Genomic DNA, 140,965 nt, shown 5'->3' on the forward strand with positions numbered 1-140,965 from the left:
CCCTCTTCGTTGAGTCATACCACACAGAAATGGGCCCTTGGGCCCACCAAGTCCGTGCCAATATTTTTGCCCAGCTACACCGTTGCCATTTGTCTATGTAAGGTTTATATCCTTGTATGCCTTGCCTGTCTGAATATCTCTTAAACCCAGTAATTGTCTGTGAATCCACCAACTCCTCTGACAGCACATTCCAGACATCGACCAGCCTCTCTGTAAAAAGCATTTTTCCTCAAATTCCCTTCAAAACTGCTTCCTCTCACCTTAAGCCTCTGCCCTCTTGTATCTGATACCCTCTGACTGTGGGAAGCTCACCATCCCAGGAATCAAACCAGTGAACCTTCAGTGCACACCCTTGATCCTTCGTTCTGTAAGGGGACCAGAGCTGAGCATAATATTCCAGATGTAGGGATCTCATGAGGGTTGTATATAATTGGAGCAAGATGTCTCCACTGGAACAATTCCCATTAAAACAATTTTATGACAATTGACATAAAGAGAGTGCTTTCAGTCGTTGTGAGACCTAACCTTGTGGTCACATGCGGTCGCTACTAAGTTGGGTGTGTTTCTGGGATGACATTCCCAGAGTGGGCTGATGTGGAACGTGGGGGGGGTGGGGGGGGGTATGTGGGGAAGATACAGAAGGAGTGGAGGAGAGGGATGAAGAAAAAGCAGAGAATGGGGGAGGGTTAAAGATGGAGAAGAGGTGAAAGAGATGAAGAAAGGAATTTCAGATGGAGAAATGAAAGAGAAGGGGAAGAGGAAAATGAGAAATGGAAAAGGGGAGATGGAGAGGGGAGGAGAGAGAGGTGGAGAGAGATGGAGAGGGAGGAGAGAGAGGTGGAGGAGAGAGAGGTGGAGAAAGGTAGAGATGGAGAGGGGGAGAGATGGAGGAGAGGGAAGTGGAGAAAGGGAGAGATGGAGAGGGGGAGGGAGGTGGCAGAAGGGAGAGATTAAGGGGGAGAGATGGAGAGGGTGAGACGGAGACTGAGAGGGGGAGAGAGATGGAGGGGGGGGAAGAGAGATGGAGGGGGAAAGAGATGGCAGAGGAGAGAGATGAAGATGGGGAGAGATGGAGAGGGGGAGAGAGATGGGAGGGGGTGTGAAGAGGGGGAGAGATGGAGAAGGGGAGAGAGTCAGAGGATTGTAGGAGATTGAGGAACAGGAGATTGAAGGAAGAAGCGTGTAGAAGGCGGATGGGGAGGGGGAAGGGGCAGCAGAAGTCTCATGGCCTGTTGTTGAGACTGAGCTGGAGGTTGTTGGTGATCCTCTGCAAAGAGCACAGATGTTTTTGAGAGGCTGTTTACGCCCCAGGGGCTGGGCGTGAGGCTCTGCTCGGGACCACTGCCAACTGAATCTGAGGCTGAATCAACCTCCCCTTTAATTTCACTGACACGGTTTCTGACATCTGGAAATGTTTTCACATCAGAGGAGCTCTCCTGGCCGACCAATCAGCAGCGTCTCCCACGAGCGTGGGGGGAGGGGGCTGGATCCGAGCGTTCCCAGCGGGAATGGTGTAGTGGATGCACTCCCCAGATCCACATTCCCACTCACTGTTTCTCATGCCAGTCACACCATGATGACTGTTAACCAGTCCTGGGAACCCCTGTCCTGGGCCCACCCTCCGTGAATTGTCTCCCTCCCCCCCTCCCAGTCCCCACGCCAAGACCCCACTCACAGCCCTTGTCTCTTTCCTTCCCCAAAGCCACTCCAAATACACCCCTCACTCCCGCATTCTCCACCTACCCTAAGCCTTGCCCTCCTGAACACAACAGCCACAACACCAACGTCAATGATGAACCTCTATGGTGCACAAAAAAGCTGGAGAAACTCAGCGGGTGCAGCAGCATCTATGGAGCGAAGGAAATAGGCAACGTTTCGGGCGGCCCGAAACGTTGCCTATTTCCTTCGCTCCATAGATGCTGCTGCACCCGCTGAGTTTCTCCAGCTTTTTTGTGTACCTTCGGTTTTCCAGCATCTGCAGTTCCTTCTTAAACATAATGAACCTCTATGGACAGTTTTTGGTCGCGCAAAGGAGCACGGGTCATTGCACCAGTGTTGTGGCTATTAATGTTTGAATTTTCTTTTGTCTTTTCTATATTATGCGTACGTATTACATTTACAGGCCTGTTAAGCTGCTGTAAGTAAGAATGTAATTGAACTGCTGATGGTACATATGATGATTAAACACTCTTAATTTTCTTTCCCCAACCCCCCCCCCCCCCCTTCACTACCTTTTCCTCTCCAGTCGTTTTCCTCCTCCCTCTATCCACTTCCCTCCTTTCAATGCCCCACCTCAGCCTCTTCCAAACTCCCTCCACCTCTCCAAGTCCCTCACCACTGCCTTTGCTTGTGTCCCCATCTCTCCATCAGGTCATTTGCGCAGTGGTCTGACTGATTGAGTCTAACTTCAGGCCTTAGAGTCCACTCCTCAGCCTGAATCGACAGGGTGGATGGGGAGGGGGGGGGGGGGGGTGAGTGGGTATGGTTTGGTCTCCCCTTGCCCCAGCACCCCTCTCCCTACCACCACTCACGTTGAATCAGCCTGTGTGATTTAAAAGCTGAAGCACTGAGGAACCATACCATACCTCAATGAAAAGTCTAAAGAAGGGTCCTGAACCAAATTGTCGTTTATCTGCTTTGTCCCCATATGCTGCCTGACCCGCTGAGTTCCTCCAGCACCTTGCCATGGGTGGTGGTGAAGGCAGAAATGATAGTGCCATTTAAGAGGCTTTTATATAGGCATATGGATATGCAAGGAATTGAGGGATATGTATCACGCGTGGGCAGAGATTAGTGGCATCACGTTCAGAGTGGGCTGAAGGGCCTGTTCCTGTGCTGTACTGATCCATGGTCCTCCAAGACCCCACCTTAAGACCCACCTGTCAGACTGAGCTGCTGCTCCTTTGCCCAGAAGCGCCTCGTGTGCTGACAGCCCCAGAGGTGGAGAGGTGCCACCCTCTGTCATGGCTCCCTGATCTATGGTGACTGATCCCCACTGGTAGTGAACCACTGCCGAGTGCTGATACTCTGTGCTGAAAACTCACTACTCACCAATCTCCAGATCGACCTCACTAGACACTACTCCTCCTGAACAGACCCTGTTCTTTGCCAAGTGTGGGTTGCAAGTCTAACCAGACATTGGGGGAGAAAAGTGGCCATTCCCATTTGAGATTTACATATCATGGTATGTTTCCTTATGACATAAACGAAGGCCATTCAGCCCATTGACTCAATGCCGGCTCCTGAACCGAACCCAATCCCTCACTTATTTCCGTGTAAGCTATTTTTTCACAAGAGACTGGGCGGTGAGGAAGCAGCACACTGTAAGATGGGCAGTGAGGGAGTTCCACACCATTGGGGGGGGGGTGAGGGAGAACGCCGCACTGTGGGAGGGGCACCTCAACCCAATAGGTCGTCCTTCCCTTTGTCTCCACAGACGCTGAGTTCCTCCAACAGTTTGTTTCTTTTTTCAGAATCCTGCAGTCTCTTGTGACCCATTTAACAAAAAAATAGTTTCCTGGCTGTTGTTGGAAGCAACACAAACCTTAAAATCCATTTCCTTAATTATCAAGTAAGAATTTGTCAAATTCCATTGAAAAAACATTAAGAAACACTTATATTCCCTCAGCACTGTTCCCAGCCTGCAGACCTTTCCAATGCTTGGACGTCGATGGGGAATTTCTTTGGGGGGTAACAAATTCCTTGTGTTAACATTGGAGTCCTCGCTGATATATCTGACCACATGGAACGTGCGCTGTGGGAGGGGCGGTGAGGGAGCGCCCGGCTGTGGGAGGGGCGGTGAGGGAGCACCCGGCTGTGGGAGGGGCGGTGAGGGAGCGCCCGGCTGTGGGAGGGGCGGTGAGGGAGCGCCCGGCTGTGGGAGGGGCGGGGAGGGAGCGCCCGGCTGTGGGAGGGGCGGTGAGGGAACGCCCGGCTGTGGGAGGGGCAGTCGTCTGAAATGAAATGTAAAACAGGAACTTTGTCTGTTACCCAAGATTCATTGGGTCGTGACTTCAGTGAAGGGTTTAGGGAATTTTCAACGTTCATCCCAAGCAACCAACCAACAAACACATGAAACTGCAGATGCTGGAATCAGAAAGCCTCTTACTGAGGTGTCTTGCCCAACATAGAGTACAGTTCGACAGATCCTTTGTTGGGTGCCAGGAGTTTGAGTAGGGAGAGATGGAGGGGGTAGGAGGGGAGGATGAAATGGCAGTAGGAGGCCAGGAGGGTGAGGAAGAAGTGGGAAGGGGTAAAGGGAGGGGGCAGAGGGAGGGAGGAGAGGAGAAAGGGAGGAAGATGGGAGAAGTAAAGAGAAAGGAAGGAGGGGTGTAGGGGAGGGAAAGAGGATGTGGGAGAGGAAGGGAGGGAGGGAGCGAGAAATAGGGAGGGACAGGCAGAGGGAGGGAGAGGGGAGAGAGAGGGGAAGGGAGGAGGTGGAAGGGGAAAGGAGGATTTGAGTAAGGCATTTGATAATGTCCGTGGTAGGCTGATCCAGAAGATTGATATGCATGGGATTAATGGTGACTTGCTCGTATGGATTCGGAACTGGCTTATTGATAGAAGGCAGAGGCTTGTGTGGAAGGACAATATTCAAGCTGGAGGCCAAAGGCCAGTGTGATCCGCAGGGATTTGTGATATATATAAATGACTTGGACATAAACCTAGTTGGTTAGTAAGTTTGCAGATGACACCAAGATTGCTGGAGTTGCGGACTGTGAGGAAGGCTGTCAAAGTATACAGCAGGGTATAGATCAACTACACAAATAGATGAAGAAATGTCAGATGGATATAATCCAAGCAAATGTCACGTGTTGCACTTTGGGAGATTGAATGAAAGAGGAAAATATAAAAACAATCTTTAACAGCATTGATACACTGGAATCTTGGGATCCAAGTCCATAAATCCCTAATACAAGACAAGTAGAAGGAGTGGTATGTGACATGCTTGTCTTTGTTGGTCGGGACATTGAGTTTGAGCAAAGGAAGCTTCCCAGAACGATGCCTGGATTAGGGGGTATTAGTTACAGGGAGACGTTGGACAAACTTGAATTGTTTTCTCTGGAGACTTGATAGAAGTACATAAAATTATGAGAGGCATAGATACGAAATGACAGAACTGTATTTATCCCTGGAGCGAAATTGGTTTGATAACAGCCAAAAAACAAGATACATGAAATTAAAGTGAAGAGTTGAAGGTCCAGGATTTGGGATGTGCAAAAAATGAGGGTGAGGGTGTGGGGGAGTCAGCCTACCCTACAACAGAAGGGGGAGGAGTTGTACAACTTGATAGCCACAGGGGAAAAGGATCTCCTGTGGCTTTCTGTGCTGCATCTTAGTGGAACCAGTCTGTTGCTGAAGGTGCTCCTCAGGTTGGCCAGTGTGTCATGTGGGTGAGCTGTATTGTCCAAGATGCTCCGTAGTTTGAGGAGCATCCTCCCCTCCAAGCCAGCCAAGATAGGGTAGACAGAACCTTTTTTTCCCCCAAGATGGAAAAGTCAAATGCCCTAAAAGGGGGGATTGTTTTAAGGTGAGGGAGGTAAAGCTGAAGGGATTGTTTTACACAGAGGATGGTGGGTGGACAGAAGGCTCTGCCAGGCGTGGTGGTTGTGGTAGATACGACAGTGGCATTTAAGAGACTTTTGAATGGGGACATGAATATGCAGGGCATGTGCAGTCAGTTTACATTTAGTCATAGTCATACAGCGTGAAAACAGGCCATTCGGCCCAACTTGCCCACACCAACCTACATTAGTCCCACCTCCCTGCGTTTGGCCCATATCCCTCTAAATCTGCCCTCGCCAATCACCTGTGTAAATGTTTGATAAACGGGATAGACGTTGTGGGCCGAAGGGCCTGTTCTTCTGCTGTGCTGTTCTGTGAGGAGAGGGTTAGGAAGGGTGGAGAGAAGGGTTGGAGAGGAGTGTGTAGGAAGGAACAGATTTTCTGAAGAAAGGTCTCGATCCGAAACGTCTCCCATTCCTTCTCTGCAGAGATGCTGCCTGTCCCGCCGAGTTACTCCAGCATGTTGTGTGTCTGTCTAGCGGGTAGGAGAGAGGAGGTTGGAGAGGAGCCCGGCCCGCCAAGGGTTAACGGAGTCAAACCCCGCCCCGGCTCAAGGGTACGGGCTGATGCTTCTTGTGGCCGAATTTAAATCGCTGCAGACGACGGCGGCGGCTGCTCGCTTCTAGGGAGCGGGGAGAGAGGGAGAGGGAGAGCGGGCCGGGGAAGCGGCGCTGGGATTTGTGCAGGGACCGAGCGGAGGGAAGCCCGGGCCCGGGCCCCTCTCACCTCCATGCACCAGACCCCAGCGGCGGCTGCAGCAGCGGGTTCTTCCCGGGGGCGCTCCGGCCTCCATGCCCACCACCGGGCTGAGGGTGCGGGTCCCGGGCGGCTGACTGAGCGCCCCCGGGCCGCCAGCGGAGCCGCCGGGCCGATGTGAAGTTTCCGCGGAACTTTTGCGCGGAACTTTGCGCCGCCCCCGTGGGCTGGGGGCCATGGGAGGCAAGCAGGCGAAGGGGCGGCCCCGGGCGGGGGCAGCCCAGGCCCCGAACCGCGACCACCTCCACCCGCCCAGCGGGCAGCGGGCTGAGGGCAGGGGCAGCGCCCCAGCTCCATACCAGCGGCGGATCGGCCTCATCCACGACATGGCGATGCTGGCCAAGCAAGGGCGGCAGCAAGAGGCGGCTCAGCTGCTCCGGAGCCTCCGACAGGTGAGGGACCCCGCACCGCCTCTTTCCCCACGCCCCCCCCCCCCCAACTCCCCCTCGCCCCCCCAGCTCCCTCTCGCCCCCCCAACTCCCCCTCGCCCCCCCAACTCCCCCTCGCCCCCCCCCCCAGCTCCCCCTCGCCCCCCCCCAGCTCCCCCTCGCCCCCCCCCAGCTCCCCCTCGCCCCCCCCAACTCCCCCTCGCCCCCCTCGCCCCCCCCCCAGCTCCCCCTCCCGCCCCCAGCTCCCCCTCGCCCCCCCCCCCAGCTCCCCCTCGCCCCCCCCAGCTCCCCCTCGCCCCCCCCAACTCCCCCTCGCCCTCTAAATCCCCCTCGCCCCCTAAATCCCCTCTCCTCTCCCCCCCCCCCAAACCACCTCTCCTCTCCCCCCCAAACCACCTCTCCTCTCCATCCCCCCCTCCCCCTCCCCTCTTCCTTCCCACCCCTAGCTCTCCTCCCACCCCAGTTGTTCAGACAGTAGTAGTGAGATTGTGTGAAAGGCCCTTGCAACTTTTGATCTTACTTGCAGGCAGCACAATTATGTGAAACATCTCACCCCCCCTTCGAACAGCCAGAGTGAAAGCACTTGCAATGTTCCTTCACGTTCCTGTGTTAAAAGCTGTGAGGGAAGGGTAGCTCATGTTACCAAACCCAGTGTGGGGATGGGGGCTGCTCACCTGATCTCTGCAACAATGACTCATTTGGCTACTCTGGGCTAATTGACCGGATGTGGAGGGAGACACAAAATGCACCCGTGTCTAATAATGCCTGTTGTGTTAAACCTTCACCACTGAGACATCTCAGCCTCGATGTCGTCGATTTGCTCAACTCTGCTCTGAATTCCTTGGCCCACTCTAAAGCCCGATTAATGGAACAGATCCTTGCACACTCCCTCCTAGTTTGTCGCCTCCTCTGTTCTCTGACCTCTTGTCCTTGGTTGAGTCTGGGGACTTCCTGCTGTGCGTCATATTTTCCATGGGAGGAGTGGGTTGTCAGTGGCATTGGATCTGCAGGGACCTGAAGATGGCCTGGTACAGGAGGCAGAAATCAGGTCTGTAACACTCCACATTGGAGTGGACTCTGGTCGCCCTACAGAATGTCTCTGTCCAGCAGGGACATACAGCAGAAACAGGCCCTTCAGCCCAACCTTTCCTTACTGACCAAAGTGCCCCATCTAAACTGGTCTAATTTGCTCATAGGTAAACAAAAATGCTGGAGAAACTCAGCGGGTGCAGCAGCATCTATGGAGCGAAGGAAATATTTCCTTCGCTCCATCGATGCTGCTGCGCCCACTGAGTTTCTCCAGCATTTTTGTGTACCTTCGATTTTCCAGCATCTGCAGTTCCTTCTTAAACTCATTTGTTCATGTTTGGCCCAGATCCCCTTAAACCTCTTATCCATATACTTGTCCTAAAGCCCTTAAATGTTGTTATTGTACCTGCCTCAACCCCTTCCCCTGACAGCACCTTCCATGTGCCCAATGTACAGCACATTCCATTGCACCTCTTGTACTTATTAATCCACCCGCTTTCACTTTAAACCTATGCCCTTTTGTTCTTGATTCCCTTACCCTGGGAATGAGACTGTGCATTCACCCTATCTATCCCCCCCCCTTGCACACCTTCTGATGAAGAGGCATTGCTCTCTCAACGTGCAAAGCTGGTGCATGTGGTTTGACCACTGATTCCACTGTGGAGGTCATTGAGGACAAACACAATCCAAGCCTTCCACACCACTTGCGATTGCTGCATCAGTCGGTTCAAATCATGGTCTAATCGCAAGACCTAACCCTGGAGCTACCTGATGCTTTGAGGTCAGAGTCATACAGCATCAAAAACGGCACTTCGACTCACCTCGCCTTGCCGACCTTAATCCCATCTGTACTAGTCCCATTTTCCTGTGTATGGCCCATATCCCTCTAAAGCTTCCCAATCCATGTAATTGTGCAAGCGTCTTTTAAATGCTGTTATCGTACCTGCTTCAACTACCTCCCCAGGCAGCTCATATACCCACCGCCCTCGGGTGGAAAGAGTTGCCGTTCGGGTTCCAATTAAATCATCCCTCTCACTTTGAACCGTATGCCCTCTATCGTTCTCGATTCCACTTCTCTGGGGAAATAATAGACCCTGCATTCACCTTGGCTATACCCCTCGCGATTTCATACACCTCTCTAAAATAACCCCTTGGTCTCCCAATTTCCAAGGAACAAAGTCTTGTTGGCCTGCCCAACCTCTCCCTGTGGCTCAGGCCCTCGAGCCCTGGTAACGTCATTGTAAATCTTCTCCACGCTCTTTCAAGCTTAATGACATCTTTGCAAGGACTCCAGTCTTCAAATTTGAAAGAAAGGGGTATAGTATCAAATTTTCTTTTAAATAGCAAAAAAAAATTAACAAAAGAGAATCGAGTGCCCAGCACAGGCCTTGATTGAATGACTGCTAGAGAGTTATAGTCCATGCTGAGTACCAATCATTTAGTGGTGTAGACCCAACCACCCCTGCAGTAACTTGGCTTCACTTACTGTGGCTCGGTGGGAAGCACTCACACTTTAGGCAGATGGTCATGGATTTAAATCAAACTTCAACCACATTGAATTGTTTACTCTGGAACGTGGAGGTTGAGGGGAGAGACCTGATAGAAGGTGTAAATGTCAAAGACTGGAGGACATGGCGTGGTGAAAGGGGCAAATTTTGATGGATCTGTGCAGGGCAAGCTTTTTTAAGAGTGGTGGGATGTGGAATGTGCTGCCAGGTGTGGTGGGAGCAGATACGATGGTGCTGTTTGAAAGGCTTTTAGATAGACACATGGACATGTAGGGAATGGAGGAATATGGATCGCACGTAGGCTGATTAGGTTAGTTTAACTTGGCGTCCTGTTCGTCATGGATTTTTGTGAGCTGGTGGGCCTGTTTTGGTGTTGTGCTGTTCCATATTCTAAGTCCTGCTCCATATATTCAAGCTACCAGATTAGCTCAATAAGTCAGCAAGGAATTGCTAGAGTGATTCTTCCTTCTACGGTGAGGTGCTTTGAAAAGGGAGCTCTTCCCGTGGTCTGAGGGTCAATAATTACGCTACAACCAAGTTGCTCCTGGAGCAGCTAATGGTGGGAGCTTGCTGGTATTTCCTACATTGCCACAGTCAGTGACTGCACTTCAAAAGAGTTCTGGGGCACATATCCAAATGTTTTACTACTTTGGTCGTGGGGAATGTTTCCTCCCATGCAGGAGAACATTGCAGGAGCCATCAGTGTAAAGGCAGTCAGCACTCCAGTAGGGGATTCATTAGATCAATCAATGCCAGAGCTGCTGAAACCGCAGTGAGTGATGTGTTGGCGAGGCTTGGAGTGGAGCTGCCAAAGCAGCTTTGAGGCGCGTGCTTGGGCCACCGATGCTATCACAAGAGTTGGCGTCTCGCACAGAGGCAGAGCACCCATGTAGATCCCCGTATTTGTGACGTGGATGGTACTCTGTGGCTGCAGCAACCTCTGTTCCAATACGAGTCACGACCATGGCTAGTTGGCAATGTGTTTAATATTTTTGAATGGCGGCACAGCTGGTAGAACCCGTTACCTCAGCGCCAGAGACCCAGGTTGGATACTGATCTCAGATGCTGTCAGTGTGGGTTTTGCATGTTCTACCTGTGATAGGGCAGCACAGTGGTGCAGCGGTATAGCTGCTGCCTTACAGAGCAAGAGACCCTGGTTTGATCCTGACGACGGGCGCTGTCTGTACAGAATTTGTACATTCGCCCTGTGACCATGTGTGTTTTCTCCGGGTACTCCGGTTTCCTCCAACACTCCAAAGGCATACAGGTTTGTAGGGTAATTGGCTTTGGTAAAATTTGTAAATTGTCCCTAGTGTGTAGTACACTGCTAGTGTACGGGATGATGGCTGTTCAGTGCGGATGGGGTGGGCCAAAGGGCCTGTTCCTGCACTGTATCTCAAAACTAAACTAAACCTTGTGGGTTTCCTCTGGGTGCTCTGGTTTCCTCCCACATCCCAGACATGCGGGTTTGTAGGTTAATTGGCGTCTGTAAATTGCCCCTGCTGTGTGGATGGGCAATTGGAATAACATAGACCTAGTGTGAACGGGAGATTGATGGTAGGCATGGACTCGGGCCCAAGGCCTGTTTCCTTGCTGTGTCTTTCAATTAAATCTGCCATTCCAGTGCTTCAGTTACCTCTGAGGACACAGCCTGGGACTCTAGCTTTATAGATGTGCTTGTTGTTTAAAGAGAAAATCGCAAAGATTCCAGCTTTGAAACCATCTGGTTATGTTTATGGTGAGTGTGCCCCAGGGCTCTAGGTAGAGCAGCAGATGGGAAGTTCTTAACTCTTTTCCCACTGTGAGCGCTTCCAGTAACTGGCCAAGTCTGGAAAAATATCAACTTTTCCCAACAGTCCTGTCTGCATCTAGTATCTGACAGCACAATAACCCGGCACCATTGGCCCTTTAGTGAAACAGCCCAGACCAGCAGGGTTTCCAGACGGTTGGATGGTATTTCTGTTCATACCAGGACATACTTTTAATTAAAAAGCAAAACACAAAGTGCTGGAAGAACTTGTTTAGCTAGGCAGCGTTTGTGGAGGTAGATGGGCAGACGATGTTTAAGGTCAGGACCCTTCTTCAGACAGATTGGAGTAGTGAGGAGGAAGCTGGAAAAGAGGTGGGGCAGAACAAGTAACTGGTGGAGGAAGGAAGTGCAGATGCTGGTTTATACCAAAGAAAGACACAAAGCTGGAGTAACTCAATGGGTCAGGCAGCGTCTCTGGAGAAAAGGAATAGGCGGTGTTTCGGGTCAAGACCCTTCTTCAGACAGAGTTGGGGGAGAGGGAACCAAGTGATATGAAAAGGTACATTGAACAAATGAATGAAAGGTATGCACAGAAGACCAAGAGGTGGACACAGGTGAGGGTGGTTTGATTGGCAGATGGGTGGAGTAGGTGACAAGGGCTAGAGGTGAAAAGGAGACAAAAGGGTGTCAGATAAGGAAAGAAGAGGAGTGAAATGTTTAGCCGGAAGGTAGGATATGGGTGGAAAGGGACAGACAAAGGAGAAACGGGATGGGGAATATAAAGGAGATGGGAGATGAGTGCATGAAGGAGGAGAATGGGGCAGGGTGGGGAGAAATGGGAGCGAACTGTGGTGTTTTATTTTTTAATTTGCTTTTTTGTTTATTTTACTGGTCAGTTTTAAAGGGGCCATTGTAAATGGGATCCCATCAAATTAATGTGCGGCTAGGAAATGAGGCCCTGGTAAGGCAGATCCTGAACCACGCGTTGTGCCTCTGAACAGGAGGCGCAAGAACGGCAGATGCTGATGTCTGAGCAAAACAGTCACATTGCTGGAGGAACCCAGTGGGTCAGGCAGCGTCTGCGGAGGGAATGGACAGGTGATGTTTTGGGTCAGGGCCCTTCTTCAGATTGACAGGCTGAAGAATGGTCCTGACTTTAAACATCGCCCGTCCCCTTCCCAGATGTTGTCTGACCCACTGAGTTCACCCAGCACCTTGTGATCGTTGAACAGATGGAGGGCAGATCATTGGAGTTCTATTGTAGTGGGATCGGTGGATATTGGTAGCAGTTTATGGATGTGCAAGGGATGAACAGGGGTGCTGAGGTATCCTGTAATCTTGTGTTATGATATTACCAATGAGTCAGGTTGCAACCTATTAAACGTCAAGCTCCTATGTGCCTGCATTAAACAGGAAGCAGTCTGGGGAAGATGCCAAGCGTCGACACTGGGCTCGACCCGGTCACGGATAATTACTGGGAAGGGAGGCCGTGGATTGTGGGTGTGGAGAGAGCCTGGGGACTCTTGGTTAAGTGCCCCCCAGGCAAAGCTCTGCAGCCTAGGTACACAAAATTGCTGGGGAAACTCAGCGGGTGCAGCTCTGCAGCCTGTTGAGTTGTTGGCTGGTGCTCCGTATCTCCTGCCTCTGGAACCACCTGGAGCAGGAATGCTGCTGTCTGTACTCAACACCCCCACACTCGCCCCACACAGATTCAACAACGTGCTTCCGTGTAGAAAGGAGGGAACTGCATATGCAGGTTTACACAAAGGCGCTGGAGTAACTCAGCAGTTCAGGCAGCATCTCTAGCGACATGGATAGGTGACGTTTCAGGTCAAGGCCCTTCTTCACTGTTTCAGGTTAACAGAAGGCGGCGGCCCAAGGTGTATTCGGGAGTTACCTGTCCCGAATGCAGAGTCTGTTCCCCCTCCCCTCCTGGTGGAGTGTGCAGGACCCTGGGATGTAACGAGGGTGCGGACTGATTGACAGCGGGGTGCGGGTGCTGACCGTCACAACCTTGGGGCTGGCCAACTTCCAACATTCTGCACAGAAATGAACCAGTTGTTGCCACTGCCCCACGCCAGCCTACTGCCACCCTCACCATCTCCACACCGTCCTGTCCCTCTCCGACACTCTCCCGTGAGAGTTTGCCCTGCCCGCCCACAATTTCTTGTACAGGGTCACGGGATGAGGATGTCACTGGCAATTGGCAACATTTAATTATTCCTGGATTTATAGTCCCCAGTTCCCTTCGTGGAGCACAAGGAACTGCAGATGCTGGAATTTTGAGCAAAGTGCTGGAGGAACTTAGCAGGTGAGGCAGCATCTGTGGATAAGTCCTGACCCAAAACATTGTCTGTCCATTCCCACCACAGATGCTGCCTGACCTGCTGAGTTTCTCCAGCACTTTCTTTTGCCAAATTGGATGCGTCCGTCCCTAAATCAATAGTCTTGGACTTTGGATGCCAGCTCAGTGCTACGGATACTGGCCAGGTGACGTCACCATTACACTGCTGCATGTCTTGTCATGAAAGGGAAGGTAGTTTGGTGGGGTGGGGAGGGAGGGGGAATTTAACATTAAGCTGTTGAGCCTGAGTTATGGAAGAGTGTGGTGCAACCCAAGAGCTGGTGGGTTCTGGGTTGGAGTGAATGCAAAGAGACCCAGTGTTGGCCTCGATGTAGAAACAAGGAACTGCAGATGCTGGTTGACACTAAAAGACACAAAGTGCTGGAGTAACTCTGTGGGTCGGGCAGCGTCTCTGGGGAACATGGGTAGATGATATTTTGGTTCAGACTGAAGAAGGGTCCAGACCTGAAACGTCACCTATCCATGTTCTCCAAGGATGCTGTCTGTCCCATTGAGTTATTGCAGCACTTTCTATATTTTTTTACTGGTTGAGAGAGCAGTCTGAAAGCCGTTTGTGAAGTGCAAAAGCAGAAGTCACATTCGCTCATGTGAGGTGTGTATGGCCATAGCCAGAGAACTGTGGCGCCCTCTGTGCAGGGCAGAAGCCCGGACAAGGGGCAGACCCATCGGTGGCAGAGTTGTTTACAGCACATGGCATCAGATGGGCGAGAGCACCTTCAACATGTATGTGGACGGTAAAAGTCAATAAAAGTGGCCAAAGCTGGAAATACTCGAGTATGGTTGTGTTTGTGGGGAGAGAGAGAGAGAGAGGGAGAGTGTGTTTTCATCACCAGTGTGGAAAGTTGGTAATCAAGCACGTTTCAAATTCTCCAGGTAGGAAGTTGCGGAGGAGGGGTGAGAGATGAAAGGGAATGTCTACAATGGGTGGAGGTGGTTATATGAATGGTGGTGACGCTGGCTGAGGGGTGGCAAGGATTATCCGTCACAGCTGTCTGCAGGAGTTATAAACAGGAGGAGGAAGGAGACAGGAGAGGGAGAGTAAACTGGCTGGAACGGGGATACAGATCACTGATACAAATGTTATTCCCTTATCACATATCTATACACGAAATGACTTGATTGTAATCGCGTATTGTCTTTCTGCTGACTGGATAGCAGCATGCAGCAAAAGCTTTTCACTGTACCTCGGTACATGTGACAATAATAACCTAAACTAAGTCTTGAGTTTAAACTGTCTGGGAGGGGGTGGGGAAGGGGAATGCTGGAAATATTCAGCAGGTTGGGCAGCATCTTCAGTGAGAGAAGAACCATTCTAATGCCAGCAGGAAAGGCTGGTTGAGTTACCTGAAATAGTTAGTGACATTGCTGTCGTCTGAGGATTGAAAGGTGACCAGTCGGAAGAGGAGATGAGGGTTGTCAAGCTTGCATTGGTCTTTGTTGGAACAGGGCAAAAGGGCACAGAAAATCGAAGTGGCAGGTGCCGGAAGCTCAAGGTCACCTTTGGACTGAGTGGTGGTGTTCTGCAAATCTGTCATATAATCACCTGTCTCTGGTGTCTGGGATATGGAGAAGGTCACATTGCGAGCGGGTAACGCAGTTGCACTGGGTCGCGAGGAGTGCAAGTGAATCATTGCTTCAGTTGGGAGGAGTGTTGGTGGGTCCCTGCATGGTGGGAAAGAGGAAAAGGTCCGGCATTGACAGCCTCCACTCGTCCTTTCATAGTCAAGAGTGTTTTATTGTCATAGGTCCCAGAACAGAGCAATTCTTACTTGCAGCAGCACAACAGGTGTGTTAACATAGTAAACATCTGTAAAACCCATAGTAAGCAACCAAATAAATTCAGGATATATAAAAAAAACTGACAATAATAGTGCAAAGTCAAAGAAAATAATGTCCCCAAGTCTTTTTTCAGAGCCTATTTAGAGGTTGTAGTGATGAATAGCCCGCTGGTTGCAGGGTGGAAGCTGCTCCTGAACCTGGACGTTACAGTTTTCAGGCTCCTATACCACCTTCTCATTGGCAGCAGTGAAATGAGTGTGTGGCCTGGGTTGTGTGACTCTGACGCTGGCTGCCTTTTTGAGGCAGCGACTCCTGTAGCTTCCTTCATTGGTGGGGAAGTCAGTATCCACGAGGGATTAGGCAGTGTTCACCGCATTTTGCAACCTTCTTCGTTCCTGGGTGTTCGAGTTGCCGAACCAGGCCGTGATGCCACCAGTCAATATGCTCTCTCCTGTACATCTGTAGAAGTTCAAGAGAGTATTCGATGACAGACTGAATCTCCTCAGCCTTCCAAGGAAGTAGGAGGCGTTGATGGGCTTTCTTTAGGATTGCATCATTGTGCTGGGTCCAGGACAGATCTTCAGAGGTATGCATGCCCCAGGCCAGACGGTGAAGGTGAGGATGGAAGTGTGAACCTAATTTACAGCACCTGCAGTATTTCTGTTCAGCAGAATGAGGTGCTAATGGGGACCGCATACACTTGGAGGCAGGCAAAATATCACAGAATGAACAAATGCAAAATGCAGGGCAATTAAGTATATTGGTGATAGACACAAAAAGCTGGAGTAACTTAGTGGGACAGGCATCATCTCTTGAGAGAAAGAATGGCTGACGCTTCAGGTCAAGACGGAAGAAGGGTCTCGACCCGAAACGTCACCCATTCCCAGAGATGCTGCCTGTCCCGCTGAGTTACTCCAGCTTTTTCTGTCTATCGTCTGTTTAAACCAGCACCTGCAGTTCTTTCCTACACATTAAGTATATTGCCATTGGTTTATTATTCTTACCCATACCAAGATACAGTGGAACAACGCAACATGCTGTACAGTCCAACCACTATACATTAATACAACACAGCCATACACAAGTTCAAATGTTACTGTAGAGAGAAACATATTAGTGTAGTATTATATTGTGTTACAGCACTACAGTTACAGAGGAAGTGCAAGGTCCACAATAAGGTAGGTTGGAAGATCAGGTCTACACCCTAGCTTATGGGAGAACTGTTCAGTGCTCTGAGAACAGACTGTTCCAGAATTGGGTGCGACTTGCTTTGAAGTTTTTGTATCTTTTGCCTGACAGCAGAGATGAGAATAGGGATTGGCCACGGTCCTTTATTATGTTGGCTGCTTTAGTGAGGCAGTGTGACATTCAGATGGAGTTGATTTGGGGTGGTGGGGGAGGGAGGGAGGGAGGGTCAGGTTGAGAACGTTTGGTCTGTACTATAGATAGGGCTACTTCCACAACTCTCCAAACAGATCAGTTGCCAAGCCAAGCTGTAATGCTTTCTGCTGTGCAACTATTGAAGGCTGAGTCTGGTTTAACCCATAGTCCCCGAGTGCTTGGTCTGAAGTAGACCTCTGTGCCAGGCCACTGGGACAATGCTCCACGTGTGCCCTCCGACCAACCCTGAGCATCTCGGGCAGATGGTCAACACTGTTTCCCCAGGTGGAGATCTCAAAAGACATCCAAGGAGTTCAAGATGAGGTGGATCAGATTCCATGTCTTTATCGAGAGCCCTGCACCCCCAGTGGGGCTGGCTGGTTAAGCTGTACCCACTGAATTAGTTAGTGAGTTAGTTGTGTGGGAAGGAACTGCAGGTGCTGGTTTAAACCGAAGATAGACACAAAAAACCCGGAGTAACTCCGCAGGAGTTACTCCGGGTTTTTATGTGTCTATCTTCGAGGCATCATCTCTGGGGAGACGGAATGGGTCGAGACTCTTCTTCAGACGCGAGTTGGTCCAGCTGCCCTCCTGAGCCTGGTGGTATTGGGGGGGGGGGGGGGGTGACCAGCATCTGCCAGTGCTGGGTCTGGCCGTGCCTGAACTCCGACAACAGCCCAGCCTCTGGCCTGCTGCTCCTGGACTTGAGGGAAAGCTGCATTTTTCCTTTGTTTCATCTACAGCCAGGGTTGAGGTCACTGTCTCCCGGCGCACAGCAAACTCCCACTAAATGAAAGGCAGCATCTCCTGCAGTCTGGTGCAATCCCACTCACTCCCTCCCTCCCTTCCCGCTGCACGTACATCAGGCTGCATCGCATGCCTGGATTCTTGCGCTCAATTCCCTGCATGTGGACTGCGGGTGTCACCGTGGGAAAATGCTCCTGGTCACCTCAACCCTGCGCTGCGACTGTTGCAATGCTGCAGGCGAGCGCTGCCTGCAAGTGTTGCAATGCTGTAGGCGACCGCTGACTTGACTGCACGGGTGAACTCTCCAGCCCTGGGGCCCCTCAGCGGCGGAGGAGCATGCAGGAACATGGGTGCATTTCTGAGCTCCGGGGAAAGGGGAAGTGCTTCAGCACGGATTTCAAACGTGTGCTGGGTCGGCCCTCACTAAGCACCCAGTGTCACATCCTGACACTAATAATTCACACCCGCTCATGTCCCCCACCGATCTCGGCTTCTGTGCTTTACGACGCGCCTTTATTCTGAATACCACAACACGCTGTAGGTTCCAGAATGTGCTTCGGGATGTTTCTGGTTAATCCACGGGGTTCCAAGAGCTGAGGGAATGAAACAGCCTTGAGTTGCACACTGGCTTTGTCGACCCCCCCCCCCACCCCCCCCCCGTCGGCCCAGGCAGTCATGAGGATAAGACCCCCAGCTCCCTCCCTTGATCGTGAAGGGCATTCAGCTGCAGGGGCCCCGGGCGGGCTCTCTGCATTTACCCTGCGTGTTTCTCAGCGGCCTCCCAGGCTTGAGCTGTGCACAGTTTCCGCACCATTGCCCATGTGCCCTCTGGGCACCTCCTGCGGCGCCGTGGGCCGCGGTCCTTGTGTGACTGCCAGTCCTCGGCTCACCTTGGCCAAGGGGAATTGGCAGAGGGAGCCGGCGATGCAGACCGACGCGTTAGCGCAGCGCTGTGATCCACAGGGAGCGAGGACACGCTGCTCTTCAACATCTTCTTATAAACCTGGGATCCTGCAGATCCCAGTATGTCTCATCGGTTTGATAATGTCTGTGTAACGAAGGTGTCGGCTGTAGTGCAGGGGGCTTGTGCAAGGTCAGTGGAGGCCTTTCACTGCCCCGGGTGCTTCCTGCAAAAAAAAACATTGTTTGTTTTCTCAGGAGCATCGGACGTTGATAGAAGTATATAATAAACATGATGACAGGCATAGATACCGTGGAGAGTTAGAATCTTTGTCCCCGGGTAGAAATGTCAAAGATTTGAGGCTTAGCTTTAAGGTGAGCAAGACAAGTTTGTTTTTTTAACACGGTGGGTGCTGGAATACACTGCCAGGAATGGTGGTGGAGACAAACACGATAGTGGTTCAATTATTTATTTATTATCATGTGTTATTGTCATTGTCGTATGTATCAGATACAGTGAAATACGTTGTTTGCATACAGCTATCCCTGTATTTTTTTTTTGCATGAGGCTATCCCAGCACATAAGCATAATCAACCTGGTGTGTACAGTATGCACAGAACAGCCCATATGCAGGAGGTGCCATTGTACAGTCCCAGCTGCAGCCGTAGCCTCCATCCATTCCAGTTGTTCCTTCCAGTAGGGTGTTGAAGAGAGCGTTCAGATAGGCAGGCAATGGAGAGATAAGGGCCAAATGCAGATAGCGGGGTTTAGTTCAATTGGGCATCATGTTCGGCACAGACATTATGGGCCGAAGGGCCTGTTGTTGTGCTGTACTGTTCTATATTGGTGCACAGTAAAGCGTCAACTATCCCTCTGCCTCCACAGATGCTGCCTGGCCCTCTGAGTTCCTCCAGCACTTTTTTGGATATGTCACACTTGTTCTTTCCCAGCGCTTTGCACGATGAGATTGTAAACACTGGGGCACCAGAGCTGATGTCTGCAGCACCTTGTCACCATAGCCTCCCAAATAATGTGCTCGTTCTATCTCCTGGCCAATAACCAATCCTCAACCCACCTCACTTCTCTATGTTCTCCAGAGTTTCCGCCTGACCTGCCGAGTTACGCCAGCACTTTCTCTTTTTTTTTGGTACTTAATTTGTTCCCTAATCCACGGTGGTATTTAATGCCCCAAAACCAGGTGCTCTAATCTTGTTTAGTCTATTGTGCAGTATCTTCGGGATTTCTGAAAGCTTGAGTGAACAAAAGCCCTATTGCTGGTAATAATAATAATGGATGGGATTTATATAGCGCCTTTCTAATACTCAAGGTGCTTTACATCGCATTATTCATTCATTCCTCAGTCACACTCGGTGGTGGTAAGCTACTTCTGTAGCCACAGCTGCCCTGGGGCACACTGACGGAAGCGTGGCTGCCATTCTGCGCCTACGGCCCCTCCGACCATCACCAATCACTCACACACATTCACACACAGGCAAAGGTGGGTGAAGTGTCTTGCCCAAGGACACAACGACAGTATGCACTCCAAGCGGGATTCGAACCGGCTACCTTCCTGTTGCCAGCCGAACACTTAGCCCATTGTGCCATCTGTCGTCCCAAGGGTAAGGGTGTAGAGAACCTTTAGGACGATGTTGCCAGGAATCAAAGGCTTTAGCTGTCGGGAGAGGTTAGGCAGGCTGGGACTTTACTCATTCGAGCACAGGTGGCTGAGGGGAGATGATACATAGGTGAACAAAACCATAAGGGGAATAGATAAGGTGAATATGCCTTTTATCCAGGGAAATCAAGAACCAGACGACAGGTTTAAGATGAGAGGGGGGGAAAGATTTAATGGGAACCTGAGGTGGAATTTTTTTGCTCAGTGTGGCGTGTGTATGGCCGAACTGCCAGAGGAAGTGGTTGAGGCAGGTACGACAATAACATTTAAAAGACACTTGAATGGGTACATAGATAGGAAAGGTTTGGAGTGATATGGACCAAAAATGGGCAAATTAGCTTAGATGGGGCATCTTCGCTGCTCTGGCAAGTTGAGCTGAGGGGCCTGTTTCCGCGCTGTATGACTCGATGACTTTGACATCCACTGGCTTTCCCCTTGCCTGTCTATTGCCCACAACCATAATCTTGTCAGACCTGGTTTTTGCTTGCATAAAACATGTTGACTTTTTGCCACTTCTTTGTGGAAAAGCTCCCAGTATTTTGCAACAACAACCTCAGGCTGACAGATCAATAGTTTTCCTTCTTTCTCTCTGCCTTCTTTCTGGAGTAGTTTTTGGGTTGAGAAATGCAAGTCCCTGGTCTTTCCCGGCACCTCGTTCCTTTCACCTGCACTGTCATTATGGTGGGATGGTCGTGTTCACCCACCGTATGCGACTGATGGGATGGTCACTGTAAACGGGTTCGTTAGCAGGAGAAAGATTGCAGCAGCTCTGTGTGTCTGTCTGAATTGCTCTGAATCATCTCAACTGGCAGCTTCTCCGACTGCAAAGCCTTTCCAAAGGCTTTGGATTGGAAGCTAGACATTTTGGAGCCTGCATTTTTTTAAATTGTTTCATAAATTTAATAGTCTCGCGGAGAAACAAAGCAGAGAGAGGTCAGAGCAGTAGTGGTTCATTCTGGCAACACATTCCTCCCACTTCTCTCTCTATCTCCTCTCTCTTTCGTTTCTCAGCTGTGCTATCTGTTTGCATTTAAGCAAAGATGGCTCTGCTTGGCTGTAAGGTGAGTGCTTCCCTGCTCAACGGAGGGGAGATTTATTCCCCTGTGAAGTTATTCTCTCAAGAGCTGATGAACAAACTAATCAATCAGTCTGAAGAAGGGTTTCGGCCCGAAACGTTGCCTATTTCCATCGCTCCAAAGATGCTGCTGCACCCGCTGAGTTTCTCCAGCATTTTTGTGTACCTTCGATTTTCCAGCATCTGCAGTTCCTTCTTAAACAAATAATCAATTCGACACATTCTTTTCTCTTCCCCTCCCTCTCTCTCTCTCTCTCTCTCTACCCCTCTCCGCTCACCCACTGCCCCATCGCTCACAGCTGCCCTGCTGTTGCTGCTCAGTGTTTCAGGAGTGAGCAAGGCCATTCAGCCCTCGTGCCTGTGCATCATTCCATCCGATCCTATGCACTGCACTTACATTGAACAGTATGGCACATGAACAGGCCCTTCGGCCCACTATTGCCGTGTCGATCATGATGCCAATTTAAACTAATCTCTCCTTGCATGTGATCCACATACCTCCATTTGCTGCATATCCGTGTGCTTATTGAAGCCTCTTAAATGCCACTAATGCATCTGCCTCCATATCCACCCCCTGCAGCTTGTTCCAGGCACCCACACCCATTGTTTAAAAATAAACTTGCCCTGCACCTCTCTAATAAACTTTGCCCCTTACACCTTAAAGCTATGCCCTCTAGTCTTTGAAATGTCCATCCTGGGAAACAGATTCTGACTGTCTACCCTACCTTTGCCCCTCATAATTCTGTATACTCTGATCAGGCCTCCCCTCAACTGCCCAACGCTCCAGGAATCCACCATCTCCCTGTGGCTAATACCCTGTAATCCAGGCAACATTCTGGGAAACCTCTCCAAAGCCTCCACATCCTTCCTGCAATGCGGTTACAGGACTGCACACACAATACTCCAAATGCAACCAAAAGCTGCAACATGAATTGCTAACACTTGCGCTCAATGCCGTACATTACCTCCATATCTACTTGTATTGCTACTTTTAGGGAGCTGTAAACTTGCACCCCAGTGCCTTGACCATTGAGGACAAGTGCACCATCTGCCTGCATAACCACCCTGTCTACCACCCTGTGTTGCAGCTGGGATGTCTGTGGATCTTCCACTGGTTCCTGAATGGGGGAAAAGGAGGTGCCGACTGGCTGCTGCCCCACGTGCTTGCGCTGTGTGGGGGAACTGGCATGAGGAGCTGAGGTCAGGGGCACATACTGTAACTTCATAAGTAATAGGAGCAGAATTAGGCCATTTGACTCTGCCATTCAATCATGGCTGATCTATCTTTCATATTCTTCTGCCTTTGCCCCATAACCCCTGACGCCCTTACTGATCAAGAATCTATCAATCCCTGCCTTAAAAATATCTATTGACACAGCCGTCTGTGGCAATGAATTCCACACATTCACCACCCTCTGACTAAAGAAGTTCCTCCTCGTCTCTTATCTAAATGTATGTACTTTTATTCTGAGGCTGCGCCCTCTAGTCCTAGACTCTCCCACGAGTGGAAACATCCTCTCCACGTTCACTCTATCCAGGCATTTCGCTATTCGTTCACTCAATGCTAGCCTTTCACTATCAGCTCCTGCACCAGTTAACCTGCGGACGTCCGTTGTCCAGGAGTTGCTGCTGATTCTCCTGTGGTTGCAGGATCTCGGGATGGAGTCGACCTCGCTGGACGACGTCCTGTGTCGCTACGCCAGCTTCCGCAACCTGGTGGATCCCATCACCCACGAGCTCATCGTCAGCCTGGCCCGCTACATCCACTGCCCCAAACCGGTAAGGAGCCCGCCCCCACCCTGGGGTCATTCTGTGTCGGCTCTGGGCCCTGGTGAGCTGCCTGCCTGCCTGCCTGCCTGCGTGGCCTCCGTTGATGGGACCTTTACCCAACGGTTCTCTTGTTACTATGAGTTTACAGTTCGGTCTGTGCAGATTGGCCAGCGTTCTTCAACTCATTCAAAATTATACCCTTCGCCCATTCTAGGGGTAATTTACAGAGGCTGATTAACCTACAAACTGGCACGTCATTCAACTGTGGGAGGAAACTGGTGCACCTGGAAGAAACCCACATGGTCACAGGGAGAATGTACAACTCCATACAGAGATCACCTGAGGCCAGAATCGTACCCAGGTGTCTGGTGCCGTGAGCCAATGGCGATACCAGCTGTGCCTCAGACAGTATAAAGTATTTTTGTTGTTTTTGCTGTTATGATTTGTTTAGTTGGGTGGAGTCCCCCTGGGTGGTGCTGGGGCCTGGGATCCAGAGCTGGCTGCTGCCTGGAGTGGTGGGACAGCGCTTCTGGACCAGCTCCAGGGCCAGCGGTGGGTCGGAGGTTCCAGCCTTGCTCAGGCCCTGGTTGGGTGGCTGGAGTTGGCTTTCCTCAGGGTGCTCTTGTTTAGTCCTGTATCTGAAAGACGTGTAGGTTTGTACATTAATTGACCTCTGTAATTTGCCCCTAGTTTGTAGGTGAGCAATAAAAGTTCCATGGATTGATAGTTAGAGCATGGAAACAAACCCTTAAGCTCACCAAAGATAGACACAAAAGACAGATGGTCTGAAGAAGGGTCTCGACCTGAAACGTCACCCATTCCTGCCTTCAGCCCACCAAGTCTATGCCGACCATCGACCGCCTGTTCACACCAGTTCTACGTTATTCCACTTGCGCATCCACTCTGTTCACACTTGGGGCAATTTACAGAGGATCAATATAAACCTGCATGCCTTTGGGATGTGGGAGGAAACCAGATTGCTCGGAGGAAACCAACACGGTTACAGAGAGAACGTGCAAACACCACACGGACAGCAGTCTTGTCCCTGGAGCTGTCCGTGTGGAGCTCCAGGTTAGCGCTCCTCGGGCTGGGGTCCGGGCTCCCAGCGCTCTCTCTGGTCCCGCCGTGTCTATGCAGCCGCTGACTGCTCCCACCGTGTGCTTGTTTGCAGGAAGGAGATGCGGCCGGAGGCCTGGAGAAGATCTGCCGGCAGCTGACCCACCACCTGAGCCCGCACTCCAGGTGCAAACGGCAGGGACTCCTCAAACGCAAGCCCCAAGCCTGGTAATCCCTCCACCACCCCCAAACCCCCCCCCCTCCAAGGCCCGTATACACCCTTCCCGACGCCCGCTCTGCCACTTGTCCCCCACCCCCAGGGGAGGGGTTTGCAGCTGCTTCCTGTGTTGCTGGAGAGAGGGGACAGGCTGGCGATGCCCAGAGTGGGGTTTGTATTGCAGGGGTCCAGTGGCCATGATGAAACCGCCGGCTGGGAGCTGGTGTGTGTGGGTGAATAGGTGACACTTGGGAGGTCCATTCTGTGCAGGGGTCCTAAACACACTCTCCTCTGGCTCCCCTTAATAGACCCTCTTTTTGGCTACACCTTTCTCGTGGCTGCAGGTGACCCTTGGGACGGGGCAGGGAGGGTATTTACGACTGTGTCATCGTTCCCTCTCCAATATACTCACTACCCATTGCCTTCCTGCTGTTTCCCCCTCTCCTACCCCAGCTGCCTGTTGCCTCCCCTCTGACCGTGCCACCCTTGCCCCTCTCCTATCCCTGCTGAATGCCACTGTTCCCCTCTGACTGTCACCGTCCTGTCCTCAGCCTGAAGGCGGTGCTGTCGGCGAGTGGGCCGAGCGAGAGCCTGGACCTGTCGGGGATTGCGCTGAGCGGCCGGGACCTGCAGCGGGTGGCCCTGTACCTGCGGGAGAGCTGGGAGACATTGTGCAGCGTGGAGCTGGGCTTCGTTGAGCTGACGGACGAGGGCTTCCTGCAGCTGCTGCCCACCCTGGCCTCGCTGCCCAGCCTCTGCACCCTGTCGCTGAACGGCAACAAGCTGACCCGGGCCGTCCTGCGGGAGCTGACCGACACGCTGAAGGATCTGGACAAGTTCCCCAGCATCAGCTGGATCGACCTGGGCAACAACGTGGACATCTACTCCCTGCCCCAGCCCTTCCTGGTCAGCCTCCGCCGTCGCTGCCCCAAGCACAGCAACCTGCCCACGATCCAGGAGTTTGCCGAGAGCCAGAGCAGTGACCCTGAGGACTCCGAGACTGAGCGGTGCGGCCGGCTGGAGCAGGGGGTTGTGCCGGCACTGGAGCCAGGGACAGTCCCAGAGCTGGAGTCAGGGACAGTACCAGGCCTGGAGTCAGGGACAGTACCAGGCCTGGAGTCGGGGACAGTACTAGTGCTGGAGCAGGGGACTGTGTCGGCACTGGAGCCAGGGACAGTCCCAGAGCTGGAGTCGGGGACAGTACCAGGCCTGGAGTCGGGGACAGTACCAGGCCTGGAGTCGGGGACAGTACCAGGCCTGGAGTCGGGGACAGTACAAGTGCTGGAGCAGGAGGTGGTGCCAGACGTGGAGCCCTTGCTGGATGCAGCGGATGAAGGGGCTGTGGGCGCGGCTGGTGTGATGCCTGGTCTCACCTGACGTACAGTCCATGCACAGCCTGCCGTTAGATCAGGGAGGGGACTGGGGGCAGACGCTTTGGTCCAGAGACCTCTGTGGGTGAGCTCTCTCCAACTAGGGGCCTGCATCTCCAGTGCCTGTTGTACCCACTCTTCCACCTTCATCCTGTGCGCGCACAGACACACACACATACAGCCGGGCGACATTCCCTGTCTGGATGCCCTCCTGGTTGACCTTTCCATTACGGAGTGAGCTGCCCTCTCGACCAGCCTTTCCAGCCATGGGATTGTTGTGTGGGAAAACTATTGGAATCCCATTATTCCCAGGTCTGGTCATCTTCAAATCCCAAATTATTCCTGATGTGTGAGAATGAGACGCCACCAGGTTCTGGTGCAACTAATGGAATCCTGTTATTCCCAGGTCTGGTTCAACACTAGAATCCCAAATGATTCCCGTTCTGTGGCTAAACCAGCTCCACCGGGGTCTGGTGCAGTGAATGGAATCTCATTATTCCAAGGTCTGGGTCAGCCATTAGAATCCCGAATCATTCCTGTTGTGAGGGAATCCGGCTCCACTGGGCTCTGGTTGAACCACTGGAGTTGGCAGTGCTGCTGCTTCAGCTGTTGCCCCCCGGTGGGATGGCCATTTCCCCGGCTAGGTCACTCTGCTGCCCATGTGGGAGGCCCAGCCTGCTGAGCTGTTGGCTGAGTGGGTCCCTCCCTCCTGGTCACCACCTCTCATAGTCACTCACCTCGGTGTAGGGTCCTGGGGAGATCATAAGAGATAGGAGCTGAATTAGGCCACTCGGCCCATCAAGTCTACTCTGCCATACAATCATGGCTGATCTATCTCCCTCCTAACCCCATTCTCCTGCCTTCTCCCCCATCCCCTCTAACACCCGAACTAATCAAGAATGAAAGGAGGTACGGACGCTGCTGCCTTGGGTCGAGGCATCAGATACCTGCTGCCCTTGGCTTGGTTCCTGCTGCACACAGCTGGGCTTCCACTGTCCGTCGGAGCAGGCTGCGCTGGGGTTCCATGGTCTCTCTGCCTCGGTCACTGTTGGATCAGCGGCCTGGCTCCCTGCCCCTCTCCCCGTGCCACCCCTCTCCCCGCCCTCCCACAGCCCACTGTTGAGTGAAGCCGTCGGGCAGTGATCACTCCCCACCATCGGCTCCTGTGCAGATTCTGCAGTCTGTGGTCCCTGCTGGGAATGGCCTGAGTTTGCAGTGTCGCAGCCTTGCCCATCCTCCACTTCAACTTGGACATGAATCTCCCGTGATTTCTCCCCCCTCCGTGTCTCCTGCGTATCCCACATGGATTCTTCCCCCCCCCCCCCCCACCCCCGTCAGTGGCTGTGCCTGATCTCGGCTCCCTCCACCTCTGATCTATCAGCTCCTGTACTGTGGCCTGTAGTCCCCTGTACAAGACCGGCTGCCTGTTCCTGCTGGTGGAATGTTGTGACTGGTTCAGGGTGACGACCTGTCTGCTCTTGTGGCTGTAGTAACGCTGTGACCCCTCCCTCCCCCCCCCCACCCCCCCCCCCCCCCCCCCCCCACCTCCCCAACCCCACCGCCTCCCAATGCAGCCAAATCCCCTCTGGTGGGTCCCCTAGACTTCAGGACCATCCCCCACCTTAGAGGACATGTACTACCTCCTCGTTATCCCGGAGTTTGCAGAGGCTCAGAGACCTCCATTACAGAGGAAGTCTCCAATCCCATTACTCTGCCACCCTCTAGCTGAGAGTTTGTCATATGTACCAGCAATGGAATAATGAAATTCTTATTTGCTTTCCAGACCTGTAAACACAATGACGCACATAAATATATAATAATTAGTAGTGTAATAGTGTAATGCCAGGTAACCAGACTATACTAGTGCAAAACCAATGTCTGTGCTGCAATCAAAACAAAGTCCATGGTAGTTTAGTGCTGAGGTGGGGTTGCGGTTAGAGGGTTACATAGAGTAGTACAGGAGCAGGCCCTTCTGGCCACAGTGTCTGTGCTAAACATGATGCCAAGTTAAACTAACCTCCTCTGCCTGCACGTGATCAAGGTGGTTCAGGAACATGATGGTCACTAGAAGCGGGCGTACACCCTAGCTTATGGAAGGACTGTTCAGTGGTCTAATAACAGCAGGGAAGAACCTCTTCTTGAATCTGGTAGTATGTGATTCCAAGCTTTTGTATCTCCTGCTAACGGCAGAGAGGAGAAGGAATGAATGACCAGGGTGGAAAATGTCCTCAATTATGTTGACTGCTTTTTTGAGGCAGCGTGAAGCATAGATGGAGTTGATGGTGGTGTCTAACATGATGGCTGCTCCTTAATCTCAGCAGCTCTTTCCCTGCACTAATCCTTCCATTTCCCTAAAATTCCAGAATCCAATCCATCCAGCAACTGAGGCTCTGCAGGTGTCCAAGAAGTAACTGCAGATACACAAAATTGCTGGGGAAACTCAGCGGGTGCAACAGCATCTATGGAGCGAAGGAAATAGGCGACGTTTCGGGCCGAAACCCTTCTTCAGACTTCTTCAGACATAGATGCTGCTGCACCCGCTGAGTTTCCCCAGCAATTTTGTGTACCTTCGATATTCCAGCATCTGCAGTCCCCTTTTGAACAAGTAACTGCAGATGCTGGTTTAAACTGAAGATAGACACACAAAAAAGCTGGAGTAACTCAGTGGGACGGACAGCACCTCTGGAGAGAAGGAATGGGTGATGTTTCGGGTCGAGACCCTTCTTCAGACCCGTCTCCACCCGAAACGTCACCCATTCCTTCTCCCCAGAGATGCTGCCTGTCCCGCTGAGTTACTCCAGCTTTTTGTGTCTACCTCTGCAGGTGTCTCTCGGGGAAAGAGTCCTAAAGGTCCCCCACCCTCAGGGTGACATTTCTCCCTGCCTGTCCTGAACAGCTGAACCCTTATTGCACGCTCAAACCCTGGTTAAAGACACTATCGTCAGGGAATATCACTGCTGCAGCAACCCTGTGTGGATTTTACACACTCCAGTCACATCGTATTTCCACTAAGCTTTAGGGAGTACTGCCCAGTCTGCCTAACCTCTCCTCACAAACGTTGCCGGTATGATGAGCATTAGTGCACTCCCTATACCAAGTAAACACTTCCTTAGGTACGAAGTCATGAGTGTTTAATTGTTAAATGTACGCACCACAAAGCAATGACATTCTTTCTTGCGGCAGCATAACAGGTCTGTAAACACAATACATGTGGACAATATGTAATACATAAAAAATCAATAAATTAATAACCTCAATACTAGTGGGGGAGAAAAATCCCAAAAGAGTGTCCGTAGTTGAGTCTGGTGTTGTGCAAGTGCCTAATGGTTGCTGGGAAGAAGCTGCCCTTGAACCTGGCGGTCACGGTTCTCCGGCTTCTGCACTTTCTTCTCGGTGGTGGTAGCAGTGAGAAGAGTGTGTGGACAGGGTAATGGGGGTCTTTCATATTGGCCGGCTGCCTTCTTGAGATCCCTTCAATGGTGGAGAGGTCAGATCCGGCTGCCTCCCTCGATGGGGGAGTGGGGGGGGGGGGGGGGGGGGGGTTGTTGGGCTCCCCAGTGTCAGGACAGGGATTCCTGTTTGGGTTTGCCTATTGAGGGAATCCTCCTTGGAGTGTTAGGTGATGCCACTTTTCCTGTAAGGCAACCTCCCCCGTGATGCTTGTGATCAGCTCCTCCTTGGGGTGGAGACGGCGGGGTGGCGACATTGTACTGGGCCTCAGCCGTATCTGTTTAAAACAAAGCAACAATGGGGGGATGGGGGGGGGGCAGATCCTGGATACAATGGACCACCACTGTTTGTGAACATGGAACTACTTGTGTGCGTGCCTCTCACAGCGCTGTGCTGAAGAAACGAGGCACAAGCGAGGGAGGAACGGCTCAGGAATGCAAGGAATGCGGCTGCCTTCATGACTTACTCACGCAGTTCAGCGCAGAAACTGGGCAAAACGCCAAGATGCTGAGAAACCTCTTCATCCAAGTGGCCACAGCCGATCTGCGCTAAGTAATTGGAGTGGGGAGAGGGCTCACCGAATGTCGATGATCAAATCAATCACAATCTAAGCTCCCTTTAGTCTCACTCATACAATCTTCCAACTGCTGCCACCTCCTACACTATAAATCTCAGTCACAAACCTCAGAAATACCAACATGTCCCCATCTATTCTAGTCCCACCTGCCAGCGTTTGGTCCATATCGCTCCAAACTTGTCCTATCCATGCACCTGTCCAAATGTTTCTGAAACGTTGCCATAGTGCAGTTACGTTTTAATTTATTGTCACGTGTACCGAGGTACAGTGAAAAGCGTTTGTTGTGTGTGCCTGTCCCAACTACCTCCTCCGGCAGCTAGTTCCACATACCCACCACCTCTGGTGTGAAAAAGTCACCGCTAAAATGTCTATTAAATCTTTTCTCCTTCACTTTAAACCTACGTCCTCTGGTTCACGATTTCCCCTATTTTTCCCACACCAAAAAAATGTTGCAAGTGGCCTATCATCAGGCTTCTCCGAGCACAGCCAGAGAGCGCCGATCTCCATCAAACTGAGGGCTTGTGTGATGGAAGCTTCAATCTGTGCTTCATCTGCAAGTGTATGATGTCGGTGTTGCTGTGTATAACCCGCACCATAATATTTGCCTCTGCTCGTGTGAAGAGAATATCGCTGCGTAACGTTTGATATAAAACCTCGATGCCACTGTGGTCACGGTGAGTTTGACCTTGTGGGTCTCCAGTGAAGGGGACTCGCATTTCCTCTGCGTTGTTCCCAGCTTGGGGACGTCTGATGTCCTACAAGATGAAAGTGTTGCTTTTGCAATGAACCTTTCACCGCGGCCAGTTTACAATGGGTACAATCCCAGGATAGCAAGTGAGCTGGGGCTTGGTGGTGGTGGAAGAGTAGATGTGCTGATAGCCTCACTGAGCTCACTGGCTGATCTTATCCACCCGGGAGAGAATGCTTTCCATGAAGATGTCCCCCTAAGGATGCAAGGGCAGAGATAAACACGAGCAGCACAATAGTTTATTTATTCATTCTTTTTCTAATCTGGCCGTCGCTGCCAAGGCCAGTATTTATGGCCCATCCCTGATTGTCCTTGGCAAGATCATAAATGATAAGATTAGAATTAGGCCATTCAGCCCATCAAGTCTACTCTGACATTCAATCATAGCTGGTCTATCTCTCCTAATCCCATTCTACTGCCTTCTCCCTATAACCTCTGACACCCGTACTAATCAATTATCTATCTATCTCTGCCTTAAATATATGTCCACTGACTTTGCCCCCCCCCCCCCACAGCCTTCTGTGGCAAAGAATTCCACAGATTCACCATCCTCTGACTAAAGAAATTCACCTTCCAATAAGGTCTCCTTCCAAAAAGAACATCCTTTAATTCTGAGGCTATGACCTCTAGTTCGAAGTTCTCCCACTAGTGGAAACATCCTCTCCACGTCCACTTTATCCAAGCCTTCCGAAGGCAAGGTTTCTGAACACATCGCCCGAGGCCCTGTGTTACCCTGCTGACCCGAGGACTGCAGTGTTGAACGATTTGCCTACTCAGCTGATGTGTCAAGCAGCATATTTTTATCCCGAACGGTGTCACTGGAGCTGAAATAAAGCGGCTAAACTGACAGTGTCAAGTGTTCCCTGAAATATAATCAGAGCGTTTCAGATGCACTACAGTCTTAGCATTGATTTTTGTTTTATTGGACTTTAAAGGCACTTCCATCTCGGGGTCGATACCTGCTAAGAGAACTGTCTCTCCGAGTTATCTGTTGGAGCTGTTGAGCTTGTGTTTTAAGGACAGGCCAATCAGGGAAACATTTTTCCTCAGGCTTGTCATCTTTGCTGTGACTTTTTTTAAATGTCAAAATCCATAAATTTGAGTGCTTTAGAAACTTCCTATGTCACGCTCCGTAACCCACCAAACGGCGGAAGTGTTGCGGTGCCTCGGCTCGGGGGGTGCCTGCCCTGTGCAGAGAAAATCCAGCTACCACCATTCCACTTCCAAAATCACCAGGATGGTTTAACAACAGAAAATGTAATTAATGACCATATGTAAATCTGTCTAGTGTTGAATGTTAGTATATCGGCTACATACATACACTCGCCGTCAAACTGTCTTCGAAGCACATAGGCAATAAACGCTGGACTTTGGAAAGGTGGTGTGATGGAGTCCAATGTCTCAGGGTTGGGGAGGTTAGGGAGGTCGGTGGTTGTTGGGAGTGGCTGGTTGTGGGTGGGGGGAGGGGGGGGGGGTATGGGAGGTTGGGGGCGGGTGAAAGTGTGGGAGGGATTAGGGAGTTGGACAGGTTTTGCTCTCATGGACTCAAGTGAACCTCCCAGTGTCCAACACCAGGGCTGGCCGTCTATTCGATGAGTCGGCGCTTGAGTGCGCTGATGTCTAGTCATGGGTTGCTCTGGATGTGTGGGCACTGGGAGAGGAGCTGACACAGGGAACCGTCAGTCATGGGAGGGTGGCATCGGGAGAGTGAGATCGGGAGAGTGGGATCGGGCTGTGTTTGGGCCGACTGCCTCTGGCCCCCAAACTGCTGGTGGACACGACACCTCATGCCCGCCCCTAGCCCTCCTCGCACCCCCCCCCCCCCCCCCCCCCCCCCACCCTCTCCTCACAACCCCTCACCCTCGGCCGGGTGACTGTGTGTGGTGACGGCACGTGTGGGTGGGGTGACCGTATGTGCAAACATGAATCAGCATTGAACACCACAACTGTTTCATATCGTACCATAGCCTATGGTACTGTTCCATAGCCTATCCCTTTCTAAGGGCTGTGAAGAGTGGCGTATGGACACGTGGGATTGTTATGTTGGGGGCCAGCATGGACTCAGTGGGCTGAATGGCTACCTTCAGCACCGCACCACACTAACTCTCTGACCCGGCATTGCTGGTCGTACCCGAGGCCTGCATTTAACCCTTTCATTGAAGGGGGTATTCAGATCGGGAACGCCCCTGGTGTATTAGAGATTTGCAGTGTAAGTGGACATCCCCAGCAATGGGTCATCGGTGAACGTCACTGTGTGACTGCCGCGATGTGCCCAGGGGAGGAGCTCGCTCGCCGCTGGGTAAGTAAAGTGCTTGGAAATGCAAGCGCTGATCTGGAGCCAAGCCGGGTGCTCGTCCTTGCGTTTGCTGGTTAATTGCATGAATTAGCAGAGTCAGCCCTGCCTCATTCATCATCACTGATGTTTCTGGCAGTGTCTCGGTGGTGATTAAGCCTTTTGTTCCACGCAAGCAGCTCGTCTGCTGTCAGGTTGAGGGGCAGGAGGGAGCTGGCCAGGTGCAGAGGCGCAGCAAGATGCCAGGGTGCTCAGTCACTGGCACTGGCACTCAACAAACTGAGCACAAACCAGCCCTGACGGAAAGTCAGACAGGGAGGTTGAACCAGGACAAACACTGTCAAACACTGACTCTGAATGCGTTCAAGAAGGAACTGCAGATGCTGGAAAATCGAAGGTACACAAAAATGCTGGAGAAACTCAGCGGGTGCAGCAGCATCTATGGAGCGAAGGAAATAGGCGACGTTTCGGGCCGAAACCCTTCTTCAGTGATTACTGGGGTACGGGTCCCACACCCACACACTGAACATCACCGGGAACATATGAAATAGGTGCAAGAATTCACTGTCTGCCACTTTGCGCTTGCTCAACCACATCGACCTCAGGGCCATTATCACCCCCCCCCCTTTCCCCATCCTGGTTCCCGTAAGAAATCTGTTGATCCCCACTTTGAACCAACTCAATGGCTGAGCCTCCATAGTCCTCAGAGTCAGAGGGCTCTACAGTGTCGCCAACTACAATTGTTATTATCTAATCGCTTAAAATGAATCGCAATGGAACATTGAGGGGATCACATGTTTTTCGCCATGGTAGAGGATTCTAAAACTAGAGGGCATAGGCTTAAGGTGAGGGGGGAGGGGGGAGGGGTATTTAAGCGGGACCCGTTGTGGGGTATTGGGTATTGTGGGCAGTTCTGGTTGCCCCGTTGTAGGAAAGATGTGGAGGTTTTAAGAGGGTCCCCAGAAGAGGTTTTCCAGAATGCTGCCTGGATTACAGGCTATTAGCTATTAGGAGAGTGTTTAAGAAGGAACTGCAGATGCTGGAAAATCGAAGGTACACAAAAATGCTGGAGAAACTCAGCGGGTGCAGCAGCATCTATGGAGCGAAGGAAATAGGCAACGTTTCGTGCACGAAACGTTGCCTATTTCCTTCGCTCCATAGATGCTGCTGCACCCGCTGAGTTTCTCCAGCATTTTTGTGTACCAGCTATTAGGAGAGGTTGGACAAAACTTGGATTGTTTTCTCTGGAAGGTCGGAGGCTGAGGGGAGGAGACACGATAGAAGTATATAAAACCACGAGGGGCATAGATAGGGTAGACAGTCAGAACCCTTTTCCCAGGATGGAAATGTCAATGAGCAGAGGGCACAGTTTTAAGGTGAGAATTGCAAACATTAATGGAGAAACATAGAAAATAGGTGCAGGAGTAGGCCATTCGGCCCTTCGAGCCTGCACCGCCATTCAATATGATCATGGCTGATCATCCAACTCAGTATCCCATCCCTGCCTTCTCTCCATACCCCCTGATCCATTTAGCCACAAGGGCCACATCTAACCCTCTTAAATATAGCCAATGAACTGGCCTCAACTACCTTCTGTGGCAGAGAATTCCAGAGAAGTGTGGGGCAAGTTTTTTTACACAGAGAGTTATAGGTGAGTGGGTGCAGTTAAGATAGTGATGTTTAAGAGCCTTTTGGGATAGACGCCTGGATATGCAGGGAGTGGAGGGAAATTGATCTCGTGCAAGCAGAAGGGATTTGTTAACGGCACAATGTTCGGCATGGATATTGTGGGCCGAATGGCCTGCTCCCGCGCTATGTAATCACAGCCAGTGCCCAGCTTTTAGCTCGCTTTCTTGGCGACATGGGCGAGGGTTTGCTCAGTGGAGTCGGTCACTGTGAGGTTTGAGGCGAGGATTCAACAGCTGCATGCAGTGCTCAGTGTCGGGAACTGCAGCGTGATCTGTCTCCATCTGCAGGCTGCACCGCAAACTCCCACATGCGCTCAATCAGGTTTCATCAGCAGACGGCCAGTGTCACAGCACACGATGAATGCGTCACTGCTCGTCCCCTCGTCCCCCCACCCCCCTTGTTGGTATCTCACCTCCTCTGATGGCAGTAACCCCAGAACCCCTGAACGGGCACATGCCCTCGCGTCGGTTCCAAAACACCTGCCCCCGATACCCTTTGCTTCCTGCCCCCAGCCCGTTTTAAATCCATTTCACCCCTTGCCACCTGGAATCCTGCAGCGGGAAATTGTGTGCGGGGAGGGGAAGGATTGTCGGGGAGGGATGAGTAAAGCAGGGTATCACGTCGACGTGGCCCTGCGGCGAGGGATGGGGATGGGAGGATGAGACTTGTGGTGCGACCATGTTGAAGCTGGGGAAAATGCTGAAGAATGATGTGTTGGGATGTGGAAGCTGGTGGGGTGAAAGGCAAGGAGCAAGGGGCATTCTACAGCTGCTCTATCTGGGGGTCCATGGGGTGTGGGGATGCAGAGTACAGGATATAGAGGAGGTACCGGGTGTGAGTTTGGTCAAGGGTAGTGGTTGGAAGACTGTGTGTGACTCCTCAGATGAATTCTCAGATGCTCTGGAGTGGAAAGCCTTGTCTCGAGACCAGATGTGACGGCGGGAGACGGAGAAACTATGAGAGAGGGACGGTGTCCTGACATGAGCAAGGGTAGTCAAGTCAGGGTTGTTGTCATAAGCACAAGTACGGTGATGTACAGGCGCAATGAAAATCTTGCAGCAGCATCACAGGCACGGAGATGCAGACAGTGCACAAAATCTAAACTACACATCAATTATTCATCAAATCTGCAGGACAATAAAAAGAAGATGATGCAAGAAGCAAGACATCAGTGCAGCACACAATAAAAAAAACATCAAGAGATGGTCCATGGTGTTCCATTGCCAAGACAGGATTAGGATTATGCCGTTCCCAGACAAGGTTTTTGGGAACTGAAGGCCATCATGCAGTTGATTCAATAACCTGATGGTAGCTGTTGCTGAACCTGCTGGTGTGGGACTTCAGGCGTATGTGTCTCCTGCTCAATGGGAGTAGTGAGAAGAGGGCCTTACCTTGATCGTGGGTACCTTGATGATGCATGTCATGCAGCGGCATAGTGGTGCAGCGGTGGGGATTATCAATTAGTCAATGTTTCCGCGCTGTATCTCCAATAAATAAAAAAAGATTGAGTGGAGACCAGGGTTCGATCCTGACTATGGGTGCTGTCCACTCCTACACTCCAAAAACCTACAGGTGTTTAGGCTAAATGGCTTGGTATAATTGGAAATTGTCCCTAGTGTGTGTAGGATAGTGTTATCATGCAGGGATCGCTGGTCGGCAAGGACTCGGTGGGCTGAAGGGCCTGTTTCCGTACTGTATCTCTAAACTAATCTAAACTAAACTAAGCCATCTTCTTGAGGCATCCGTGTTATGCAGATACTAGATGGTGGGGATTATCAATTAAACAACAACAAAAAACCTGAAAACCTACAAACCTGCACATCTTTGGAATATGGGAAGAAACCGGAGCACCCAGAGAAAACCCACAAGGTCTCAGGGCGAACGTACAAACTCCTTACAGACAGCACTCATGGTGGTCAGGATTGAACACGGTTCTCTGCCGCTGTAAGGCAGCAACTCTACCGCTGTGCCACTGTGCCGCCTTCTTTCCTTATCTGATACCCTTTTGTCTCATTTTTCTTGTGTTTCAGTAGATAGTCTGTCAGATGGAAGAAGAGAGATCAAGAAAGTGGAGAGACTTAGAAACATAGAAATTAGGTGCAGGAGTAGGCCATTCGGCCCTTCGAGCCTGCACCGCCATTCAATATGATCATGGCTGATCATCCAACTCAGTATCCCGTACCTGCCTTCTCTCCATACCCTCTGATCCCTTTAGCCACAAGGGCCACATCTAACTCCCTCTTAAATATAGCCAATGAACTGGCCTCAACTACCCTCTGTGGCAGAGAGTTCCAGAGATTCACCACTCTCTGTGTGAAAAAAGTTTTTCTCATCTCGGTTTTAAAGGATTTCCCACTTATCCTTAAGCTGTGACCCCTTGTCCTGGACTTCCCCAACATCGGGAACAATCTTCCTGCATTTGGCCTGTCCAACCCCTTAAGAATTTTGTAAGTTTCTATAAGATCCCCTCTCAATCTCCTAAATTCTAGAGAGTATAAACCAAGTCTATCCAGTCTTTCTTCATAAGACAGTCCTGATATCCCAGGAATCAGTCTGGTGAACCTTCTCTGCACTCTCTCTATGGCAATAATGTCCTTCCTCAGATTTGGAGACCAAAACTGTACGCAATACTCCAGGCGTGGTCTCACCAAGACCCTGTACAACTGCAGTAGAACCTCCCTGCTCCTATACTCAAATCCTTTTGCTATGAAAGCTAACATACCATTCGCTTTCTTCACTGCCTGCTGCACCTGCATGCCTACTTTCAATGACTGGTGTACCATGACACCCAGGTCTCGCTGCATCTCCCCTTTTCCTAATCGGCCACCATTTAGATAATAGTCTGCTTTCCTGTTTTTGCCACCAAAATGGATAACCTCACATTTATCCACATTATACTGCACCTGCCAAACATTTGCCCACTCACCCAGCCTATCCAAGTCACCTTGCAGACTCCTAGCATCCTCCTCACAGCTAACACTGCCCCCCAGCTTAGTGTCATCCGCAAACTTGGAGATATTGCCTTCAATTCCCTCATCCAGATCATTAATATATATTGTAAATAGCTGGGGTCCCAGCACTGAGCCTTGCGGTACCCCACTAGTCACTGCCCGCCATTGTGAAAAGGACCCGTTTACTCCTACTCTTTGCCAGAAATGGTCCAAGTGTATTTGAGGGCAGGGTGGAAGTTAGCGGCGAAGTTGAGGACATTGTGAAGGAATGTGATGGAGGTAGTTCAAACTATGAAGGGACAGGCAGGGAGAAGTCGTCTTCTTTGGTGGAAGGATCAAGACTGGGACCCAGAATGAATGTGACTGGCAAAAGATTCAGCAACCCTCTGAGGAGCAACATGTGGTTGGGGATGTGGAGTGGGGCAGGTCCATTGGCAGTGCCAGCTGGGTGAGGGTCAGGGACAGTTAGCAGGGTGTGAGAGGCTGCTCCATCATAGCCCAGCACCTCTGCCTGTCCGCCTGCCTGCTTATGGAGTGCCCTCCATAATGTTTGGGACAAAGACCCATCATTTATTTATTTGCCTCTGTACTCAACAATCTGAGATTTGTAATAGAAAAAAAATCACATGTGGTTGAAGTGCACAGTCAGATTTTAATAAAGGTCATTTTTATACATTTGGTTTCACCATGTAGAAATTACAGCTGTGTTTATACATAGTCCCCCCATTTCAGGGCACCATAATGTTTGGGACACAACAGTGTCACGTAAATGAAAGTAGTCATGCTTAGTATTTTGTTGCATATCCTTTGCATGCAATGACTGCTTGAAGTCTGCGATTTATGGACATCACCAGTTGTTGGGTGTCTTCTCTGATGATGCTCTGCCAGGCCTGTATTGCAGCCATCTTTAGCTTATACTTCTTTTCGGGGCTAGTCCCCTTCAGTTTTCTCTTCAGCTTATAAAAGGCATGCTCAATTGGGTTCAGATCGGGTGGTTGACTTGGTCACTCAGGAATTTACCATTTTTTATTTTTGAAAAACTCCTTTGTTGCTTTAGCAGTAAGTCTTGAATGCTGTAGAATGAACTGCCGGTCAATGAGTTTTGAGGCATTTGTTTGAACTTGAGAAGATATAAAGCTCTTTGAAGCACTTCCCTCTGGAAGGCAAATCTGGACTGTCAAAGCCGCCACAGCCAGACGTAAAGAGAGTTTTTTTTCCACGAGCTCGACTCAATAATCAAAAGTCTGTAGTCCCCTTTTGCTCTGGTATTATATTTCATTCACATGTTTATGTCTGAAGAAGGGTCTTGACCCAAAATGTCGCACATTCCTTCTCTCCATAGATGCTGCATCACCCGCTGAGTTACTCCAACATTTTGTGTCTACCTTTAAACTATGTTTTATTACAAGATACAAGATACATTTATTTGTCAGATGTACCAATTGGTACAGTGAAATGTGTGGTCGCCATACAGCCATACGAAAAGTAAAGAGCACAGGACACGAGTCTTTAACACAGACATCCCCACACAGTGGGATCAAAGTTTCCCACTGTGAGGGAAGGTTCCAAAATTCAGTCTTCCTCCTCTGTTGTCCTCTAGTGGTCGGGGGGGCTCCCGAACCCCCCTCTGTCACCGCTATGGGCGGCCCGATGTTCAGGCCTGCTCGCCGGGGTGATGGAAGTCCGACATCGGGACTGGAGGACGTCCTCAGCAGCTTGGACATCCGAATTGGCCACCTCCTACCTTACCCTACTTCAGCGGCTCCCGAAGTCCACAGGCTGCGCTGGGCGGAGATTCAACGCTGGCGGCCCTCAGCAAAGGGCTCCAGGACTCTGCGATGTTGAAGTCAGCGCCTACCGCGCTGGATGCTCTACGAACCACAGCTCCCATGTTGAAGCAGCAGGCCCAGCGCTGCGCCGCCGCTGCTGAAGCTCTGGTCCGGGTCCCCGGCAGGAAAAGCCACTCCAATCCAGTTGGTAGGCCGCGAAGATGGGGGCGAGGACGCGACTCGGAGAATAGTCGCGCCCTCGCCAATAAGTGACTGGAAAACGGTTCTTAAAAGTTTTCATGTTTTATGTTTTATTCTTAATTGTTTACTGTATGTCGTGTTGTTAATTGAGAGCGGAGCACCAAGGCAAATTCCTTGTATGTGTACATACTTGGCCAATAAAAGTTATTAATTCATTCATACCTTGCTACCTACTCCGCCCACCGTGGCGCTGTGGGCCTCCGACCAGGGGGCGGCGCTGTGACCTCCGACCAGGGGCGCCGCTGTGGGCCTCCGACCGGGGGCGGCGCTGTTGCGGGCGGACGCGTCTCGAGCGCGTTAAACTGCGTCATCAGGCCGTGGCTCCGCAGAGGCCAATGAGCGAGGGAGCGGGTAAGTTTGAAATCAGGAGAGCGGCGGACGGAGAGTGAAGGTGGGGGTGAGGGGAGAGGGAGAGGGAGAGGGAGAGGGAGAGGGGAGAGGGGAGAGGGGAGAGGGGAGAGGGAGAGGGAGAGAGGGGGGTGAGGGTTGAGGGTTGAGGGGACGGTGGGTGAGATTAGTACAAACAGAGAGAGGTGTGAGGGACGGGGAGGGTGAGGGACGGTGGTCAGGGTTTGAGTGGGTGAGGGACTGAGTGCGAGGGATGGGTCGACGAAGGATGAGGGATTGAGAGTGACGGAGGGACGGGGCTCGGGTGACCGGGGGGGGGGGGGGGGGGGGCCATGTGACCAGGAGGTGGGGGAGAAGCTGGGTATGGGCAGCATAATGAATGTGGGCAGTGAAGAGGTGTGAGGGGGGGCTTTGTTTCACCGCCTCCCCAACTGTCTCCTTCACCCTTCCTGCCACTCCACCTCCTCTTGTTCCCTTTGCCTCCTCCACCTCTTCCTTGTCCACTCCTGCTCACAGTGTTCCTCTCCGTTCAGGTGAGGGGAAAATGCTCAACAGACGACGATCGGCGAAGTCCTCTTCCTCGGAGAATGAAGACCAGCTTGCGAGTACTGTAAGTGACGGGTGGGGGAGAGAGAGGGATAAAGGAGGTGGGAAGTGTGTGTCAGGGGCAGAGAGCGAGGAGGATTGCCTACAGGAGGTGGGGTTGTGAGTGGTAGCCACAGCTTTGCTAGTGGTAGCCACATCTGGTCATGATATTCTTAAAAACACCAGTTTATAAATGGGCAAAGAAGCTGATAATGCGAGGCTTAGATTTGTGGTCCATGTGTGGAGCTTGGAGCATGGTGTAACCACCATCCAGTCAACCACTCAACACTCTCTTCAAAGTAGGCATACCTTGAGGAGATGCGACCACTCAACACTCAACTGGTTACATCGGTTACTGTGGGAAAATACTGGGATATTCAGCAGGTCAGGCAGCGTTGGTGGAGAGAGGAGCAGTTTGTGTCCCTTGTTGGTTTTGTTTCTGTCCCAATGTTTTACTGAACCCAATGCTTGTGTTTCCCTTGGTGTTGACTCTTCTCTTTGCTCCCCGTGCAGCCGGGCAGGAAGTTTGGCCGGGTCCCGTTGCAGGACGTGCTGCTGCAGTGCAGCGCTCAGCGGGACATGCAGAGATCCAACAGCAAGGCCCAGTGCATGGGGGTGCCGTCGAGCAACCTGACTCCGCTGCTGTGCAAGCTGGAACTGGAGGTGAGTGCATGGGAGCGGTGCCGGCTTCACATGGGTGTGCATGTTTGACATGGACATTGTGGGCCAAAGGGCCTGTTCCTCTGCTGTTCTGTTCTGCGGTTGACCGTGAAGGTGCTTTGTGAAGTACAGAGGGTGTTGTGGAAATGGATCCTGTGTTGCTGACTGTGCTGTTAATAGATCTGTTGCCATTAGGAGATGGGAGTTGCCATTAGAAGATGTAAATGTGATGCGAAAGTTGCAGACTGATCACCAGTGGTCTTATTAAATGGCAGAGCACCCTGTTTTGATCGAGTGATGAGTTGGTCCATGTGTGGTTTGTGGTCCATGTGTGGAGCTAGGAGCATGGTGTAACCACCATTCAGACTGCAAGAACCAGGTTCAGCCTGAAGACTGCAACAACCAGGTTCAGGAATAGCTACTTCCCCACAGCCATCAGGCTATTAAACCTGGCTCGGACAAAACTGATTATTAATAGCCCGTTATCTGTTATTTGCACTTTATCAGTTTATTTATTCATGTGTGTATATATTTATATTATGGTATGTGGACACACTTATCTGTTTTGTAGTAAATGCCTACTTCATATTGTGTTTTTGATCTTTGTCTTTGGATTGAATTCTGTCTTTAATTTGTGTACTGGTGATGTCTTTACTATTTATCTCATTCCGCTTACATGTTTTTACTCTATTTTGTAAGGTGTCCTTGAGATTCTTGAAAGGCGCCCATAAATAACATTTATTATTATTATTATTACTATGTTCTGTGTGCTGAAGCAAAGCAAGAATTTCATTGTCCTATACAGGGACACATGACAATAAACTCACTTGAACTTCACACCGTGGATGGTGGTCGCGGCATTGGTGACCATAATCCCTTGGTTGTTGGAGAGGCCAATACCCATGATGGACTGGGCAGTGTCTGCCACTCTCTGTAATGTCCTTCATTCCTGGACCTTTGTGTTCCCAAACCAGGCCATGATGCAACCATTCATTGTGCTCTCTACATCTGTTGACGTTCAAGAGATTATTCATTGACATACCAAATCTTCCAAGTCGAGGCATTGATGGGCTTTCTTTGTGATTGCATCAATGTGCTGGGCCCAGGACAGACCTTCAGAGATATGCCTGCCCCGGAACTTGAAGCTGTCGCCTCTCTCCACACGACACCCCGTCAATGATGGGACGGGATGGCGGTGGAGAGAGTCAACAGCTCTCAACAATTTCCAAGGGCGATCAATTTCTTGATTAGTAACAGGCGTCAGAAGTTATGGGGGTTAGGAGGGAAAGAAAGATCAGCCATGATTGAATGGCGGGGTAGACTTGATGGGCTGAATGGACTAATTCTACTCCTATTCCTTATGACCTTATAACAGCGTGGAAGAAATTAATTTAGAGGGAAATTAAAGGAAAATTAAAATTGGAGACTTGCCTCGAGATTTTGTTGCATGATATCATGGAGAGATGGCTGCAGGAAACTACCCACCAGTTCTCTGACTTCACAGCAGAATTAGCCGACAGTTATACTGTGCTGTAAACAACTTTTGTTTTTTGTTCAATAGAGCTAGAAGAAAATATACTATCTACTACATGGGTACCAATTATTTAATTAGTCATAACACACTTTGTTTATGTCAATCTTATTCAACAACAGATAGTTAATACAAGTCAAATACAATACAAGGGCATCTTGACATTATTCTATCTCACCTTTTAGGCGGCCCGCGCCACCATCCCCTCTTCGAGCCCCCCCCCCCCCCCCCTCCATTTACAGTAACATTTCTATGTCACTAGCGGTAGGGGGTGTGGGTGGTCGACTAACAAAGGAAAATAAGCTTCATTATCTCCTGTACTATTTCATGTTTACATTTACCATCCCAGACAAGAGGTAATGCGTCTAATCTGTCTGTCTGCTGTGTGTTTGCAGGATGCCTACCGGCCCGCCCCGCCACTAGTTTTTGACAATCTCTGCAAGCACATCTTTGTGGATGGTGTGTCTTCACCGGCGATGCAGGCATCCTCCAGACCAGGGGTCCGCGGGAAGAGGAGCCTGCCGGTCACTGGAACAGCTGAGCCTGCAGGCGGTGGGGTGGTGAGAGAAGATGGCGAACGGATCCGTGGAGCAGACACCCCTCCTGTGAATGCGAGGGAGTTGGTCATTGCCGAGGCACAGGAGGATCCCGAGCTGTCGGTCAGCGGGGCTGCCAATGCAAGGGCGTCCGCGCCCGCCGAAGCTGCAGCTGGACAGTCCGCAGGGTCTCCCCAGGCCTCGCTGGTTGGTGTGAGCTCGCCAGAGTCCACACCTTCTGGCCCCGGGTCCATGGCTGAGAGGCAGGGTGGCAGCAGCCCCGGTGTGCGGGCAGGTCAGGGCACCCAGGTGGAGTGTCAGAATCCCCTTGCTGGGGATCCGGGGACATCTGAACCGGCAAGAGAGGAAGGGGAGGCCGGGGAGAGAGAGCACGCGCCCACGGGGGCAGAAGTAGTGAAGGTGGGGAAGAGGAAGAGACTTTCCATGGCTGAGGAAGTGGAGGAGTGGGCACATCTCTCGGCCATTGTAGAGGGGGAGTCCGTGGCTGGAGACGTAGTGGAGGGGCCAGAGGCTGAAGAGGGGGTGAAGGCTGGTGAGGGGCAAGTTCGGGTACAGTTGCCATTGCAGGGAGAACGGCTGTCAATAGAAAGCACGTGGGAGCAATCAGATTCCAGAGACTGTGGGAAGGGGGTCCCAGATGGGGACAGTGGGGAGGGGGTCCCAGATGGGGACAGTGGGGAGGGGGTCCCAGATGGGGACAGTGAGGTGTGGGTCCTAGCTAAGGACATTGTGGAGGGGGTCCTCGATTGGGGCGGGGAGCAGGAGGCCCTGGCTGGGGACAGTGGGGCGGAGGTTCCTTCTGATGAGAGGGGGCAGGGGGTCCCAGCTGAAGGGCAACCTGTCCAGGCTGTGGATGATGGGGCAGGGGTCCCAGCTGGGGTTGTGACAGATCGGGTCCTGACTGGGGCGTGGGTCCTAGCTGGGGACAGAGATGAGGGGGTCCCGACTGGGAAGAAAATCCTAGCTGGGGACGGAGATGAGGGGGTAACGACTGGGGAGAGGGTCCCAGCTGGGGATGGAAATGAGGTAATCCTGACCAGGGAGAGGGTCCTTGCTGAGGATGGAGATGAGGTAGCCCTGGCTGGAGAGGGACACCGAGCTGGAGATGGGGAGGAGCAGTCCTGGGGGGAGGGTTTGTCAGGGGGTCTGGGAGATCCAGTGGAAATCCCTGCACTGGCCGCAGGAGGAGATGCCACCCCTCTTTGTGCCGTGGGTTGTGACCTGCGGCAGACCCGGATCATCAGCGGAGGGCAGCGGGCATTGCTCCCTGAGCCGGCAGTGCAGGTCGACATGGGCACCAGCCCGCTGGAAGCGGTGCAGTCATGCGCCCTGGCCTGCCTCGTCCACCCGGGGAGCAGTCAAACCCCCGCGGACACCTGGCGGCTGCTGGCGGCAGAAATTGGTGTGAGGCGCGTCATTTGCCGTGAGGTCAGCACGGCGGTCACTCCCGTGGGATCGCACTGTGCCATGACCTGCATGACCCCCGTCTGCTTTGCCGACAAGGACGTCAACACCTCGGTGATGGAGGATGTACGATGCGCAGTGACCGACAGCGCCGTGGTCACGGACCCGCTGCTCTGGAAGTAAGTTGTGAGCCCCGGGTGAGCAGCTCAATACAGGGCAGCTTAGCCAGAGTGGGGCCACACGGTCTGTGCGTTTCCATTTGCTGGGTCCAGAAATCAGATGGTTTCTCCAAAGGTTGAAACCCGGTAGAGGTACCTTGGGTTCTGTCTTCGTGGAGTTTGCATGTTCGCCCTGTGACCGCATAGGTTTCCTCCGGATGCTCCTGTTTCTTCCCACATCCCAAAGAAATGTGGTTTGGTAGCTCCCGACCAGAAATGTCACCTATCCAGGTTCTCCTGAGATGCTGCCTGACCTGCTGAGTTACTCCAGTACTCTGTGTGTTCAGTTGGTAGGGTTAATTGAGCCCTTTAAATTGTCCTTCGTATGTGGGGAATGGATGAGAAAGTGGTATAACGTAGAACTAGTATGATCGATGATCAGCGTGGACTCCATGGGCTGAAGGGCCTGTTTCCATGCTATATCTCTAAACAAAACTAAAGATGCTGCTTAGGAAAGATCGCAGATGCTGGTTTAAATCAAAGATACACACAAAAAACTGGAGTAACTCAGCGGGACAGGCAGCATCTCTAGAGAGAAGCAATGGCTGACTTTTCGGGTCAAGACCTTTCTTGATGCTGCCTGACTTGCTGAGTTTGGCAAGTTCCTCTAGCACTTTGCAAATGCTGGAATCTCTAGCATTAAACAGTCTCATGAGTCCATTTCCGTGTTTCACTCTTGTTCCTTTTGACGTTGCAAATTCTTTGGCCTCTGTGCTATTCCTGCCCCACAAGGATGCTAACTTGGAAGTCACTCGGTCATACCGAGCCAGCCGCTGGCTGTTCAGGACTGCATGCACCACCGCTGGGCAGCTTCCACAGGAGTGTAGGCAGTTACATTGTTGTAGGCAGGGAGACAAGTCCCGAGTTTAATACAATACAATACAATACAATTATTTATTGTCATTTGAACCTCAAATGAAATTCAAACGAAATTTGGTTTCTGCAGTCATACAACAAGAAAAGAACCAAGACCCACAACCAACACAATTTACACAAACATCCATCACAGTGAATCTCCTTCTCACTGTGATGGAAGGCAAAGTCTTGTTTCAGGCCCTTGGTGCAGTTAAGGTGGGATAGGAATCGTTGTAGGTAGGGAGATATCGGCTGGAGTGTTGTGGGGTGAATTCCTTCATTTCAAATGCCAGAACTGCTGAGGATATGTGTGCCCCCCCCCCCCCCCCAAACTGAATTTAGTTGTTTCCACTGTCCACTACACCCCAGCTGTCTCTTCCCACCTCCTGGCGTCTCCCAGAGAACAAAGGCCCTTAGCCCGTGATTAGACAAGTGGTGCTCACCACCACAATAATCTGGCCAGTGACCACGTACCAAGTGATGGTTTCAACCCCACCCTCCCTGTACGGTGTCAGCTTCTGATAGCTGTGTGGACAGGTGTTTTGTTAGGGTCAAACAGATTGATACCAGGGAAGGAAAGAAATATATGGGATTTGCAATCCAGGGATGGTTTGAAGGTGGGAGTTGTGTCGGTGTTTGTCTGGGGTTGTCTCGCTCTGAGCACCCAAGTTATGCGGATAACTAATAAGGTTCCCCCTCCTTCCCGATGATCTGTCCGACATGCAGACTGCTACACTGTGTTTACATGACATGAGATGGACATAACGCAAATTATGAATTGGGGAACACTATTTGTAATACAATTTGACACAAATCTGGAGTAACTCAGCGGGACAGGCAGCATCTCTGGAGAAAAGGAATAGGTGACGTTTCGGGTCGAGGAAAGGTCTCGATCCGAAATGTCACCTATTCCTTTTCTCCGGAGATGCCGCCTGACCCGCTGAGTTTCTCCAATGTTTTGTCCGTCTTTGATGTAAACCAGTATCTCAGCTCCTTCCTACATTATTTGTACTACATGGGCCAAAATGAAGAACCACTTAAGTTATTTTTGAAATTGGCAGGCAGAAGAAAAGCTGTCTTGCAAAACCAAGTCAAGGTTTCCATGTAACCTTCTGCAGTAATCACACCATTGCCACTTAAGAACACAGTCAGTTTCTCTGTGGGAGGTCATTAAAATTGACAAGCACTCACTTCTATTGACCACTTGTGCAATGATTATTAAACTGGTAGACGTTTTAGTATTTTTAGCTTGCAGCAGCAAAAATAATTACAGCTATTGAAATTTCCAAAATTTTATTTCCAAAATCCTGGCACGAAACTAACTTTGTCATTGCAGGTCTGAAACTCTGCCACCACCACTCCCTTACCCCACTCTTACCCCATTGATGCAATTGTTTTTCTAAAGTGGTTTTCAATAAAGGACAGCGCAGCAGTAGAGTTGCTGCATTGCAGCACCAGAAACCTGGGTTTGATCCTGACTACGGGTGCTGTCTGTACAGAGGTTGTGTTCTCTGGGTGGGTTTTTTCTGAGAGCTCCGGTTTCCTCCCACACTCCCAAGGTTTGTAGGTTAATTGGCGTGGTAAAATTGTAAATATTGTCCCTAGTGTGTCGGAAAGTGTTGGTGTACGGGGATTGCTGGTCAGCCTGGACTCGGTGGGCAGAAGGGCCTGTTTCCTCTCTATCTCTAAACTAAAGTAAACTAAACACCAGGTTTCTTATGAATGCAAGTGTTATGTGACAGCAGAGCTACCAGTGTGCGGGTAGAGGGGTTTTGAATGGCATTGCTGCTGCCTCTCCCCTGAGCTGTGCGTGTGACTGACCCGTCGATTTGCCACCCGCAGCTTTTCCCGCAAGGATTTGGAGTCTGTTCCCCGGGACCAGTTGGAACGCCGTCTGGAGACGGCCCTGATGGTGAACGAGGTTCTGTCCAGCCAGTTGAGCGAGCTGTGGAAGAGCAAGGGGCTGCACCTTGGTGTGGGGCCAGCTGATCAGAGGGAGGCCTTCACCCAGACCAGCAGTACCCAGGCACTTGAGGTAAGCAGGGGCAATGGGTCCATGCCCAGAGATGTCCATCGGACCCCGCGTTCAACAGCTGGGGTCACCTTCCATTGACTTGGGCACCAAGTAATTACGCAGGAACCCGCCACTCTCTGCCAGTGTTTCTACGTAAGCTATTTCACAGCCCGCATCTCTCCTCTCCTCCCCCCATATGTTCCTCCAACAATCAGCTTGTCTCACCCCTGCTCTTCCTACTCCCTGGGCGAGGCAAGCCTCCCGACATGAAGGCCGTGCATACCACTCTAGTTCCTGTCATGCCTGCAAGATCACTCGAGCCCTTCCTTCAGTCTCCCCCTTTCTGGAAGGAAGAGTCTACCCCATCCAATCTTTCCTGATGCTCCTTGAATTCCAGTACCAGCAGGGTAAATCCTTTCTCCAGTGGCTGTATCAGTATTTAATTGTCATATGTACCGACAACAGAATAATGACATTCTTTCTGACTGCAGCATAACAGCCCTGTATGCAATACACTCTGATAATATATAATAAACACAAAGTCAAATTAATAATCACAATACTAGTGCCAAAAAAAACACATAGTTCATAGTTGAGGTTAGTGTTTCCAGTGTTCAAGAGCCTGATGGTTACTGGGAAGAAGCTGTTCTTAAATCTGGTGGTCATAGTTTTCAGGCTCCTGTGTTGCCTTCCTGGTGGTCGTAGTGAGATGAGAGCATGGCTGGGCTGGTGTGGGTCTTTGATATTAGCTGCATTTTTAAGGTGCTGCCTCCTGTTGATGTATTTGATGATGGTAAGGTCAGTGCCCATGATGGACCGGACAGTGTCTGGAACTCTAATCTCCTTCTCCGTACTTCCTTCGGAACAAGCTGGAAAGGGTACAGGGAGGATGTTGCAAGGATGTTGCTAGCGGGCCTGAGCTATAGGGAGAGGTTGAGTAGGCTGGGACTCTATTCCTTGGCGTGCAGGAGGATGAGGGTGATCTTATTGAGGCACAGTATATAAAATCATGAGAGGGATAGAGTGGGTAGATGCACCGAGTCTCTTGCCCGGAATCGAGGACCAGAGGACATAGGCCTACGGTGAAGAGGAAAAGATTTAATAGGAATTTGAGGGGTAACTTTTTCACATAAAGGGTGGGGGGTGTATGGAACAAGCTGCAAGAGAAAGTAGTTGAGACGGTGACTATCCCCAACATTTAAGAAACAATTTAAGACGGGTACATGGATAGGACACATTTGGAGGGATATGGACCAAACGCGTGCAGTGGGACTAGTGTAGCTGGGACATGTTGGCCGGTGTGGTCAAGTTGGGCCGAAGGGTCTGTTTCCACACTGCATCACTCTGTGACTATATAATGGGGACCAGAACAAGTCAGAGTACTCCCTCGGTGGTCTAACCACAGGAGGGGGATGCTCCCTAGTTCAGTCCAACTGTTTATTGAATCAGAAGACTAGAAACTTTAACTGGAGCTCCTCCAAGTGGTTGCTGTTTCTCTGCATCTTGGTTCTGAAATTGAGGAGAGTTGTGGACGTATCCCAGTCCAGCACACAGACCACACTCCCCACCATTGATTCCATCTACACTTTACAATGCCGCAGGGAAGCAGCCAAAAATACAGTAATTAAGGACATTTCTTTCTCTCCGCGGCCATTGGGCAGAAGCTACAGAAGCTTTAAAGCACATACCACCAGACGCAGGAACAGTTCTATTCCAGCTGTTGTCAGTCTTCAGAACAGTCCTTCCATAAGCAAGGAGACAGCCCGATTCCCCTCCCTATCTCATTGTGGACTTTTTCTCTGGAACTGTCACGCTACAGTGCTGAGAAACTATATTCCGCACTCTCTATCTTTCTTTTGCTCGACCTGTGGTACTTGTGTCTGGCTTGTTTGTGTTCATGTCTAGTATCTGATTTGATTAATAGCATGCAAACAAAAGCTTTTCTCTGGACCTTGGTACCCATGGCAATAATAAACTGAAACTAAGGTGCTGCCTCTCACTGCTGCTCTCTTACCTGAGAGGGCTGTTTGCCTGTTTCTGTTTGATCCACCCCTCCACACTTCCCTGCTGAAAGCTCTCCCCAGTGCCAGTGGGGCTCCAGCACCCTGCATGTGGTCACGGGGATCTGAATAACTCTTCACTGCCGTATCCCCCCCCCCCCACACGGTTCACCCGGCAGACGGACTGCCCCGGCCTTCACCGTGGGGGTTGTAAGGTGTTGACCTGGTTGTGGTTCTGCTTGCCAGGTGGAGCAGCACTACCGGGAGCGGGAGCAGGAGCTCAGCGTGGAGCTGTACCAGCAGCTGCAGGCAGCCCTCGCTGACACTGGGGGGCAGCAGGTGAGCACCAGGGAGGGAGAGGGGCAGGTCTCATCTGGTGTGGTGTGGACTGCATGGTGTGGGTGTGCGGGCCTGTGTCCGAACAATAACCCCCTCCACCCTGACAGTGGCCGTCTGGATCCAGCCTACACCACTTGGGGTGGGGGTTTAGGTCTTGGCTATGCCTCCCTGGGGGTGGGATTCTGGGTTAGGGCAGTTCCCCCACACAAAGGGGTAGGAGTCTGAGGTGGGGGTGGGGGGGGGGTCTGGATCCAGCCAGACCTCCCTCCCCCCAGGGTGTGTGAGCCACTTGTGCTGGAGTGGGGATCGGAGTACAGGGTGTGGGGGCCAGGGTCCAGCTGCTGGTCCCCCAGGGTATAGGGATCTGTGTGTTGTCAGTGTCCGCCAGGGGTTGGTTGAGGGCAGTGGGAGTCTGTGGCTGGGCCAGTCCCCTGCAGGGATGAGGATCTAAGGTGGGGACGTGGGTGTGGGTGGTAGTGGCTGGGGTCTGGGTGGTGCCTTCCCCTTGTCCTTGGGGTGCAGGTGTATCTGGGCAAAGCTCCCCACTGGGTGGGAGTCCGGGTCTGGGGGTGGGGGTCTGGGCTGGCATTGCCTGCATCTCTGTTTGCCGTCTCTGAGCATTTCCCCCTGGTTTCCCCGCAGAGCTTGCTGCTCAGGGAGGTGGAGGATGGGCTGCGTGCTGCTGATGGAACCTGTGAGCAGATGCAGAGGGAGCGGGCCAGGATGTCGCAGCAGGTGAGTGTGTGAGGCTCAGAGCAACCCCCGACCCCACCCCATTCACCGGGGACTCGCCATGCTGCAGGGAGGGGCAGCTGCCGTCCCCCTCCTCCGTCTCCTGCGGGGTGTCTACTAGAGGAGGAGGTGTCAGCACTGCCCAGTGACTCAACCTCGGCCCCTTCACCAAGGCATTGCTCTGGGGGTGGGTGGGTGTGGGGGTGGGGCTGCCCCTCCCACTGCAGCTGTTCCAGTGGTTCTGCCTCGTGCCAGCTGTGTTGCGGGAGGAGACTGTACATGGGGGGGGGGGGGCGGTGTCACTGGCTGGAACAGTTTTGCACAGCTGTTCCTTGCCAGTGTGAGCCTGTGTCCAGTTGTTACTGTGGTCCTGCTGCTTGCAGGGGTGGGCCGATTCACTATCTGAGGTGTGAATGCTGTGCGATGGCCCCCACTTCCACCTTGTGACGTGAGGATGTCTGTTGAACCATCTCTACCCCCATGTATGTGCTGAAGTGGCAGTGCAGAGGCAGCGACTGGCTCCCTGTCCCTCTCCCTGATGGCAGGGCAGTGTCCAGGAGCCAGTGGACCGGCTGGGGACGCGTCACTCCGTCCCCGCGGGTACTCGCTGCCGCCCAGGTTGATTTTAAGGCTGGTGTTTTGGTGTTGTCGGCACAGCTGGAGGACGCCAGGCAGCTGGCCCGGCAGAGCACCAGAACACTCCAGGCCACGGGCCGGGCAACGTCAAAAGCCCTGGAGGAGGCGGCAGCACTGAAGGAGCAAGTGGCCGAGGCTGAGTGGAAGCAGGCAAACGTGAGTGGTTCACCTCGCCGGTCCGTCACGGCTTCCTGATACCCCACTCCCCCCCCATGACTCTAACCTCCCTCCCTCCGATGGGTGCCGAGTGAGGGCTCGCGGTTCTGTCTGGGTGGGGCGGGGGGGCGGCTAATGGAGATGGAAACTGGTGCACTCTGGATCCATTCATAGTCATCGCCATAGACACAGTGGGAAGATAATGTTCAATAAACATTCCCACTTGCATGCTCTACAACCCGTGCACAAATACATGGTCCTGCAAGCACTGAGCATGGAGGTGGTGATTAGCTGCATCAGGATTCCTGGTCGGGTGCTCGGCCACGGTAACAGGCATTGCTGGGTTAACACCAGACCTATGGTGCTCCAATAGGCACCCCAGTCACTTCTGCTGATCTTGGCTTTGGCAGTGGGCTGCCAGCCTACAGCCCAGAGTTGTGTGAGTTGCAGAACAGCAGCATGTCCAGCTGCAACGGAGCTTGGTATTGGTTTATCATTGTGACATGTCTCGACACATAGCGTATAACGTTAGTTTGTGTGCTGTGCTGGCAATTCCTACTGTACACGAGTGCAATCAAGCTGTGCACATGTACAATCGGTAACGCAAAGAGCAAAGCACAAGAGTTGCAGCATGGTAGCATTACAGTTTCAGTTAAATCATTTAATATCGGCAATGAAGTAGGTTGGAAGATCAGGACTACACCCCAGCTTATGGGATGGTCACTCAATAGTCTGATAACAGAGGGAACAAGTTGTTCCTGACTCTGGTGGTGCGTGCATCGTGTAAACCTGTATCCGACTGAGAAAGGTCCCTGGTTTTGTTGGCTGTTTTCCGGAGGAGGCAATGATGCCCAGTGATCCTTGTTAATTTAGAATGGGTCCTTGAAATGCAGCCTTGCCGCTGCAAGCAGGGCCCGTGCTGCCGCATGCATTCTCGGTTGCTGTGCTGGGCTTGCCTCAGACTAAACAAGTGTTCTTTGGCCCAGATGCAGCAGGAGTTGGAGCATTGTACTGACGGACTGCGCGAAGCGTTGGCCATGGGGAAACAGCTGAGCAGCGAGAAGCTGCAGCTCAAATCTGGTAGGTGGCGAGGTGCAGGTAATGTGCGGGCACCTGCCTCCCCGTCCCCTCCCCCGAGGCACTGGTAACGTGCCGTGGTGACTGGGTTTGGGTGACCTCTGAGGTTCAATAGGAATCTGCGCTTGGCCTGAGGCAAATGGCCATGGGTTCAAGCAAAGCACTGGTGCTGGAGGAACGCAGCGGGTCAGGCAGCGTCTGTGGGGGGAATGGAGCAGGCGACGTTTTGGGTTGGGACTCTTCTTCAGATTCTCGTGTCTGGTTATGAGTTCAAAATTCACAATGGAGACTGAATCCTGTGACCAAAGTTGATTCTCCTGTACTGCGTGCGCTGTGCTGAGGGAGAGCTACAGCAGTGGTGAGGGGGCACTGGGGTGAGGCGGGGGAGAGGTGGTGACCACTGCACCAGGGTGGATGTAGTGAGGGTGCACGGCGGTGGGGGTGGGAGCACCGAGGCGAGAGAGCGCTGGGCTGTGGGAGGGGCCACGAGGGAGTGGAGAGGGAGCGCTGCGCCAGGGGAGGGGGGCAGTGGGAGCGTCGCTCTGGGGCAGCCCCCCCCGCCCTTTCCTCCTTTCTAATGGGTACTGATTTATTATTACCGCCTATACTGAGACAGTGTGGAAAAACGTTGTCTGCGTGATGTCCAGTCAAATCATGCAATACCATCATGCCACACACAATCACCACAGGTAGTTCAAAGAGAAAAAAGAGTGGAGAATAAAGTGTTAGTTAGTGAGAGAATCATTCTGCTCATGACTAAGTCTCTGCTTATTGACGTTTGACCACTCTATGAAGCGAAGCAAGTCATTCCTATGTAGGTCCCTCGTTTTTATTGACCTCTGATAAATCTCCCCTCAGCCGCCTGGTCCAATGAAACATCCAATCGGTCTTTGTAGCAGCAACTTTTCATCCTCGGTAACGGCTTTGCACAAAGTGCTGGAGTAGCTCTAATGGTCAGGCAGCATCTGGAAGGAATGGACATTTTGGGTCAGGACTTTGGCAGACAGATTGTAGCGGAAGGGGGAAAACTGGATAAGAGAGTGGGGGCTGGACAAAGCCCGGCAAGTGGTTGGCGGAGAGCAGCAGGAGAGGGGAAGCAGTGACAGAGGGTCTCCCAGATGTAGGCGTACTTTAGGAAGATCTCACAGTGGAGCTGTAAAACGAAGACACGAGGAACTTGCATCCTCTGTGACGTGATCAGATCTGCGCACGCTGTGGTCTCGGTCCTCTGGTGGTGTGTCGTACGCACTGTCGGCCGTGACAGTGACCCTGGTCAACCCTGTCATACCTTCCCCAGACCTGGAAACCACGAGCCAGCAGCTGGCTGGAGCAGAGGCCGAGCGGGAGAAGACGATGAAGGACAACGGCCGATACTTTGTGGAGCTGGCGACAGCGGAGGCCTCGCGGAAACTCTCGGAGGCGGCTCTGGCCGAGAGCACGGAGCGGTGAGTGTGTGACGCCGCGGTCGTGGGCGAGGCAGGGGGTGATTGTCTGGCTAATGGCAGCGCTGTAACGGTGTGTGTGTGTGTGTGCTTCTCTTCCCGGGCCCCACCCTAGGTTGCAGGCCTGCGAGGTGCAGAACAAGGAGATGGTGGACTCGCTGCTGGAGAACGTGCAGAGGTATGGCCAACCCAAGCTTGCGCTGGTCGCTCAGGGGCAGCTTCTCGTGGTGCCGCACTGGTGGGACCCTTCTCTTGTGCTGGAGGGCAGGGCCGAGGAAGGGGGGGTAATTCTGGGGCTCTACACAATGGGTTATGGAAAGGGGAAGCCAGTTGGTGCTGCTAGGTTCTAGCTTGCTCGTGCAAATTGGCGAAGGATTCGACTGAGAGGTAGATACACGTGCGTTACCCCCTTCACGTGACATTAGCACCAGGACTCGGCAAACGGAGACTGGTTCTGTTGGGATGGGCTCCATCTGAACTGTGTTGGGTCTCCCAGTGAATCATGTAACCACGGTTGTAGACAGGGTTAGAAATGAGACCGGGGAGGAGTTCCAAGAAGAGGAGGCAATGCGAGAGTCCTGGCGCAGAACATTCACCACGTGTGACTGCATGGCAGTTAAATGGAAGCAAAATGATGCAGCACGCAGCAAAACGGAAATCAAAGCTGAACCATCTTTATTTCAAAGGTAGACAAAAATGCTGGAGAAACTCAGCGGGTGAGGCAACATCTATGGAGCGAAGGAAATAGGCGACGTTTCGGGACGAAACGTCGCCTATTTCCTTCGCTCCATAGATGCTGCCTCACCCGCTGAGTCTCTCCAGCATTTTTGTCTACCTACGATTTTCCAGCATCTGCAGTTCCTTCTTTAAACAATCTTTATTTCAATGCACGTTATATGCAGCAGGACGGACGAGCTAACAACACAGACTGCGAGGTCCGAGATTGATCCATAGAGACATAGAAAATAGGTGCAGGAGTAGGCCATTTGGCCCTTCGAGCCTGCACCGCCCTTCAATATGATCATGGCTGATCATCCAACTCAGTATCCTGTACCTGCCTTCTCTCCATACCCCCTGATCCCTTTAGCCACAAGGGCCACATCTAACTCCCTCTTAAATATAGCCAATGAACTGGCCTCAACTACCTTCTGTGGCAGAGAATTCCACAGATTCACCACTCTCTGTGTGAAAAATGTTTAGCTCATCTCGGTCCTAAAAGATTTCCCCCTTATCCTTAAACTGTGACACCCCCTTGTTCTGGACATCCCCAACATCGGGAACAATCTTCCTGCATCAACCCCTTAAGAATTTTGTAAGTTTCTATAAGACCCCCCCCCTCAATCTTCTAAATGCTGATCCAGTGACTGTTATGGAGACGTGGTTGCTGGGCAACTGGGCCTGAGTGCTCAAAACTCCAGCTTGTACAATGTTCTGAGTGTACGGGCCAAAATGGGCGAGAATGTGGGGGAGGGATGTCGTGAGAGAATTTCATCCACATATTATTTGGACAAATCAAACTGCAAGGGCATCATTTTGAAGAATTTGCATCAGGTACTGCTTCTGACTACGGTGAATTTTGGTGCCTCCCTAGGAACAGGCTATTTTAGACATGTCGTGGGTAATAAAGAAGGATTAATTAGCGACCTTGTCGTTAAAGATCCTCCAAGGAGGTAGTAACCAGAATGTGATAGAAGTTGCCATGCTGTTACTACAGAACCCAAACCACCATCTTGTACTTAAATAAGGGCAGGTATAATGACACAGAGGTGGAGGTGTGTACTGGGAACATAAGCTAAGAAACACATCAGTAAATGAACAGTTGATCCAGAGCAATCATTATGTAGTGGTTGGAGTTTAAGATAGGGAAGGATTTGTCCCAATTGTACAGAGTTTTGGCGAGGTATCACAGCAACATCACACACAGTTTTGATCCTCTTGCCTACAAAAAGCATATAGTAGGCAGTGCAAAGCCATCCTAGGACTAATTCCTGAGAGCTGGATGATCAGCCATGATCATATTGAATGGCGTGCAGGCTCGAAAGGCCGAATGGCCTACTCCTGCACCTATTTTCTATGTTTCTAGTTGTCAAATCAAGAGAGGTCGGACAGTTTGAGTCCATATTCCTTGGAGATTATAAGAATGAGGCATGATCCTGTTGAAACATGCAAGATCCAGTGGGGGGGGGGGGGGGGGGGGCTTGACAGGGTGGACATTGAGATGTTTTCATTGGTGCGAGGGTCATGAACGAGGGGACATACAGGTAGATATGATTATTATAAAATAAAGGGCCGGTCATTTAAAACTCGGGTGCGTAGAAATTCCATCTCCCGGAGAGTGCAACAAATTCCTGAACTACCCCTGAGTTTGGAAATGGAGCAGAAAAAACACAGTGCTGGAGTAACTCAGCAGGTGAGGCAGTGTCTCTGAAGAATAAGGATGGGGATGGGGATGTGTTTAAGAAGGAACTGCAGATGCTGGGAAAATCGAAGGTACACAAAAATACTGGAGAAACTCAGCGGGTGCAGCAGCATCTATGGAGCGAAGGAAAGAAGGTCTGACGAAGGGTTTCGGCCCGAAACGTTGCCTATTTCCTTCGCTCCATAGATGCTGCTGCACCCGCTGAGTTTCTCCAGCATTTTTGTGTACCTAAGGATGGGGATGTTTTGGCTCGGCCCCTTCTTCAAACTCAGTTCCTATCTTTAGATATGTAGGCAGATGACTATGTGAATGATGGGGGAATTGGCTATAGGGAACTGTCCCAGAGGAGTGGATGAACACCAAGAGGTGAGGGGCAGCCTGGAGGCCAACAACTTCTCCTGTTTTCTTGTGGTTTTGGCCATGCTGGTCTAATTTCTCCTTTTTTTTTTTTTTTTGTGTGCGTTGCATTATCGCCTGCGTTCAGTCTGAAGGAGGATGTGAACAAGATGCTGAAGGAGAAGGGAGGGTTAGAGAGGGCCGCTTCCGAAGCCCAGGGCCGAGTCCTCAGCCTGACGCGAGCTCTGCAGGCGAAGGATGCGGAGTTGCAGGAGCTCTCCGACATCCGGGCCCAGGCTGCCCTCATCTCCGACAACTTCGAGGTAACTGGGGTGTGCACCAGGGTTGGGACGTGTGTGAGGCTGGGCACCGCCTGGGGGGTCAGGACATGTTGGAGGACGGGGGGGGGGGGAGGGTGTTTGGGGATTGGGATGTGCAGGAGGAAGAGCAGGCGGTTGGTGTCTGCTCGATTGGAGGCCCCTGGGTGGAGCTCTTCCTGAGGGAAGGAGAGAGACGTTTCACTAGTGCAACTTTTAAGCATGGAAGGGAGCCGCTGGCCCTTTGAGCCCATGCCAGCTTCTTGTGGTGCTAGTTCAAGTGTTGCCAGAGCCCGCCATTCCTTCCCTTCACCCACTGTCCTTTCAGACAGTGGACAGCAACTGACTGAACTCTGTTTCTTTGACTCTTGAGTGAACATGGAGCAGTACAGCGCAGGAGCAGGCCCTTTGGCACACATAAACTGTGCTAAACATGAAGCCAAGTTAAACTAATCTCAGCCTGCATATGATCCATATCCCTGCATACGCTGCATAGCCATGTCCCTATCTGGAAGCTTTTATGCTACTATTGTATCTGCATCTGCCACCATTCCCGACATACGGTGTGTTGCAGGCACCCAGCACTCCGTATTAAATAAATACAAGCAAATCCTATCCTGAAGAATCCTATCCAGAAGAATCCTATCCAATAGTTTCCCTATCGTTGATGTGAGACTCACTGTCTTATTTTCTATATTATCTCCAGTTCCCTTCTTAAACAAAGGAGCAGCACTACTTTCCAGTTCTAGACCACATAGAAACATAGAAATTAAGTGCAGGAGTAGGCCATTCGGCCCTTCGAGCCTGCACCGCCATTCAATATGATCATGGCTGATCATCCAACTCAGTATCCCGCACCTGCCTTCTCTCCATACCCTCTGATCTCCTTAGCCACAAGGGCCACATCTAACTCCCTCTTAAATATAGCCAATGAACTGGCCTCGACTACCCTCTGTGGCAGAGAGTTCCAGAGATTCACCACTCTCTGTGTGAAAAAAGTTCTTCTCATCACGTTTTAAAGGATTTCCCCCTTATCCTTAAGCTGTGACCCCTTGTCCTGAACTTCCCCAACATCGGGAGCAATCTTCCTGCATCTAGCCTGTCCAACCCCTTAAGAATTTTATAAGTTTCTATAAGATCCCCTCTCAATCTCCTAAATTCTAGAGAGTATAAACCAAGTCTATCCAGTCTTTCTTCATAAGACAGTCCTGACATCCCAGGAATCAGTCTGGTGAACCTTCTCTGCACTCCCTCTAGGGCAATAATGTCCTTCCTCAGATTTGGAGACCAAAACTGTACGCAATACTCCAGGTGTGGTCTCACCAAGACCCTGTACAACTGCAGTAGAACCTCCCTGCTCCTATACTCAAATCCTTTTGCTATGAAAGCTAACATACCATTCGCTTTCTTCACTGCCTGCTGCACCTGCATGCCTACTTTCAATGACTGGTGTACCATGACACCCAGGTCTCGCTGCATCTCCCCTTTTCCTAGTCGGCCACCATTTAGATAATAGTCTGCTTTCCTGTTTTTGCCACCAAAATGGATAACCTCACATTTATCCACATTATACTGCATCTGCCAAACATTTGCCCACTCACCCAGCCTATCCAAGTCACCTTGCAGTCTCCTAGCATCCTCCTCACAGCTAACACTGCCCCCCAGCTTAGTGTCATCCGCAAACTTGGAGTTGGGGAAGAACTTTGGTCGGGCAAGTGTCCAGCCTGAGTGTTTGACTGAAGCTCTGCTTGAACAGCAGAGAGAGGCTTCCCACACCACCCACACCTTCCATCAATCTCCTGACCATCTCTCAGTCTCTGCTTTGCGTATCAGGCCCTGCCCTCCTTCCCCTGAGGTTTTGTTCTGAAATTACATCTTTCATTTGATTAAAATCTCAATGATTGCGAATCCCCGACAGCAGCTGCTGGAACATTGAATCGGCGGTAACTGGTTCTGCGGCGCCCACCCCTCCCATCCCCACGGGTGTGACTCCTGCCGTTTTTAGCCTACCCTATTTACGGATTGCACTCCTGAGCCCTGTCCTGGATTCCAGTCTTTCTCCGGAAACTGGGTTGTGCTCCAGTTACGAGCTTTCAGAAGGTTGCGGTCTCTGGCACGGTGCCGGGAGTGGGGAACTCTCCCTCGAAGCTGCTGATGGTGAGCAGCTCCCAGCTCCATCTCCTGCCCGCTGCTCGCCACGGCCTGCTTTGTCCGTGCTTGGAGTTGCCCCTTGGCATCCACAGCTGGCACCTGCGGGCACTCGTTTACCCTGGCCCTGATATTAGTAATCAGCCCTTCCAGCCTTGAACTCTCGAGTGCTTGGCAGCCAGTAAGTGGGCGAGTAGGTTGAAGGGGACACCAGACCTCTCAGCGTATCAGGCAGTGTGGCCACTGCCCCCATGTTGGAGCTGCTTGCTCAGCAAGACCCCCCCCCCTAGCAGAACAATGACTGGAGAACGGGATCCAGAGACATTGATGGTGGGATGAGCATCAGCCTCGGGCAAGATTCTCCTCCTCGTGAGAACCTTCACCTCCAAGGACTGTGTGGGTTTCTCAGTCGAGTGGCCTCCCTGTCTCAATCACTGCACTGGGCAGTTTAGAGCATGGAACAGGCCGTGCAGCCCACAATGTCCGTGCCAAACATGGTGCCCATTTTAAGTCATTTCACCTATGTACATGTGCTCTATATTCCTCTATTTCCTGCATATCCATATGCCTATTCAAAAGCCTCATAAACACCAAAAGGTCCTGACTGTCTATCATCTATGCCTCTTATAATTTTGTATGCTCCTATCAAGTCTCCCTACTACCTGCGATGCAGGAGAATAAGCAGTCCAATCTCTCTTTACAGTTAATGCCCTCTATTCAGCCAGCATCCTGGCATATCTGTTGCCGCCACTTCCTGTAATGGGGTGACAGGAAGAGCACACAATACTCCAGATGGGGCCCAACTAAAGTCCTGTGAAGCTGCAGCATGTCTTCCTGACTTTGTACTCAGTGCCCCAACCGATGAATGCAGGAATACCAAATGTCTTCTTTCTCACTTCTTTCTACATGTGTTGCCACTTTCGGGGAGCAATGGAGTCGGAGCCCCAAAAATCCCTCTGTACATCAATTGCTATATTTCCCCCCTTGTGCTCTTGGCTCTGGCACTGAACGTGAGGGGAAATCTTTTGCCTCAGCAGGTTGTTGTCCACTGAGCTGACGGGATCTGTATCGTCACCTCCCACTGGGTGGGTTGAGTGGATGTGGGCTGCGGAAGCTACCCGAGTCCCCTTGGCTCCTGGTACTGCTGAGCCCTGACCCTATGCTGATGGGGTCCCTGGTCCATGACAGCACAGGATGAGGAGGGGGCAGGGAGCTGTTGGCGGATGAATAGTGAACGTCTGTGCTTGTTATCCTCTGTCAGTTCATGGAGCAGGAGGTGAAGATGTCCCGGGAGCAGCTGTCGGAGACGGAGGGGCAGCTCAGCGAGCAGATCCGCTGCCTACACCATCGTAACCTGCAGTGTGAGGAGCTGCGGTGAGTGGGGGGTGGGCCGGGTGGGACAGGGTGCCTGGGTGCAGGGCCGATGCCGATGGCTCAACACTGGGATGAACCCTTGCCCCAACAGCGTATTCCAGTGTCTTTCAGATTGGAGGACTTGTTGAGCAGACCCAATCCCCCCAGGGTTGAAGATACTGCCGGGGTGGGGGTCTTGGCTTGTGCAAGGCGGGTTTATAATGGGGTGCAAGGCAGTGGGGTGGAGGTGGAGCTGGAGCTGGAACACTGTTGGTGTTTTCAATGCATGGGTCATTGGGAATGGAAGCTGGCAGCAGAAGTCTTGCTGTGCAGGTTACAGGCTGCAGCAGGGCTGAGGTTGACGGGTGGAGGGGCAGCACAGTGGAGCAACCGGCAGAGCTGCTGCTTCAGCGCCAGAGACCCTGGTTCCATCCTGACCTCTGGCGCTGCCTGTGTGAAATTTGTTCCTTCTCCCTGTGACCGCATGTGTGTCCTCCGGGTGCACTCATTTCTGCCACATCCCAAAAGACGTGCAGGTTTGTAGGTTAATCGATCTCTGTAAATTGCCTTTTCGTGTTCAGGGTGTGGGTGAGAAAGTGGGGTAACATAACACTGCTGTGAACTTGCGATTGATGTTTGGGCTGAAGGGTCTGTTTCCGTCGTGTATCTTTCAGTCAATCGTCAAGGAGGTGGGGAGCTTGGTGGGCGGAGGGGCTAATGTGGTGGGCGAGGTTTCTGCGTCCCCATCCCCAACTTCCTTGGAAGCGTGCCATCCTTGGAGTGGTGCCAGTGAAGATGTTTCTCCCAACCAGGACTCGGTGTGACCGCCTGCGGTCGGAGCTGGACGTGGTTAAGAAGGATGCACGAGAGATGCTGATGGAGATGGGGGAGCAGATGAACCAGGCCATCGTCGAGATCATGGAAATGGATGGTCAAATGCAGAACGCCACCAGGTCGGCTGAGACCGCCCTGAAGATTTGGCATCAGGTGGGTATCGATCTCTGCCCCTGGGCTCCCGCCCGCTCCGCTACAACTTGGCACTCGGGGCCCCTTCAGCCCACAATGTCGATGCCAAACATGGCACCAACATAAACTAATCACATTTACCTACTACCCTCACGGAGCTGGGAATTGTGGTAAATCCCATCGATTCATTCATTTCCTTTGGAAGAGAAAATGTGCCTGTCTGGTCTCTTTATGAGTCGAGTGTGGTCGATACTGAACTGGTCCAGCAAGACACTTTTAAGGACCGTTGAGGCTGGGCAGTAAATGCTGGCCTTGCCAGTAATGTCCCGATCCTGCAAAATGTGGGATTGGAGACATGTCCTGCTCCCTGCCTAGTGGCCTGAGACTGAACAGCGAGTTTAGCTTTTTCTGACTCCAATTGCCAATCGGACCCCCTCCTTTGTATCAACCTAACACTCGCCAGGCTTTGTCTTACCTCAACCTCTCTCTTCTAGTTCTCCCCCCTCCCCCCCCACCACCAACCTTCACCCCATTTGTATCGGCCTGAAGAAAGGTCTCAACCTAAAACATTCCCTCCGGAGTTGCTGCCTGACACGCTGAGTTCCAGCACTTGGTGTTTTTGCTCAAGATTTCAGCATCTTCAAACTCTTGTGTCTGCATTTCACCAGGATGTGGCCTGGGATTGACCCAGTTCTCTCCACCTGGACTGTCTGCACGGCTTCCTCCAGCTACCGGGGGGTCCCGTAGCTTCGGTTTACAATCCGAGCTCTGGACAGGCAGCCCCCGGTCTGGAAGTGAAGAACAACTTGTCAAGGGGACCTGCCATGTGAAGTCTGCAGCCAATTAATTTGGGGATCCGATATCTTTATCTGAAATTTGACCAACAGCTATGCTTTTTTCCCCTCCAGGATCTTCCCAAGACCGTTGCTGAAGTCAAGGCAGAACCACAGGTCGCAGCTCAGCAGACAAGCGACCAGGCTGCTGAGACAGGGGAGATGACTCAGGCTGGCAATGGTAAACCCAGTGGGGGGGAGAGAGAGCGAGCGAGGGGGGCGGGGTGTGGAATAGTGACGGTGGAGGGAGGGCAGTGGGAGAGGATGGTCATACCATCATTGCAACTTCTTTCAGATCCTGAAGCCATTGTCACTGTGGTGTCCATGATGGGGCAGGAGAACGGGATGGGTTGTCTGGTTGGGCAATGGCTGGGAAGATGATGTTCGAGGTTGGGCGCTGTCTAGGGTGATGGGGTCGGGCATAGGGTGGGGCGATGGGGTCAGGGGTGACTTGAGATTGGGCACTGGCTGGGGACATGGTGCCAGGGGACCCACACTGGATGGGAATGGGCTCTGGCAACGCCCACTGCAATAATGGTACTGGGTTTCAAGAGAGAGATGGGGGCTTTGCCTCCAGATATCCATGCCCTGCCAGCCGGTCTGTTGGGTTGTGATTCTGGCCAGGCTGAGACATCTCCTATACTCCAGCCAGCGGCATTAGGCACAGTCGTGCTGCTGGTCCACTGCAAGCCAGTGGAGAGGGAGCAGTAGCGGAGTGTACGAGGGTCACTTCAGAGCAGAGACTCGCTCTTAACTTAACCTGTCGTCTGGTTTAGAACGTAAGGAAGCGGCCACGAGTGACATCAGGAGTGAGCAGAGTGCCTTTGCTCCAATTAAACCAACGGGCACAGACATAGCAGGTAAGGTCACCGTTCACTTTACTGAGCCTGTACCCAGCAGAGTATAGAGGGAGCTTCACTCTGTGCCTGACCCTGGGGAGTGTGTGATGGGACGGTGCAGTGGGAGATTTAAAGGAAAACTGCAGACGCTGCAAATCTGAAATAAAAACAAAGAAATGTGTAGGAAGGAATTGCAGATGCTGGTTTAAACCGAAGATAGACACAAAATGCTGGAGTAACTCAGCGGGTCAGGCAGCATCTCTGGAGAAAAGGAATAGGTGATGTTTTGGGTCGGAACCCTTCAGACTGAAAGATACAAGTGGGAGGAGAGGAAGGGTTTAGAGGTGACAAATCGGGGCTGGCAAGGGAATGGTGGAGTCAGTAATCGGCCATTGTTGGCTGGCGCAGATGTGCTTTTTTCATTTAGTTTAAAGGTACAGCGCGGAAACATATCCTTCGGCCCACCGTGTCCGCGCTGGCCCGCGATCCACGCACTCTTGCAACTGTCCTTCAGGCACGAGGGACAGTTTATAATTTGAACAAGCCAATTAACCTGCAAACCTGTTCGTCTTTGGAGTGTGGCAGGAAATCGGGGAGAACATACAAACTCCGTACAGACAGCACCCGTGGTCAAGAGACAGGAGACAAGACGAGACCTTTATTGTCACATGTACCAATTGGTACAGTGATATTTGTGGTCACCATACAGCCATACGAATAAAAAAGAGCACAGAACACGATAGTCAGGACCTAACCCAAGGTCTCTGGCGCTGTAAGGCAGCAACTCTACCGCTGCGCCACTGTGCTAATGAGAGGGATTGAAAGATGCGCAGAGTGGAACTATTAGAATCACTATGGGAGCGGGGGGGGGGGGAACCAGTGTATTGCAAGCTGCCTGGAGGGGATAGTCGACGCTGCAGTCCTCAGTCTCCTGGCACATGACACTGGAAGTTGTTCCTTATCCCAGCTTTCCTCCCGGAGCAACTATGATGGGTCTGTTCTCCTCCCGCCCCCACCCAACAGGGCAAAGGTGGGCTCGGGGATGTATGGGGATGGAGTGGGACGGGACCGCCACGGCTGTCACTGCTGGGTGCTGCTGTGATTCGGGCTGTGCTTTTTTTTTTCCTGCAGCAGACATGGAGGACACCCTGCAGCAGCGGGTGTGCAGGCTGCACCGGGCGCTGGGGAAGCTGCTGGCCGTCCGCGCGCAGGCCGAGAGCGCAATGAAGCTGCAGGTGCAGGAGCTGCAGCGGGAGATGTAAGTGTGGTGTGTTTTAGGGTTGCCTGTGGGGGTGGGCAGGTCTAGGTCTGTCACTGGGCAGCCCCCCCCCCCCCCCCCCCCCCACCCAGCTTCACTCCATGGCTCCGGGGAATTCCAGTCCGAGGTGGCGTGGGGAACTATGGGGGGGGGGGTTGGTTCCTGGCTGAGGGGGGATAGTACGGAGACACCTTGCATGCCCCGACTGTTCCATTGGGCAGACACTGATGGTGAATTCTCCAACATGCTGGCCAGTGTCCATCTCCTGGGCTGGACACTACCTGCTGTGCCAGGATTACCGGTGACCTTGGTGTTCCAATGTCCACTGTGGGGGCAGCCCTGGAGTGATGGGACTTGCTGCTGGGGAACCAGGAACTCTGGCGCTCGGCTCACTGCTGCATGTACAGTTAGGTTGGGGGGGGGGGGGGGGATGTATCGCACTGGTTGAGACCACGTCGGATCCTTTACAACTCCTTGTCAGTTAGTGTACATGAATGCAGAGCCCACCACCTGATCTCCTGCAGCAGTTCAGTGCAGGATCCTTGGCTATAACCGGCCCCAGTCTTTGCTCAGTCTGGCCAGTTTGGCACAGGCATGGGTCAGGGAATCTCCGCTCCCCACCCTCCATTGCACATTCCAACAGTCCGCGTCTCCCAAGGATTCGTGCCTTCTCTCCCTCCCCAACTTTCTTCATTTGGGGCAGGTTGACCACACCAGCGCAGCCTCCAACGTGTGCAGCTGACTGCCTCCTGTCACAATCGCGGTCCGTGCCGCGAGGAGAGCGCACACCCCTGGGCTGGTCGGCCGTGTGTGGGGATCTAACAGCCCTCTCCTTGGACTTTTTCCACAGCTCGGTGGGGCGAGAGCAGCAGGAGGCCAAGAGCAACAAGAAGCAGCTGGAGCTGCACAGCCTGCAGAGGAGGGTTGGCGAGCTGGAGGCGGAGAACCGGCAGCTGGCACGGGAGCTGCAGGCACACGCCAAGGTGGGAGACGCTGGTGTCCGCGTGCTGCAGCCGTGCACAGGCACCCGGGCACGTACCGTTCTGCACGGGATTGGGATGGGTACAGATGTGGCTGTGTGGAGAGTGAAGCCTTGTGTTGAGGCTGGCCCTGTAACGTTCAGCACTTGACCATGGCTGTAAAGCCTCCATGTAAACTGCAAACTCACCCCCAGCTCTACCTCTCCTTCAGGCCTGTCCCCTTAACTCCCCTCTGCCTTTCGCAGCCCCTGTGTCTGTGCTTTCTCTCCCCCCACCACCCCAACCCCAAGGTTAAATGTTGACCTCAGTAGCTGCATAGTTGTAGAGTCATACAGCATGGAAACAGGCCCTTCAGCCCAACGTGTCCATGGCGACCAAGATGCTCCATCTAAGCCAGTCCCATTTGACCACGTTTGTCCCATATCCCTCTAAACTTGTCCTATCCATGTATCTGTCCACATGTCCATTAAATGCTGTTATAGTGCCTGCCTCAACTATCTCTGACAGCTTGTAACGTACACCCCACCACCCTCGAGTCGGCTGTGTCTTTGTTTTCGCTGTCACATTCACTCTGCCCCGTCCTGCCATTTCCAGTCCAATACCGCTGTGTCTTGAGCCAAACACACAGCTGGAGGAACTCGGCGGGTCAGGCAGCATCTGTGGCGGGAATGGACGGGTGGCGTTTCAGATCGGGGTCCTTCTTCAGACTCGAGTCGCACTCAATCTGTGGAATTGGTCCCAGCCTGAAACATCGCCTGCCCCTTCCCTCCACAGATGCTGCCTGACCTGCTGAGTTCCTCCAGCATCTGCAGTTTCTTGTGTCACTGTGTCTACGTGCCATGTCCTGCATCCTCCAATGTAACATGTCCATTTTATGCTCCGACCCATTGAATGCTTCAATCGGCTCCTCCCCTGGGGCAGAATCGACCACATTCCTCACGTCTTTGCTGTGTATTTTCTTTCCTAGTTCTGTTCATGCTTCATTTGCAGTTCTGCACACAAAGCACCAATGTTGTTCCTGTAACTGGACATTTCATGCTTCTGTTGATGGGTGTTAGTGCTGATACTGCAGCAGTCGAACATCTTTCTGACACCGTGCAGTGTCGGGCTGGCCTTGCTGCAGTTCCCAGCAGATGAGATCTGCTCGATCAATTCTATTCGAATCATTCAGCATGGTAACAGGCCCTTCGGCCCAATCTGTCCATACTGCCCCATCTTAGCTGGTCCTATTTGTCCACATTTGGCCTAAATCCCTCTAAACCTTTCCTCCAAATGTTTTTAACGGTTGAAGAAATGCTTCTTCAACCACCTCCACTGGCAACTCCTTGCATATACCCACAAACCTGTGTCTTCTGGTTCATGACTAGGAGTGTCCTGCACCTCTCTACCTCCTCCCTTTAACCGGTGGTCACCCATCCACTTCTGCCTGTGCCCGAGGCACGTTATCACCTATCTATGACTACCACAGTCTCCTCGATGGCCCCAGGCCCATCCAACTTCAGCTCCCGACCCCTAATGCTGTTTAACGTCTGGAAACCACTCTCTGGCAACTCCCGGTCATATTTACAGGCACGTGGTACGGTTGCAGTGCTGAAATGACAGGTTTTAAATCCTTTGCAGACTAAATGTGAACTGGAGCAAGCCTTGGATTGTCAGAATGAGACCATCCTCGAATTTAACAAGCTGTTGGATTCCAATCTCGAGGAACACTCGCAATTTCTGGTAAGGCTTTATCCCCCCCCCCCCACACATGGGAACGTATATTCACCTCGGTCCAATAAGTGAAGGGCGGCCACGATGGCGCAGTGGTAGAGTCTGCCCCACAGCACTTGCAGCGCCGGAGACCTGGGTTTGACCCTGACTACGGGTGCCCTCTGTACGGGGTTTGCACGTTCTCCCCGTGACTGCGTGGGTTTTCTCCAAGATCTTCGGTTTCCTCCAAAGACGAACAGGTATGTAGGTAAATTGGCTTGGTGTATGTGTACATTGTCCCCAGTGTGCGCAGGATAGTGTTCATGTGCGGGGATGGCTGGTCAGTGCGGACTCAGTGGGCCGAAGGGCCTGTTTCTGCGCTGCATCTCTGAACTAAACTAAAAGACTAGACCTCTCCTCTCCTCAGTCGCTCCCCAGCCCATTGCCCTCCCACTGAGGCTGCAGGCCATTTACCAGTGGAGCCACTGTTACGATCAAACTGTCATGATGCTGTCGACTGGATAATAGAAGCCCATACCTACTGTCTCTGAGGAAGGCTCATTAGCACAACAGGGAGCTTCGCTCTGCTTGACCCTGGGATTGTATGATGTGACAGTACAGAGTGAGTTTCTGGCGCCCAGGTGCGTGTGGTCGGACAATGTAGAGGGAGCTTCACTCCGTGTCTGTCCCTGGAGTGTGTGTGTGATGGGATGGTGTGGGGGGGGAGCTTCATTCCGTCCTATCGCACAATCCAGGATCAGACACTGTAAATGTTTAAGAAGGAACTGCAGATGCTGGAAAATCGAAGGTAGACAAAAATGCTGGAGAAACTCAGCGGGTGAGGCAGCATCTATGGAGCGAAGGAAATAGGCAATGTTTCGGGTCGTTCCGACCCGAAACGTTGCCTATTTCCTTCGCTCCATAGATGCTGCCTCAACCGTTGAGTTTCTCCAGCATTTTTGTCTACCTCAGACAGTGTACAGCTCTCTTCGCACCATTCTATCACACACTCAATTCAATTCAACTTTAATGTCATTGCACAAATACTGAGTATGGGTACAACGAAATGCAGTTTTGCGTCAGTCCGTAGTAGTAGTGCACATAGAAATTTAAAAAAAAGAAGATACAGAATAATCAAAAATACAGAATAATTAAACAATGGGGACGGAGGGACCGGAGAAATCTATCGGCGGGACTCCGAGTTCAGCAATGTGATGGTATAATTGTAGAAGCTGTTCCTCATCCTACTGGTACGAGACCTGAGGCTCCTGTACCGTCTCCCTGATGGGAGGAGGGCAAACGGTCCATGGTTGGGGTGGGAGGGGTCTTTAATGATCTTCCCAGCCCGTCTCAGACACCGTTTTCGGTGGAGGGCATCCATGGCAGGGAGCGGGGCACCGATGATGTGCTGCGCGGTTTTCACCACCCGTTGTAGTGCCTTCCTGTCCGCAACAGTGTAGCTGCTGTACCATACCGTGAAGCAGGTGGTCAGGATGCTCTCGATGGTACAGCGGTAGAAGTTAAGGGTCCAGGGTCAGACACAGTGCAAAGGGAGCTACGCTCTGTCTGACTTTGTCAGTGTTGGAAGGGATGGTGCCGAGAAGGAGCATCACTCTCTCTACCACTGGGTGCGTGTGACTGGATGGTGTATCTCGGGGGCTTTTGACCCCGACCAAGGTTGATGAAACAATTGCTACTTGTGGCTGCCAGACGGTGAGAGATTGGGGAATGTTTGGTGTGGGTGAGGGGGGAGGGGGAGGGGTCTGATCAGATTGCCGGGAGTGACGTGTGTGACCCTGGTTTCAGGCGATGAAGCAGCAGGTGACTGATATGAGGCGGCAGCTGCAGCAGGTGGAGACGGAGGCCAGCACCTACCGCGAGGAGTTTGCCAAACTCCAGGGCCCCGGGGACGCGCTGGGCAAGGACTGGCTTCAGGAGAAGGTGGATCTCCAGCAGCAGGTAAGGACGTGACTGGGGCGTGTGTGGTGGCGCAGCGGGTAGAGCTGATGACTCACAGCGCCAGATTCAATCCTGACCTCGGGTGCTGTCTGTGTAGAGTTTGCACGTTCTCCCTGTAACTTCTGCGTGCTCTTGTTTCCTCACACATCCAAACACGGGCGGGTTTGCAGGTTAATTACCATTTGTAAATTGGCCCTAGTGTGTAGGGAGTGGGTGCAAAAGTGGAGTAGACCGTGTGTGATAGTCTGGAATGCTGCATCATTGAATCAATTCACTCTTGCTACACTCTGGTCCACGGGGTACAGGCTGATGTTGGCAGACGTGAATCCTTCCTGGGGCTAGGTGGGGTTGTGGGCATTGACTTCCAGTCCCAGCATGGCAGAGCTGGATAATTCATGGAGCCTCTCCAGTGGTCAGTGATGCCCAGTGACGACCATTTGGCCCATTTAGCCTGTGCTGGCTGGCGATGCTGCCCATCGTGGCTCGCATCCTCGCCCAAGCAGAGTCTATTGATCACAGGCTATGATGCCTCCTCACTGTAAGTCTCCGTGCCCACTGCCCCAGGCAGCGTCTCCCCGACAGACACCGCCTGCTGCTCTGGGCCACGGCTGGCAGGGAGGGGGTGTGGACGGAGCAGGCCGATTGAAGGTGTGTGGCCCTGGGGCGTTGGAGACCCATTGCCGACCCTTCATCAGTGTGGGGAACAGCACTGGAAACCGCCTCACAGGCTTCTCATCTGCTGACCTCTTCAACCCAAGGTGAGGAAGTTGCGAGGGGCTTACTTGCAGAAGGACAGCGAGATCCAGCAGCTGAAGGAGAAGATGTTCAGACATGTGAGTGGCTTCTTGTGGACTTGGTGCAGCTTGTGGGTGGGTCCCTGTCCCTCCCACCCTCTACACATCAGCCCACCCCTCTAGAAATATACCCCCACCCTTTCCACAAATCAGCACCCCTCCTTCAATCAGGGGCTGCTTCAGGGCAGGAGGTCATTGGGCCCCTTCTCCCCATGTCTGGGAGAGTTGCCCTCCTCCTCCCCCACTTTACCCGTCTGCACTGAGCAGCATTTCAATCCCTGGCCCTGGGTGAAGCTTGCACACCCCCTGGGCTTCCTCACATTGCCCACACAAGCACCTGGTCACTGCCAGGGCCAGGACTGGTCTGACGTACTGCAGAAGGTGCCTCCAGCATCCCTGAGGCTATTAACCCCACCAGTGGTGTCTCTCTCTCTCTCTCTCTCTCTCCAGCGGTCAGGACTACAAGCTCTGCCAGTCCCCTCCTGTCATCTTCCCCTGTCCCACTCTCCTCTCGGACTCTTTGAGTCAATCCCGGCTGCACAACCCCAGGCCGGGAGCTGGGGGAGCGAGGGGCTGCTCACCGATCCATCACCAAGGCTGCTGTTGTGAGAGGCGGTCGGTCTGCGAGGAGGTTGTTCAGTGGTTGTGTTGCGTGGATCAGTGACGCCTCCTGTTCCCCCCCCCTCTGTCTAGAGAGCCATCCTGGAGGAGAACAATCAGAAAGCAGAGACCGAGGTGCGCAAGCTGGACAACCTGATAGAGCACATCAGACAAGTAAGTGGCTGGGGAACAGGGGGTGGACAGGATGGGGTGCAGCTCTCTTTTCCACCCCCCCCCCCTTCCCCTTTCCTGTAACATCTGGAGGTAGGAAGAATGGCTCCCATCCGGACTCGGAACCTCACTACTCATAAGGTCATAAGTGATAGAAGAATTAGGTCATTTGGCCCATCAAGTCTACTCTGCCATTCAATCATGGCTGATCTATCTCTCCCTCTCTACCCCATTCTCCGGCCTTCGCCCCATAACTCCTAACACTCGTAGTAATCAAGAATCGACAAATCTCTGCCTTAACAATACTCTGTCCCAGGGGAGACTGCATCCCCTCCTCCCCAATGCATCCCTGCACGTGCCCTCCACTGATGGTCTTCACCAAAAGTGTTCCTGTAAATGAGTATCGCCATAAATGAATAAAGGGATATACCTTGAGAATGGAGATGTGGAGGAATTTCTTTAGCCAGAGGGTGGTGAATCTGTGGAATTCATTGCCACGGAAGGCTGTGGAGGCCGAGTCATGGGGTATTTTTAAAGCAGAGCTTGATAGGCTCTTGATCAGTAAGAGCTCCGAAGGTTACGGGGAGAAGGCAGGAGAATGGGATTGAGAGGGAAAGATAGATCGGCCATGATAGAATGGTGGAGTAGACTCGATGGGCCGAATGGCCTAATTCTGCTCATGATCTTCTCCCCAGCATTCAGACTCCTTGGTCCAAACCCTGCTTTCCCCTTTAGCCTTGTCCTTCACTTGCAAGGGCGTGCATCCCCGCCACCTGTTTTTTTAACTCATCCCCTCTGCTGATCTGTGGCACACACGACCCCTTCTCGAGCCTCCACTATTTTTAGTCCTTCATCACCTAAATGATTTTTATACATATTATCATGTCCTGTGATGGGAGTTGGGGAGCTCCCAGGATAATGATCTGATTACCTACTTCATAAAGGAAATCCTAAATTAGAATTCAATTAAAATGGTAGGACTGCAGGCTGATTCTGCAGTAGGGCTGCTGCCTGCTGTACACCCCTCCCCCCACCCCCCAGCATCAGTCAATAAGTGCCACATGAAGCCCAGATTCCTGGCTTTACTCAGGGCCGCCCATCCCTACATGTCGCATTCCAGCTAATGCTTATCTTATCTTGGTGTGGTGTCGATGGGGGGGGGGAGGGAGGTTGGTTTGTGTGATGGGTCATCTATATCTGGAACGAGCTACCAGAGGAAGCTATAGGAGTATATATAATTACTGCTTTCAAGGCATTTGGACAGATGTATTGATAGGAAAGGTTTAGGGGGATATGGGCCAAATGCAGGCAAAGGGGACTAGCCCAGTGTGCAAACTTGGTCCGCATGGGCGAGATGGGCCAACAGGCCTGTTTCTATCTGTGCAGCTGAGTCTACAACTCCATCTGCACTTCATGCATTGGAAAAAGTGGACAACATAATGGAAAATCTTCACTCCAGTCATTTCTCCCCTCCCCTGTCATGCAGTAGGTACAAAAGCCTGAAGCACATAGCACCAGATTCAGGAACAGCCTCTTCCCTGTTATCAGACCACTGAATGGTCTTTCCATAAATTGGGTGTAGTCCTGATTATCCAGCCTGTCTCATTGTGGCCTTAGCACTTTTTATTTTTTCATCTGCACTTTCTAACTGTAATGCACACATTATATTCTGCACTCTGGTTATTTTTCCCTTTGCGCTACCTGTTGTGCTTGGCATGGCTTGTTTGTACTCGTGTATGGTATGATGGACCTAGAGAGAGTGTCTAACAAAGTTTTTCGCTGCATCTTGGTACACATGACAATAATAAACCAATGCCAACACCAGTCTTATCTGTCTGTCTTTCAGACTCTCCATTCGATACCTGAAGTGGTGGGCAGCTCAGCGGAGTTGAAGTGTCTCCTGCAGTGCCTTGGAGATGATCTGGCAACATAGTGTGTCACGGGGCAAATGTGCCCCCTTCTCTCTCTCGCTGGAGGAGGAAACGGCTGTTGTGAGGTGTGGGCTTCTGGTTGATTCACTGTAGGATTTGTGTCTCCAACAGTTTAAAAGCCCAGCGTTTCTTATTTGTACAGAAGACCAGAGAGTGCAGCCACTTGATGTTTATTCTAGCTCTGCCTGACAAGTCAAATAGTTCCAGCAATTTGTTTGCATTAAAGATCTTGGGGTTGACTTTTCTCTCATTGTTGGAGTCCACTGCCAACCCCCCACCCACTGAGGCCTCTACACACAGTGCAAAGTATTTATTTATCAGTTGTATATAACTACCAATGTTGTAATCCTGCTCTGTGTTTCACTGCCGCTCTTCCTGATTGTTGCCTGTCTGTAGAGATCTGCCCCTCTGAATATTTCCCCTCTGTACCATAAAGTTGCATCTGTTGACATCGTGTGTTCTTCTCTTTATTGCGGTCACATTGAACCTCTGGTTGAGTGACCTGCTCTTATTTCTTGTGCGATTTCAGGAATGAACAATTAACAATCTCTCTGCATCATTTCCTCTGCTGAGAGTGGATGATGAGAGATTGAGCAATGTTACCTCTTTGCAAGGCTTGAAGGTCACGGGAGAATCCACTTACACACTCACTCGCGTTACAAAGACTTTTGACCCATTTGCCCAGACAGTTGGAACTGCTGCCCAATCATCTGTCTAACTGTGTGTCATTACAGATCGCAGCAGTAGTCAGTGAACGTGACCGATCTCCTCGCCCATCAGTGTTCTCACCAGTATCTGTCGCCCACCCGAACTGCCCCTGAGAAGGTGGGCGTAAGCTGCCTTCTCGACCCACTGTGTCAGAGTGAGGAAGGGGCTCCTCCCACAGTGCTGCTGAGGAGGGAGACCCTGGATTTGGCCCCAGCGCTGATGGAGTGGTGATTATGGTGTGGGAGGGTAGAGGCTGGTGAATGGAGTCGGGTGCTTAGTCCTGGATGGTGAGGAGCTTCTCAGGGTTGTCGAAGCTGCTCATTCAGGCCAGTAGAGCATGTTCCATCACACCTGACGTCCCCTGTAGATGGGGGGCAGGTGTTGGGTGGTCAGTCGCTCATTGTGGGATCTCAGCCCTGACCTGCTCATGTCCACGGTGTTTGTGGCTGGTTCTATTAAATTTTGCATCAATGGTGAGCCCAGGATGTAGATGCTGAGGCAGTTGGTGCTGGTAAATGCACTCCATGCGTCTGCCTTGTTGGACATGGTTGTCTTCTGGTTGTTTTGTCATGATTATACCATAACTAATCCATGCAACAGCACCACATGTTTCTATGTTAACCTATCCACTGTGCTGTCACCTGTGTGTCTACCTTTGATTCTTATCCAGCATGGATACCTACTCCCAGGTCCCACTGTTCTTCCATTCTCCCTCTGGCCTCCCATTCATTGTGTCAGGAGTCCCCTTCTTAGACCACCTAAAATGTATCACTTCATAGTTATCAGGATTACATTCCATGCCAATGCACCGCACAATAACATTCTATAATCTAAGACTATCCTCACCATCAAAATCACCACCAGTGAATGTTGACAAAGTCAAACCCTTAATAAGACTCAAGGACGTATAATTGACCATCAGCAGTGGGTTTATTTTACTTGCACAAGTGGAGAAGTCTCGGTCAAAGGCTGTGATCACAACTCCAAAGTTAGTCGGTACAACAGGATATTTATACACCAAAAACCTGACAACTGAGGAAGTAGAAAGGCGAGGCAGATTGATGTGTTAATTAAAGGATCTATACTTACATTATACAAAGGTCGTGACTTTTTGCTTCCGGACACACGGTAAGGATGCTTAATATGTTAATGCTTGACACTAGATTGTGACTAGACACAAAGTGGAGTAACTCAGCGGGTGAGGCAGCATATAAGGAGAGAAGGAATGGGTGACGTTTCCGGTCGAGACCCTTCGTCAGACTGAAGATTCCACAACACTGGGGAAAAGAATATTCCTCTCATGATTTTAATTACCTTTATAATATGATGCCTCAGCTTCCTGAACTTCATGGAATATAGCCCTAGACTGCCCAACCTCTCTCTCTAACTCAGGCCCTCAAATCCTGGCAACACCCTCATAAATCCTCTCTGCACTCTTTCCACCTTCATGCCATCTTTAAATGCCACATTTAGGGTGATTAAAACTGAATGCAATATTCCATATGCGGTTTTAATAATGTCTTACAGAACTGTAACATAACTTCTATACTTAATTCCCAGACCGAAGGCCACCATGTCAAAACCACCTTCATCGTCCTTTATCTACCTATGACACCACTTTTCCAAATGTAGATTAAACAAACCCTTCATTCTTTCATTTCTAATAACTTCCCTGCCACTGATGTCGGGTTCCTCACAATGTCCATTCTGAACATCATGCCAATTAATCTCTGTCTGCATGCCCAAGGGTTTCGGCCCGAAACTTGCCTATCTCCTTCGCTCCATAGATGCTGCTGCACCCGCTGAGTTTCTCCAGCATTTTTGTGTACCCAGTGATCTCCTCTTGATTCCTTTAAAAGGTGCTTTGTAACTTTGCCGACGCCCTTTATGTGGCAACTGTTGGGTATGTGGAACAAGGACTTTTACAGTGACTTGCACATGTGACAATAAAACATTCATTCATTCACCCATCCCCTCGGTAGCCTGGGTCCTGGGGGTGCATCCATCTTTAAGGTTACTAACACTTTCTCCTTTTTCAGTGGTAACTTTGTTCTGGAATTTCACTTCCCTGAACTCTCCAACTGCACAGGTTATGCAAAGGAGAGTGTTCGTGTGAGAGTCGCCGCATCCTTGGCTCCCCATGGTCTACCATTTTGGTCCTCTTTATTTTCTGTCTCCCTCTGGTATTAGTTTACCTAACGCTGCCAACTTCTTCTCTCTCTCCGACCTCCTGGTTAAAATCCCCTCCTCCCGCCGGCCGCTGTGTGTCCCGTGGGGGGAGGGGGCGAGCCCCTGGTGGGAGGAGAAGCTGTGGCTGGTGATCCGGAGACCGCTTTGTGCCGACTTCTCTTTGCCGGCGGCCCTGGGCGGAGTTTGCTTCAGTCACGTAACTCTGCGGCATCACAATGGTCTTATTAACCCGGGGCGGAGCGTGGAAAAGCGCATTCAGGGCGCAGGCGGTCCCGGGACTCGGAGAGGAGCCGATCACGGCGAGAGGGAGCAGCGGCTGGTGAGGGGGGCATGAGGGGAGCGGGTGGACGAGGGTGTAGCGGAGAGTCCAGCGCTGGGAGCTGGCACTCACTGAAATGTTCAATAATTTACTGATGACTTGGCGCGGCATCAGGTCCGGTGTGTTCCCGTGTACGGGTTTAATGTAGAGACCGAGAGCTGAGACATTTCAACAGCACTCGTTATTCACGCAGCTTCCTGCAACGTCGCTGAACCTGTTGCGATGCGGGTCCTGTACATTGAATGCACTGTTGCCGAGGGCGCGATCTGTGTTCGCCATGATGTCGAGTCCTTTAAACGTGAACCTCCCTCTACTCTGTCCCATCACACGCTCTCAGGCAAGGGGCTGGACTGCGCCCTGGACAAGGGTGATTTCCTCTCTCCCAGTTCTCCATCCCACCTACTCCAACAGCCTGAAGGAGGGTCCCGACCCGAAACGTTGTCTGCTCATTCCCTCCGCAGATGCTGCCTGACCCACTGCGTTCCTCCAGCAGTTTGTGTTTTGCTCAAGTTTCCAGCGCCTGCCGTTTCTTATGCCTCTGGGTAAAGATGGTCATGTATTAGTTGGAGAACTATGTCAATATTCTGATGAAAGTAACATGAATAACCATATATAGGGTTCCGAGACGCCAGCTGGGAATGGTCCCATTCCCCTCACCGTGGCCTGCCCGTGGTCCACGTGTGATATGGGCTGTTGATATTCGGTAGGGCGAGCGGGAAATTGATGGACTGACTTCCCAGGGCCTGTTGCGAAAGATGGGCCTGGCGCAGATGCCGCGCAATGTGCCAGTCAGCTGGACATTGCCGCACTATCTGTCGCTGGTGGAAAGGTTCTTCCAGACCAACACCTTTGACCACATGTCCATCGGGCAGTGGTCAGCACGGAAACTGCAGGGAAATGAGTCCATGGATACTGTGGCTCCATGGTTCCCTGAGCAGACTGCCCAGCTTGTCTGGCAAAATGCCTCATCGCCAGAACTCACCAACAAGCACCAAGACCTGGCTTGACTGGCGGTGAGGGGAGCCCTCCCAGTCAGATCCTTCCTGCACCGTCGGAACCTCACTGCCAGCGCACGCTGCCCTCGGGACGGCTGCTATGGAGAGGAGAGGTTTGCCCACCTCTTCCTAGAGTGTGGATTTGCAAAAACAGTCTGGAGAGGTTTGCAAGGGTCCCTGGCACGCTTTATCCCGAACAGCTCCGTCACAGAGGACTCTGATTTATCGACTGTTCCCAGAGACGCATTCAGAGACTGATATCGAGTGCTGCTGGTAGGCCATCAACTCGATGAAAGACGCTCTTTGGTCTGCACGAGCTTTGTTGACCACCCAGCGGAGCTGATGCCCGTCGGGGAATGTTGTCGACTGGCCCGCTCCAGGCGGCAGGAGTACTGCTGAAGCTCGGTGCAGCCAACACCAAGGCTCAGTGGGGAAGGATCACAGTCTAGGGTCCTTCCGCTGCTGGACATGATGGGACAGGGTGTGGTGGAGACTCCCCTCAAAAATAAGGGTGGGATTCCACGCCAGTGGGCCACAAGAGTTGCAATTGTGGGGGGTGAACTTGTGTGTTGAGTGTATGTACAGCCTTCGAGAATGTTGGCTGGAGTCTTGTAAGGATCATGTATTGGATATATTTAGTTCTCGAATAAAGTATATTTTGAAATTAAAAAAAAAAAAGGCCTGAATCAGGAGATAGACACAAAAAGCTGGAGTGACTCAGCGGGACAGGCAGTCAGCATCTCTGGAGAGAAGGAAAGGGTGACGTTTTGGGTTCAGACTGGAATCGGGAGAATCTGCAAACCTACTTCTGAAGTAATTCGAGTAACTAAATGGAATAAAAATCGGGCACCTCCTCGATTTCACACCCCCCCCCCCATCCTGTGCATTATTACCCTTGTGGGGGGGGGGTCTCCGCTCGCCTGCCCCAGTCTGAGTCTGTGTGGGGTTGGCTGTCTCTGCGGGGTTGGCTGCATGTACACGGATGAAACGCGCGCTTCCCAGGCGTCACTCTGTACAGATGTCTCCCCACCCCGGGAGACCTCCACTGCCACTGATGTCAACCAGCAGATTCACTCCGTGACCTTGGGCAGCATCAGCCAAGGACGCGGCTGTGGTCAAACCGCACGTCCGCACCTCTGCATCTGAGGCACCCACCCGCGGGGCCAGGGGGGGGAGAGGGGACGAGGGGGTCCGGCAGGCGGGGGAGCCCAGATTGCTGAAGATAGATAGACACAACATGCTGGAGTAACTCAGCGGGACAGATTGTATCTCTGGAGAGAAGGAATGGGCGACGCTTCCTTCTTCAGACCCCAGGTTGTTGTTTGTTTAACGTGGCCATTGTGATTTCAGTTGAATGCCGGAGGAATCTGCAGTAAAATGGAGGCTCAAGAGACGGCAGATGCTGGACTCTTCAGCAAAACGCAACGGGTCAGGCAGCATCTGTGGAGGGATGGGATCCTTTTCATTCCGATTGTAGACCGAGTCACAAGCCGACCCGAAACGTCCCTCCACAGACGCTGCACGACCCGCTGAGTACCTATAACATTTTGAGGTGCAGTATTTGCAGAGTTGGGAACTGTTTGCAATGAGCTGACTTGTCCGGGAACGACTGTTTCCTCTGCCAGTTTCTCATCAGTTGCCGGGAGTGTGGTCGGGCTCTGAAGACAGGGTCTCGACCCGAAACGTCCAACCATTCCTTCTCTCCGGCATTTTGTGTCTACCTTCAATTTAAACCAGCATCTGCAGTTCATTCCGACACACTGCGGCTTCAGTTGTTGGTCATTCCGTGGCCGTCTTGTTGGTGGTGGGCGGACAGTCGCCATCTGGGCTGACTGGACTCCCAGCGTCACCCTGCTTTTACCCCTCACCAGGGGCCAGTGCGGCCAGTTCCTGCAGTGCCCGCTACTGGTGCGGGCTGTGGGCAGCGCCGTGGCCCCAGGTCGTGTGGTCCAGACCCACCACACACACAGACAAGAGCCGATACTACAACCCGACAACGCGGGGCCGGCCTGGGGAGCGTAGCAGTGTCACAAACATCGATCTCACACCCAGTGTGAGCTGACGAGGGAGACTGGGCAGGCAAGGGCGACATTCCATGGAGATGGATAAAATAACGAGGGGGAAAGAAAGATTGGGTGAATCAATGCACAGAATCTTTTTCCCAGAGTGGGGGAATCAAGAACTGGTGGGCACCGGGTTAAAGTGAGGGGGGGGAAGATGTAATAGGAACAGCTTTTTCACAGAGGGTGGTGAGTATATGGAACGAGCGGCCAGAGGAAGTATTCGAGGCGGGTATTTAAACGGCATTTGTGCAGGTGTACGGACAGGAGAGGTTGCAGGGATATGGCTCAAATGGGACTAGCTTTCGAGGGGGCATTTTGGTCAGCATGGACGAGTTAGGCCGAATGGCCTGTTTCCCTGCCGATTGACTCTGACATACGCTCTGACATAACATGTCTGCCTGACCTCCGGGGAGAAGATGGTGGTCAGTGCGGAGAGAGGTGTTAATCCTTTATTAATGAGAGCCGTCAGTAGGGAGCGGGGGAAGGGCGCCCTGGCGCTTGCTTCACTCCGGGTCATGGCACCGGTCAATGCATCAGTATTCAAGCGGCCAGTTAGTAAATAAATCACAACTTGTGCTGACGGCAGCAGCTCCCAGAGCCAGACTCCATCTTCATTTAGAGCACAGACTCCATTGTCTCTGTAGAATTCTGCAGCTGAGAATAGAAGCTTTAAAAAAATCCATGAACACTTTATTATTCATTAAGTTGGAAAGACCGCAGAGAAGATTTACGAGGACCGCGGGGAGATTGGTCAGACTAGGACTTTATTCATAGAAACATAGAAAATAGGTGCAGGAGTAGGCCATTCGACCCATCGAGCCTGCACCGCCATTCAATATGATTATGGCTGATCATCCAACTCAGTATCCTGTACGTGCCTTCTCCCCATACCCCCTGATAGACTCGGCTTGTACTCGCTAGAATTTAGAAGATTGAGGGGGGATCTTATAGAAACGTACAAAATTCTTAAGGGGTTGGACAGGCTAGATGCAGGAAGATTATTCCCGATGTTTAAGAAGGAACTGCAGATGCTGGAAAATCGAAGGTACACAAAAAAGCTGGAGAAACTCAAAGTTTCTCCAGATTATTCCCGATGTTGGGGAAGTCAAGGGGTCACAGTTTAAGGATAAGGGGGAAGTCTTTTAGGACCGAGATGGGAACATCATTTTTCACACAGAGAGTGGTGAATCTCTGCCTCAGAAGGTAGTTGAGGCCAGTTCATTGGCTATATTTAAGAGGGAGTTAGATGTGGCCCTTGTGCTGCACCCGCTGAGTTTCTCCAGCAGTTTTGTGTACCTGAGATTAAGAGGGATTCGGGCCAAACGCGGGTAAATAGACGATTTGGGCCGAAGGGCCTGTTAACGTGCTGCATGACTCTATGACTCTAACTCTTTTAAATGAATGAACACTGAGCCAACACAGTTTGTATTTAGCGCAGCGACGCTTTTGATTCTGCAGAAGAGCGTTGCAGTGGAAGAGGGTTTATTCATTCATTTTTTACCCCCTTCCCCTGGGGGTGCATGAACTCTGGGGGTTACCAGCCAGCGGGGCAGGCAACACCTGCGGAGGGAACATTGGTGGGTCGGGGTACCTTCTCCAGTGTGAGTTCCCCCAGCTGTTTATTTTGTCCTCTAGACAGGACGTCGAATGCGGCAATTTCAGACAGTCACGTTGGTCTGTCGCGTTCCATTTCACCTCCGGTCTCCGCAGTAATGGGTTTGTCTTGCGCATTTCATGTCTCTCCACCGCCACCTTGTCAGTCCTGCTCAAAGATCTTAGATCTAAGATCTTTGGTCCTGCTCTTCACATCTTTGTTTTCTCCCACTGCTCCGTGTCGCGTGCCCCTCCCCCCACCCTCTTCCGCTCCCCTCCCCCACCCCCCTCCGCTCCCCTCCCCCACCCCCCTCCGCTCCCTCAATCCACGGAGGGACCAGTACTCCCTCCCGTTTCACCAATGCGCCCATTTTTAACGCCGCCTTCGATTACAGCTCTGAACTGGCCTCAGAGTAAAGCAAAAACATTCTCACCCCCCTCAGCAAATCCTCTGATTGTCATCGATGCAGACGCAAGAAACAGCAGATGCTGGTTTATAAAAACAGACACAATGTGCCGTAGTAACTCAGCGGGTCAGGCAGCATCTCTGGAGGACATGGATAGGTGACATTTCCGGTCGGGACCATTCTTCAGACTGCAGGGACGCTTGTCTATCTTATCCTTGCCCGTTCCTATCTTTGAAACAACCACCACTCTCCATCTCTCTCGTTTCTGGTTTATATTGTTTCGCTGGATCTCCAGGTTGCTCACCATTTTCATAATCCTTCCCATTCCTACACTATCCTTTTTTCCCCTGAGCCTCCTCCATTGGCAGAATGGGGCCACACACAAACTAGAGGAACAGCACTGCATATTTCGCTTGGGTAGCTTACAACCCAGCGGTATGAAGATTGAGCTATTCACCTCCCTACTCCCTCTCTATTTCTGTGCCCACCCCAACCATTTCATCCACAACCCCCACCCTTTCCCCTTCCCACTGCCTCCTTCCACCTATAGGGGGGTTGCACGTAACGTAATGGGGTCAAAGGGCCTGGTGCACGGAGCACCTCAATCCATATGGAGGACATGGCAGCCTTGGCATACACTGTTAACAGAGCGCTGTAAATAATTGTGGGAATTGGGGTAACCGTGAGAGACATCTATCTTACTTCAGAATTCCAAAAGTGAGGAGAAATGATGGTGGAGAGAAACGACGGCTGAAGGGACAACAACAGCTAAAGTGGTTGGCGAACCACTCGACTGCCGTGCAACCTCCTCCCTTTATCACTTCCTCTGGCTTCACATTTCACGCTTCTTCTTACTTGATACCATTTTCCACCTCTAGTCTTTGTTCACCCATCTGCCAACCAAAAAAACCCAACAGCAGCTAAAAATGTCCAGGTTTGTAGGTGAATTGGCTTGGGTTTGTATACTTGGTATAAGTGTAAATTGTCCCAAGTGTGTGTAGGCTTGTGTTAATGAGCGTGGATCGCTGGTCGGTGCGGACTCATTGTGCTGAAGGGCCTGTTACCGCGCTGTATCTCTAAACTAAACTAAACCCAAGCAAAGGCTTTTCACTGTACCTCGGCCCACATGACAATAATGAACCAATGCCATTGTTACTGAATGGCAGAATTGACAAACGATACGATGTGATAGAACTTTATTCATCCCAGAAGAGAAATTGATCTGCCAACAGTCATAAAACACAAAATACATGAAACATTAAATCAAAGTGATGAGGGGAAGGGATTGGGATTGTGCAAAGATTGGGGAGTGGAGTCAGTCTACCCCACGACAGAACGTGGAGTAGTTGTACAGTTTGAAAGCCACTGGGAAGAAGGATCTCCTGTGACTTTCTGCGCTGCATCTTGGTGCAACCAGTCTGTTGCTGAAGGTGCTCCTCAGGGTTGACCAGTGTGTCATGGAGGGGGTGAGCTGTATTGTCCAGGATGCTCCGCAGTTTGAGGGGCATCCTCCCCTCCAAGACCACCTCCCATGAAGCCAGCCTTCCTGACGAGTTTGCTCATCCTGTTGGCCTCAGCAACCTTCGCCCTCCTGCCCCAGCATACGACAGTGGGGCAGGATGATCATGAGGGGCAGAATGGCCTGATCCTGCCGTAGGATTATTTTGTTCTCCCTCTCATTCTAAACGTCCTACACCAGAGGAAATTGTTTCTCTGTTACGAAATCCTTGATTGGATCTCAACCCTCCAACCTCCATAAAACTACCAACCCATTTATCCAGGTAACATCCAGCAAGTGCTGGAAAAGTGAATGAAGAACGGCAAGTGTTGGAAAAGCTCAACAGCTGAGGCTGTATCTGCCTGTTCCTCAGCTAATGGCTTTCCATCGAGCTCAGGAAAACCATTCTATAACTTTGTTTCCTTAACAAGGAGATTTTATTCCATGGTCACCATTAACGTCGTATAATGATAATCAAAACTGATATTCATGCAGTTTGCAAACAACAGCTATCAGTCAGCCATATCCAGGATGCACTCAAGTCCATGAGGTGCCCACTGTTCTCCAACGTTGGACACCTTCTGTTTCCTTTCCAGGGACACACGGGCACGGATGACAACCCAGAGAGGGGCAGGCAGTCAGTTCGGGCAGAACCCTCGACTGCCCGCGTCCTGGACCCGTGAATGTCCATCTTGGCGCTGGAGCAAACTGCCCAGGAGACCCCCCCCCAAACTAACCCCCTCCGTACTGGGTGACCAATTTGATAACTTCGAGATAGTGGAGTCGGGATATGGGGAGAAGGCAGGATCAGCCATGATCACATTGAATGGCGGTGCTGGCTCAAAGGCCTATTCCTGCACCTATCGTCTATCGTCTTTGTCTCTCCTCACCTCTTGAGGTCAGGGCTCTTGGTTCAGTGACTTTTTGCTGTTTTTACTGGTGCAAAAAGGGACTGTCACCCGGAGAAACATACAGCTTGAGTTTGGGAAACTCCCACTGAATGTAGTGGAAGATTCAAGGTAGCATTCCAAACCCCATTTCACCCCCCCACCCCTCAACTGCAAGCCCCTTTCCTGCTGCTCCCTTTAGCTCCCAGCAGCTGTTGTGAAACAGATTAGTTTAGTTCAGTTCAGTTTTGAAATAGTATGGAAACAGGCCCTTCAGCCCACTAAGCCCACATCGATGATGATCGCCCATACACTAGGTCTATCCTACACACTGGGGACAGTTTGCAGAAAGCCAATGAACCTACAAACCTTAATTCCTTGGAATGTAGGAAGAAACCAGAGCCCCCGGAGAAAAGCCACGTGGTCACAGGGAGAACATACAAACACCGTACAGACAGCACCCGTAGTCAGGATTGAACCCGGATCTCGGGCGCTGTAAGGCCCAAGTCTACGGCTAGGCCACTGTGCGGGGAATTAGTTTTATTTCCGTGCTTCTTGCAGTCATTGTTGAGCTGGCAGAGGGAGGGGACTGTTTTTTTTAAATCACAGCTCCAGGGCAAGATGTGGAGAGGGACGATGGTTCGCTGGACGGCCACAATGGAGGAGGAGATGGCTGCAATGGGCCTTCATGGCCAGCTGCAGCTGGGACTGTGGAATGGCTCCTCTTGCATATGGACTCAGTGGGCTGCTCTGTGCACACTGCATTAACTGGGCCAATGTGTTTATGTCTGGGGATAGTCTTGTGGATGTTCATGCCAACATTGTATTCCACTGTACCTGGTACACGTGACAATGAAGAAACCATTGAGCATTGTTTACCTGCAGGTTTCCTCCTTTGTTGCAGCTTTGAGCACAGATCCCGTGGTTAGAAGATGACGCACCAGGCTCCGGCACTGACTCCTGAGCAGAAGAAGGAGTTGAATGAAATCGCCCTGCAGATTATCTCACCTGGAAAGGGCATCCTGGCCGCCGATGAGTCTGTGGGTGAGTGCGTCAGCGCCTAGTTTCCAGCGCGTGTAGTATCGGTGAAGGTGAGAGAGGTACAGTGCATCGGGGTTCGCGGTGAGATCCCAGGCCCTTCCACACAGCCGATGTGCTCCTATACGTTTATGCCTGTCTCCTCTCCAGGCCAGGCACCCTGGGCCATGATATGGACTCGAGGTTTTACCCTCTCCCTTTACACCTTGGTCCTGGACCAATTTGTTTAGCCAATAATGTAGATGATTCTTGATTAGTACAGGTGTCAGAAGTTATGGGGAGACGGAAGGAGAATGGGGCTGGGAGGGAGAGCTAGATCAGCCATGATTGAATGGCGGAGTAGACTTGATGGGCCGAATGGCCCAAATCTACTACTATCCCGTATACGACCTTATGAGGACAACAAATAGTGTTTAGATTGGGGCAATGGTCCTGGCTGCTGCTATTCCCACACACTGCAGGGTGTGCAAGCTTTAGTTCTGACCCAGGCTCTCTCTCTCGCCTTCCTCCCAGGGAGCATGGCCAAGCGCCTGACCCAGATCGGCGTGGAGAATACCGAGGAGAACCGCCGCTTCTACCGGCAGATCCTGATGACAGCCGACGACCGGGTCAAAACCTTCATCGGGGGAGTCATCTTCTTCCACGAGACCCTGTACCAGGCCACTGATGACGGGACCCCCTTTATAAACATTATCAAAGAGAGGAACATTGTGGCAGGGATCAAGGTAAGCGGCCGGGGGGGGCTTCTGCTGGATGACCCTGGGATGTGGTGAGAGTGAATGGAGCCGAAGTGAAGGCAATGGAAGGTAATCAGGAAGCCTATGTTTCCCTGAAAGTCAGGATTCAGGGTACTGGTAGTCCATATTGAGGACTTCCAGGGCCACTGGTTTTAACAGAGAAACATAGGAAATAGGACCCTCGACACACGCACACCTCTCCACTGCAACACGGGGATGACCCTCGGAGAAGTGTGTACAATATTTAATGCTTGGAACTCTCTCATCTCAAAGTTGGACTCATTTAGGGACTCAAATAGAGAGAGTACAGAGGAGATTTACTAGGATGTTGCCTGGGTTTCAGCACCTATGTTACAGAGAAAGGTTGAACAAGTTAGGTCTTTATTCTTTGGAGCACAGAAGGTTAAGGGGGGACTTGATAGAGGTCTTTAAAATGATGAGAGGGATAAGCTTTTCCCATTGAGAGTAGGGAAGATTCAAACAAGAGGACATGACCTGAGAATTAAGGGACAGAAGTTTAAGGGTGACATGAGGGGGAACTTCTTTACTCAGAGAGTGGTAGCTGTGTGGAATGAGCTTCCAGTGGAAGTGGTGGAGTGGATTTTATCATTTAAAAATAAATTGGATAGGTATATGGACGGGAAAGGAATGGAGGGTTATGGTCTGAGTGCAGGTAGATGGGACTAAGGGAGAATAAGTGTTCGGCACGGACTAGAAGGGCCGAGTTGGCCTGTTTCCGTGCTGTAATTGTTATATGGTTAGCACTTGAGACTTCCCGCAGTAGGTATTGGGGAGACAGTTATAGTGGTATAAACACTGGAGGCTGGCTGGCTTGTTCATCCATTTCCCCAAAAATCACACAGTGTGGTTTTCATGGGAATCAAGCTTGAACCTGTTGAATTATCCTGTTAGACCGCGAGAGAGAGAGAGAGAGAGAGAAGTGTTTTATTGTCATATGTCCCAAAACAGAACAATGACATTCTTACTTGTTGCAACGGCAGCAGCACAACAGGGTGTAAATACAGTACTCAATAGATAATATAACAAACAAACAACAAAAAAAGAAGTTCAATCAATAAAAAAATATATTGCAGAAACAAAACAAAGCCCAAAGTCTCCAGTGCAACCCAGGCAGTTTGTATTTAAGAAGGAACTGCAGATGCTGGAAAATCGAAGGTACACAAAAATGCTGGAGAAACTCAGCGGGTGCAGCAGCATCTATGGAGCGAAGGAAATAGGCAACGTTTCGTTACGAAACGTTGCCTATTTCCTTCGCTCCATAGATGCTGCTGCACCCGCTGAGTTTCTCCAGCATTTTTGTGTACCCAGGCAGTTTGTAGTTTAGTTGGAGTTTGTAGTGTTCAATAGCATGGGTGATCTGTGCCATTAAATTCTTGTCTCTCTCCTTATCCCTTGATGCCAGTGCCCAACAAAATTATTTCTCTTGACCAAGCGTTGGGGTGAGGATGTCCTTCACTGTTGCATGTACACAGCGAGATCCCAGACTTTCACCAGGGCCCAGAGCCATTCGTGGGTCACTGCAAGGGAAACCTTTCCATTCACTAGAATTGAATCAGTCCCATCAGAATGTTGCTTGTGACCAAGGGCAGATTCTATTGTAATGACAGGGACTGATTCTTTAAGAGTGTTGAGCATGAATTATGAATGTCAGTGTTGCATGTGAGCGCTGGGGGTTAAGTCGGACTAAGCTGTCGTGTATTTCCAGGTCGATAAAGGAGTTGTTCCCTTGGCTGGAACCAATGGAGAGTCCACCACTCAAGGTAAAGGATCTGTGCAATCTGAACGGGAGCCTTGACGCTGCTCCAAGCAGGCAGGCAGAGGACAGTGACGGAGGGCTGCTAGAGCTGCATCCTCACAGCACCTGAGACGCGGGGTGCAATCTTGACCTCGGGTGCTGTCTGCGTGATGTTTGTACATTCTCCCTGCGACTGTGTGGGTTTCCTCCGGGCGCTCCTATTTCTTCCCACAGACCAAAGAGAATATGTGTGGGTTTGTAGGTTAATTGGTCTCTGTAAATTGTAACGGTGCGGAAGGGAGTGGATGTGAAAGTGGGATACCATGGAACTAGTGTGAACAGGTGATGGAAGGTTGGCATGGACTTGGTGGGCTCAAGGGCCTGTTTCCATGTGGCATACCTCAACTAAAACTAAAGACGTATGGTGCCCAGAACTAGACTCCTTGACGTCCTTTGGCTTGGTGTCCTGATGCAGGCTCTCCACCCATAACCTCGATCATCCCTCTGCCTCCATGGATGCTGATCTGTTGTGTTCCTCCAGGAGTTTACTTTTTGTTCCCTGCTCCTGTAATCTGTGCCCCTATTAATAATATCCGGGATCACAAATGATGTTTTAAACCACTTTCTCCTTGCCTGAGTTGTGCACTGTGTACCTAAACATCCCTGTTCTTTCATCCATTTTGGAGTTGTGGCCTAGTTAGAACACCAATTTCTCATCTTGACTCCAGAAACTGTGCTTGGGATTACATCCATTTGTTCACCACTTCCCTAAAACATTTCGGAAGCAATCCTCTACTCCCATAATCTTCAGACAGGCTGATGAAGGGACGATAATGACTTGTTTTGTTCTTGATAGATTAAGAACATGGAACTGTAGTGGACATGAACAGGCCTACAACGTCTGTGCCGAACATGCTGCCATGTTAAACTAATCTCCTCGTTGCCTGCACATAATCCATATCCCTCCAGTCCCTGTATCGTGTAGTTCCCAAGCGGACGTTCTCTCTCGCTATCCATTCCTCCCCACATTTTGACGCAGTAACTATGAGAACGGGCAGGGGTTCTGCCTCCTGAGTGTCTCTTATTCTGATCACAACACGTGGCTCTGTGCGAATTGTCAGCAGCTGGGAAAAGCTAGTTCTATTCTGATAACAAGAAACACTGTGGCTGTTCCACAGAGACCGGCTCCATTCCAGTTGGCTCAGGCTGCACCAGGATGTAGCTGGCTTTGACTCAGCATCAGCAGTCTGGTAAAGCAAAGCTCGTATGTTTACGAGCCAAGGGCATTTTTCAGAGATGCTCAAGGTGAAAAGTAATGAAGCCAAGCCTGTCCATAGAGGCAGGAGGATTGTGACAGGAGAACAGAGGCAGGAGGATTGTAACAGGAGAGCAGAGGTTTAACATCTAGCTCACATGAACCAAGAAACACAATGAAGATTTGACAGCAGTTTAATGCCAGTCACACCTGCTGTGCCGTTTGATCCACATTAAAATAGAAACATACTCAATAACTATTCAAAAGCTCTTTGGGTAACAGGTTCTAAAGATTCACAGCCTCCTGCGTAAAGAAATGTCTCCTGGCCTGACGTGAACGAGCTCATTCCTTCATCTCGAGACCCTTCCCCCAGTTCTTCATCCTCCTGCCAGAGAGAACAACCTCTGAGCAGACAAAATGTGATGGAAGGAACTGCAGATGCTGGTTTATGCTGAAGATAGGCACAAAGTGCTGGAGTGACTCAGCGGGCCAGGCAGCATCTCTGGTGAAAAGGACTAGGTGATGTTTTGAGTCTGGACACCCCCCCTCTCAATCCCTCTCACTGAGAAGACCTTTCAACCGTAACTCCAAGTACCATTGACCAAGCCCGCTATAGATCTCCACTGGATATCTTCCTTACATTTTGAAATGAACCCAGTGAAACCAGACTGCACTACCCAGAGAGAGAACACACCTCTCCTTCCTTGATCAAACAGCAAGGGCGGCCACGGTGGTGGTGCGGTAGAGTTGCTGCCTCACAGCGAATGCAGCGCCGGAGACCACATTCGATCCCGACTACGGGCGCTCTCTGTACGGAGTTTGTACGTCATCCCCGTGACCTGTGTGGGTTATCTCCGAGATCTTCGGTTTCCTCCCACACTCCAAAGACGTACAGGTTTGTAGGTTAATTGGCTTGGTAAATGTAAAAATTGTCCCTAGTGGGTGTAGGATAGTTTTAATGTGTGATGATCACTGGTCGGCGGGGACCCGATGGGCCGAAGGGCCTGTTTCCGCGCTGTATCTCTAAACTACACTAAACACCGGCACTGGTTCCACTTAGCCCTGTATAATTTATACAACATGGAATACCCTTTGCAAAAGTGACATTTGGTAAATTTGGAAGGAAATGTGATTGAAAACTATAGAGAGACATTGGCAGGACTTTTGGGAGAGCATCTGTTTATCTCTGTAGCTTGATGGTTAATAGTGATGTGTTTTGATTTTGAAGGCTTGGATGGATTAGCAGAGCGCTGTGCTCAGTACAAAAAGGATGGAGCAGACTTTGCAAAGTGGCGTTGTGTACTGAAAATTAGTGCAACAACCCCGTCTGCACTTGCAATCTTGGAGAACGCCAATGTCCTGGCCCGATACGCCAGCATCTGCCAGCAGGTACAGTGAAGGAAGTTCAAGGGTTATATAGATCAGTACAGCACAAGAACAGACCCTTCGGCACACAATATCCGTGTGGACAACTCCTCTGCCTGCCTGTGATCCATATCCCTCCATTACCTACATATCCATGTGCCTATCAAAAAAACCTCTTAAATGCCACAAGCCTATCTGCCTCGACCATCTGGTAGTGCAGTCTGAAAAAAAAACTTACCCTGCACATCTCCTTTAAACTTTGACCCTCCCACCTTAAAACTCTGCCCTCTAGTCTTTGACATTTCTATTCTAGTGAAAAGGCTGTCTACCCGATCTATCCACCATTTTATAAACTAGTATTGGGTCTCCCCTCAACCTCCAAAGCTCCAAAGAAAACAATCCAAGTTTGTCCAACCTCTCCTTGTAGCTAATGTCCTACAATCCAGGTAGTACTCTGCCAAACCTCTTTTGCACCCTTGAAAAGGTTACTTTTATAACAACTAAACAGGTTCGCTTCTTAATAAACAGACAACACACAAACTGTTTGGTAGACCAGTTCAAAACTTTACTTATTATCGGCCGATGGTAGGGAGGGAGAACTCCAGTCAAGTGACCAATATAGACACTTCACTGTCCTCAGTCCACTTCTCTGAACAACAGAATTACATCGTATTATATCGTGTTTTTTTGTCACCTTAGCACATTCCACAGACATTAGTCATGGTCAGAGGTACAGGAAAATGAAGGTTTCTACAGAATGTATCACATCAAAGGCATTTTGTCACAATCCCTTAGATCAGTCTAGCTTCTCCTCTCTCGTCACCTCCTCCCTCATAAACATCGGACATTTGGTGCCAGGCATTTTACTTCTCAAATACATCAAAGAGATCTAGCTACCTCTGCTTCCACTCTCGTCACTTGGGAGACAAATGTTATAGTTTTATTATCTCAATACACCGCAACCTGAGGCAGGCCTAGACTTGCCTTTCTGTATTAATCTACTGGAGAAAAGCCTGATTTGAGACTAAATATAAGCTGTAAGCTGGCCCAGGAACCAATTTAATATCTTCTTGTATTTTTAACTTAATTCGGCTTTATCACCCTCTCCAATGTTCCCACATCCTTCCCGTAATGGGGCAATGAGATCTGCGCACAATACTCCAAATGTGGGATAAAAAGTCCTATAAAGTTGAAAGTAACTTTGTGGTTCTTGCACAAGCTGGAGCTGGAGTTAATGTTTGACCCATTGCCATGTGTGTTCTCTTCTCCTTCACTCTACAATCTGCTGCCAAAGTGGAAGAGTAGTGCAGATTCGCCATGGGTGCTCTTGGTAAATCTTGATGACATCTAATTTGAGATGCGATGAGGCATGGGTGGAGGTAGTAGTGGAGGTGGTGGAGTGGTGGGTCAATAATGGAATTTGTATGTGGCACTGTGCTACACCAGAAGGCAGCTGTCAAAACCAAACCAGGCCAGTGCTGTTCACTGACCTGTTGACAGGCAAACAGTGAGATGGACAGCTTGAACGATGAACAAGTTACGAACTGTAGGCTTTACCATTCCCACACCATTTCCCATCTTTGTGTTCTAGAATGGCATTGTTCCCATTGTGGAGCCTGAGATTCTACCAGACGGCGAGCATGATCTGAAGAAATGCCAGTACGTCACAGAAAAGGTGGGTCTGTACAAAGTGCCTGTATACCAGCGGTACTTGTGATCCCAGGCCATTCCAAATCTTTTTTTAGCTGCTGTTGGATGTTGAACCAGAGACTCTTCTGTAAAATGGGAATGAGAGGAGGCAAACTCTGCAAATGGAGGACAAATGGAACAATGTAAGGAGTTACAGAAAACAGTGGCCAGTGAATGAATCTCATGGCAGAATTATTGCTTTGGACTCCCAAGTGAAGATTCATCATTGTCAATGTTTGTATATGGGGTTTCCACCGGGTCCTCTGGTTTCCTCCCATTTCTCAGGACGTGAGGTTTATAGGTTAATTTATAGACCTTTGTAAAATTGCCCCTCATGTGTAGGAAATGGACATTAAACTAACATGGCCCGGTGGTCAGTGTGGGCTCAGTGGCACTGGAGGGTCTGTTTCCTTGCTATATCTTTCAATCAAATGGAAGGATTTGACTCCAAATGTTGACTGTCCATTTTGATCAGCAGATAATGCTGGACCCTCTGAGTCTACATTTTAGCCTGGTCTGGCTTCTCTCTGAGGGCCTGCCCTTCAGGAGTGGAGCAGAATGTTGGTACTTCCAGGTACCAAGCAATTAGTTGTTATTTAAAAAGTTATTGGGGAAAAAACAGCCAGTGAGAGATTTTCCTTCCCTTCCCATCCGATTGTCCCTGAATGTCTGTGCAGAATGATCTACTGATCAATTTGTGGCCAATTTGTGTCCTCTGATCTGAATCACAATGCAAACACTGGCCTGCATGAATTTCTACCCATTTAATCTCCATCCCATAGCGAGAACTATGGTGGGAAGCAAAACCTTTCTCTGAACTAAGCCTTGGTAAACTATGCAATGCTCTACTCTTTGTGTTTTAGGTGTTGGGGGCTGTTTATAAAGCACTAAGTGATCACCATATTTACCTGGAAGGTACTTTGCTGAAGCCCAACATGGTGACTCCTGGCCATTCTTGCCCTACCAAATACAGCCCCGAGGAGATTGCCACTGCAACAGTTACTGCACTGAGGCGCACTGTCCCACCTGCTGTTCCAGGTACGTCGTTCATCAAGCTGTGGCGAGACAGGCATTTGCTTGTGACCTAACTGATATTAATATGGAGCAGGCTGGAGACACAAGGAAGTGCGGACGCTAGGATCTTGATCAAAACACACAAAGTGCTGGAGTATCTCTGAAGAAGGGTCCCAACCCGAAACGTTGCCTAACCATTCCCTCCACAGACGCTGCCTGACCCGTTGAGTTACTCCAGCACTTTGTGTTAATGTGGATCTGTGTGGCTATGCAGTTCCAATGAGTGGCTTTGCTGTTTAAAATTACACAGTGGGTTTTTTTATCGCTGTTTAATTTCTACAAACCTGACTTTGGTGTCACGTAAAAAGTGTAGATGTGTAAATGCTCGAGGGAGTGATTTCGACCAATTTTCCAGGGAACTTGGAAAATAGTAATTGTGGATCAAACTACACGTCCAGTTGCCAAATTCATACTGTGGCATAAGTTAGTTCCATGCAGGGAACAATCTTGGCAAAAAAACTTATAGTTTATACTCTCTGTCAGCATCACTTTAATGTCACTCCAAGTTTAAAATATTTTTAATAAATTAAAAAAAACGGCACCCCTATGTCCTTGAGTTTCACAGACATGTTGCTAATAGCAGAATGGTACAGGCACAACTCAGACCTTGAGCTTACCACCAACATCTCCACAATCTTTCCGTCTTTCCCAGGACCACTCTCTCCCCCTCCGATTGCTTACTAGCTCTTGATCCACCTCACCGCTTCACCTTCCCTCTGCTCTTTCAATGCGAATGGTCATTTCCTCCCACAGTTGCTGCTCGACCCGATGACTTCCTCCAGCAGATTGTTTGTTGCTTCACACTGTTATTGTCTGCTTTCTCCCAAGGAGTCACATTCTTATCTGGAGGGCAGAGTGAGGAGGAGGCCACCGTCAACCTCAATGCTATCAATAAGTGTCCACTGTCAAAACCATGGGCACTCACCTTCTCCTTTGGCCGAGCCCTGCAGGCCTCTGCGCTGAATGCCTGGGGAGGCGAGAAAGACAACATGCAGGCCGCACAGGATGTGTTCATGAAGCGTGCTGAGGTAACGGTGCTCTCTGAGAACGTGCCGTGGCTCCACAAAGGGTTCCTGGACCCGGCATTATACCAGCAACCGGTGGTGCATGCCGAAGGAAACAGTGAATACATTGGGTGGGACACGGGTTTAATGAGGGACTGAGGTCGGGAGTCTGCCCTTTATCACCATTCACCACCACCTGATCGTGGACATTTAGTTTACAGATAAAGCATAAAAACAGGCCATTCGGCCCACCAGTCCATACTGACCATTAATCACCCATTCACACTAGTTCTATGTTATCCCAATTTCTGATGCACTCACTACACATTAGGGGTCAATTTTACAAAGGCCAATCAACCTACAAAATAGACAATAGACAATAGGTGCAGGAGTAGGCCATTCGGCCCTTCGAGCCAGCACCACCATTCACAGTGATCATGGCTGATCATCCACAATTAGAACCCTATTTCTGCCTTCTCCCCATATCCCCTGACTCTGCTATCTTTAAGAGCTGTATCTAACTCTCTCTTGAAAGCATCCAGAGAATTGGTCTCCACCGCCCTCTGAGGCAGAGAATTCCACAGATTCACAACCCTCTGTGTGAAAAAGTATTTCCTCATCTCCGTTCTAAATGGCTTACCCCTTATTCTTAAACTGGCCCCTGGTTCTGGACTCCCCCAACATCGGGAGCATGTTTTTTGCCTCCAGTGTGTCCAAACCCTCAAGAATCTTGATATGTTTCAATAAGATCCCCTCTCTTCCATCTAAATTCCAGAGTATGCAAGCCCAGCCGCTCCATTCTATCAACATAGGACAGTCCTGCCATCCCGGGAATTAACTTAGTGAATCTACGCTACACTCCCTCAATAGCAAGAATGTCCTTCCTCAAATTTGGAGACCAAAACTGCACACAATACTCCAGGTGTGGTCTCACTAGGGCCCTGTACAACTGCAGAAGGACCTCTTTGCTCCTATACTCAACTCCTCTTGTTATGAAGGCCAACATGCCATTCGCTTTTTTCACTGCCTGCTGTATCTGCAGGCTTACCACACGTATTTGGAAGGAAACTGAAGCAACGGGAGGAAACCTGTAGGGAAATCATAGGGAGAACGTGGAAACTCCGCACAGACAGCACCTGAGGCCTAGATCAAACCTGGGTCTCTGGTGCTGTGAGGCAGCAGCTCTATTAGCTGTGCCACCCTAATGATAATCAGATCTGCTCCAGTTATTGCTTTACTGACTCATTTACCTTACTAAATCAGCAACTAAATAACCATGAAGAGTCACAGTGCCCCTTGTAGTACTTCACAGGAGAACCATTAGAAGCAGACATGGGGCTGCATCAATTGATACTGAAATAGATGGTCAGAAGCTTGGTTTAAGACAGAGGTTTGATGGGTATCCTTAAAGCAGGGAATTTTGAGTTTGGGTTTTAGCAAATGAAAACATGACCACCAGTGAAAATGAGATGAAAGAGAACACCAGCCACAAAACAGGATGTCCCCAAAGGACAAGATGCTGGCGGAGCAGATAAAAATAGGAAGGGCAATAGGCTATGAAGGGAGTGATATGAACAGAATGATAATTTTAAAATGGGAACTGCTGCTGTACCAGGGAGTTTTCCAGGGTGAACATGCACAGGGAGTGGGGGTGTGGGCCTGGGTTGCCAACTAGGAGAACAGGAATATTTTAGATGCCCCGTTATACGTTGGTTTTCGCCAGTGGTCGGCAACTGCATTGTTCTGGGCATTTTCTATGTTTCAATCGCCTTTCTCTTGTTTCAGGTTAACAGCTTGGCCTCCCTTGGGAAGTACGAGCCAAGCATTGAGCCAAGCACTGAGGGTGAGGGTGGAGGTGAAGGTGAGGGTGAAGATGCAGCCAACCAGTCTCTCTACATAGAAGATCATGCTTACTGAACGGAAACCACAGGAAAGTACTAGTAATAAAATCAATGAAAAAAAAATCTCCAATCGGCTTCTCGTAATCAGCTGACCCACAGCCTCTGCTGCCTTGTACCTCGTGTTCTCACTGCCTGCGTTGTTTAACTGTGTAGCTGTGACTTAAGTTTAAGAGTACGGGCAACACTATACCCCCCTCCCTCCAGTCCCAAAAATCAATTGCCCAAGTTAATTTTGTTTCACTTTATGATACTCTCTACCAGATGTCTTGCGACCTGTCGATATCAATGGACATTGGATGTTCAGCACCCTCAAATATCATGCCGTGTTTTCTTGCTTCCCTGAAAGATTGAAACGTAATCGTAATGTTGCCTGCCTTGCCTCTTGCCTCTTAATCACCCAGGCTTGTGATGAACAAGTAATCTTTCCGATAACCACTTGTAGATCAGATAGTCACCGCAGATTGCTGTGTGATAATGTGAATATGTTACTATAGCTTGTCAAGTGAGATCACAACAGAAGAGGTGGCTGCACACTTGAATATAGAGGAGTAATCATTACTAATAGATATATACACACACCACAAGCTGAAACTGGTTGCAGACAGTGCTCATTGTGTTCTCTCCCTGCACAGGGAAACAGGGGATGCACTGTTCGTATATTCTTTTGTACGCAGGGTGACAGTGGATGCAATTACATGGGAGCGCTGAGTATTGTGTTTAAAAGTATTTTGTGATATATAACTGTACTGACTCTACATCTACCAGTAGTTACAATAAACAAAGGGAACAAACCCTAGTATTATTGTCTATACTCAATTTAATGATGAACTTTTAATTTCATTTGCGGTTGATGCAGAAACGGCCTGACCAACATTGCTGCTTTCTTAAACCTTGTGCTGAATGAATGAATGAGTGAATGGATGATACTTTATTGTCACATGTGACAAGTCACAGTGATATTCTTTGTTTTGCATACCCCAAGGTATGCAAAGAGTCGCCACACATACGAGTCGATAAAGTTACGTATCCCATTTTAACACAAACAATTTTTAACACTTTCCATTTGTCACCACTCTCCATAAAACAAAATCTTTCTTCCCAACTACTGCCTCTGTGCTGTTCTCCAATCTTTCCTGCCACTCTCGTCTTCTTTGAGTGTCCTGGACCCGTTTCTCTTCCCACAGATGCTGCCTGACCTGCCGAGTGTTTCTTCCACTCTGTGTTCAGATTTCCAGCACCTAGTATTTGATCTTCACTTGACATTCATCCCTTCACTTGATGCCCTGTTGACATAGAGAACTCTTAATAAAGCCACAGAAAAATCCTGGTTGTTGTCGTGTCTCTGGGTCCAACCCTGTTCACATTGTATGATTCCACCATTCTACACTGGCCACTTCTCTAGGTTTTGCTATATCTGATGTGAACTGTGGTGCTGCTGAGGCTCTTGCAAGATGCCCGTGAATTCCCCGATGAATTGTATAGCATGGGTCAATGCATGCAGCCCTGTGCTTAAATGACAGTTGCATCTGCCAAATCCTAATCTGTGCAGGTTTAGTGATGCCTGCCATTAGTAATCATGACTAATTCTACACATGAGTAAATTATTATCATCTTTACTCAGATGCTTTGATTCCCATTTTCTTTGCCAGAGGCAAGCTCTGTCTAATTCCAAAGAATCGTTCTATTGGACAGTAAAAATAAAAGTTTCCTCACGAGAATTGTCAGTGTCTATTATCCATGTAATGGGAGGGAGTCATTATCACCAGCTATTTGTTTACTGATCAGGGGGACACCATATCAAACGATAACGGGCAGGGAACAGAGTTATCTTAGTTTAGTGTTTTGGAGTTCTGCCAGTCTCATTGAGGGCAGTGTCAATGTTTTCTGTCACTTTAAACTGTTCTCAATGGAACAGAAGGGAATTTGCAAGCTTTTGTTGAATGTTTCTTTGTTTGGCCCTTTCCTGTGGTATTTAGTCTCTGCTGTTCGTAAATGAGTGTATCCTCCAGTGTTGCCCAAACATACTCCATGCTTTAGAGTACAGGTAGTTCTGCTATAAAGGTCTTTTTAATAGCTACAATAGCTCATTTTTGTTGCGTTAAAAATACTAAAGGCTGTATGTTATATGTTAATATAGTGCCATTGCACAATTGTCACAATATAAGTCTGATGAAAGGTCCAGATCTGAAACGTCACCTATCCATTTTCTCCAGGGATGCTGCCTGACCTGCTGAGTTACTCCAGCACTCTGTGTCAATAGGAGTGATTTCTTGCAAATTTTAATGGCCATCTGTGGTAAAACTGACAAGCTGCATTCTTATAATACAACAATGTGTTGTTGTTGGCTCCCCGACTTTTTTTTGTGCCAATTCCGCTTGTTTTCTGCTTGTCAATTTCCAAAGTAACTTTTAAGTAGCTCTCTGGATCCCATTCAAAATCATGTTATAATTAATTTGGTCCATGTAATACAATAGCATTCCCCCTAATTCATCAGTGGCATTATACCCAGTTAGTGTTATTGAAACATGCGTTACAGCAGAACAACCTGTAACTGGTTTGAACATTGAGCCTCCCAAGTGATTTTGGATATTATTTCCTATTCTTGTTTCGTCCATGGATGAAACAAATTGTTTATAATATAAAAACTGATTTAAAGAATAGTGAGCCTTAATGCCTCCTCTGCCGTTCAGTAAGATCATGTCTGATCATTTACCTCAACGCTACTTTCCTGTACTAATAACCATGTGTCTTGATTCTCTTAATAACTAAAAATCTAAAGATCTACCTCCACGAATGAGCCGCTACAGCCCTCTTGAGTTGGGAATTCCATGGATTTACCGGTTTCTGGGTGAAGAAATTTATTCTCACGAGTCAAGTGTTTAATTGTCATGTCTATTGGCAATGGAAAAATTAGATTCTTACTTGCTGTTGTTTAACAGGCCCATTAAAGTAATAACACACAAGGTTTAGTTTAGTTTAGAGGTACAGCGCAGAAATAGGCCCTTCGGCCCACCTAGTCCGCACTGACTAGCAATCCCCGCACACTAACACTATCTTACGTACAATTTACACTTATAGCAAGCCAATTAACCTACAAACCTGTACGTCTTTGGAGTGTGGGAGAAAACCGAAGATCTCGGAGAAAACCCACGCGGTCACTGGGAGAACGTACAGACAGCATCCGTAGTCAGGATCGAACCCGGGTCTCTGGTGCTGCAAGTGCTGGAAGACAGCAACTCTACCGCTGCGCCACAGTGCTGCCCGTGTAAGGTGTAAAACCAAAGTACGTAGTGCAACCAAAACAAAAGGGTCTTTTTATATTCTCACCCGAGTCATACCTGAACATCTTAAATGCCCCTGTATCACCGGACTTGAATGCCTGAGATCAAGTCCTCAGTAGATTGTAGACATCCTGGTTCATTGATGCGTTCTGGTTTGGGAACACTTGGATTGTGTTAATGGGAACACACTCCTCCACAAATTTTGTTCTGAAGTTGGTAACAACCGTGGCATATTGTTCAGGTCCCTGAACCTCGCCCAGTCTACCGACATCATGTGAACACAAGGTTACTCCACTGCCTCACCTGTCCAGCTCTGCACAACCCTCTCCACTGGAGCTCAGCTCATCAGTCACTGAAGAAAGAGCACAGCCAGCTAATCACACACGATGAGGGCGAGGGATGGAGTGACAGGCATCTTTGATGGTAGAGTTGCAGTGGTCAAGAGTATTTGATCCTCTGGTGCTGCAGGACTTATGGGGGTGGTAGCTGAGAAGTGACTTTGTTAAACTAGCCTTGTTGAAGACTCGGCTGTGATGGGGAATGCTGTCTGTTGAGCATGGCATGCAACTCTTCCAGTGCCAGTCGAGCATCTGTCTGGGGAGGGTCATAATGACGATGGTGAAATCCCTTTGGAGATAGCAAGGACGGCACTTCACTGCTAGATGTTCCAGGTGCGTCAGAGTAGGGGTTGCACAGGACTGGTAAGTTTGAACACTACGAAGAGTTCACCATGAGGCAGACACTGACACCTCCCTCTTTTCTCAATGCATCTGCCCTGTCTATGCAATCTTCAGGCTGAGTCTCAAGAGTTAGGGGCGAGTCACATTTCAGTGAAACAAAGGGCACAGCCTTCCCTCATGTCCCTTTCGTAAAGAGCTCTTGCCCTAAAGTCCTCAATCTTATTTTCTAGGGTTGGCTGCAGGTAAGAATGAAGATCGACATAAAATGCTGGAGTAACTCAGCAGGGCAGGCAGCATCTCTGGAGAGAAGGACTATGTGATGTTTCGGGTCGAGACCCTTCTTCAGAAGACTACATTGGCCAATAGGATGCAAAATGGGGGTGGGGTCGTATTCCCCAGGGTCTCAGTGCCTCGTTGCCACTTCCAGAAACTCTACTCACTGGTTATATAAGCATGGGTTTGGGAACTGCATTACTATCAAGAGATTGCAATATTGTTAATACATTTAAATGGTCCACCAGCCAGTCTGTGCAGTACTAATCTTTTCATCTCTATCCTGATTGCTTGACTTATTCATTTGACCTCTGGTTTTAAAGATGCCAGCATCAACATCAGCTGCATGTCTACACAGTCAAACACTGGAGGGATTTAGACAATAGACAATAGGTGCAGGAGTAGGCCATTCAGCCCTTCGAGCCAGCACCGCCATTCAATGTGATCATGTCTGATCATCCCCAATCAGTACCCCGTTCCTGCCTTCTCCCCAGATCCCCTGACTCCACTATCTTTAAGAGCCCTATCTAGCTCTCTCTTGAATGTATCCAGAGAATACTTTCAGTGTTTCCGTGAGATCATCTCTCATTCATCCCCACTCTCGATGAAGTCCAGTCCCGGCCTGTGATCTTTCCATGCACAACAAATGTGCCATTCCTGAAATACAACCTGGTGAACCTCTGCAGCACTTCCTTTATCACAAGTACATAACGTCCTCAGTGATGGAGGGTAAAACGGTTTCCACACAACATTCCTGATATGGTCTCACCAGGCTAGGGTAAGGTAAAGAGGCGTTAATAAATGTGAACCAGGATACTGAATTCAGTGCACTGACAGATGGGAAGCAGTGAAATTGAGGCGTCTAGGTGTCCTGGGGCATGTGTAAAGCACAAACGTCCCTGGAGAGTGCAGTCAGATCTAGTTATACAACGACAGGAAAAATCGAAAAGACAGTTATTGGCGAATATGGAGCAAACAGTAGAGAAACGGGACGTTTGCCCCAGAACTCTTGAGCATACCTCTCTTTAGCTAAATACGTATTCCCCAATCTCCCAATTGACCTCATTTTTTGATCTGCACTTTTTATGTAACTGTCACACTACATTCTGCAGTCCTTTCCTTTCAAAGTTTCCTTTATCCTTTTGCATTACCTGCTGCACACGTGTATAGTTTCAGTTTAATCGTGCACGGGTGACTGATCTGGATAGCAAACAAAAACAAAAAGCTTTTCATTGTAACTTGGTACACGTGACAAAAATAAACCAATACCAAAATATGTCCACAGATCATAAAGGTGACAAACAGATCAATGAGTGTAAGAAAGAAATGCAGACGCTGGTTCACATCGAAGGTAGACACAAAATGCTGGAGTAACTCAGCGGGTGAGGCAGCATCTCTGGAGAGAAGGAATGGGCGTCGCCCATTCCTTCTCTCCAGAGATGCTGCCTCACCCGCTGAGTTAAGGGCCCGTCCCACTTGGGCCTCATTTATGCGTCACGCAGATGGAGAGTGAAGATTTCGTACATCCCAAAATCCTGGGCGTCACTGCCTACGTCACCACGCACGCATCACGTGCGCGTCACGATGCGCCGTGGCGCGTAAATGACGCGCAAACGATGCCCAAGTGCGACAGGCCCTTTACGACAGCATTTTGTGTCTACCTTAGACAGCTCAATGAAATGGTTAACAATGCATAAGGGCGCTTTCATTCAGTACCAAGGCTTAACACGAGAGCAGGGAGATTTTGCAGAACCACTCAAAGAATTAGGTCACAGCTTGAGTACGCCAAACATTTCCATTAAGATTTTACTGCACTGGATATGATCACAGATTCACTGCAATCAACACTGAAAATGCTGTTCATCGATGGGAAACATTAATACTCTTCTTGCTGCAGACATTAGTTAACCAATTTCCAGCATTTTATTTTGGCACTGCAAATTTGCACTTTGTGCATAGTCTATATATTAATGATTTTGCAATTGTTTTTTTTAAAATAGATTCTTGCGATTGCTGTCCAAACAGTATTGTAGCGTTAAAGAAAGATGGCACAAGATTGTGTTTTCTTTCGCAACTCAGGTAGTGGGGAGATGTTTTGGCCTGTTGAGTCAGCAACAGCTCTGTGCAAGTGATTCTGCTAATGCCATCCTCCGACTTCTCCCATCAGCAGTGCACATTCTTTCAACTACATTTCCACTCTTATCTGAATACAACAAGTGGATCTACCTCCAATAATATCCAAGAGGTGCTTTCCAGTTACTAATTATTTGCTGTATAAAAGAATTTTCTCGTCACAACTGGCGGGAGAGTCTAGGACCAGAGGTCATAGTCTCAGAATTAAAGGCCGCTCTTTTAGAAAGGAGGTGAGGAGCACCTTCTTTAGTCAGAGGGGAGTTAATCTGTGGAACTCATTGCCACACGGGGCAGTGGGGGCCTCCAGTGGATATTTTTAAGGACAAGATGGACAAGAGACAAAGACAAGAGATGGACAATTGTATATGATGTATATCAATGATTTGGACGAGGGGATTGAAGGCTCTGTGGCAAAATTTGCAGATGATATGAAAATAGGTGGAGGGGCAAGTAGTGTAGAAAAAGCAGGGACACTGCAGAATGACTTGGACAGTTTGGGAGAGTGTGCAGAGAAGTGGCAGTTGGAATATAGTGCAGCCAAGTGTGGAGTCATGCATTTTGTTGGTAGGAATAAAGGTGTAGACTATTATCTAAATGGGGTAAGAATCCAGAAATTGGAGGTGCAAAGGGACTTGGGAGTGCTGGTGCAGGATTCCTAAAAAGTTAATCTGCAAGTCGAATTGATGGTAAAGAAAGCAAACTCAATGCTAGCATTTATTTCAAGAGGGCTTGAGTACAAAAACAGAGATGTATTGTTGAGGCTCTATAAGACATTGTTAAGGCGACATTTGGAATATTGTGAACAATTTTGGGCACCATATCTGAGGAAGGATGTGCTGGCTCTGGAGAGGGTCCAGAGGAGGTTTACAAGAATGATCCCAGAAATTAGTAGGTTAACCTATGAGTGTTTTGTCAGCACTGGGCCTGTACTCGCTGGAGCTGAGAAGAATGAGGGGGGACCTTATTGAAACATATAGAATAGTGAAAGGCTTGGATAGAATGGATGTGGAGAGAATGTTTCCACTAGTGGGAGAGTCTAGGACTAGAGGTCGTGGCCTAAGCATTAAAGGACATTCCTTTAGGAAGGAGATGAGGTGACATTTCTTTAGTCAGAGGGTGGTGAATCTGTGGAATTCTTCGCCACAGAACGTTGTGGAGTCCATCAGTGGATATTTTTAAGGCAGAGATAGATTCTTGATTAGTGCAGGTGTCAGAGATGGGGAGAAGGAGGAGAATGGGCTTAGGAGGGAGAGATAGATCAGCCATCATTGAATGGTGGAGTAGCCTTGATGGGCCGAATGGCCTAATTTTAGTCCGATTCTCTATGATCTTGGAGACCTGGATGCTGAGGGTGATCGCCATGACGCATGCGCACTGTATCTTTGCTCACCGCCGCCAGAGGCGGCCACAGGCTCGATGCCGCCGAGACGCATGCGCAAGGCCAAGGGCTGGCGGTCCCGGACGTCCCGCCCCACTGGGTTGTGATTGGTTGCGAGTGGCGCAGGGAGGGGCGCGCTGATTGGCGCATCGTGGTGACAATGACACAGCGTTTCCGTTCCTGGGGAAAGCAGGAAGCAAGATGGCGGCGGCCGAGGCCGCGACGGAAGGTGCGGGAGTTAACATTGTGCGGGGGCCGAGGCTCGGGCGTTGTAGCCGGTTCCGGCTCCGGCTCCGGCTCCGGCTGCCGGTTGTGGTGGGCACCGAACGGGAGATTCTCTGCCGGGGGCGAAGCTCAGTAGTGGCGGCGAGGGACCCAGCCAGGGCCTGGAGTGTTGACACTGTCCACCCGCAGGGCTTGGTTCCTTAATCACCCCGGTAACCACATTCCTTCTAACCACCTTTCCTGGTAAGGATCCTTACCTTGCCATGGTCTGCCCTGTAGTACAGGGAAGGTGGTTGAATCCATTCCCCTCCATCCCCTTTATATGCATTTGTGTTGCTATAGGGAGCTATCGACTTAGATCCCGCAATCTCTCTATAATGAAGAGTCTTGCCATTAACTTTCTTCTTGTACACGGCTTCAAAGTACAAGTACAAAGTACAAACTATGATCTATCAGTTGCCAAACACATTAACTGACCTTTTCTTGATCATCGTTGCTGGCTTTGATTTGACCATTTGCATTCATTTGTTCTTTGTACCTCTTCATATCTCTAATTTTCCTCTCCTCTGACTCTCAGTCTGAAGAAGAGTCTCAACCCGAAACATCACCTATTCCTTTCCTCCGGTGATGCTGCTTGACCTGCTGAGTTATTCCAGAATGTTGTGTCTATATTCGGTGTAAACCAGCATCTGCAGTTCCTTCTTACACATAGGAAAGTACAGCATGGGAATAGGCCCTTAGGCGCACAATGTCGAGCCAGCGTGTGTTTGGATTAAATTCCATTCACCATTTCTGCGCCCCCTCCCCCCAACCCACACCTGTAACTGGACTACATCTTGCTGTATACTTTGACAGCCTTCCTCATTGTCTGCAACTCCACCGATTTTGGTGTAGTCTGCAAACTTATTAACCAATGCATCTGCAATTACATCCAAGTTGTGTATATGTATCACAAACAGCACGGGTCCCAAAACAGATCCTTAAGAAACACCATTGGTCACAGACCTCCAACCAGGATAACACTCTTCCACCACTGCTGCCTATCAATAAACTATCAAAAATACAGTTCTAAATCCAACCTATCAAATCACTGTGGATCCCATACATCTTGATCTTCTGACTTAGTGTATCACGATAGATGTTATCATTATGCCTTACAAAAATCCAGTTAGGCAACATCCACCGTCCTGTCCTCATCACTCGCCTTGGTCAGAACTTCAAATTAAAAATCAAGTTTGTAAGACATGACTTACCAGGGACAAAGCCATGCTGATTGTCGCTAATATCCTATTCTCTTCCAACTGAGAGTAAATATTATCTCAACGAATCATCTCCATTGCTTCCCTGAACATGAGGTCCACTGGTGTATAAATTCCTGGATTATCACTACTTCACAGCTGAATCAAAGGAGTAACATTCACCACTCTCCAGTCCTCCAGGACCTTGCCTGTGGAGAAAGAATACAAAGTTATTTGTTGGCTGCATAACCCTCTTTCCCAAAGGCAGTCACCCCTTTGTACTAATGTTTTTACCTATGTTGATGCTATTTGAGTTTAGTTTGTCATTTGGTGACCCCTCTTTGACCAACACTTTGTGCCACAAATTAGATGATGTTCTATTAGTCCCACAACTAATGATATTCTGTAATCCCTCTTCTGCTCTATGGATCTGAATTTCTCGTCATGGTAATCACTATCACTGGGCAAACCCTTCCTAGAGCAATGTTGCTGACAGCACGGAGATTTGCCCCTCTGTTCCTGCTGAACAGCAAAAATCCTTTTACATTAATCTTGCATGGATTTTTTAAAATTTCACCTCACAGACTTATCAACTCTACCCCTGTCCCCACCCTCCCCAGAATCTTCCACTAAAGGGACTATTTATTATAGTCAATTAACATACCAACCTGTATATCTTTGAGATATAGGAGGAAACCGGAGTACTTGGGAACAACTCACACAGTCACAAGGAGAACATACAAACTTCACACAGAGAGCAGTGCATTCAGGGTGGAGCCAGGTTGCTGGAAGGTGGCAGTTCTTCTCGCTGTAACCCTTGTGCCTCCCTGTTCTGCTGTACATTGTCAGGAGACTTCTTCTTAGGCCCCCTTCAGTCATGGCTGACCAAGGGTGTCTCCAGGGTGCTATTCCTTATATGGAGGACGCCTGTGCGTGACTTTGTTTAACGTGGGGAGACTGGTGCAGACAGCCACCCCACGGTCCTTGACAGATTTGGGTCAGGATCCAGTGGCATGGAGTCCAAGACGACCGGAGACCCTTTTCTGCTGCTGCTTTCATCCGCCTTCTCAGCCGTTGTGACACTCCACTAAGGTCAGCCATCGTTCTTCGCCTGTTCCACCATTGAGGTCTTGGTTGGATTGCTCTTTGTCAGAGACCTCCCCCCCGACCTTACCGCCATTGGTGGCCCTACCAGGAGCATAGCTCCAGACGGCATCGCTCTCAGGATTTCAGGTCCACACAAGCTACTTCACCACGACAAGGTGACAACCCTCAAAGACTATGTCTACTGATATAATCTTGCTCCCTCATTGTCATTCAGTAACACCACTATCTCATGCTGTTTGCTGGAGTAACTCAATCTAACAAAGGCCCTGAAAGAATATATTAGTTAATGGAAAACGCGTAAGATGAATAAATTATGACAATGTATTTTCCCACGGTTGCTTATTTTGTTTGTCTTTTCTCTGGACGACCCTTGATTTTGAAATGTTGGGCTCCTGGGTCCTTTGTGGTGTGAATTGAACTGTCAACAGCAGGAAGGTTGTGAGCACAGATTACAGGGTTGCATTTTAGCACTAAGTGTTGCTCTGGCTATAGTTGTAGATTGTTAAGAAAATATAATGCTATACATTGGAATTACAGAGAATTTGTGAATTATTACACTGTGATTCATAAACAGGCATAGTCCTAAAGTAGCAAATATTGTTTAGAGCTATCAAGGGCATAATTGTATCTTATTCTGGTCGCTTAACATAAGGAAAGAAGAGTTTATTTAGTTTATCATTGTCATGTGTAGCGAGGTACAGTGAAAATATTTTGTCGCGTGCTAACCAGTCAGCGGAAAGTCAATACATGATTACAGTTGAGTCATCCACAGTGTACAGATACATGATAAAGGAAATAACGTGAATAATGATTAATGCAAGATAAAGCCAGTAAAGTCAGATCAAAAATAGTCTGAGGTAGACAGTAGTTCAGGACTGCACCCAACTACTGTTGGTAGGGTGGTTCAGATATCTGATAACAGCTGGGAGGAAACTCTCCCTGAAACTGGAGGTGTGCGTTTTCGCACTCCAGAGAAGGCCTCCGGGAGTATGCAGGGCAGATTTAATCGAAGAGGAATTGAGATTTAAATTTTTTTTATAAATACTGCAAATCTGATATAAACAGAAAATGTTGGGTATGTTAGGCAGCACCTGTGAAGAGAAAAAACAGATGAAGAGCCATCGACTTGAACAGTTAGCATAGGAAGAAACTACAGATGCTGTTTTAAACCGAAGATAGACAAAAAACTGGAGTAGCTCAGCGGGTCGGACAGCACCTCTGGAGAAAAGGAATAGGTGATCTTTTGGGTCTCAACCCGAAACATCACCTAGTCTTTTTCTCCAGAGATGCTGTCTGACCCGCTGAGTTGCTCCGGCTTTTTGAGTCTATCTTCGACCTGAACTGTTAGTTCACTTTTTCCTATAATGGTCCCAGAGGTGAGGTATTTCAGCTGGAAGATTGGGATTGAAGCTGAGTTTGTCCTCCCTCGAGCAAAGACCGTGAATTGTAGTTGTTCTCATCCGCAGAGGGTTCGAGAGCCAGGGAGATGTAAGCATTTGGGCAGAAGCTGCACGGGAGGGACGGGGGGAATTTCTTTAAACTGAAGGAATAGTTTTGCTCTGAAATTCACTGTTGAAAGGAAATTGGATGGAACTTGAAAGCAGTCAAGTTGTTGGCGGAGTTGTTTGAGAATGGGATGAACAGAATTGCTCCACTAGAAGACTTGAGGAGCCAAATAACCACTACACGTACAGTAGCAACTGTCTTTCTATGGAGATACAAGGAACTGCAGATGCTGGAATCCCTAGCAAAACACAAAGTGCTGGAAGAACTCAGCGGGTCAGGCAGCACCTATGGATGGAATTGCTGGGTGATGTCTTGGGTCATGACCCTTCTATCATCCTCATCATGAATTTCAAAAGTACTTTGGGGAAACAAGGAGTTCTAGAGTTGTAGAGTTCTAGAGTTGTGGATCTTGTGGAACAAGGAGTTCTAGAGTTGTGGATCTTTTCCATCATATCAAGGATGGTGGGCAAAGGGGATGGATGGATTTCCAGGGATGGGGAAATGTGATGGAGAAAATATAATGGAGTTTTGTTCTTAGTGACTGCCTTGATCTGGGAATTGGAATCGGCAGGGGCGGGTGAGGCACTAGTTTATAGAGATTAATATGGTAGCATTTACTGTAATAGGACTTCTCCAAAAATCTTTATTGTGTTCAGTTGATGCTTTGCAACTGAGGTGCCCGCAACTCAAAAATCTATTTTTATTTGTTCAGAAATATACCGAGGAAAGCTATCCACCAGCTGTATCACTGTGCTGATGATACTGATTGGGCTGCCTCTCTGGTGGAAGACCACAGAGACCTATCGTGCCTCGCTGCCTTACAGCCAGATCAGCGAGCTAGACCTTCTCTTGGTAAGGGTTCATTATGTTGCTAGTGTCATGGACTTGTGCATCTGTCTGCATGTGCAGCTTTGCGGTAGCGCTGTGTTTAATGACAAATGCCTCATCTGTAGAGTGAGCCCCATAAGCTGTGCACCACAGGTATCGCCAATGTAGGTGAATCCAAGTAGGTCAGCCAGACTTAACATACTGGTGTCTGGGTTAGGAATTGAAAGGTAATAATAATAATAATACATTTTATTTGCGGGCGCCTTTCAAAGTCTCAAGGACACCTTACAGAAATTAATAAGAGAGAAAAAACATATAGTCGGAGTAAAATAAATAATAAGGACATCACCAATACACAAATTAAAGACAGAATTCGCTCCAAAGACAAGAAAATCAAAAACACAATGTGAAGAGAGAGTAGCGGCAGCTAAACCGCGCCAGCGTCCACTCTCCCTTCCGACAGCCATCTTGGACACAAACTAACATATTCACATTACACACAAAAAACATCCCCCCACAATGGTTACCACTGTGGGGGAAGGCACAATGTCCAGTCCCCATCCCCAGTTCTCCCAGAGTCAGGCCTATTGAGGCCTCCACAGTTGCCTCTACGGAGGCCCGATGTTCCTTGCCGTTCTGGCCGGGTGCTGTTGCTCCGGCGTCGGGAGAGTCCTCTCAGCGGTTGGGCCACCTGGAACGGCCGCTTCCAAACTGGGGACCGCGGCTTCCGAAGCTGACAAGGCCGCGCCGGTTTGGAGTGTAGTTTGGAGAAAGGTAGTGGAGAGAGTTTTGAACAGGAGTAGTGTATGCCTCGATAGTGTATAATAAGAATCATTTTCACATGGTAGGGGTGTCTTGGACATGGGGCATGGGTTTAAGGTGAGAGGGAGCAGATTTATAAGGATTGGAAGGGAATTTTTAACACTTGGTGGCGGCAAAGACTCTCAGAGCATTCAAGCAACCTTTAGACATGTACTTAAATCCTTGTGGCATAGAAAGCCACAAACTAATGTGGGTCAATGGGGTTAATTTAGGAAGGTGCAATTGGTGGCATAGAGTGTGTATATCTGCTGTACGATTGTATAACTGTGTTTTGATTGCTCCCTGTAGCTGGACATAAGTGTGCCAGTGGAGGTGGTCTTTGCGAAAGGCACACTGACAGCAGAGCAACAGAAAAAGCTGCTGCCACAGACCCAGTTCAGCCAGAGGCAGAATCAGCTGGATGGTGAGTGACTAGCCGGGTCGAGTCGAGTTCATTGTCACGTGCACAAGTATGGTCAGATACAGGGACAGTGAAGATAGACACAAAATGCTGCAGGAACTCAGCGGGTCAGGCAGCATCACTGGAGGAAAGGAATAGGTGACTGAGAGCTCTCAGTCTGAAGAAGGGTCTCGACCCAAAACGTCACCTATTCGTTTTCTTCAGAGATGCTGCCTGTCCCCCTGAGTTACACCAGTTTTTGTGTCTATCTTTGGTGTAAACCAGCATCTGCTTGTTTCTTTATACAGATACAATGATGCTTACAGATGAATCACATGCACATAGCCTCAGACAGGACACAAAATATGAATTGTAATTGGTGCCAATTACATATAAATTCCATAAGAGTGAAAGAAAAAAGACTGTAAAAAATAAAGGAAATAAATCCATAGTAGTGCAAGAGGTGGTCAGTCGTGTTCCATTGCTGAGAGGATTAGGGTTGTGCAGGTCTGTTCAAGAACCTGATAGTTGTAGGAACATAGTTGTTCTTGAAACTGGACTTCAGGCTTCTGTATCTCCTGCCCGATGGTAGCAGCGACCTGAGAGGGTAAGAGGACATGGCCTGGATGGTGGCGATCCTTGATCATAGTTGCTGCCTTCTTGAGGCAGCGCCTGATGTAGATGCTTTCGAGGCTGGGCGGGGGGGGGGGGGAGGGCTGTGCCCGTGATGGACTGGGCTGTGTCCACCGCCCTCTGTAGCCTCTTGTGTTCCTGTGCGTTGGAATTGCTCGGCCAGGCCATGATGCAACCAGTCAAGAACAGAAAACTGAATGCTGAATCCGAGACTGAGATCTTGCTCTCAGTTTGGTTTATTGTCACATGTACCGAGGTACAGTGAAAACCTTTGTTGCGCCCTCAACAAGGTTGGCCCTCAAACGTTTCTGTGTGTTACTGATGCTTGAACGAGCGAAACTGAACATTTACCAGCACCATTTCCAAGACTCATTCCGCCCCCAAGCAAGAGTGAATCGCCACCAGGCAGGTGGTGTTTTGACCAGTTAGTTGATCACGGTCAGATTGCTGGGCTCAGTGACCCAGACCTGCACCTGTCCTCCACTCTCCACTTGTTGACCACCTGCACCTGCATCAAGTCAGGCCAAGTTTAGCCACAGTTCTCTGTGTGGGCCATGAATCTGAGGAGCTTGCTGTCAGCAGTAGTATTACTGTTGTGTCTGTATCACCATCTGATCCTTGTACAAATTTGTTCCGTTCCATTTAATCCTTGTTCTGTCTTACCTTGCAGATAAAACAGGGTTCAAGTATCGGTACGAGAAGACGTACAGAGCTGTAACTGGGTTAGAGCAAGATGCCATAATGAGCAAAAATGTAGAAGGTACGGGTTCTTTGCCATGAATCTATTTTCCTTCTCTGACTGATGTTATAAACCTTAAATAGAATGAAACCTAAAAAGGTAAGAGCAGCAGTAGGTCATTCAGCGTTTGAACCTGCTCAGCGATTCAGTACAATTGTGGCTGCTTCTTCATTGAAGTGCCATATTCCCATGCTCTCCCAAATCTATCATTCAGATTATACCTTGTTTTCGGTTTATGTTTTTCATACAAAAATGTGTCCATATCGAGCTGTCTCTATCATGTGTATGCCTACTCGTTTAACTTTCCCAAATGGCCCTGATGCCTCCATTCGTCGTCCGTACAATCCCACCCAGTGTCTTCAGCAAACAGAATACGTGAGACCATAGGATGTAAAGGCAAGAAAAAGGCCATTCAGCCCTTTCAAGTCTCATTTGCTGTTCTCCTTAACAATGTTTTCCTGCCCTTCCACACATTCCTAGATTCCCTGAATGTAACCTCAGTTTTGCTGTATCCGAGCTGATTGTCCCCTCTTGTATTTTCAGAGGCAGTTGTCACTTTGTCCCAGGTTTACGAGAGTCCGGCGGGGTCGGTGGTGATATATGTGGTGCCTGCTGATTCCCAGCTTCTGCTGGACGAGGCCATGGTTTACATCGGGAAGCACCGGGCCAGCTTACTGCGCTCCCCTGTGACTGCGTCGCACAGTGTGGAGGACGTACTTCAGGACATCGACGACCGTGTGGAGGATATCATGCAGACCGTGTCCTTCACCGACGACATGGTGGCTGCGGCATTGTCCAGCCGCGTTCCCTCAGGGAGTTCCGGCACTGACAGCTTCACCACCAGTATTCCAGCGTTCAAATCCAGCCTCGGTGAGGACAGTGTGCTGTTTTCTTCCAATTGTTTGTCCCCACCTGCACTGAGGGTGTGCATTGTTACAGCTGCAAGCCATACTCCAGTGCTTTGCCCAAGAATCGAGGCAGTGGAGGCACGATTTCAACCTAATAACTCATAACCATGGAATCATGCTGTACCATGTTCATCACCATTGAAGCCTAAACTTGAATAGGCTGATATCATTAGGTTAAGCTGCAACTCCAATTAAACTGGGGATCGTCATTGCTGATTTTAATCCTCTCGGCTAACACTTCAAAACAACTTTGCTGAGACAACTTGTTGTGGTTGTACAAACCATTGGTCATATTGCACTTGGAGCATTGTGCAAAGTTCTGGTAACCACATGGAAGGAAGGTTGTAGTAGCAACAGAGAAGGCGCCGCAGAGATTCTCCAGGATGTGGCCTAGAATGGAGATCTGTAGGTATAAGGAGAGATTGGGTAGGCTAGGTTTATTCTCACTGGAACGTAGGAGGCTAATGGGTTATATAAAGACGTTCATAAAATGATGAAGAGCATAGACAGGATTGAGTGATATTTCTCAGGCTCGGGGAGTCTAGAACCAGAGGACACAAGGTTACGGTGAATGGGAGAGATTTAAAGGGGATCTGAGGGAGAGTTTTCACACAGAGGGTGGTGAATAGATGGAGCGAACTGGAGACTCCATCAAAGGAAGTGGTGGAGCCAATACTATTACAGTGTTTAAAAGGCATCTGGACAAATAGTTAGATGGGAAATGCCGAGAGGGATAAGGTCCTATTCTGGACAAGTGTAATGAGCATTGATATGCATGAGAGTCAGCGTGAACAAGCTGGGCCGAAGGGCCTGTTTATGCTCTGGATGATTCTGTGTTTGAAAGTAACTGCAAAGTGGTTAGGTACATGGTTACGCCCTGGTGTAAGAAACCAAGTACAGTTGTAGGTTCAAGCCTCAGTAAACCCCATCTCCCTCCACCCCACTCTGTTCTAATATTACACAAAGAACATCTTAAGAGGGGAGGAATCAGATGCTGTGCAAGACCAGCGCGGGGGGGGGGGGTCGGGCTGTTATCCTTGGGCTCATCTTACCGTAGGGGTCTGATGCATTCTATCTGTTAGGTATTTAGAGTGTGCTGCCCATAGTAAAGTAAACATGTTATTTAACTTTATCAATTACATTAATAATTACTATTTAAACAGTAACAGTCAGGTGCAGCAAGTGCCGTGATGGTCATTGGTTTGTCTGTATATTTATTTATTGGAGATCGCTTGAATTTCTGGGGGGGGGGGGTTTCTACCCTTTTTCAGGCTATGAAATCACCTTCAGTCTGTTGAATCCTGATCCCAAGTCCCACGATGTTTGCTGGAATATCAGGCGAGCTGTGGAGAATTACGTGCAGCCCTTCCTGGACAAGCTGTCCTTTGTTGCCAACTTTTCCGTGGACTCTCAGGTAGGACTGAGTTGGCTGCACCTCCTGTAACCCTGCATCAGGCAGTGTGGGGTTGGACACGTGCAGGACTGCAGTGGTGCCTGTCAGGAGTGGCAGGAGAAGAGGGAACGACGGCAAATCAACACCATAGATACCTTTTGATTGATATAATCATCCTCCCTCAGCCTCATATTGTCGCAAAGCACTTGGCAATCGATGAAGAGCAGACACAGTTGTAATAGAGGGAATTTGACAACCAGCCATCATCATTAAACAACAGTAAAATTAATAATCAGATCACTTCTTTTTGAAGAAGGGTCTTGACCTGAAACGTCAGTCTGAAGAAAACTCTCGACCCAAAGTCACCCATTCCTTCTCTCCAGATATGCTGAGTTTCTCCAGCTTTTTTTGTCTATCTTCACTTCTTTAACAGCTGTCCTCTGGGGCTACATAAGCAGTACAGATGATGATTATATCATGTGATAAGATCTTGTAATTCAGCACAATATTAGACTGCCATGTGCAGGGTTACTATCCTTCAACTGAAAGCACAATATCTAAGCCTTAGGATTACGTAGGAGTTGGGGAAATGAGATGGGCTTTTAAAGATAATCTCTCACTTCCATGGTCTTCAGTATGGTTACAAGATTTTCAGTTTTGTGTGCACTAAGGTATCCTGACTCTTTGTGACTCCTGCCCTTCCTTTTGCAGATACTGTATTATGCAGTTCTCGGCGTGACACCGCGCTTCGACAAGTCCTCGTCCAGCTTCTCATTGACTGAGGAGAGCTTACCCCATGTGATCAATCCAGTTGAAGCCAAACTCGGTAAGAATGTTAGTCTGCTCGCTCAATAAACTTAATGGACATAAGCATTTCAGTCTTCGCAGGCTGATCGGAATGAGCTAGTGCAAGGGAGCTGGAAGTGGATCTGGGAGCTGGATTCGGTACTAGCTTCAGATTAAATAGGCGCATGAAGAGGAGAAGTTGCCAGGCTCTGGGGAAACAACAAGCGAATCAGACTGATACAGTTTGTCAAAGAGGCGGTGACGTGAATGACCCGATCTTCAGATTCTCGTGTTATCAGTGTTTAATATTTACTTAATAATATTTTTTTCTTATTTTTAATTCCAGTTTTCCAGTATTTGATTGTTTGACTTTTTTACTCCAGTATTGGCTGAAGTTGTTTTAACCGCGATTGCAGCATGAATGAGATTAGCTCAGCCTCCATACGGTTTCATTCATTGTCAATCTCTGACGGGTTAAATAATGCCAGTTCCCATTGTGAACCCCTCCCTGAATCACTATTCTCCATCTCCTTAGTGAGCACAGAACTGTTTAGGAAAATGCTGGAAATTTTCAGCTGGTCAGGCGGTATTAGTGGGAAGAGAACCAGAGGCAACCTGGTAAACCTGTTCTTACACATGGCTGATGTCTTTGGTGAAATAAATTCTCTTGATTCTAGTTATTGGCACATTGACTGTAGTTGGAAAAGAATGGGTTGCGTGTGAGATGGTAATTTTTGAATGCTCAGTCTGCACATTGTTAATAAAACAAACAATCATCAGAAGGCAGATTATTATCTGAATGGTGTAAATTGGTAAAACGGGAGGTGCAACGAGACCTGATGTCCTTGTAGATCAGTCACTGAAAGTAAGCATGCAGGTACAGCAGGCAGTGAAGAAAGCTAATAGCATGTTGGCCTTCATGTTGAGAGGATTTGAGTTTAGGAGCAAGGAGCTTCTACTGCAGTTGTACAGGGCCCTGGTGAGACTGCACCTGGAGTATTGTGTGCAGTTTTGGTATCCTGATTTGAGGAAGGACATTATTGCTATTGAGGGAGTGCAGCAGGTTAATTCCCAGGATGGCGGGACTGACATATGATGAGAAATGGGTTGTATTCACTGGAATTTAGAAGGATAAGAGGGGTTTTTATAGAAACATAAAATTCTTAAGGGATTGGACAGACTAGATGCAGGAAAAATGTTTCTAATGTTGGGGGAGTCCAGAACCAGGGGTCACAGTTTCAGAATAAGGGGTAGGCCATTTAGGACTGAGACGAGGAAAAACATTTTCACCCAGAGAGCTGTGAATTTGTGGAATTCTCTGCCACAGAAGGTAGTGGAGGCCAATTCACTGGATGTTTTCAAGAGAGAGTTAGATTTAGCTCTTAGGGCTAATGGAATCAAGAGATAGCAGGAATGGGGTACTGATTTTAGATGATCAGCCATGATCATATTGCTGGCTCGAAGGGCCGAATGGCCTACTCTTGCACTTATTTTCTATGTTTCTATCTGGGATTTATACTGTGGGTCAAAATGATTGCAGGGGGGGCAGGGAGAAGCTGCCAGTGGACAAGAAGCCTGAATGACCCTTCTTTCTGTTTGTCGCCAGGGTCCAACGTTGCTTCATCCTATCCGGTTTTAAATTTTCTTCTGTACGTACCTGAATACTCTCACTCTCCTCTGTACATCCGTGACAGCAGTGGATCTCCCCTCGAATCCAACGCCTTTCACAGCTCCCGCTGGGGAGGAATCATGGTAAGTAGGAGAAATCGCTCTTAAATAAGAAATGCTAGCGGTTCTAGAACTACAAGCAAGTGGGGGTTTTATTCATATAATAGAGGGAGGGCGCCTGGCTCATTAAACCCATGCCGGCTCCCAAGCAGACTCATCTGCCCTGGCTCTGCACCCGAAGATGCAGCTTCAATGTAGTCTCACATTCTGGGTCACAAGGAGAGGTTTGTCCTGTGTTGTCCACACACCATAATCTCCTTAACCTTGTTTGAGCTCATCGTATTCCTGCTTCTGCTGGGTTTGGAGAATTACGGAACCCACAAAAAAGGTAGGAGGAGGCTGCTCCACAAACCCTCAGTAAAACATCCAGCTTCCCGGGTTCTCTCTGACGGGTGGTCATTCAGGTTAAGTTTGTTTGTTGCCCCGTGCATGAATGTGGCGAGTAACAGGCGCAATGGAAATCTTACTTGCATCCGCATCACAGGCACATGGACGCACACACACACACACACACACACACACACACACACACACATACAAAAACAAATTATACATAACTTATACAGAATATTCAAAAAGGAAGAATACTTGTGCAAAAAAAAGAGATTAATGCAAAAACACAATTAGAAATAAGACAGGTCGATGCTATTTCAAGAGGAGAGTCGCAGTGTCGAGGTTGGATTAGATCATCTTCTCCAGAGATTAAGAACTCCTCTGGAAAAATTATTTCTTTCCCACCATGGTGATCAAAACCAGGCTCTCAGTTGCAAGATCATGTCCCACCTCCTTTCTCTACGAAGTTAGAGAACAGTGAACGGGAGCAGGAGTCGGCTGTAGGATCCCTTCTGGCCTGTCCCCACATTTGTACGGGCACCTCTGATCTGGGGTTGGCTTGGCTCCATTTTATTGCATGTTCTCCAGAACTAGTGGCTCCCTCGTAAACCCAAAAACCTGTCCATTTTCATGTCGCAAAGTTCCTTACATCCTCAAACAACGCAAATGAATGCGCCCCTTTAGTGAAGCAATAGTGACTGTGTTTATAACCGCATTGTAAGTCTTACGCTGGCAGCATTTACCCAATGACAGATGGCAAGCTCATTTTTCTATAACTTCCAACCTTTGTGCTTCCCTCATTTCTTCAATAGGGATGTTACATCTGCAGCCACAGCACGGCACTTATTCGGTCCCCTTTTGCTACTGTCAGAGTCGATCAGCTCTCACCATGGAAAGCCACCTGACACCTAACCTAGTTATACACTTGTCTGCTCATTATCCCGAACCTAAGACAGCTCCGCTGCAGATGGTCTGGATGGCTAGTCCATTCATACGTACTTCAGTTCAATCTCCACAATTTATCTTTTCAGAATGAAAAGCAATGGCTTCTGAAATCTACGCTGATCATTAACAGTCTCTAAACTACTGGTCATTGCTCTGTTTTTTTAAGAGACACTGAATTATTTATCCCCTCCCACTCCTTCCTGTCTGCAGTGAGCTTCCCATCTCTTCCCGCAGTTCACAATAGCTTGTCACAGAGTGAGCATTTAACCCTGGACTTTTGTGTGTGGGCGATGCCTTCACCCACTGCACCATCTGAGGATATAACCTCTGAGTGTAGACTGAACATTTCGCCCTGTGGTTCTCTCCAGGTGCTCTGGTGTCCTCCCACATCCCAGAGATGTGCAGGTTTATAGGTTAATTGGCCTCTGTAAATTGCCCCTAATATGTAGGGAGTGGAAGCGAAAGTGGGATAACATGGGGCTAATGTAAATAGGTGAACGATGGTCGGAGTGGACTCGATGGGCTGAAGGGACTATTTCCACGCTGTAAACTACAACTCTTCATTGCCAGCAACATCCATTTTGGGCTGCAGCCGTCTCTGGCAACTGCTTTAATGTGGTTATGTACTCTAATGGTGCCGTTGGTGAAGACACCACCCCACACCACAACTGCCCAGGGTAAAATTCCCTGAAGATGGTGGCTAGTATTCCTACTGACAGCACTGGGGCAAAGCATTTGTTGCAGGGACACCATTTCCTCAGCCCCTTGGATTGTAACCTTGAAGCAGCAGCAGCAGCACCTGTGGCTGGTTGTTCTAGCAACAGTGGCCATAGCAACAGTGCTCCCTCAGCCTCTCCCCTGCACCCGTCTGTGTGCATCACAGCTGAAAATAGCACACATTTTAATTTCCTGTTTTTCCAAGGAGACTCCACGTAGGCAAAATCCATAAATCCAGGGTGATTGCTGCTTCCGACATTTAATCTCTGAATTTGTAACCAACAGCATTGATAACAAAAGTGGATGTGTACATTTCCTGCCCTATTATTACAAGCTGCACCAAAATAAGTAACTCTAAAAATGTCCCGTTACATTTTGTTTTAAATGAATGGTGTCAGAGAAAATTATTCTAACAAGCACTCTTGCTCATTTGGCCTGCCCGTGTGTATTTGACACCCTCGCTCTGATGAAGGCTGTGTGCCTCTTGTGTTGCCTCTGTAACCCTTTATTGATCAACCTGTAATCTTTCATTCCTTATCAATAGTCTATTTTATTGCTGATTTAACAATATTCTTCTGCCACTGTCATTTGAGAAAGACATAACATCCTCTGAAAGGGGTTTAAAAAAAAAAAATATGGCTCAAATTAATTGGATAGTTATTAATTCAATAGATTATTTATTAATTTGATAGATAATAGTTAAAACTCCAATTAATGGGTGGGATTAATTGGATAGTTCGGCCAAAGAACTGCATGACTATACTGACCCACATCTGCTCTTGGTCGGCATGGCCAAGTTGGGCAGAAGGGCCTGTTTCCGTGCAGTACTACTCAATAATTCATTTGTATCAGAAACTGAAAGCCCTGACTGTTAACACAAGCATTAACTTTGTGTCTCAGGTCTCCAATAAATGAGCTCTTATTCTTTACAAACCAGAGTAATGGATTTAGAATCTGTAGAAACGGGGGAACAAGATCTGTAGAAACAGGGAACAAGAAGATGCTGGTTTACTAAAAAAACACACAAAGATGCTGAAGTAGGTCAGCATGTCGGGCAACATCTCTGGAGGACATGGATGGGTGACGTTTCGGGTTGGGACCCTCCTTTGTCCTCGTCGGTCTGGTTGTGGCAGGTGTTTCGGAGAGAATGGTGGAGGTCAGACTGGAAGCCATTGTAGCAACGGTCAGCCCATTGAAAGCACCATGTGAGGATAGACACAACATGCTGGAGTAACTCAGCGGGTCAGGCAGTGGTTGCTTCACTTTGGAGACTGGTCGGAGAAATATTAACAGACTGAGTGAACAGAACACTAATACCACAAAGCATGGTTTTACAGTAATTGAAAGTTACCTCTGCCCAGAATCAGGGTGCAACAAGGGCCCGGTTAATCTTGTGTGCCAGTGTGTGGAAGGGGGCGTTAAGGCCAGCAGAATGTTTGAACTGGTGAAAGGCAGCTAGATTTCCATGGCGTGTTTTAGCCCAGCGCACTCTAGGCTCAGTGTAATACTTCCTTGAAGCAACGTCATCTTTGTACTGTATGGGTCGGTGCAGCCGCCGTGCACAGAAAGATCCCACAAAACAACAAAGTGATAGCGACCAAATGGACCTCTTTGTGTTGAGGGTTAGATGGTAGCCAGAATTGGGAATGAGATCATTGACAAGGGAGTGGGAGGGAGAGGGTGGCAGGTGGGGGCATCCAAAATGTCCTTACTTCCTCAGATATTTGCAGAGTTACAAATATCTGAAAATAAGGTGCTCATTCATAAAATGCACAATGTTAATTAAATTGAATGTACATTGTGTTATACTGATGGAACCATTTTTGTCAGCATCAGCTGCTGTACAGTGGCAAGCACTCTATATTTAAACATTCGGCATTGCCACACTATTCAAGTGCATCAAGTCCATGTCAGGTCACAGAGTGCTCCCATTCTCCCTGCTAATTTCCCCAGCTCCTATTCATTCTCTGCACATTCCCTTTAATCCTGCCAGCCACACAACACCAAGGGTAACTTAAAACGATCAATGAACCCACTGATCTTCACAGTTTGTAGGATGTGGGGCGGTGGGGGAAGCGGAGTACCCAGAGGAAACCCACGCGGTCACATAGACTAGCAATGTTACAAAATTTTGAGATTTTAAAAATCAAGTCTGTAATTTATCCCATCAGATAAAGCATAAAAATAAGTTTAATTTGACATCTAATTCACTTTCATATCTCAAGTATTTAAAAAGTTATGGCCATTTTCATACTCGGAAATGAGCATCTTGTTCCCTATTGATTTTCTATGGACATAACAAAAAAGTTGTGATCGTGAACAGTCAAAAGCCCATAACTTTCTTAAAAATTAAGAGAACTGAATGAAATTTTCAGTTATCATAGATTGAAGCATTCTGAAACAAATATAAAATAATCTTACTTGGATGACCTGAAATTAAAGCATATAATTAGTTAGTTACCTAATTGTAGCTAATTTCAGACTTCAATTACTAGATCTAAACATCTATCCATTTCTTAATAAATGATTAACATTTTTAAATAGCCTAAATGTCCAAATAATATTCACAAATAATTCACAATAAAACATGATTTTTAAATCTCATTTACATTAATTTATAGGCCAAATGGAAGGAATTTAGTGTTTAATTGCTGTAAATAAATGCCCATTTAAATCAGCTTTCCAGTGGGTCCCTGTGGAACGCGCTGGTTTAGAACGTTCACATTGCGGTAGATTTGTGCCCCAAATGCCGAGAAAAATACTGCGCGATATAATGGGCCCAAATTGAGCTACTCGCAATATTAAACTTTGTATAAAGGGATCTTTAGAAGCCCTTTTTAATGTAAAAATATACAACCTAACTTCTGCTATTTGCTTTATGAGACCCTGCGGTTGCTGACGGTCGCGGGTTTAGAGATTGATTTTTAAACTACTATAACTATTATTCAAGGCCTTTAAACCTAATAATAGCTTTTGCGACGGGGTCTTCCAGCGATTTTTCATTAATAATTAACTAGGCTGAACATTTTCGATTGGAACAGCTTAGAGAAAATCGCGTTTCAAACCCGCCCCCTCTAAACGGCGCCAAAATCGCGCACACCCTCAGCAGCAGATCTTCAACGACGCTTCAGGTAGGCTTTGCAACATACCTACTTGTCAAGGATGCATTCAACGCCTGCGGAGCCCAGCGGTCCCGGAGCTCCTCGTGGACAGGGCGTATTCCCTTTCTAACCCCACCCGGGCACGGACGTAACCCTGGAAAAGGGTTCATGCAGCCGGCTCGGGCGAAGCCCTCCACCGCCTGGCACCGTGACTCACGGATGGCCGCATTGCTGCACTGTTGGAGGGACACTGCTGAGGGAGCGCTGCAGTGCTGAGGGTTCACTGCACTGTTGCAGGGGCGGTGCTGAGGGAGAGGGATAGTGCTGAGGTTAGGGAAGGTGCTGAAGGTTGTGCTGCACTGATGCAGGGGCAGTGCTGAGGGAGTGTTGCAGTGAGGGAGCATCATGCTGTGGGAAGGGCGGTGGGGGAGCGCCGCACTGTGGGAGGGGCAGTGATGGGGCGCTGCGATGTGGGGGTGGGGGGGTGAGAGTGCCACACTCTTGAATGTCCTCTATCCAACAAGATGTTAAACAACAGGTATAACTTCACTCTCCCGGCATCACTTAATAAATGTGTTATTGCTATCTTGAGAGTTTGTGTTACACAGACAGGTTGCCATGTTTCCTTTATGTTAGTGACTGCGCCTCAATAGCTCTTCATTGTTGCAGAGACTATAAAGGATGTTATAAATACATGTTCTATACATTATGCATAGTGTTTAACCATATCAGCCATGTAATACAAATCTCTAAGTGTGCTCCTGTTTCCCAATACACGGTTGAGATGTTCACTCTTACGTTGAACCTGTTTCCTGGTCAGATTTACAACGTGGACCACAAACAGACCAACGAGACGCTTTTCCCAGTCTCCGTTCAGGTGGACATGGCTCGTGTGATGGAGGTGTTCCTGCCTCAGATGCGGTAAGGAAAAGTAGGAATGAAGCACAGATCACAGCAGAGGAGAGGGTGACCCTGTTGAAATGCTCAAAATCCGTGTGGAGTCTGGCAGGGAAGAGATTCCCCTGGCTGGGAAATGCCGACTCAGGGGTCAGCCTCCAAATAAGGGCTCATCTGTAAGGAGCTGAGAAGAGGAGACTTTGGAGTTGTTTGCCATGGGGGCTGAGTCAGAGTACTTTTAGGATGTGGGTAGATAGATAGTATTTTTAATATTAAGGGTTAGTACATGAGAGTTAAGCTGAGTAGAACATCAGCCGGGAATCGTTTTAAATAGCAGAGGAGAAATGAGGGGCGCTTCTCCCTCCCTCCCGTCTCCCCTCTCTCCCCACCTTCATTCCGTCCCCACCTTTCTTCCCTCCCCCCTCCCGCGTCCACCTCCCCCCGCGACCCCCTCCCCCTCAGGTCTTCCTCCCCACGCTCCCCTCTCTCCCCCATCTCTCCATCTCCGGTGCACACTCCCATTCCTGCTCTTGTCCCTTCCCACTGCTAGGTTGTTGATGGGCATACAGAAGGTGCAGCACCTTCCCGAGACCCTCATCCAAAGCCCGGGGAACATGGTGGTGACGGACTGGGAGATGGACCGGCTCTTGTGGGTGAGGACAGTGGAGAACATTGCCACGGCCACCAACACGCTCACCTCCCTGGCACAGCTCATCGATGAAATTGGCAACATCGTGATCAACGACAACATCGCCTCTGAGGTGGGTTTAGCTGCTCTCTTTCTTCCTCATGTATGTGGCTGTGTGTTGGAGTGCGGTTGTAAAGGTGTCCCACTACCTTGCCTGTCTCTCCCACCCACACCAGGTTCCTGCGATTGTCAATGGGTGGAGACAGATCCCCTGGCAGATCACAGGACCGTGGGTGGCGCGATGGGGCAGCAGTATAGTTGCTCCCTCACAGTGCCAGAGACCTGGATTCAATCCTGACTATGGGCGCGGTCTATATGGAGTTTGTACATTCTCCCTGTGACCACGTGGGCTTTCTCCGGGTACTCCAGTTTCCTCACACACTCCAAAGACGTACGGCTTTGTAGGTTAATTGGCTTTGATAAAATTGTAAATTGTCCTTATTGTGTAGGATAGTACGGGTCGGTGCAGACTCGGCGGGCTGAAGGGCCTGTTTCCACGCTGTCTCTCGGAAAACTAAAGATGATCTCTTCCCGAGAGAGCTAAGGCGATCGATTTTCTGCTCCTGCTTTAACCCGGGATCAGCATCCCAGGTGTGGTGTGGGAATGTGGTTGGCTTGTGGGTGGACGAGAATGGGGTTGTCAATAGACAATAGACAATAGGTGCAGGAGTAGGCCCTTCGAGCCAGCACCGCCATTCAATGTGATCATGGCTGATCATCCCCAATCAGTACCCCGTTCCTGCCTTCTCCCCATATCCCCTGACTCTGCTATTTTTAAGAGCCTTATCTAGCTCTCGCTTGAAAGCATCCAGAGAACCGGCCTCCACCGCCCTCTGAGGCAGAGAATTCAACAGACAAAGAATGGGAGAATGAGGGGATTTGCTCAACTAACGAAGGCAATGTTGTTGCAGAAGAGATGGCAATCTAAAATACTCAAAATAACAAGAGGGGAGAGCATGTTCATTCCAGGGATCTGGAATACGCTGAGTGCTGGAGAAACTCAGCGCGTCAGGCTGCGTCTGTGGAGGGTCAGGACCCTTCTTCAGACTGTTGATCAATATTCATGATCAGCCGTTCCTTGTGTCTCCATCTGGAATACGCTGCAGGAAAGGCTGGTGCAATCGGACTGAAGAACGATCACAGGGTCATTGTCACCCAGCAAAGAACCAGGACCTTCAACCCAACTTGGCCATGTCGACCAAAATGTCCCATTTACACTAGTCCACACTTGCCCGCCTGTGGCCCATATCCCTCTTAACCCAGCCTATGCATGTACCTGTCCAAATCTTGTCATAGTACCTGCCGCAACTACGTCCTCTGGCAGCTTGTTTCATGTACCCACCTCTGAGTGATAAAGTTGCCCCTTGGGTTCATATTAAATGTCTCCCCTCTCACCTTAAATCTATGTCCTCTGCTTCTTGATTCCCCTACTCTGTGCTTTCATCCTATCTATTCCCCTCATGATTGTATACACATCTATAACATCATCCCTCATCCTCCTGCACTCCTAGGAATAAAGTCCTAACTTGCCCAATCACTTCTTGTAGCTCAGGCCCTCAAGTCCTGGCAACCACCCTTGTTAAGTCTTCTCTGCACTCTTCCAGCTTAACAACATCCTTCCCAAACCAGGGTGACCACAACTGAACACAATACTCCAAATGCGGATTCACCAATAACATCCAACTTCTATATTCAGTACTCTAACTGATGAAAGCCCATCTACCTGTGACACCTCTTTCAAGGAATTATATACCTGCACTCCTAGATCCTCTGCTCTACAACATTCCCCAGGGCCCTGTCATTCACTTTGAAGGTCCTACACTCGTTTGACTTCCCAAAAATACATTAAACTCCTTTAACCCTTCCTCAGCCCACTTGCCCAATTGATCAAGATCCTGCTGTAATTTTTTACAACCATCTTTGCTATCTACGATGCCACTCACTTTTGTGTCATCTGCAAACTTACGAATCATGTCTTGTACGTTATCCTCCAAATAGTTGATATGAACCACAAACAAAAATGGGCCCAGCACTGATGCCTGAGGCACACCACTAACCACCTTCCATCAACCTTCCATCATCATCCTCTGTTATTTCCTAAGAAGCCAATTCTCTATCCGGTCACTCGCTCTCCCTAGATCTCAAGGTCTCAAGATCCCTTTGGGCCAAAAATCTGAATCCCTGACCCCTGCACCAACTCCTCAGCCACGCATTCATCTGTCTATCTTCCTGTTCCCATCCTCATTAGCACGTGCCACTAGAAGTAATCCAGAGATGACTAGCTTGGAGGTCCTACTGTTGCCTAACCACCTATATTCCTTTTGTAGGGCCTTGTCCCTTTTCCTATCTATGTCATTTGTGCCAACATCCTGGATTCTATCTCCCGTCTGCCCCCCTAACGATTGAGTCTCCTACCACAATGGCTCTGCCTGACATTATCCTTCCCCGCCGTGCCTCAGAGCCAGGCTCAGTGCCGAAGGCCAGACTGCTACAGTTGCTTATCCCTGATGGGTCACAACCCCCTAATAGTATCTAAAACGCGTTACCTGCTTTGAAGAGAAATGGCCCCAGGGTCACCTGCTCTCTCTGCCTACTCCCTTTCCTCATGGTCACCCACCTACCCTCTTCCTGTACCTTAGGTGTGACCACATCACTATAACTCCTATGCATGAAGCTCTCATTCTCCTGGATGATCCTGAGGTCGTCCAGCCACAGCTCCAGTTCCAGGGCGAGGTCTTTAAGGAGCTGCACCTGGACACACCTCCCACAGGTGTAGTCATCAGGGACACCAGCCGTTTCCCTGACTGCCTACATCCTGCAAGAGGAATGTTGCGCCATCCTACCTGCCATCACTCCTGCACTAACACCAATGGCAGCATGGTGGTGCTGCATGGTGGTGCAGCGGTAGAGTTGCCACCTTACAGCACCAGAGACCCGGGTTCAATCCTGATTACGGATGCTGTCTGTACGGGGTTTGTACGTTCTCCCTGTGACCGTGTGGGTTTTCTCTGGGAGCTCCAGTTTCCTCCCACACAGGGAGCTTTGTACAGATTCATGGTTTCATTCTGTAGTCCACTGAAAGCCAGTTGCATGTTTACTCCGTGTTAGCACTTGAGCTTTGTCTCCTCGGGTAATGCTTGTCTCTCTCCCTGTAACTGCAGGTGTACAGAGCCGTGGCTTCCGTTCAGCTGTCACTGGAGGAGCTGGAGGCTGGGAGGCTCCTGCTCGCCTTCCAAGCCAGCAAAGACGCCATCACCTCGTCGGAGAAAGCCTTCTTCGACCCATCGCTCCTCCACCTCCTGTACTTCCCGGACGATCAGAAGTTTGCCATTTACATCCCCTTGTTCCTCCCCGTGTGTGTCCCCATCGTGCTGTCCTTGCTGAAGTCAGGGAAGGACCTGAAGTGGAGGCGGAAGGTGGATTGAGGAGGATGCACTCTGAGGGTGTTCCTCACAGAATTATGGAAGAATGGTGAATGATAGTGGTGAAAGGGTTTGATAGATTTTAATTTATTGGGAGGGTGTCCCCTCTCCTGAATGCAATGGAATCATGCTGGACTAGACTGCATGCAGCTTTCCGTTAACTGAGGCATGCTCTTCACTAGACGGGTGGGCTACTGAACTGCAGCAAGTGCCACCACCAAATTAGATGTTGTAAGCTCAATCTGTACAGTTCCCTCTCCCTCAAAGCACAGCCAAAGGTCAAGGCTCGGTGCAGTCATGTCAGGCACGTGAAACAGGGCCAGGAGTGTCCGAATAAACTGGACTCCCTCTGCCTTGTGTGTTGTGTGGTACTGGAGTCTTCTGCTCCCATTGGCCAGCAGGCTGCTAAACCTGGCCTTCTGTGGTGTTGGCACTGAACCAAACTAATGTCGAGAGCTGTGGCAGTGCTTGGACTGTATGTACAGCAGACAGAAGCCCAGCATCCTGCTGTAAATGCCGTGCTATACTGGGGACAGAGGTCTGCTAAGTATCACAACTTGCGGTCCTCATACCCTTTGCCAACATGGCTGGTGCATGAGTTCGTGTTGGCAACTGTCACCTTCACTTCTAGTCGACTCTTTCTTCCACCCTTGTCTCTCTCTCCCCTCCCTCTGTTACTTTCTTCTGTTCATCCATCCCATCTCAGATAGACTCAAAATGGTGGAGTAACTCAGCAGTACAGGCAGCATCTCTGGAGAGAAGGAATGGGTGGTGTTTCGGGTCAAGACCCATTCCTTCTCTCCAGAGATGCTACCTGTCCCGCTGAGTAACTCCAGCATTTTGTGTCTGTCTGTGGTGTATAACCAGCATCTGCAGTTCCTTCCTACACATCCCAACTCGTCCTCTTGCTGCTGAGCCACTTGTTCTACTTCCCCTGCCTTCTCTCCCCCTCCGCCTGTCTCCTCCTCGCTTCCTCAGTCTTCACCCTTTGTCCGCAATTGTCCAACTCCCCGATGTGAGCTCTTTAATTAAGTGGAGCTGCTCTGTAGTAAATGTTATGTTTTACCTTGTAAATACTACCTTGTATTGCTGTGTTTAATCAGCCCATTATTAATGCACTCCTGCTGTATGGGGTAGCTTTGTAGACTCGAGCACAATAATTAGTTTATAATGACGGAGCTGTTAATTAAGATTTATGAAGCGGCGTTCTCATGTTGTCCTGGCACAATGACCTTGTTGGAATTTTATTTGCAGCGTTGCTGTCCTGGTGCAGTGGGAGGTGTAGGGGCTGTGGGAAGTGTGCACAGGGCCATCACTGGACTGCATCCCAGTCTGAGGCACGTTTCCCAGCAGCTTCAGGGAGCTGGCTATGTTCAAAATGTGCCGATTTGTCCAGTCTGATCAAAGTTTATAAAATAACCAAAGGACTAAATTGTGTTGAGGTAGACCAGGTTATTTGAGCCGGGAGCTGAGCATTGACTACAAATAAAGACGGGTCCATTTGGCCCATCTTACATGCTGTTGAATCATCATGTTCTTTCCCTGGGGCGATAGTGGATGTGCTGGATCCCTGAATTCCTGAAGGTGGGTTATTTCTGACCCGGGTGACGTGTCCCTGCAATGTAGGTTGAGAACCAGAATGATTTATCCTTGATTACGATACATCGGGGAAGGGGTGGAGGGTGGGAGTGATTGGCAGGAAGGAACATCACATATTGTATTCCCCAAATGCATGGGGAATTCTGGACTGGGATTTCTCACCTTGGGTGGCACAGTGGGTGGTAGAACTGCAGTCTCACAGCACCAGAGACCCATGATCAACCTGGACCTCAGGTGCTGTCTCTGTGGAGTTTGCATGTTTCCCAGTGACCGCATGGGTTTCCTCTGATTGCTCCGGTTTTGAGTTTGCAGGTTAAGGGCGTCTTTATATTAACCCTAGTGTGCAGGGAGTGGATGCAACAGAACGAGCATGAACAGATGTTTGCGTGGACTCGGTGGGCCAAAGGGCCTGTTTCAATACCATACCATTTAATCAAATTTTTGTTTACAAGATGATTGAAAAATTGGTCATCCGAGCTGGGAGTACTGGAATAACTGCTGCTGTTTGCCAGTGTGGAGGGAAGGGAGGTGATGCTGCCTGCTGCGTCTGGTTCTGCTGCTGTGTTGGATATAGGTTAAACAAGCTCCTGCATGAACTCTGACTCAAACAGGCCCTTGATCATTCTGGACAGCCCCATTTATCCCTCAACAAAGATCACTGTCACCAGTTATCTCATTCACCCTCAAGAGTACGAGCTTGCTGTGAGTAATTTGGCCGCAACATTTCCTGCTTAACTATAACCACTTCAAAAGCACAGTGGCCGTAAAATTTTATTTTAAGTTATGAACCATGCTGTGAAAATAGTGATCACGGAGATACTTCGGAGATACAGAGTGGAAACAGGCCCTTCGGCCCAGCGAGCCCACGCCGATCATCGATCATCCATACACTGGTTCTTCTATGTTAGCATATTTTTGCATCGTATATCCTAGGGACAATTTACAGAAGCTAATTAAACTACTAACCTGCACGTCACTTGGCATATATTCCATTCATTATTTGCTGCCACTCCTCCTTGTACATTGCCTGGGCTACGCGGGTTGTGCATGTTTCATTGCACTGTATCCCCAGGGGAGACCTGATCCTGTACAAAGAGTGGATTTTGTTTGGTTTCTACAGACAGCCATTTCTCCCTCAAACAGAACACACGGTGCCGGAGGAACTCACTGGGTCAGGCAGCATCTCTGGATGAAATCACTGGCTCCGGCAGCATCTCTGAAAGGAATAGATAGATGATGTTTCAGGTCTGGATACTTCTTACAGTCTCCAGCACTTTGTTTAAGAAGGAACTGCAGATGCTGGAAAATCGAAGGTACGCAAAAATGCTGGAGAAACTCAGCGGGTGCAGCAGCATCTATGGAGCGAAGGAGATAGGCAACGTTTCGGCCTATCTCCTTCGCTCCATAGATGCTGCTGCACCCGCTGAGTTTCTCCAGCATTATTGTGTACCTCCAGCACTTTGTGGTTTGTTCAAGATTCCAGCACCTTGTGTCTCCAGTCAGTTATCCCATCAGAGCACTTGCCAGCAGGGGGCAGTAGATGGCGCATTAGTGGGGACTGGTGAGCTCATTGCAGAGACGGCGTTAGAAAGGAGGACAAACAGCCCCTGTTGTGCCATTGCAGCTTCCTACATTTTGTCATCTTCCAGGGGTGTGTGCAATTGAAATGATTTTACCTCGCACTAATCCCAGCTGCAAACAGTGGTCGCTGAGAACACAAAAGATGCAATAAACTGCAGAGGCTGGAATCCTGAGCAAAACACACAAGTGCTGGAAGATCCCAGCGAGTCGGGCAGCATCTGCGGAGGGAAATGGACAGGTTACATTTCGGGTCTGGACCCTTCTTCAGACCCTTGACTGGGCAGTAGGACACTGAGTGACTCATGTATCTGAGAGATGGGGCATGTTCATATCCTGCTAAACCTCTCCGATCAATGTACATGTCCAAGAGATTTGTAAATGCTGTTATAGTACCTGCCTCAGCAACCCGCTCTGTCAGCTCATTCCATACACCCACCACCCTCTGGGTGATAAAATTGCCCCCCAGGTTCCTATTAAATGTTGCCCCCTCTCACTGTAACCCTATGTCCTCTGGTTCTTGACTCCCCGACCCAGTACATTTATCCTTCCCCTTCATGATTTTAACCCCCCCCCATAAGACCATCTCTCAGCCTCCTGCACTTCAATGAAATATTTATAGTCCCAGTCTGCCCAACCTCTCCCTGTGGTCCAGGACCATAACTCCTGGCAACCTCTCTGCACTCTTTCCATCTTAACAACATCCTTCCTATCTACATCTACAATATATGTCCAATACCACGGTGACCACCATTGAACACAATACTCCAACTGTGGCCTCACCAGCGCTTTGTACAGCTGTAACACAAGATAATATTTCAATTTCTGTACTCAATACTCTGACTGACGAAGACCAATGTGCTGAAAGCCTTCTTAACCGCTCTATCTACCCCCTTTCAAGGAACTATGTACCTGCAGTTAGATCTCTTTGCTCTTCAACACTCCCCCGGAGCCCTGCCATTTACTGTGAAGGTCCTGCCCTGGTTAGACTTCCCAAATGCAACATTTATCTGCATTAAACTTAGTGTAGTGTCTAGTTTCGAGTCCACTTAGGTTGAGAGTAGATGTTGTTAGAAGTTATGTCACATAAGGTAGACGAAATGTTTAAGAAGGAACTGCAGATGCTGGAAAATGGAAGGTAGACAAAAATGCAGGGGAAAAATCAACGGATGAGGCAGGATCTATGGAGCGAAGTCGAGACTCGAAACGTCGCCTATTTCCTACGCTCCATAGATGCTGTCTCACCCGCTGAGATTCTCCAGCATTTTTGTCTACCTTCACGTAAGGTAGAATGATCTTTGGATACAATAGTTATCAGGACTTCAGGGTAACATCTTGACTGGAACCCAGATACTAATGGCAAGGCAGCGTTTCCTAAACTGCACTGGAGTTTAACACTAACCCTGCCGTGGGCCATTCATGTTCCAGTGGAAATCCAGACCAGCCTGGTCAAAGAGACGGGGACTCAGGAGCACCGTAAAGGAAGAGACAAGCGAGAGGGGGTGGAAAGGTTTAGGGAGTCAATCCCAAAGCGGAGGGCCATGGCAGTGCTAATCAAAGATCTTATATCTTATCAAAGATCTCCGCTATAGGATCTTTGGTGCTAATCCCTGGCCATGCAACCGGAACTGGGGAGCATGGAGATACAGTGATTATATTGTTACCTGCACCGAGATTAAGTGGAAACTGTTTTCAGGCAAATGGCTGGGCAAGAGGTGGTTGTAATCGTGGTGTGAATTTTAATTACAAACGGTTACTTCCTTCGTCCATGTATATTCTATTTTTTTCTTCCGAATTTGCAGCTTACTGTTAATGAGATGATTGAGATAGGCCATTCATCCCACCGAATCCGTGCTAACCCTTTGCACCGATCCCACATTTATCCCATTTAATTATCCGCACATTCCCATCGATGCTGGCAGATTGTGCCCGTCAAATGTGGGCATGGATCAAGGGTGTGGATCAAGGGGCTAGATCCTACACCTGCACCCACAGCACCGGGCACCCTGCACCCACAGCACCCTACACGCACTGGGCACCCTGCACCCACCGCACTGGAACCGTGGCCCCGGTCCCGCCAAGCCCTATTTGTGAATGAAGCGGCTGCCCGCGGGCTGCACCATCCTTGCCCAGCTCGGGGTTTGGGGCCAAAAAGAGGGAAAAAAACTGCGGCGCCTTATCGGCGGGGAGCCGGCAATTGCGACCCCCTCCTCCCTCGCCCAGTGTACGAGAACCGAGCGGCGGCAGCTTGAATGGATATTTTTTTGGGGGGAGGGAGGAGGGTGGTATTGACATGGAAAGGTGCGTGACTTCCCCTCCCCCTGCAGTGTTGCGCTCCGCGTTGGATACATTCAGCCGCTCCGGAGAGAAGCGGCGGCGGCGCCGGCACCGGGACAGGGAGGAGGCCAGGAGCCGCACCGGGTGGAGCGGGGCCGGGAGCGAAGGAGCAGAGACTGGAACCTGGGGAGCGGAGTCCAGAGCCGGGAGCGGTGCTGAGAACGGAGGGAGAACTGCGAGAAGCAGCGAAGCCTGGGCTGAAGGAGCGGGTCCCGGGCAGCGGAGCCCGGAGCTGAAGAGCTCGGAGTCCGGAGCGAAGGCAGCGGCTGAGGCTCTGCTCCGGGCCGGCTCTCGGACATGAGTTTCTCGGGCACCAGGACCCTGAGCAGCGCCGCCCAGAAAGCCGAGGCGGTCGTGATGAAGGTGAAGTCGGCGCCGGAGGGGGTGTGGGCGACCACCGAGGAGGAGCTGCTGAAGAAGGAGAGTGTGACCCCGGACGACGTGCTGGGGCTACAGAGAATCACCCAGGGTGAGGAGTGCGGGCCGGCGACTGGCCCCCGGGACACAGGGCGAACGGGGGCCGTCACTTGGTGGGGAGACCAGGGTTAGTCCAACCGTGCTCGGCACGGGCTCGGGTTCGGGCTCAAGTGGGTCAGCTCAGGGCGGCACTGGTGGGACGAGGCTAAGGAACAACTCGAAAGAACCAGGTGTAAGATTCTGAAGGGTTGTAGGGCAAAAAAAAAAAAGTAATACTAAAGCACAGACGCCCCTGACTGAATAACACTGAGGTACAGTATAGTCATGGAATCATACCATGTGGATTCAGGCCCTTTGGCCCTACTAGTCCATGCCAACCAAGAAGTCCTACAGTAATCTCACCTTCACCTTTGGCCCATTTCCCTCTAAACCATCACAAGTTATAGGAGTAGAATTAGGTCATTTGGCCCATCGAGTCTACTCCACCATTCAATCATGGCTGATCTCTGCCTCCTAATCCCATTTTACTGCCTTCTCCCCATAAAGCTTGACGCCCGTTGTAATCAAGAATGTGTCTATCTCATCCTATCCATGTACTTGTCCAAATGTTTTTTAAATGTTGTTGTTGCACCTGCCTCAACTACATCCTCTGGCAGCTGAATCCATATCCCACCACCCTCTGTGTGGAGAAAGTTACCCCTCAGGTTCCTATTAAATGTTTCCTTTCTCACATTAAACCTCTGTTCTCTGGTTCTTCATTCCTCTACCCTGTGTAGAAGACAATGCGTTCACCCTTTCTATTGCCCTCATGATCTTATACACCTCTATAAGATCACCCCTCAGCCTTGTGCGCTCCAAGGGATAAAGTCCGAGTCTGCCCATTCTCTCCCCATAGCTCAGGCTCTTGTGTTACCTTGCAACATCCTCGTAAATCTTCTCTGCACTTTTCCCAGCTTAATGCCATCCTTGCTATAGCAGTGTGACCAAAACTGACCACAATACTCCACATGTGGCCCCACCAATATATTGTACAACTGCAACATAACTGCCCACTCCTATACTTGACTAACGAAAGCCAATGCACTGAGGGCTGCCTTAAGTTTGAGGCGACGTTCAGTGAGTTATGTACCTGTACTCTTAGATCTCACTGCTCTACAACACTCACCAGAGCCCTGTCATCTATTCTGAAAGTTCTGCCCTGCTTTAACTTACCAAGATCCAACACCTTGCACTTATCTGCACTAAACTCTATTTGCTATTCCTCAGCCCATTTGGCCAGCAGTTCACTGTATAACACTGGAATACAGTACTGGTGGGGATGGGTCTGTCACTGTATAACACTGGGGTACAGTACTGGTGGGGATGGGTCTGTCACTGTATAACACTTGGGTACAGTACTGGTGGGGACGGGTCTGTCTCTATAACACTGGGGTACAGTACTGGTGGGGATGGGTCTGTCACTGTATAACACTTGGGTACAGTACTGGTGGGGACGGGTCTGTCTCTATAACACTGGGGTACAGTTCTGGTGGGGACAGGTCTATACCGGTGGATTACAAAATCAATAAGCACAATACTCATACAAGTAAACCTGTAGTCAATTATTGTAACCAATTATTACAGAATAATGAAAGGCATAGATAGAGTGGATGTGAAAAGGATGTTTCCACTGGTGGGAGAGTCTAGGACCAGAGGTCATGACCTCAGAATTAAAGGGCGCTCTTTTAGAAAGGAGGTGAGTAAGAATTTCTTTAGTCTGAGGGTAGTTAATCTGTGGAACTCATTGCCGCAGAGGGCTGTGGAGGCCAAGTCAGTGGATATTTTTAAGGCAGAGATAGACAAATTATTGATTAGAACGGGTGTCAAGGGTTAGGGGCAGAAGGCAGGAGAATGGGATTAGGAGGCAGAGTAGACTCGATGGGCTGAATGGCCTAATTTTACTCCTATAACATGTCAAAGGGAGCCTATAAGTCACAGTTGAGGTAAGTGTTGTGTCATGTCGGAGAGTCTGATGGAAATTAACGGAGGGGTCCCATGGCACACAACTTGTGGTAACAGAGGGCATGGAGTTACCAGAATCACCACTGCTGGTGGTGACCCTAGGAAGCTCCATCTTCATCCCAATGGTAGCTCTATGAGCAACCAGGTAATGGAGTAATCTGATCTTACTAAAAAAGGTTTTGTTTTAGCAATACAGCATGGAAACAGGCCCTTCGGCCCACCGAGTCTGCGTCATCCCGGGATCACCCATACACTAGTTCTGTGCTACACTCTAGGGATAACTCACAGAAGCCAGTTACCCAACAAACCTTCACATCTTTGGAACATGGGGTGGAAATCAGATCACCAAGAGAAAAATCACAGTCACAGGCGAGCATACAAACTCTGTGGAGAAAGCACCCATGGCCAGGATCAAACCTGGGTCTTTGGCGCTGTAAGGCAGCAACTCTACCACTGTGCCGCTGAAGGAGTTTGGATTAACGAGCCTGCACCACTTGGGCATTCCAGCCTTGCATGATCTCTGCCCTTTCACAAACATTCCCTTTTCCTCTCCACTTCTCCCTCTTCCGTGCAACTGAAAAAGTAATCAGTTTCTAATTTGTCCTGAACCTGGTGACAGCTTGTTGATATGAGATGTTGGTTCTGATTCCATCTACGCAGAGGCTGCCTGACCTGCTGAGTGTTCGTGACTTTATTTTGGATTTCCAGCATCTGCAGTATTTTGCGGTTGGGTCCCTCTGGTTGTGCCTCTGCCTCAGTGGAAGTGGAACCACTGAATGGAGGCCTTCACTGCTCGGGCAAACGCAGGCTCCTTGTGTCAGGATTGGTGCAGGAGCTGCTTTTCCAAGTGTGGCCACTGGAATACTAATGCTCATCGACCTCCCAACTACACAAGGCAGACTGTGTTTATAGAGACAAGAGACTGTAGATGCTGGAAAGTAGTGAGTAAAACAAAACATGCCAGACGACACTGTTCTTCATTGTGGGGGGCACAGTGTCGCAGCGGGTAGAGCTGCTTCCCCACTGCACCAGAGACCTGCATTTGATCCTGATCTCGGGGGCTGTCTGTACGGAGTTTGCATGTTCTCCCTGTGACTGGTGCTCCGGTTTTCTCCCACATCCCAATGATGTGTGGATTTGTAGGTTAATTGGCCTCTGTAAATTGCCCCTAATGTGGATGGGAAAGTGGGATAACATGGAACTAGTGTGTGAATCGGTGATTAATGGTTGACGTGGATTTGGTGGCTGAAGAACTATTTACATGTTGTGTCTATAAACTCAGCAGGTCAGGCAGCATCTGTGGAGGGAAAGGGATAGATAGCATGTATTTTGGGTCAGGACCTTTCTTCAGAATGTATTTACATCCTGACCGGAGTGCATTCATCACTGGTGTCTGGTTTGGTAAACTAAACGTTAGCATGCCAGAGCATAGTCTTTGTGATTTCAGTGGTGTCAGAAGGGAAGGGGTTAACAGCAGGGCCAATACCGGCGTGGTTTTTGCAATGGGTTGTGAAGGGAGGGAATCTCCCCCTAGCCGAGGGCGGAGGGAGCCCCCTCCTCGTGGGGGGGTGAGGGGGGGATGGAAGCGGCCCGCACTAGTCCCCGGCTGGTAGTTGAATCAGTGGTCAATCAGACGCAGGGAGTGGGCAGGCACAGGGGAGAGAGGCTGGGTGAAGCTGTGTGTAGTCAAGGGTTATTAATAGCCAGTGCTTATCTGTGAGATTAGGCTGCACTCGACTGTTGCAGCAAGGCCTGGCGGGGAGTGAGAGTGATGCCTGCCACTCGTTGGTGCCTTGTGCCCTGCTACCACTCTAATCTGGCTGATCGACATTCTGCAGCTCTCCCACCACTGGTTGTGAATGCTGCCTGCCAGATTTCTGCTGAAGAAAAACCTACCTGTTTGTAACTCAAAGATTCAGCGTGCAAACCTGCCTGCACTCCCTCTCTGCTGCTGTCACATCAGCACTCAGAGGGGTGAAATGGGAACTCTGCCCACAAGCAGTAGTCGAACCAAGACCAGCATCCTCCTGCTCAAAGCCTTAACTCACTCGGAAGTGTCTAGTGACAAGACCCTTCCTAGTATTGACGTACAGAGGGAACTTGGGGTCCAATTCTGCAGCTCACAGAAAGTGGCAACACAAGTGGTGGAGGAGGTGTATGGCATGCTTGGATTATTTGCAGCATTGAGTAATAATGCCCCTGTCCCACTTAGGAAACCTGAACGGAAACCTCTGGAGACTTTGCGCCCCACCCAAGGTTTCCGTGCGGTTCCCGGAGGTTGCAGGTGGTTGCCGGAGGTTGCAGGTAGTGGAAGCAGGTAGGGAGACTGACAAAAACCTCGGGGAACCGCACGGAAACCTTGGGTGGGGCGCAAAGTCTCCAGAGGTTTCCGTTCAGGTTTCCTAAGTGGGACAGGGGCAAAGGGTCAGTAAGTCATGTTGCATGTTTACAAGACTTCTGGCTATGCTGTATTTGGAGTATTGTTGGCAGTTCTGGTCACCCCATCACAGGAAGGTTAGAGACTTTGGAAAGGGTGCAGAGGAGATTTACCAGAATTCAGGTAGCCTGGATTAAGGAGTATTAGGTATAAGGAGAGGTTAGGCAAACATGGATTGTTTTCTCTGGAGCATCAGAGGCTGAGGGGAGACCTGGTAGAAGTTTGTAAAATGATGGGAGACCCAGAGAGGTGGACAGTCGGAATCTTTTCCCCTGGATGGAAATGTCACAGACTAGACGGCACAGCTTTACGGTGAGTGGGACAAAGTTTAAAAGAGATGTAAGGAGCAGTGGGTGCCTGGAACATACTGCCAAGATGGTGGTGGAGGCCATTAGATAGGCACATGGATACGCAGGTAATGGAGGGATATGGATCACATGCAGGCAGAGGGGATTAGTTTAACTTGGCATATTGTCCACATGGGTAATGTGGGCCGAAGGGTCTGTTCCTGTGCTGTACTGTTCTATATTGCATCATGTTCAGCATGGACTTTGTGGGCAGAATGGCCTGTTCATCAGTTCTATGCTTTAACCGCTATTCCTGCCTGTAGTCCCACACGGGAGTTGTGCTGTGCATGATGAGACCCCCCCCCTTACCCTCGCTGTGCCTCTGGCATGGCAGTGACCAGCCCAGTCTGGGCACCTTGTCCAGTGACTGCTGTGCAATCCTGACCTGGGTGCTGCCTGTGTGGAGTCTGCATGTTCTCCCTGTTTCTCCAGGGTGCTCCAGAGTCATCTCGCATCCTTAAGACGTGTGGGGTGGTAAGTTAATCAGCTGCTGTAATGCCCCCCACCCCTCCCCCTGTGTAGGTGAGTGGTAGAGTCGAGGTTACGAGAATGTGGGAAGAATAGAATTAGATTAATGTCCACGGTTGGTTGATGGTTGGCACAGATATGATGGGTCGAAGGGGCTGTTTTCTTGGTGTATTTGTGAGCAGAGGGTGAGGGATTGGGAGATCCTGTGCAGGGATTAGTGTCGGAGGTGGGAGGTCATTGGGCTGGGAGGGGGAGGGGGAGTCCCAGAGTCGCAATCAGGAGGTCCCAGGTTCGAGGTCGGGGATGGGGGATCCCAGGGTTACAGGTGGGGGGATCCCAGGGTCGGGGTCAGGGTCGGGGGCTCCCAGGGTCGATGTCAGGAGTCCCAGGGTTGGGGTCAGGGGTGGGAAGGGGAGTCTTAGGTTCAGGGACAGGGGTCATGAGAGGGTGGGTGCAAGGGTCGGGGTCAGGGGTGGGTGGGTTCCAGGGTTGGGGGGAGGTCCCAGGGTCAGTATCGGGTGGGGGGGGGGGTCTTGTGCAGGGGTCAATGGTGTATGTGGAAGGTCCTGGGGCAGGGGCTGATGTCCGTGGGTGCAGGGTTGGGGCGAGGTTCTGGGACTCTGGGGCTGGGTATCTGCATTGATGTTGATGTTTACCCTCCAGCGATGATTGACGCCCGTCTCTCCCCATCCCCCAGGGTACCTGTGCGCCCCCGAGGACAACGTCTACAACATTGACTTCACGAGGTTCAAGATCCGGGACATGGAATCGGGGGCCGTGCTGTTTGAGATCACCAAGCCCCCCGCGGCGGGTGAGTCATGGCCGTGCTCAGTGATGAACGTCCCCCCACACTGGCACTGCCGGGGACCCTCCCCGAGGCTGGGCACAGCTGAGTGGGCCAAGGGGTGGGCGGGATAGTGGGCCAAAGGGCAGAGTGGGTCGCTGCCCCTTACAGGGCCAGTCTCTGAGTACTTTCCCTTCGAGACATCGACCCTTTCGACTTCCCACCTCCCCGGAGCTTGTCTCCAGCCGCTCCAATTCACCAATATCACGGAACTGTGACACCCCTGGACACCAGTGAGCACAGGACTCGACCCCCACCCCCGCTGTGGCACTGAGAACCTGCGCTCCTCGACGTACACCCCTGGCCAGCTGCTCCAACCCAGTTCCAACATTTGTCCAATGATCGGGACACTGCCCAGGGAAGTCCTGTTCACCAACATCAGGATAATCCCAGCCATCAATGTGGGGGGCGGGGGGGGGGGGGGGGGGGGGGGGGTGCTCACCAGCGACCGGCCCACCGGCCGTTTCGTGTTCCACCGGGACCCCCGGCTCCAGACCCCACCACAATACGGTCCCACCACGGACCAGTGCGGGGGATTGCGGGGGCGATGACCCAGTGGGGCACCGGGGAGCCTGGGTAGACTGGTCAGTGGGCACCGGGGGTCAGATGATGGTCGGAGTCACTCGCCCCAGCCCCAGCCCCAGCCCATCAGTGTGGGAGTTGCTCAGGGCAGGGTCCTGGACCCAGTTACCTTCTGCTGCTCCATCAGTGACCGTCCCTCCATCTGAAGGTCAGGGGTGGGCATGGCCACTAGTGGCACAGGGTTCACCTCTAATCACATCCCCTCAGTGGGTGAGGCTGCCCGTTGCCTGAAGGCAGCAAGACCCGGGCAACTTCCAGGCACCGGCGGGTACATCAAAGGCACCATCTGTGCCACGTCAGTCCCAGTGAACAACCCACTCCATCCAACACCTACCCTCGCATCCGGTGGCTTTCCCATCGTGGCCTGGAAATACCTCCATTCCTTCATCCTCGCTAGGAGTCTCTCCCCCACATGCCCACCTGCTCACGGGTATCAAGGGAAGGGCAATAACTGCTCGCCTTGTCCTTGATGCCAGGTAAATAAATAAAAGACCCAGACCACAAGCAACCCGTTGGATCGCTCGGGATCACCCCAGGACCTGAACTCCCCCCACCCCAGCGTGCATGGTGCTCTCCCTAGGGTGGAGGAGATGATCTGACCCCGGCTGTGCTCCCGATCCCGGCGTTCCCGCTAACTGGTCTCCGTGTTGTTGCAGAGCGGGAGCAGTGTGACCGCAAGGAGACCGATGCCAATGCCGGACGGTTCGTGCGCTACCAGTTCACGCCCGCCTTCCTGCGTCTGCGTCAGGTCGGCGCCACGTGAGTCCCCCTGACCCCGTGGAGAGAGGGGACCCCCGCAGAATCACTCACTCCTTCCTCCACTTCTCTGTAGGGGTTTCCCCTGGGGTGGGGGTCTCTGGGCCGAGAGGGGTTTGGGTGGGTGAGTGTGGGTGGGGGGGGGGGGGGTCTCTTTGTTTGGTGGGTGGTGGAGGGGGGGGGTCTCTGGCCAAAGAGAGGGGTGAGTGTAGTTTGGGGTGGGGAGTGGTCTCTGGGCCAGGAGGGGGGTCTCTTTGCCAGGTAGCGGGTGGGCCCTGGGCCGGGTGTGGGAGGGGGTTTCTGGGCCTAGAGGGGGGTGGGTGTTACTCGGGGTGGGGGTTTTCAAGACCAGGTGGGGGGTGGGAGGGGGTCTCTGGGCCGGATGGAGGGTGGTGTCTGGGTCGAGTGTGTGTGGGGGGGGGGGGGGGGGAATCTCTGGGTCAGGTGGGGAGTGGGGGCGGGGGAAGGGGGGGTATGTCGAGGGAAAACAGAGAAGGTTCACCAGACTGATTCCAGGGATGGCAGGACTTTCATATGAAGAAAGACTGGATAGACTCGGCTTGTACTCGCTAGAATTTAGAAGATTGAGGGGGGATCTTATAGAAACTTACAAAATTCAAAAAGGGGTTGGACAGGCTAGATGCAGGAAGATTATTCCCGATGTTGGGGAAGTCCAGAACTAGGGGTCACAGTTTAAGGATAAGGGAAGTCTTTTAGGACTGAGATGAGAAAATCATTTTTTACACAGAGAGTGGTGAATCTGTGGAATTCTCTGCCACAGAAGGTAGTTGAGGCCAGTTCATTGGCTATATTTAAGAGGGAGTTATATGTGGCCCTTGTGGCTAAAGGGATCAGGGGGTATGGAGAGAAGGCAGGAATGGGATACTGAGTTGGATGATCGAATGGCAGTGCAGGCTCGAAGGGCCGAATGGCCTACTCCTGCACCTATTTTCTATGTTTCTATGTTTCTATGTAGTTCAGGCCAGGGTGGGAGTGGTGGTGCTGACCCCATGATAATGTGCCCAGTCATGGTCGTTTCCCCTTCTCCCCGGCAGGGTGGAGTTCACTGTGGGTGACAAACCCATCAACAACTTCCGGATGATCGAGAGGCACTACTTCCGGGAGCAGCTGCTCAAGAGCTTTGACTTTGAGTTTGGTTTCTGCATCCCCGGCAGCAAGAACACCTGCGAGCACATCTATGACTTTCCCCAGTTGTCCGAGGAGCTGAGTGAGTATGTTCATGCCGGCCCCCCCCTCACCCTCACCACCCCTCACTCTGCCCACCATCACCACCCCTCCATCTGCCCCCCCCCCTCCCTCACCACCCATCACTCTACCCACCCTCACCACCCCTCGTCCTGCCGGCCCCACCGGCTGGGACAGCAGCAGTGAGAGGCCATTCAGCCCCTCTCCTGCCCTACCATCACTGAGTTGAGCTCAGTCTGTGTTTTCACCCCCTTTGATGATCCTTTTGCCCCGTCGCTCAGCTCGGGTCCACGGACTGACCGCAGCCTCTCCATCGGCAGTTCCCACAATATCCTGAAATTTCAGATGTTCCTGAACCTCAGCATAGAGTCCGAGCAGTACAGCACACCGTAAGGCCCTTCGGCCCAACTCGTCTGTGCTGCCCAGGATGCCTGTCTAGATCAAATCCCATTTCCCTTTGTTGCATGTTCATAAAGCATAGGAGCAAAAATTAGGCCATTCGGCCCATCGATCCACTCCCCCATTCAATCATGGCCGTTCTATCTTTCCCTCTCAATCCCATTCTCTGCCTTCTCCCCGTAACCTTTGACACCTTTATTAATCGACCTATCAGCCTCCGCTTTAAAAATATCCATTGACTTGGCCTCCACAGCCATCTGTGGTAATGGATTCCACAAATTCACTAGCCTGTGGCTAAAGAAATTCCTCCTCATCTCCTTTCTAAAGGCAAAGCCATAACCGTCTAAAACCTGTACTGTACGCCTATCTTAACCTGCATATAGTTATAGCAACTGCCTCCGTCATTTCCTCTGGCGACTCGTTCCATATACCCGCCCCCCTCTGTGTGAAAGAGTTGCCCCTTAAGTTTCACAGGTGTTGGTGGGGTCAGCGGGGTCACGGGGTAAAGATGCCGAGGGTAGACGTGCAGGGGAGGCCATCTCTAGGGGTATTTAACCAGCTTGTCTGCAGAGGGCACAGCAGGGACTCGATGGGCCGATTGGCCTCCTGTGCCCTGCGGGTTGCCTGCTGCTGGTCCAAGGCACGCTCTAACTGCACTCCTCCCTCGTGCCCCAGTCCAGGAGATGTCCGCCCGGCCCTACCACACCCGCTCCGATAGCTTCTACTTTGTGGACAACAAGCTGGTGATGCACAACAAGGCCGACTACGCCTACGGGAGTGGCCCCTGAGCCCCCCGGACCCCGGACCCCTGGAGCCACGACGTCGCCAGGACCTCTCCTCAGCACTCTCGGAACACACCCCCTCCCCCTCATCCCTGGGTAGGGGGATGTGTGTTTCCGCTGCCCCGGCCCTCATCCCACCCACCCCCCCCCCCCCCCGACATCGGTGCCCACTGCCCCACCCTCCCCACAGTTGCCCGGACATCGCGGGCAGCGATTCCCCCTCTATGGGTTCATCTTTCATCATCCATTGGGACCACTCCTCTTCTGACACACTTGCCCCTCCCCCTCACATGGGCACATCTGCCACCCCTCCCCCTCTCACACGGACATATCTACCCCCCTCCCACACGCACACGCACACACACACACGTGG

The 140,965-nt window shown here is 50.1% G+C and overlaps 5 protein-coding genes across 11 annotated transcripts; all 5 read left to right on the forward strand.

Moving 5' to 3' along the window:
- Nucleotides 1-6,107: 6,107 nt before the first annotated feature.
- Nucleotides 6,108-26,639, forward strand: lrrc75a (leucine rich repeat containing 75A). Of its 5 annotated transcripts, none has more exons than XM_033045872.1 (5): nucleotides 6,111-6,713; nucleotides 22,570-22,698; nucleotides 23,861-23,973; nucleotides 24,514-25,021; nucleotides 25,070-26,639. In XM_033045872.1, exons 1-5 carry the CDS (start codon nucleotides 6,498-6,500, stop codon nucleotides 25,337-25,339), a joined length of 1,236 nt encoding a protein of 411 aa, XP_032901763.1. In that variant the 5' UTR covers nucleotides 6,111-6,497; the 3' UTR covers nucleotides 25,340-26,639. The 5 variants fall into 5 exon arrangements, with proteins under 5 accessions (XP_032901764.1, XP_032901763.1, XP_032901765.1 ...); XM_033045874.1 differs by having other exon boundaries at nucleotides 6,112-6,713; nucleotides 24,514-25,049; nucleotides 25,242-26,639; XM_033045875.1 differs by having other exon boundaries at nucleotides 6,113-6,713; nucleotides 24,514-25,016; nucleotides 25,063-25,219.
- An 8,128-nt stretch (nucleotides 26,640-34,767) lies between these two features.
- On the forward strand, nucleotides 34,768-72,669 carry spag5 (sperm associated antigen 5). The gene is made up of 24 exons (XM_033046379.1): nucleotides 34,768-34,939; nucleotides 39,305-39,421; nucleotides 39,952-40,028; nucleotides 40,517-40,666; nucleotides 42,590-44,334; nucleotides 47,071-47,263; nucleotides 49,489-49,581; nucleotides 50,224-50,316; nucleotides 50,971-51,105; nucleotides 52,092-52,185; nucleotides 53,480-53,627; nucleotides 53,740-53,802; nucleotides 56,528-56,702; nucleotides 60,106-60,218; nucleotides 61,010-61,184; nucleotides 62,072-62,177; nucleotides 62,773-62,856; nucleotides 63,967-64,093; nucleotides 64,944-65,076; nucleotides 66,694-66,795; nucleotides 68,572-68,724; nucleotides 69,483-69,557; nucleotides 70,212-70,292; nucleotides 72,136-72,669. The coding sequence occupies exons 1-24, from the start codon at nucleotides 34,768-34,770 to the stop codon at nucleotides 72,220-72,222; spliced, it is 4,491 nt and encodes a 1,496-aa protein (XP_032902270.1). The 3' UTR covers nucleotides 72,223-72,669.
- A 2,643-nt stretch (nucleotides 72,670-75,312) lies between these two features.
- aldoc (aldolase, fructose-bisphosphate C) lies at nucleotides 75,313-95,510 on the forward strand. Of its 2 annotated transcripts, none has more exons than XM_033045879.1 (9): nucleotides 75,313-75,437; nucleotides 83,785-83,924; nucleotides 84,432-84,643; nucleotides 86,382-86,436; nucleotides 88,895-89,055; nucleotides 90,623-90,706; nucleotides 91,584-91,758; nucleotides 92,623-92,822; nucleotides 94,584-95,510. In XM_033045879.1, exons 2-9 carry the CDS (start codon nucleotides 83,813-83,815, stop codon nucleotides 94,713-94,715), a joined length of 1,131 nt encoding a protein of 376 aa, XP_032901770.1. In that variant the 5' UTR covers nucleotides 75,313-75,437; nucleotides 83,785-83,812; the 3' UTR covers nucleotides 94,716-95,510. The 2 variants fall into 2 exon arrangements, with proteins under 2 accessions (XP_032901770.1, XP_032901771.1); XM_033045880.1 differs by having other exon boundaries at nucleotides 75,352-75,437; nucleotides 83,766-83,924.
- Nucleotides 95,511-102,615: 7,105 nt separating this feature from the next.
- pigs (phosphatidylinositol glycan anchor biosynthesis class S) lies at nucleotides 102,616-125,192 on the forward strand. 2 transcript variants are annotated; one of them, XM_033045882.1, is made up of 11 exons: nucleotides 102,616-102,673; nucleotides 107,233-107,372; nucleotides 108,459-108,573; nucleotides 109,853-109,942; nucleotides 110,465-110,791; nucleotides 112,101-112,243; nucleotides 112,934-113,048; nucleotides 114,615-114,760; nucleotides 120,653-120,753; nucleotides 121,280-121,490; nucleotides 124,579-125,192. In XM_033045882.1, the coding sequence occupies exons 1-11, from the start codon at nucleotides 102,646-102,648 to the stop codon at nucleotides 124,840-124,842; spliced, it is 1,680 nt and encodes a 559-aa protein (XP_032901773.1). In that variant the 5' UTR covers nucleotides 102,616-102,645; the 3' UTR covers nucleotides 124,843-125,192. The 2 variants fall into 2 exon arrangements, with proteins under 2 accessions (XP_032901773.1, XP_032901774.1); XM_033045883.1 differs by lacking the exon at nucleotides 102,616-102,673 and adding an exon at nucleotides 102,757-102,912.
- A 5,148-nt stretch (nucleotides 125,193-130,340) lies between these two features.
- Nucleotides 130,341-140,683, forward strand: unc119 (unc-119 lipid binding chaperone). Its single transcript, XM_033045884.1, has 5 exons — nucleotides 130,341-130,822; nucleotides 136,721-136,834; nucleotides 138,106-138,208; nucleotides 139,261-139,433; nucleotides 140,486-140,683. Exons 1-5 carry the CDS (start codon nucleotides 130,651-130,653, stop codon nucleotides 140,596-140,598), a joined length of 675 nt encoding a protein of 224 aa, XP_032901775.1. The 5' UTR covers nucleotides 130,341-130,650; the 3' UTR covers nucleotides 140,599-140,683.
- The last annotated feature ends 282 nt before the right edge of the window (nucleotides 140,684-140,965 follow it).

The sequence above is a fragment of the Amblyraja radiata genome, chromosome 28 (assembly GCF_010909765.2).
Source record: "Amblyraja radiata isolate CabotCenter1 chromosome 28, sAmbRad1.1.pri, whole genome shotgun sequence".
Taxonomy (NCBI): domain Eukaryota; kingdom Metazoa; phylum Chordata; class Chondrichthyes; order Rajiformes; family Rajidae; genus Amblyraja; species Amblyraja radiata.

Coding starts and splice junctions, on each gene's coding strand:
- lrrc75a (XM_033045871.1), top strand. CDS start 6,498: ATGGGAGGCAAGCAGGCGAAGGGGCGGCCCCGGGCGGGGGCAGCCCAG. Junction 6,714..22,569: donor TGCTCCGGAGCCTCCGACAG/GTGAGGGACCCC, acceptor CTGTGGTTGCAG/GATCTCGGGATGGAGTCGAC. Junction 22,699..23,860: donor ACATCCACTGCCCCAAACCG/GTAAGGAGCCCG, acceptor GCTTGTTTGCAG/GAAGGAGATGCGGCCGGAGG.
- spag5 (XM_033046379.1), top strand. CDS start 34,768: ATGTTGAAGCTGGGGAAAATGCTGAAGAATGATGTGTTGGGATGTGGA. Junction 34,940..39,304: donor GGGTGTGAGTTTGGTCAAGG/GTAGTGGTTGGA, acceptor ACCTCCGACCAG/GGGCGCCGCTGTGGGCCTCC. Junction 40,667..42,589: donor TGTGCAAGCTGGAACTGGAG/GTGAGTGCATGG, acceptor GTGTGTTTGCAG/GATGCCTACCGGCCCGCCCC.
- aldoc (XM_033045879.1), top strand. CDS start 83,813: ATGACGCACCAGGCTCCGGCACTGACTCCTGAGCAGAAGAAGGAGTTG. Junction 83,925..84,431: donor GGCCGCCGATGAGTCTGTGG/GTGAGTGCGTCA, acceptor CCTTCCTCCCAG/GGAGCATGGCCAAGCGCCTG. Junction 91,759..92,622: donor TGTCCCACCTGCTGTTCCAG/GTACGTCGTTCA, acceptor CTTTCTCCCAAG/GAGTCACATTCTTATCTGGA.
- pigs (XM_033045882.1), top strand. CDS start 102,646: ATGGCGGCGGCCGAGGCCGCGACGGAAG. Junction 102,674..107,232: donor GGCCGAGGCCGCGACGGAAG/GTGCGGGAGTTA, acceptor TTATTTGTTCAG/AAATATACCGAGGAAAGCTA. Junction 113,049..114,614: donor TCCAGTTGAAGCCAAACTCG/GTAAGAATGTTA, acceptor GTTTGTCGCCAG/GGTCCAACGTTGCTTCATCC.
- unc119 (XM_033045884.1), top strand. CDS start 130,651: ATGAGTTTCTCGGGCACCAGGACCCTGAGCAGCGCCGCCCAGAAAGCC. Junction 138,209..139,260: donor CTGCGTCAGGTCGGCGCCAC/GTGAGTCCCCCT, acceptor TCTCCCCGGCAG/GGTGGAGTTCACTGTGGGTG. Junction 139,434..140,485: donor CCAGTTGTCCGAGGAGCTGA/GTGAGTATGTTC, acceptor CTCGTGCCCCAG/TCCAGGAGATGTCCGCCCGG.